The sequence below is a fragment of the Lissotriton vulgaris genome, chromosome 1_1 (assembly GCF_964263255.1).
Source record: "Lissotriton vulgaris chromosome 1_1, aLisVul1.2, whole genome shotgun sequence".
NCBI classification, from domain to species: domain Eukaryota; kingdom Metazoa; phylum Chordata; class Amphibia; order Caudata; family Salamandridae; genus Lissotriton; species Lissotriton vulgaris.
The window spans coordinates 1,834,257,631-1,834,401,809 of NC_141685.1; positions in this window are offsets into that span (position 1 = coordinate 1,834,257,631).

Sequence of the window (144,179 nt, forward strand, 5' to 3'; positions counted from 1 at the left end):
GGGTAGGGCGGGGCAAAGAATGGTGACCGAAGGTGGTTGGACTACGATAGGATGTGAATCGAGAAGGGATACAATGAGGCCAGGAACATTAGGTAGATTGGCAGGTTCCAACCCGGAAAGAAAAGACGCAGTCAACAACTAGGCGAAGAATGTGGGCGGGATTAAGGAGTTAAAAACAAGAGACGAAACTAGAGAAGGACTAGAACTGGAATTGGGAGAGAGGATTCAGAGCGTTATGTTCGTAGCTGATGAGTGAAGAAAGGTACGTCTGTATACCGCTTGCCCATCGGCCGTATGCCGGCAGTATAGACTGTTTTTGAAAAGCCAGAAGTGTAGAGGGCATAATTTATGAAACCACTCCAGTAAGTTATGTAGACAGCATTTTTTGCACATAGAGGGAAAACGCTAGTTATAGTGAGGCATAACAGGGTATGCAATGGGCGATTAAAAACTGTGTGACAAGTTACATTGACATGTGTACATAAGTTCATAACGTAAATGGTAATATATTTGATTTCAACTTTACAGATTTGAACCCCTGACGAAGGGCCTGAACGGCTTGAAATGCATTGGGTTAAATACTATCACATTTCATGGAGCAAGGGATTTTACATGCTGTATTCAAAGGCGATTGGGCATTATACATGCATTTGAAAATTGAAATCACCTTGGTTTGAATATATCTACAAACGAACAATAAACTGTTTTAAATATGGAACAAAAAATGGACTGTGGATTATTTGGTTTATGAGCAAGGTTACCAACCTGTACAACGTGATGCATCCTGGTACTGATAGTACTTTACTTATCAGTACTCCATTTTAATTTCCAACCTTGACATTCCTTAACGTTTGCAAAATGCTCGGTGCATCCACACCTGAAACACTTGTTCTGTAAATTGTTTGAAACAATTCTGGTCTACTCCCCATCTTATTTCTGGAAACCATACTTCGACTTCCTTACTTACTATCAACCACTTGAACATTGTCTTTTTTAACTCCACATGACTGTTCTTGTGAATCACCTCAATACAAACTTGGGAATGTTCAGTCATTTTAGCAATAGTTAATATCTCCTGCAAAGCTTGGTTGTCATGTAACCACAATTTCGCTCTGACCACAAAGAATTACAACCTAACATGGATAGACCACATAACCTCTCTACCCCCTTGACACCAAAGTTGCAAGTGGCCTCTAGGTTCCAAAGTATGGAAACATATTGTTCAATTGATTCTCTATCATGTTGTTTGCTTTGCCAAAATGGTATCATTTAATTACAGTGTATAACCTGGACAAATAGTGTACATATACTTTCTCAATGCACATATCATATTCATTAAGATCCTCAGCTTCTTCTTGTGTCAGGTCAGGTAGATGCTCAAAAATGAGAAGAGATGTCTTTCTTTCAACACTCATAGAAGCAGTACACACTTTGTCGTAATGACACAAATTTTATTTCATTTCTGCCACAAAAGCGTAGGCTTGCCAATGAAAAAAAGGGGAGCTGGAACACTCTTCATATTGCTAGTCAAAAAGTAAATCAATAAAGAAAACAATAATGCTCTCTCAAAGTTCATGTGAAGTAATAGCAAAGTGCCAAAGAATCAGATCACCATGGTGAAGAGACAGAATATTGGTGTGGAAATTATGAGATGCATGAATATTGAGTCAATGTTGATGGTGTAAAATATCAAGGTAAGTTTTTTCTTTGGTAAAAATATCACTTTTTGTTTGATTTAGAAATATCAATGGCAAAAATATTGTAGCAAATAATTTCGACTGTATTTTCTTTGTTTTTGTTTAATGTTTATTTATTTTTATTATTTTGGTAGTACTTTTTTATATGTTTACATTTATTTTTTGAGGTGAAAATGTTTGTTTTTAATGTGTTTTCATTTATTTTTTGGAGAGTGATGTTAGGCTTATGGGGAAAAGGGAGGGGAGTAATTTAAAAATATTTGTTTAAAGTTTTGATGATTTTTAAAATTTTAGGTAAAGTTTTAGGAGTGGGATGTTGTGTTTATAGGGGATGAGGGTGGGGGTAATATAAAAATATTTGTTTACATTTTTAGTTATTTTTTTAAATTTATGTAAAATTTAGGAGCAGGATGTTGGTTTGATAGTGGATAAACATGGGGAATAATTTAAGAATGTTGGTATACAATACATTTTAAGAAAAATTATTGAAAGATCTAAATATTTGTTTTAAATGTACAACTTTTAAAGATTTGAAATGTTTTTGTTTGCAAATATTTCAACGTGAATTGTATCAAAAATATTCTAAATTTTCTTTACATTTACAAAAATATTGAAATAAATATATAATAGGAAAATTACTTTTATATTTATTTACATATTATTTATTTTTGTTTTTGCTTTTTAAATGTTTTAAGTATTAGCACATTTTTTCTTTTATTTTGAAAATTAAGATTTTTTTAAATGTAATGAAAATTTAGAATTTAATGTTTATAATTGTTTTATTTTTGTAAGAAGGGGCATATCAAAATTGTATTATTACATTTTATTTTAGTTTAAATATTGTAATTTAGATATATATGTTTTATTTTTTGGACACATGTTTTGCAAATGTTTGTGTTTATTTGTAATTTGTCAAACAAAATGTATATTTTTATAATTGTTTTTTTTCATATTTTTGAAATGTTGTACTTATTCATATATTTAAAATGTTTACATTATTTAGCATTTTCCCTTAGTGTATTTGTTTTGGACTTGGAATAGTAATTTTTTAAAGTTTATTATTCAGCACTTTCTCTGAGCTCAGTTGGTTTTAAAGTTGGAATAGCAATTCTTTCAAGGGTTACTATCCAGCACATTCCCTGAGTATAGTTGGGTTTGGTGATGTAATAGTAATATTTTTATGGTCTATTATCCAGCACTTTCCCTGAGTTTAGTTGGTTTTGAAGTTATAATAGTAATTTTTCATGATTTAATATCTAGTACTTTCTGTGAGTTGAGTTGGTTTAGAACTTGGAATAGTAATTTTTCAAGGTTTATTATATAGCACTTTCCCTGAAATGAGTTGGTTTGAAATAGTACTTTCCATAAGTTGAGTTAATTATGGAGCTAGAATAGTAATTATGAATGCTTTATTATCCAGCACTTTCCCCGAGTTTAGTTGGTTTTCGAGTTGGAATAGTAATTTGTTATGGTTTATGATCCAACACTTTCCCCGAGTTCAGTAGGTTTTGAAGTTGGAATAGTAATTTCTTATGGTTTATTATCCTGCCCTTTCCCTGAATTTTGTTGATTTTGGAGTTTGGAATAGTAATTTATTCATGGTTTAATATCCAGCACTTTCCCTGAGTTTAGTTGGTTTTGGAGTAGAAATGGTAATTTTTTATGGTTTATTATCAAGCACTTTCCCCGAGTTTAGTTCGTTTTGGAGTTTGAATCGTAATCTTTTCAAGGTTTATCATCCAGCACCTTTCCTGAGTTTAGTTGGTTTTGGTTGTGGAATATGAATTTTTTATGGTTTCTTATCCAGCACTTTCTCTGAGTTCAGTTGGTATTGAAGTTGGAATAGTAATTTTGTATGTTTTTTTTTATCCAGCACTTACTCTGAGTTTAGTTGGTTTTGGAGTTGAAATGGCATTTTTTTATGGTTTATTATCCAGCAGTTTCCCTGAGTTTAGTTGGTTTTGGAGTTGGAATATACATTTTTATGGTTTATTATCCAGCACTTTCCCTGAGTTTAATTGGTTTTGGAGTTGGAACAGTCATTTATTATGATGTAATATCCAACACTTTCAACAAGTTCAGTTTGTTTTGGAGTTAGAATAGTAATATTTTATGGTTTATTATCCAGCATTTTCCTCGAGATTAGTTGGTCTTGGAGTTTGAATTTTTACATTATTTAGCATTTTGCCATAGTTTATTTGTTTTGGATTTGGAATACTATGTTTTTTTAAAGTTTATTATCTAGCACTTTCTCTGAGTTCAGTTGGTTTTAAAGTTGGGATAGTATTTTTTTCAAGGTTTATTATCCCGAACTTTCCCTGAGTTTAGTTGGTTTTGGAATTTGATTTTTTACCTTATTTAGCATTTCCCCTTTGATTATTTGTTTTGTATTTGGAATAGTAATTTTTGTTTGAAGTTTTGTTATCCAGTACTTTCCCTGAGTTTATTTTATTTGTGTTGGAATAGTGTTTTCTTATCCAGCACTTTCCCTGAGTTTAGTTGGTTTTGAACTAGGAATACAACTTTTTTTAAGGCTTATTAACCAGCACTTTCCTGAGTTTAGTTGGTTTTGGAGTTAAAAATCGTAATTCTTTATGGTTTATTATCCAGCACATTCCCTGCGTTTAGTTGGTTTTGGAGTTGGAATAGTAATTTTTTCTGGTTTTTTATCCAGCACTTTCCCTGAGTTTAGTTGGTTTTGGAGTTGGAATGCTAATTATTTACAGTTTATTATGCAGTGCTTTCTCTGAATTCGGTTGATTTTTTTGTTGGAATAGTAATTTTTTAACGTTTATTACCCAGCACTTTCCCTGAGTTTGGTTGGTTTTTAAGTTGAAATAGTAATCTGTTATGGTTTAGTATACAGCCTTTTCCCTAAGTTCACTTGGTTTTAAAGTTAGAATAGTATTTTTTCCAAGTTTATTATCCAGTACTTTCCCTGAGTTTAGCTGGTTTTGGAGATAGAATAGTGGTTTCTTATCCAGCATTACCCAAGTGTAGTTGGTTTTGAACTAGGAATAGAACTTTTTTAAGGCTTATTAACCTGCACTTTCCCTGAGTTTAGTTGGTTTTGGAGTTGGAATAGTAATTATTTCTGGTTTATTATCTAGCACTTTCCCTGAGTTTTGTTGGTTTTGAAGTTGGAATTCAATTTCTTTACAGTTTATTATGCAGTACTTTCTCTGAGTTTGGTTGTTTTTTTAGTGGGAATAGTAATTTTTTAAGGTTCATTATCCAGTACTTTCTCTGAGTTTGGTTGGTTTTAGAGTTAAAATAGTAATCTGTAATGGTTTATTATACAGTCTTTTCCCCGAGTTTAGTTGGTTTTGGAGTTGGAATGGTAATTTTTTACGGTTTATTATTAAGCACATTCCCTGAATTTAGGTGGTATTGAAGTTGGAATAGGAATATTTTTATGGTTTATTATCCAACACTTTCCCAGAGTTCAGTTAGTTTTGAAGTTGAAATAGTAATTTTTTATTATTTATTATCCAGCACTTTCCTCGGGATTAGTTGGTCTTGGAGTTGGAATTTTTACATTATTTAGCATTTTCCCTTAATGTATTTGTTTCGGATTTGGAATAGTATATTTTTTTAAAGTTTATTATCTAGCACTTTCTCTAAGTTCAGTTGGTTTTAACGTTGGAATAGTTTTTTTGTAGCTTTATTATCCAGCACTTAGGTGGTTTTGGTGTTGGAATACTAATTTGTTATGGTTTCTTATCCAGCATTTTCCCTGAGTTTAGTTGATTTTAGAGTTAGAATAGCGGTTTCTTATCCAGCACTTGCCCTGAGATTAGTTGGTTTTGAAGTTGGGATACTATTTTTTTATGGTTTATTATCCAGTACTTTCTCTGAGTATAGTTGGCTTTAAAGTTGTAACAGTAATTTTTTAAGGTTTATTATCCAGCACTTTCCCTGAGTTTAAGTGGTTTTGGAGTTGGAATTGTAATTTATTAAGGTTTATTTTCTAGCACTTTCCCTGAGTTTAGTTGGTTTTGGAGTTGGAAAATGAGTTTTTTATGGTTCATTATCCAGTACTTTCTCTGAGTTCAGTTGGTTCTGAGGTTGGAATAATACTTTTTTTAAGTTTTATTATCCAGCACTTTCCCTGAGTTTAGTTGGTTTTGGAGTTGAATAGTAATTTTTTATGGTTTATTATTCAGCACTTTCCCTGAGTTTAGTTGGTTTTGGAGTTCGAATAGTGGTTACTTATCCAGCACTTTGTCTGAGTTTAGTTGGTTTTGAAGTTGGGATAGTAATTTTGTTATGGTTTATTATCCTGTACTTTCTCTGAGTTCAGTTGGCTTTAAGGTTGTAACTGTATTGTTTTATGGTTTATTATTCAACAATTTACTCGAGTTCAGTTGGTTTTGAAATTAGGATAGTAATTTTTTATGGTTTATTATCCAGTACTTTCTCTGAGCTCTGTTGATTTTGGAGTTTGGAATAGTCATTTTTGTATGGTTTATTATCTAGCACTTTCCCTGAAGTTTGTTGGTTTTGGAGTTGGGAATAGTAACTTTTTATGGTTTATTGTGGAGTATTTTCTTAGAGGTTATATGTAATTTAAAATAGGAAAGGAGATGTATGTCAGTTTGTGTTTTTAATGTTTTTATCTGCAAACACATGTATTTAGTTTTGTTGTTCACAATTAAATTGCTTTTATTTGTTTTTGTTACGCCATTTTTGAAACTATTGAAAAACATGATTCACAAGTTTTTCTGTTATTCAGAATAATATATTTTTAATATATATTTTTAATGTACATTTGCAAAAATATATTTACACATACATATTTTTTTAAACCGTTTTGAAAAATAGTAACTTTTTATGAAGTATAATCATGTAATAGTAAAGAAAACATACTTTTAGTTTTTTTCATTATAAAAATAAATTTACAATTGTATTTTGGTTCAAAAAATATATTATATGTAATTTACAAAGTTAGAGTTTGTATATTTTCTTTTTTATTTAGTATATTAAATATTATTATTGAAAAAATAAATTTAATATATTAAATAATTTACCATTTTTTCTACAAATATATTTTTTTATCATATATTTTTGCAATTAAACATTGTCATAGTGGTTGCACCTCTACAATAGTCTTATTGTAATGTTATGTTTGGAAGGGGAGAAATATACACTTGCAAATATATATAAAATATTATATTTTTATTTTTTTTAATTTAATTAAGATATATTTTACAATATTTTGTACATTTTTAAAAAAAAGTAAGACAAAATTTAAATATGCAGTTCATTTTTGGAATTTTTTATTATTTCTCCATTGTTGTCTATTTGGAGTAAGCCTTTTTTTCATTTTTCACTTTATCTTTTTAGCTTTGAGATCATGTTGGAAGACGGAACCTCGCGGTTGGGAGCTGTGTTTTGTCTGTTAAGGTAAGTTTGATTTAATTTAATTTTAAGATAGTTTTAGGGTAGGGGCGAGGTAGTAGTAGTGTAGTTAGATATGTTAGGGCGTTAAACGTTCATTTTTTGTGTAGTTAGGTGTTGTTTTGGTAGTTTAGTGTTGCAGTGTGTGAATTAGTGTTGAAGAGTAGTAGTGTGTGTTACAGTATTAATTAGTTGCTGTTTAATTCTTTTACGTTGTATTTAACCCATTCTCTTCTCATGATGGAACCACGCTATCATAAGCCACGGGGCATTAATTCCCCACCTGTTCAGGCAAAATATTGAGCATGCGGGGCCGTGACGGACCACGCCGTCATGAGCACAGGCTGAGGCAAAGGGGTTAATGTTTAAATTAATGTTTGTGGGTTTATATATGTTATTGTGGGTGGTATAGAGTTGGTAAAAAGGCTTGGGGCAAAAATTGAATGTACCATCCATCATCCATGTTTTGCAGTTTTTTTACTTTTGAATATTTTTTTGGTGGCAAAGATAATAATTCATTTTGCATGACTGTTATTGTCATGAAGAATTAATTTCTCAACTTTGTGTGTGCCTGTATTCTTGTTTTATTTTGAATTGTGCAAAAGTTTAAGGGGTGCATGGTGTTTTTAGCAGTCAATATTTTAGTTCTTGCTATTAGGTCTTTTAGAGTGGGGATGGATGACAGTTGTCCTGTCACATGTTCAGTAACCCTAGTTACATTATTTTTTAATATTTTGGTACAGGTCAGTTGGGAGCATGTGCTTGCTTCTCCGATAGTTTCTAAAGCATCTCTGACGTTATTTTTTTTTGTGACATTGGGGTGATGGTTGTGCTCACTGACATTAATAACATGTATTTCGACTGTTGTGGCTCTCCCATAGCAAGAATTGGAGTAATGTTTACTACAGAGTTTCCTGTTATGTTCTCTTGAGTGTAAGTATAGCCCATATAGCACAGAAGTAGCTTTCCCTTTTGTGATGTGATGAATTTTGCCCCTTCTTCCATTTTTTTTAAATATCTGTGAATATATATATATATATATATATATATATATATATATATATATATATATATATATATATATATATATATATATATATATGTTAATTACAAAGTATTTAAAAGTGAACAGGTTTTTATAATTATTATATTTGAAAATAAACTTACATTTGCCTGCTTATATTTTCTTGCACGATATTTTTGGATGTTTGTGGTTTATTCACTGGTTTCTTTTTCCCTGTTGATGTAAAAGAAAAATGGTATTTTTAATAAAAAGCTACATTTAGTTTTAATATTTTGATTATTTAGTGTCTATTTTTACTTAGTTCTAAAAAAATGCTCACTATTTTTAGTTTATTTCATTGATATTGTTTTGTTTAGAAGTTCTTGAGAGTAAACCATTTTTTTGTTATAATTTGCTTCTTTTTATTAGTTTACTCATTTTGTTGGTTAAGTCATATACTTACTTTGCTTTGTGATTTTTGTTAATGTTGGTTTTATACTTGTATTGGAAGTAAATTGTTATTTTGACTTTTCTAGGTGGAATTTTAGTAAAGTTTAATTTGTGAAATATAAAGCAAAACATGTTATAGTTTTAGTTAATTTGTTTATTTTTTTAAGTAAATTTTATTTATTTAGTTAAAAAAGTTATTTCTTACATTTAGTGGCTGATTCCAATCTCTGTCGGAAGGGCACCGAAGTGGGTTCGGCATTAGCGGATCCGATTCGGAGGCTGAATTTCCGTCCGAGTCGTACACGGGTTTGAACGTCCAAGTACTATGTGAACAGGCCTGAAATCTCCGTCCGACTCGTTTCTGGGTCCGAACCAGTCCGTACGACTCGGTCACAAGCAAACCGTGGCACACAATGGAGATGTTTCACGACTGAGCTAGTACGATGCTCGATTCGGACAGCCGGATTGAGTCAGAGCGTACGCTCGCAATAGCTCCTGGAGTTGGACTTCAGGGGTCCGTGTTGGACCCTCTGTTATCCGCAGCCTTACGACTCGGACACAGAGGGAGGCCCATGGGTCTCCCCCACACAGGCATGTACGGTGCAGATGGCACCGACGTGTACCCAACAATAGGGGCGCACTTGTCCGCGACGTACCAATTCAGTCAATGGGAGCCCATGTACGCGTCGTACGACCGCCCCCCATCGACTTCTATGGAAGTACGACCGAACCAAGTCCAATAGCATACAGCCACATCGTACTCCTTCGGTCGGACTTCAGGAGTCCGGAACGGTCTCAAAACACCCCGGAGTCGGAGTGCTTTCCGATCCAGATCGGAATCGGCCCCTTAATGAGAGTTTTCCTGAAAAGTTGATTGTGCAGTTCTTTTTTGTTCTGTTTTCTGTCTCGCAAAGTTTAGTGCTTTTTGAGTGTTTGTCCATTTCACTGTAAATTTTGTGTTAATTAATTAATTGCTTTTATAGTGTTTATTTAATTAGTGAGTTTATCGAATTTTTGGGCAGAAATAATTTAGTTAGTTTAATATTCATTATGATTATTTAATGTTTGTTTTTATTTTGTTTATTAATGTAAATACAATGTTTGTGTAAATAAATGGTAAATATTTTATATATATATAAATATATATATACGCACACACACACACACACGCACACACATATATATATATATATTTATATATGAAGAAAACAGTCCCTGTTCCGACAATGCTCGGCGGAACACAGCAGGTTTGGACCTCCAGTAGCCCCAATGAAATGCAGTGGAAATAAGGTCAAAAGAACACAATTTAACCTCGAATGAGTTGCAGAGTGGCGATTTATTCATTAGAGGATGACGCGTTTCACTCCACTAGGGAGCTTGTTCACTTAGCGCGCTCAGAGCCAATACAAACATATAAATAGTGTGAATAAAGGTAGGACAATACAAAAAAGTGTACACACCCACTTTGCAAAGTGAAAATAAAAATAGTGAAAAGACTATATCTGTTGCAAGTGCACAAAAACAGCAGAAAGACAGAATACTATTCACACAAATGAATAAAAATATACATTTGTGAAAGGATAATGAAAGTAAACACTGGAAATATAATTCATCTTATAGTGGGGAAATTAGATGTGTTAAACAATTCATTTCAGGGGAAAATCACACCACAATCCTTCATCAACAAAATACCGGCATAGTGCCTGTTTCAATCATGGAAAACTCAGGTGGCGTTTACCAAAATACACTGGAAAAATATATATACACAAACCCACTATTGCAACACAGTGTTCACTTCATGTGCAAGTATTGATCACATTATAGAATATTAACTAGAATAGACTGTCTCTCAGGTCAAATGATCTGACATATGAAAAGTGGTGAATTATAACGTGTTAAAAAACATAATAAAGAAACAGTATTGTGATAAAATAAACCAAAGAATAAAATAAAAGAGCTATTTTCAGGGAAAGCACATAACTAGAAACTAGGTATATTTAGAAAAATGAGCTTGGAGACAGCTAGTATATAATCAATCATATATTACAGTATACAGTTCCTAAATGCATTATATAACTATTTACAGATAATATATACAGAAGATCGTCACCAGCCGGTGACTGATCCAAGACAGGCACACCCAAAAAGGTCAACAGTGATGAAGTAGCTAGATGGGAATAATAAGCTATAAGAGAAGTGCGAGCACCAATAAGATGAAAAGACAGGGAATGAGTCAGCACAGAAGTATGTTTAAAGGAAGTTACTCAGATCCTCCGTCAAATTAAGGCCATTTGGGGCCTTAGTGTCTAAAGACAGTATAAAATGAGATTCTTTTTGTCTGAGTAACTTTAACCGGTCACCACCTCGAGTAGGCTGAGGCACCGAACATAAAACAGTGTACTCCAGGTCTTTGAGTTTTTTATCATGTACTGCACGGAAATGCCTAGCCACAGGGTAACTACTATCACTGTTGATAATGGCACGAATGTGCTGAAGAATACGTTGATGTACTGGGAGCTTAGTGCTCCCAATATATTCAAGATTGCAAGAGCATCTTAATTTGTACACAACATATTCCGACCTGCAGGTCAGGTATTCACGGATGGCTATAGGTGTTGTACTGAAAGCAGTTACATAGTGTGTACTGTTTCTCGCAAATGTGCAGGCACGACACGAGGTGCACTTAAAAAAGCCTGTTTTGTGGATAAGACTCTTGTTAAGTGGACCCTCTGGCATTGGCCTGTCTAATGCATCACGCATAGAGGGCGCCCTTCTGAATGTTATATTAGGTGTTTTGGAAAGTAATGGCCCAAGAATGACATCAGTCAAAATTATGGGCCATTCAGTGCACAAAATGCACCTGATCTTCCGTTCCTGTATGCTGAAGTTAGTTATCATTCTTACATTACATTCAGTTGCAGGAACATTAGGGGCCTTTGTTGCAAGTAATGCACTACGTCCAATGGAACATGCTTTCTGAAGCGCTTGTTCTAGGATTTTATCAGAGTAACCTCTATTGAGGAAACGTTCTTTGGACTCGCTGAGACAGACATCAAGTGACTCTTTGTCACTACAAATCCTGCAAATGTGAATGAACTCCCTATAGGGGATGCTTCTGATAGTATGGGCTGGATGGGCGCTCTGGGCATGCAGGATCGCATTGCCTGCTGTAGGTTTGCGGTGGAGACATGTTTCAATTTTGTTGTTCTGTATAAACACTCGAACGTCAAGAACTCAGCTGCATTGGATGTGATGGTAGAGATGAACGTGAGATTCAAATCATTTGTATTTATGTCCATCACAAATGCATTGGCTTCTTCCACAGTACCTTTCCATATTATACAAACATCGTCTATAAAACGCCAGTAATTGACGATGTTTGGTAACCACTGATGGTGCGTGGTCCTGAGCTTGTGTTCCTCCCACCAGCCCACATGAAGACATGAGTAACTGGGGGAGAAACACAAGCCCATCGCCACACCACATAGCTGCTGGTATATCTGGCCCTGGAAATGGAAAAAGTTAGTTGTTAGACAAATTTTAATCATTTCGAGTATCATTTTGTTGTGTTCTCGAAAACAAATGTCTCTACCATTCAGATATTGTTCACAGGCATTAATTCCTTGCTGATGATGAATTGAGGTATAGAGTGACTCGATGTCCATAACCAAAAAAAGGTAACGTTCACACCAATCAACATTCTCAAGTTTGTTTAAAAGGTCCGTGGTGTCCTTTAGATATGATGAAAGACTAGACATGTGGGGTTGCAGAAAAAAATCCACGTATTTGGAGAGGTTTTCGTTCATACTGCCGATAGCGGCAATGATGGAGCGACCTGGAGTGAGTGTCAATTGTTTATCGACTTTAGGGAGGAAATAAAGTACTGGTGTGACTGGATGTTCGTTATTAAGAAAATTACATTCATTTTTTGTTAATAGACCCAATCTTTTCCAAGCCTGAATTTTCCTACGAGTTGTTATATGGCTCTGTGACATGGCAAATTGGGTTGACCTGAGATAACATGTAGAATCTGATAAATGTCTTTCTGCCTCGATGATGTAATCTTTGGTTTGCCACAACACTGTGTTTCCCCCTTTGTCCGCATTTTTTATTATGACATCCTTGTTCTTTTGTAGTTTGCTCACAAGCTTATGGTACTGCTTCTCATTGTAATTTTCTTGTCTCCTTTGGTTAGTAGTGAGTCTGTTCAATGCTTTTAATTCTGTGACCACCCTATCGCTGAATACATCAACTGCATCGCGTGGCATAATTGGTAGAAAAGAAATCTAGGGCGGAATGGTGTAACAACAGAACAATGAACATCAGTACTTTGGCTCACTGTGGGGGTTGTCTGCGAGTCGTTTTCATATGCTAAGTCTAACATATTCTGTAAATCTGCAGTGTCATGTACCTGCAGCGATGATCTTGGTACTGCAGGAGTTTCCGCAAGTGAAGTTTTGTTACGTTTAGATTCCAATTTGAAATATTTGATAAGTTTAATTTTGCGGATAAACTTGTAGACATCAATTTCTGTCTGGTTGTATGAGAATCTGTTAGGCGGACAATAGGACAACCCAAGAGAGAGTAGCTGTTGTTCTGATTCAGTCAGAGTGCTGTTAGTTAAGTTGATGACGGTATTATCCATTAAGCTTGTCATTTTCTCCAGTTCTTTTTTGTTCGCCCTCGCGAAGTACTCGCGTTTGAAGAGCCTCCTCCTGATGCGCCTGCGCTGGCTGATTGATTGCCTAGTTTTGCTTGAGGTTGCCGGGAGCGCAGGGAATAACGCCGGTCCTCGCTGACAAAATTTAACTCCTCGATTAATGAGAAATTATCACAACCACAAGTGCTGGGATCAGGTCTAATTGGTGCACTCTCATCATCACTGGTTGAAGTTAGAAAATTGATGGACACAATATCACTGTTGTCCGTTGAAAGAGGAATCTGAGAGGTTGAGGGTTGATTAGATGCTGGATTCATAATGTTTGCTACTGCCTTACGCTTGAGGTTGTCGTACTTGCGTGAAAAGGTAAAAATTCTACCAGTGGCATAGTCGTTTTTGTCTCTAGCAAACTTTGTAATCTTCCTCTCTATAATTGTTTCCTCTAGTTTTTTTATGCGGATGTCAATCTCCGCTTTGCTTTTGGTGATTAGATCTTTTTGAGTGTTTGTCCATTTCACTGTAAATTTTGTGTTAATTAATTATTTGCTTTTATAGTGTTTATTTAATTAGTGAGTTTATGGAATTTTTGGGCAGATATAATTTAGTTAGTTTAATATTCATTATGCGTATTTAATGTTTGTTTTTATATTTATATATATATATATATATATATATATATATATATATATATATATCTATCTTCACGAGACTTTCCACTTATCCAAGTAGAAAAAGGCGAGCACACTGGAATCCGGTTAAGAACTTTTTATTTGCAAACCCCCCTTCACCCCCGACAGACGCGTTTCGCTACTCTAGCTTCGTCAGTGTCAGTTTGTTTGTGAAAAAATGCGCTGTTTTAAACAAATTGACCACTTCCCACATCATTGACATAGATAAAGTCTTTTAAAATCACCAACTTGGCGGCCATCTTATAACATATATTCTCTTTTTAACACATGGTATAAAAAATGTAGCGCAAGTAAATATAAAGTACTCAGTGCTCATTAAATACATATAATACAACAAACATTTCATCATATTATTTACATACCAGTTGAAATGATAATAATGGGGAAAAAAATCAGGCAGTTATGAGGTCAGGGTATATTCTAACAGTTGTGTTGCTTATGATTTTAGCAATTGGGGGATGTATTCCCAATTATTTATATTCTCAAGATCTAATAGACCCTCATATAATTGCCTACAGTTTTTCCTGTTTTTCAGCCCTGTATGGGCATTCATACTCTTATTAGTCGATTTCCAACTGATGGCTTGCAGAAGACATTTCTGGGTTTCAAAGGGAGTGATGAATTTTATTTCTCATTAATTCCAGAGTATCCATATTTACAGTATAAAGTGCATGGTCCCATGTACTTATGCTGGAGGTGGACCCATAGTTCCTCGTCATTATTCAGGCCCCATGGAGTCATGGTTTTTAGGTCGATTATGTACCTAGACTCCAGTATTCTTAGCGCCTTCTCTCTGTCCCCCCTCGTTCTTGTTTATTTACCTGATCTATACAGTAGAAGCTTAACAGATCTCTATTGCTCTGATGGCATTCGGCAAAGTGGCGGGCTACTGGGTAGGATCTATCTTTATTCGTGATAGCCCGCATGTGTTCCAGGATCCTAAGCTTCGTGGGTTTGATGGTACTCCCTATATATATCCAAGTCAAAAAGTGCTCCTGTTGGAAGCCAGAGTCCCGTGAAAGAATCCAATGTGAAATTCCAGAAGCATTCACTCGGGCTCTCAGAGACAAAAGGAAAGGATTCAGGAAAGAAAAAGTTGATTTATTCCATTCATAAATCAATCGTGATGCATTTTGCCTTGCGGCTTGATCACAACAAAGTGCACAATACAAATGGCCTCAGTAAATATTTTACAACCAAGACTGACAATGGATATGGTTATTCGTAAATACATTGAAATTAAAGGCTGCGGTCTGTGACATTTTGTAATGTGTTAAAATGTATAAAACACCTTGTAAGTGGCAATGGTGCCGAACATAACATAATTGCATGGTTGGTACATTGTCTGCAAAGATTGCACATGTGAAAGTGTACAGCTGTTATTGTTCAAATATGAATTTGAATAGGCTCAGGGTTAGGAATCGCTGATGCAAAGCGTAGAAAGTACAATACAAGGAGGACCGGATGTAGCCAATACCTCCTATTATTGGGTCCATGGATCCTCCAAGCGGTAAATTTTGGCAAAGTGCCATGGAGTCGCTCCTGCAGGTTATGGTCAACAAATGTGCAATTTACAATATAAATCCATAGTGGGGGATAACGTTGACAAGCACAAATCACAACATATTACTCCCCTGGTGGAAGAGGAATAATGACTGGTACAAAAACACATGTTCCTGGTATCCTCCTAGTGGGTAAATTGAGTCCATAAAACACATATACCTGGTAAGCCCCTAGTGGGTGAATAGAATCCTGGTACCCCTGTATAGTGTGTAGAAGCAAGGAAAAACCCAATGACAGTGTGTAAGTGAATAAATACAATATAAAGAAAAAGAAAAAGGTATAAAGCAAAGTCTTATCTGCAGCATTCGCCATTCCGTGAGAATGATGCCACGAAAAAAGGGTAGGAACCTGTTCTATCGGTTGTATCCAGCTTGTCCCTTCCTTTCCTCCTGTGAAAAAATAGAAAGAAGAGGGTACAAATTAAGTGGTTGGATATTCATGGAAGCATATTCCCCACAACAACACAACACAGAGAAGAGAAAATGTGCACCCGAAAAGCAGAAAATTAAGCAGATATTCAAATGAAAACGTTCTATGAAACATTTAGCAGAGATATACTGAAAACTCCTTTACAGTACAATGTCAACATCATTACTCCGTGCAAATGTACTGGTATTTCTTCGTTCATATTGTGGCCTTTGGGGTAGCGAGTTCCTAACTCTATTCCTGCTTTCACAGTGTGAGTTCTCGGTTCCCATCCCCGTTTTTGACCTCTATTTGTTTGATGATGAAGTACTGTAATTTGTTGCTGTCTGAAGAATGATATTTCTCAAAGTGTCTAGCAATGGGGTCATTAGAATCTGTCTATGTTATGGCCGTCATGTGCTCCAGAACACGATTTCTAGTCATATGAGTCGTGCTGCCCACTTAGTATGATTGCACGGGCACTCTAAAGCATAGATCACATACGAGGAACAGCAAGTGAAGAACTGTCGTATGAGGGTTTTTCTGTTGCTCTTAGAGTTAAGGTACTCCTTCCGCATGTGGCTGCAGCGGCATGCCTTGCAGTGGCCACAGGGGAAGAAACCTTGCAAATTGATACCCCTGTCAGGTTTCCTGGTAATATCGCTATGTACAAGAATGTCCTTCAAGCTCTGTCCCTTCCTGTAGGTGATCAGTGGTCTGGTTGTGATGTTGGTACCCAGGATGGGATCTTTTCTCAGCATATCCCAATTTTTGGCTAAAATACGTTGCACTTGTTACGACCCACCATTGTAAGTCATGATCACCCTGGTGGTGTTCTCCCCTTCATCTACAATGTCCGTGGTAGAATTGTCAAACGCGGTCTCCCTTCTGATGTTTTTGACCTTCTCAGTGGCTTTGTGTAGTACGCATCTCGGAGAGCCTCTTTCTAAGAATCTAGTGTGCATGATATTCTGTTCTCTACAGAAGACTTCTTCCGAGCTGCAGTTACGTCTTGATCTATGGAGTTCCCCGTAGTGAATACTCCATTTGAGACAGTCAGGGTGGCTGCTAAGGGCATGTAAAAGACTATTGCCGGCCATAGCTTTCCTGTATAGTCTATTACAGCTGATGTCACTCATCAAAACTAAACTGCGGTCATTCATATTCAGTTTTTTGATAAATTTTTTGGCTGAGGTAATCGTGCCTCTCCAGATCAGGAAGAAGTCACCATATACTTCAACCTAAGTACGACTTTGTCAAAATCCTTCTTGTAGTGATCGTCCTGTCTAAGCTCCTCTTCCCATGCACCCAGAAACAAGTTTGCAAAGCTCAGCGAGAAACAAGTTCCCAGGTCAGTACCAGTGGTTTGAATATGAATACTGCCATTGAACAGGAAGAAATTTTTTTCCAGATATTTGATTGGACATTTGGAAAGATAATTTTGGCATGCTGTTATCCCTGCCTCGTGTTCAATGATGATGAATAGCAAACTGACATCCATGGTTATGAGTAAGTACTCTAGCTCCCAAACCACTGCTTGTATTTTATTGAGAAAGTCCTTGGTATCTCTCACATACGAGGGGAGGAGGACCACTTCATCTTTTAAGAAATGGTCCACGTATCTTGATACATTATCTAGGGCGCTTCCTCTGGAGAAAACAATAGGATGCCCGGGGGGATTGATTGGATCTTTGTGGGTTTTAGGGAGGAGGTACAATACAGGCAAGAAGGATATCAGGAAGAGAGAAGGCAGTAGTGAGGTTATTAACCTCATGCTCAGTTGTGTGCACTGTCACTGCTGCCCACGTCGTACAGAACCCTGATCTCTGGGGCTGAAGATGTGAGGGACCCGAGAAGGCGATTTTTGGACTAACAAGCAGGATAATTTGGTTTTAATGCATGCATTATTCCCTGCACCCCCGCACAACCACTTGGTGTTAATCTCACTCGCTCGCACTACCTACCTGGATTCACAACACAGACCACCTACCTGGATCCACAACAAAGGATTCTGGGTTCTGTAGTTCACTACAACAAATGTGAACTAACACAGTTGGGCGGACAAAAAGGAGGCAGGACTTACCAACAGGCTGCTGCAAATCTCCAGGACACTAGGGCGCTGAAGAAGGCTGATGATATGCTGAAATGCATTCGCCAACACAAATAAAGTGCTTCCAAAGGTTTACACCTTGTGTGGCCTCTGCTCCCTCGCAAGAAGGAGTTTGGTGGATACGTTGTCGCGTCAGCCAGAGACGCGAAACAAAGGCCCCAGCTTCGCAAGATGGCCCGGACTTCACTGGCTCTTCTGTGGCAGTTTCTTTTGTAATCCAAGGTGTTGGAAGGTCTGGGCCCGCCATGGAGATCAGGAAGAGAGAAGGCGGTAGTGAGGTTGTTAACCTCATGCTGGGCGGTGTGCACTGTCACTGCTGCCCCCGCTGTAAGGAACCCTGGTCTCTGGGGCTGAAGCGGTGAGGGGACCCGAGGAGGCGCTTTTTTGGACTAACAAGCAGGAAAATTGGGTTTTAATGCACGCATCATTCCCTGCACCCCCGCACAACCACTTGGTGTTAATCTCACCCCCTCGCATCACCTACCTGGATCCACAATGAAGGATTCTGGGTCCTGTAGTTCACTACAACAAACAAATGTGAATTAGCACAGGTGAGTGGACAAGTAGGGGGCAGAGCGGGCATGTAACAACAGCAAAAAGAGGGCAGGACTTACCAACAGCTTGCTGCGAACCTCCTGGACACTTGGCCACTGAAGAAAGCTGATGATATGCCGAAATGCATTCGCCAACATAAATAAAGTGCTTCCAAAGCACTGGGGCCTCCGCTCTCTCGCAAGGAGTTTGATGGAGATATATATATATATATACATATATATATATGTATGTTTATTTTTTATAGTTGTGATATTGTTGTATGTTGCATTGTTTGTTTATTTATTTGTTTTGGGTTTTTCAGTATATTTATTTGTTTTTGAGTTTTATTAATTTGGTATTTTTGTGTTTATTTTTATTGTTTAGTATATGTTATTTTATTATATGATTGAAAATAATATATTTTTATTTGTATATGTTTTTTGGGTACTCTTGTTCTGTATTTTTTCTATGTTTGTGTTGTCGACATTTTTTATACCGATGTTTTTGTTGTGTTTTATTTTATTTTAACGTTATCAATATTTTTGTGTTTTTTTTGTTGTTGATATTTTTGTTGTCTAATTCTTTTTGACGATATTTTTTATCGATGTTTGTGTCATTTCATTTTTGTGTATTGGGTGGCTATATTTTTGTGTACAATAATATTGACTCAATATTTTTGTAGTTTGATGTCATAGGAGTCGAAGTTGTATCAGTGATCCGATCACCATATATCAACCAACGTATTTCAAGTGGTACACAGACAAAATATCGAGTTTTAAATTTCGATATACAATTATATCGAAGTTTAAATATCGATGGGACATAATATAGAAGGTAAGTAATATTGACAGTCTTAATATCGATATTAGTATGATATTAGTAATATCGAAGTTTTAAATATCGATGTCAATAATAAAGAAATAAATAATTTCGAAGTTACTAATATCAATTTTTAAATACATTTTGTGTATATTATATTGTATTTATTATGTTTTATTATTTATTTTTATTGTAATTTAATTAAATATTGTCTTTTAGTACTGTATCGGGTTGTGGGTTTATAGGGGAATAGGGTGGGAAGTAATTTAATTATGTTAAATTAATTATTAATTAGTAGGAATTATTAATTAATTAATTGCAAATTAATTTTTAAATAATTTTAATTAATTGATTAATTGATAAATATGTTCTGTAGCGGGTTATGGGTTTATAGGGGAATAGGGTGGGAAGTAATTAATTATTTGTAATTAATAATTAATTGGTAATTAATTAATATTAATTAGTTAATTAATTAATATAATTTTGTACATATTTTTAATTATTAATTAGTTGGTAATTAATTAATATTAATTAGTTAATTACATTAATTAGAGTAATTTTTTTATATATATAATTTTTTGTTATTCTTAATTAATTAATTGGGAAAAAATAATATTAATTATTAAATTTAATTAATTACAGCTAATGTGCTAATATATTTACTTTATTGTTATTGTTAATTAATAATTAATTGGTAATTATATTAATTAATTTTGGGTAAAGGAGTATTTTTAGGGTTCAGGGTCAGTTTTCGGTTTTTGGGTAAAGGGGTATTTTTAGGGTTCAGGGTCAGTTTTCAGTTTTTGGGTAAAGGGGTATTTTTAGGGTTCAGGGTCAGTTTTCAGTTCTTGGGTAAAGGGGTATTTTTTGGGTTCAGGGTCAGTTTTCAGTTTTTGGGTAAAGGGGTATTTTTAGGGTTCAGGGTCAGTTTTGGGTTTTTGGGTAAAGGGGTATTTTTAGGGTTCAGGGTCAGTTTTGGGATTTTTGGGGTACAGGGATATTTTTAGGCTTCAGGGTCAGTTTTGGGTTTTTGGGGTACAGGGATATTTTTAGGGTTCAAGGTCTGTTTGGGGTTTTTGGGGTACAGGCGTAGAGGGTAAAAATAAAATAAATTTAAATTAAATCAATTAAATGAAATAAAAAAAAAATTACATTAAATTATTAAGTGTTTAATTTATTTTAAATGTATATGTATTAGTTTTAATTTTTTAATTATGTTTTAATATTTTTATTTAATATTTGTAAAATTATATGTATTTTAAAATTATTTTTACATTATTATTAATACGTTTAAAAAAACGATATTTTTAATTTCGATATTTTTGTACTATTATATTAATTTTTCAATATTTTTGTACTTACCTTTATGAAGATATGACTCCGATATTTTTGATTTCGATATTTTTGTATGTAGATATTCTGTCTGTCGATATTATGTCAGACATTCATTTCAAGTACAACAAAATATTTAAAAAACTGGTGTCCGACAAAATACCCAAGAAACCACCTGAAAAGCCAAATTTATTGGAAAGTAGGAAAAGTCCAGACAATCTCAAAGTGATTAATTCCAGAAATATGAATTTCTACAAATGTCTTCTTTTTCTAGTCATGGAGAATGACGTTTCCTGTGAAGCAGTTCCTGTACTTTGCAAAAGGAAAATGGCTACCGCAACTTGACCCCACGCTAATGTGACATGCATCACTCCATGAACAGCATAGAATGCCATGTACACCTTGTCATTGCCGAGCTGCAGAGAATCCAGGCGCGACATGCAGTGAAGAATCCAGAAGTGGTTGTGGTGAGTGCTACACACACCACTCACATTTAAATTATGTTACTTGGAAATAAAAGGAACTTTGCAATGGCGAACGTTAATCATGCGCAGCTCAAATTCCAAATAGGGTAATTTACAGCTGCAGAGACAATGACGTTTCGGCAACCAGACCACAACAAAGTAAATAAATATAAAAATATAAAATTCATAGAAGTCGGTGCAATCCCAGAATAACGTAGAAGGTTCCAACAGTTGCTAATGTTCACAGCTAGCTTGCTGTTTTTAATGCTTGAAGTCGGTAAAAACCCAGAGCAGAGTAGGAGGTTACGTAAACTTTTACCACTAATTGATGGCTTGCCAAAATTAACACGGGGCACTGCAGACCAACAGCAGTCAACAGTTTTCTGACACTGCAGTATAAAAATGGAATCCACCATGTTGCCAGTTTCAAGTCTGAAGTATTGGACACCCAAAGTGGTTTAAGCCAACAGTTAAGCAACGAATGAGAGTTGTTTCAAGAATCCAACTATGAATGTCCCACGCAGCTTCAATAATGATAGATTAGTTTTTCCTTCATAAGAATTGATGTGGGGAATTGTAAGACCAAGTAGGCATAGAAATCCCAGATTGTCGCCAAATGTGTTAGTGATGAAAGATCTAATAACGATGTAGTAAATCCCAAAGGAGGTTTTATTAAGGTAGTCTTCTTACAAAGCCTTATCCACCAGGAGCCACTGCTCAAGTTCAATCTAACAGTCCACCTCAATTAAAAGTACACATTACAATCTCTCACATATTCACAGTTATAAGGTTGGCTTCAGACCTCTGATGTCAACACAACTTTATGTGTTGTGTTGTCTAGGATTCCACAGTCCACTAAGGAGTGACACAAACATTTAAAAGAAAGTTTAAGGCATGTCAAAACGACAAATCAAATTTGCAGTTTAAAACTGCACATCCAGGCTACAGGGGGTAGGCCTGAAGTCTGGTTACATTATCACTGTAGTGAATGGCACAATGGCATCTGCATAGCAATAATGACCTTTATCTTACAGGTCCTGTGGTAGAATTTGCACTATATATCAGGGACTCCTAATTAAGTTAAACATGACAATTAGGAGTATCCCAATTTGACCATGTTTAAAGGGGGAAAACAAGCACGTTATCTCTGTTTGCAGAGGTAGAGTGCTCGGAGTTCTACGGCCACCAAAAACGTAGGGTCCAGCAAGAGGTAACTGTTTTGGGGTGACCATAAAGGAAGGCAGATTTCAACCGCACTGAAAACAAGATATTCTCTAATATTATTAAAGCTGGAAATTGTAGTCCGTGGAGTTTTTTTAATAATGAAATGTCGCGTGCCTTGAGTTAGACATAACAGCAGTTGGAGAGGTTTATAGCCACTAAAGCGTCACATGGCCCAGTGTTTTGTTTGTTGCAGGTTTGCACAGCGCTGTAAGTGCCTCCTGATGACAAGCACCATCAGAGAGCTGCTGTCAATCCACAGACGTGCTTCCTTCAGTGTTCCCACTTAGTAGATTCTGATTGTCAAAATAAGAGCGTCTCTGCACTGCATTATTTTCTGTTTTCTTGGAAATCATTCTCGTTTCTAATGGAACCAGAATAATTTTCCAAGAGGGAAGGAGGAAATTCTGAGATTTCCCACGTCAACCTTTGCACCCAGGGCCTCACAATCACCAACAAATATAAATCTATATTAGCATTACACACAATGTTTACACAAAAAGGACTAGACAGCATTACTTTTTGCATAGGGCACACGGAAGAGCTTTCAGAAGCAACACCTAATCCAGAGCCTTACCAGTCTTTTTCTCTGCTTTTTAGCACCTTCCTTATTCATAGCTGTTACATAAATATTATGCATGGAGGTCACTGTGCGCCAGCCAAGAAAGATGTTGTTGTCTTTTTACATTAAACATTTGTATAAACATTACACGCAGTTACTCTTGTCTACAATAAGACATTAAAAACATCCTACAAGCCAGAGTACATATCCCAAACACAATAAAATACTGTATGTGCTTGAACTATACCACATACAATTTTTCATAACACACAAGCTTGATCCAGGAATTATATTAATTGCACATAATTGGCTTTATTGCATATATTCTGTGGAGCCTTGCTGAGAACTTGCCACTCTCTGCCATCTCCCAGTTGTATACTCACTGGAGTCGCTACACTGACGTCAACAGTGCACGGCATGGCAGTGGCTCATTATTTGTCAAAATGCTTCAGTGCCCTTTAAGTTCCTCACATAAAGAAGCCATATGATTTTTTGGTCAGAAGCAAAAACAATCACCACCAAGGCAAATGTGCTCCAACAAAAGCAAATGGAATTTTAGTTGCAGACCAGCAGTTGATGAATGTGGTTTTGTTCACAAAAACCCATCAACACAAGTCTGCAAAGTCTTGTTTGAGGTTCAGTTTCTCTTGCCACTGAGAAAACCAACACGCCTGCCTAAATGAAACAGGCCTAAATCAGTGTTGGGTACTTGAGTTGCCACCTAGAAGGGACTTTGACTGTCAGTCTGGCCTCACCAGAACCAAATATGATTTGCATATTGCTGGTCTGTCTGGAGTGGCACTGGATTGTGGCCCAGAATAGTTCCCAGTGATTTAGATTAATACAAACATTTAACCCATAACATTTTCGTTTTCTTTTTCCAATGTTCCGAGGCATGCTTTAAATGAGAAGGCCTTTGAAATGCAGCCCCTTAACCATTACGCCATGATCGAAATGTCTGGCAGCCCGTGGAGAAAAACACTCTCTGCCCAGTGCAGTCCTTCAAGCTTTATGTTACTAAAATATCATTTGATGTGCTATCTCATTGAGTGCTTCTTTGAAACATACTGACAGTACTGCTAATGAATCAGTACGGCTCCATACAGAAATGCAAGAACACGTTACGCAAATGAAGACCAATCAAGGATTATAAAAAAAATTCAAACAGTTTTTATTAATAAGAAAATGCATTAGTTCAAATAACGTACAGAGTGACATTTCAGCTTGAAGAAAACAGGACTTTGGCATCAAATTAATACATACTATAAGTAAAATACCATACCCGTATGACACCTCCGGGAGATACTTGATTGTTACCACCACACTTTTGTAGGTAAGAATCATACAAACTATATTAGAAGAGGGAGACGCATCAACTCTAAGGCAGCAGTTTGTTTGGGGAGAGCCGGGGACGCCGCTGGACTACCTGTCCCAGGAGGCTGCGAGTAGCGGACCGGCAGCCCCACCCCCAGGACATCGGGAAGGATATAGACAATTCAATTCAATTCAAAAGACCTTCATTCGAATTTCGTAAAATTCATAAAAGTACACAATAAAAACATACATTTATACAATAAAAACAGGTATGGAGTCATGATTTAAAAACTGAAGCATTTTTCATGAGGCAAGTAAACAATTTAAGAAGGGCTTTCCATGGTTTTGCGTGCACATGTAATAATTCTCAAAAAAGTGCTAGTGCGAAAAATTAATTCAACTGTGTCCAGGGACAATAACATTGAATAAGATTCCCCTGATGAAAGGGGCTCGTGTTTTCTAAAATACGGAGTTAAAAACCAATTAATATATTTTAAATCAAATTTACAGAAGAATAGAAAATGCAAATCATTCTGTTTACTGATACCATCACATGGGCATGGGTTATAATCATTTGCATGTTGGTAGCCCAAGGGAAATCCCAATAATGTTTTTATAGAACCTGCCCTTAATCAGAACAGTAATGATCTTTCCCAGTTCGTCATCGGTAAAGTGAGGTATTGTGCAATATTATTCCTACTTAATTCATTTTTCTGATAAAGCACAACAGTTGATTTAACAATTTCTTTTTCCATTCGTTCTGAACTATAAAGTGCATACAGTGCTTGTTTGACCTCAATTTTGTAATTCGCTTCAATAATATTAGGATCGGAGAAAAGATGTTCCCTGTTCACATTGCTCAATGCTTTTGAAACGGTACACAGTCAAAATATCGAGTTGATAATATCGAAGTACCATATTATCTAGTCCTTAAAGTCGATGGTAAGTAATATCGGCATCCAAAATATCGTTGTAGAAAATATCGATTTATGTGTGTGTTAATATTATCGAAGACATCAATTTCGATATATGTAATATCGAAGCTCAAAATATCGATAGGCAAAAATATCGATATTTAAAAGTGATGTTTTAAAGTATGTTAAGTAATGATATAGTAAAATGTTGTGTATATATAAGGTAATTTATATATATAATTATAATATTTTAGTTATAAGTGTAGGAGCGGGATGTAGAGTTTATAGGGGATAAGGGTGGGTAGTGTTTTAAAAAAGTATAGTGTAATTATAGAATAATAATTTTCGATTTTTAATTAAAATTTCAAAATTTCGAAAATTGAAATAAATATTTGTAAAAGGCGAAATTTTATATAAATTTATGGAGTATTGTTAAATTTTTTGTAGTTTGCTTTTGTGTATGTAGTAAAAAGTATTGTAAATATATATTTATTGTTAAATATTTAAGAAATAATTGTATAATAATTTTAGGAGCGGGATGTAGAGTTTAAAGGGGATAAGGGTGGGTAGTGTTTTAAAAAAGTATAGTACAATTATAGAATATTATATTTCGAATTTTAAGAAAAATTTCAAAATTTCGAAATTTGAAATAAATATTTGTAAAATGTGAAATTTTATATACATTTATGGATTTTTGTTAAATTTTTTGTAGTTTGCTTTTGTGTATGTATTACAAAGTATTGTAAATATATATGTATTATTAAATATTTAAGAAATAATTGTATAATAATTTTAGGAGCGGGATGTAGAGTTTATAGGGGATAAGGGTGGGTAGTGTTTTAAAAATGTATAGTGTAATTATAGAATAATACATTTCGATTTTTTATTAAAAATTGAAAATTGCAAAAATTGAAATAAATATTAGTAAATTGCGAAATTTTATCGAAATTTATGGAGTAAAGTAAAAAAATTTAGTTTGCTTTTGTGTATGTAGTAAAAAGTATTGTAAATATATATTTATTATTAAATATTTAAGAAATATTTGTATACTACTTTTAGGAGCGGGATGTAGAGTTTATAGGGGATAAGGGTGGGTAGTGTATTAAAAAAGTATACTGTAATTGTAGAATAATAAATTTCGTATTTTATTAACAATTTCAACATTTCGAAAATTGTCATAAATATTTGTTAAAGGCGAAATTTTTTAGAAAATTGTTATATTGTTTTATTTTTTTTGGTGCTTTTGTGTATGTAGTTAAAAGTATTATACAAATATATATTTTTAGATTTTTAATAAATAAATGTATCTTAGTTTTCGGACCAGGATGTAGAGTTTATAGTGGATAAGGGTGGGTATTGTTTTAAAAAAGTATACTGTAATAATAATAAATAAAACATCTATTTGAAATCTAACATTCTAATAATCCAATTTTCTACTAATTATTAGTCATTAGCGAAATTGTATATCAATTTATGGTTTATGGTTTAATGTTTTAATTAAATGGTGATTGCAGTTGGAATAGTCATTTATTAAGGTTTACTCTCCAGCACTTACTCTAATAAAATGGTGATTGGAGTTGGAATAGTAAATTCAATAGGTTCTGTGTCCAGCACTTACCCTAATTAAATGGTTATTGGAGTTGCAATATTAAATTACATCGGTTCTGTGTCCAGCAATTACCCAAATTATTTGGTGATTGGAGAAGGAATAGTAATTTATAATCATTTAATGTCCAGCATTTACCCTAATTAAATGGTTATTGGAGGTCGATTATTAAATTACATAGGTTCTGTCTTTAGCAAAGTATACAACCTTTACAACGCAACTTTTACTACGCAAATACTTTTACAACGCATGTATTTACAACGCTTTTTTTTACAACACAGGTACCTTTACAACGCATACCATTACAACGTAAGTATTGGTAAGTATATATTTATATTTTAAATGTAATATGTTTGGGGTAAAGGGGTATTTTTAGGGTTCTGGGTCAGTTTATATTTTTTGGGTAAAGGGGTATTTTTAGGGTTCAGGGTCAGTTTTTAGGTTTTGGGTAAAGGGGTATTTTTAGGGTTCAGGGTCAGTTTTTAGTTTTTGGGTAAAGGGGTATTTTTAGGGTTCAGGGTCAGTTTTTAGTTTTTGGGTAAAGGGGTATTTTTGGGGTTCAGGGTCAGTTTTTAGTTTTTAAGTAAAGGGGTATTTTTAGGGTTCAGGGTCAGTTTTTAGTTTTTGGGTAAAGGGGTATTTTTAGGGTTCAGGGTCAGTTTTTAGTTTTTGGGTAAAGGGGTATTTTTGGGGTTCAGGGTCAGTTTTTTGTTTTTAAGTAAAGGGGTATTTTTAGGGTTCTGGGTCAGTTTTTAGTTTTTGGGTAAAGGGGTATTTTTAGGGTTCAGGGTCAGTTTTTAGTTTTTGGGTAAAGGGGTATTTTTAGGGTTCAGGGTCAGTTTTTAGTTTTGGGGTAAAGGGGTATTTTTAGGGTTCAGGGTCAGTTTTTAGTTTTTGGGTAAAGGGGTATTTTTAGGGTTCAGGGTCAGTTTTTAGTTTTTGGGTAAAGGGGTATTTTTGGGGTTCAGGGTCAGTTTTTAGTTTTTGGGTAAAGGGGTATTTTTAAGGTTCAGGGTCAGTTTTTAGTTTTTGGCTAAAGGGGTATTTTTGAGGTTCTGGGTCAGTTTTTAGTTTTTGGGGTACAGGGGTACAGGGTAAAAATAAATTAACATTAAATTTAAATTAAATTAATTAAATGAAATCAAATTCAATTAAATTACATTAAATTTTTTAGTTTTTTAAATTAATTTACGATTGTAATTTCTTATTAATTAATGTCCTGCACTTACCCTAATTAATTGGTGATTGGAGTTGGAATAGTACATTAAATAGGTTCTGTGTCCAGCACTTACCCTAATTAAATGGTGATTGGAGTTGTAATAGTAAATTATTAAAGTTTTTTGTCAAGCAATTACCTAAAGTAAATGGTGATTGGAGTAGGAATATTAAAATTATTAATTCTGTGTCCTTCAAATATTTATATTATATATATATGGGTGTATGAATAATAACTTTTATAGGTTCCGTGTATAGTATGTACTCTAATTACATGTGGTATATAGAAATAGATAGAATATTACATTTATAATACTTTTGCAAAAAGATTAAAACTGATTTTGTAATAGGTAATAGACAATAATTATACAATTTTTGTGGATTTTTTTTATTTATTCAACATTTGAAAAATACGATCAGATATACATTTTATCAAGCTATGTTTGGTATACATATTAACAAATAGAAGGACAATGTTGTTTGAATAATCACATTTTTGAGTAGTTTTCTTGTAGAGTAAAAATGGTTAGTTAACATTATGCAATGTATGATATTTTACATACATAATAAAAATATTGTTTCTGAATAAAACATTAAACATGTGTAATGAAAAACATAAATCACACATTTAAATAAAATATAGTGTTATACATATGATGATATTAACATATGAACACTTTTAAAAGTATAATATAATATTAAGATCTTGATTAGAACATTTAGATCATCATCAATGATTGTTTTAACAAAACAATATTGTTATGTATAATTATTATTAAACAATAAGTTTTAATAATAATAATTTTCACATATTAGTCATATTGTACAAAAGTTAATCAGAAAAACAAATACAATATTACACATTTAGTTATATTATAATTTTAATAAATATTACATTAAATATTTCAATATTTTATACTTAATGTAATAAATATTAAAAGTATGTAAAATATAATTAATATATAGAAAAAAAAGATTTTCATTTCACAATGTAGTATACAATTTTTTGTACATTATACATAATTTCTAACCATATATATAACAATAATGGACATTTATAATAGTACTTTTCACAGTTAGACATAATTCGGTTCTTTTATTTTGTAACCACTCTTTGTCTTTTTGCGTTATTTTGGGAAAGGGAAAGTCGCGGTTGGAAGCAGGTTCACGTTTCAGTAGGTACGATTCTAGTTTTATCTTTTTAAAGTATTTTAACTAAAAATTAAAGGTAGTCCTTGGTTATTTTGGGGTTGTTAATTAAAGTATGACTATTTACATATAATGGAGTGGACTCAATACGTATTTCCGTTATCGAGTTTTTGTGGCATTTGAAGTAGTTGGAGTTAATGAGTATGTTGTATGATTTAATTAAAAATTAAAAAAATAGGAATGTTATGTTTATATATTATGCTATAATCGTTAGTGTTATGTCGGTGGGATTGTTTTGAATTTTTTTGTCTCGTATTTTGAAACAGCTATTTCCGTTTCCGATTACTCTATTTTTTTTGGGAAAGGAAGTGTGTTTCAGTTGTTAGAACGGAGATGTATGACATTCTCCCTTTATTTTTTGAGTTCTCTGAAATCTTTATCACAGTTTAAGATAATAGTCGTCATTTTCAATGGCATTTCAAAAGTCGTTTTATTTGGATGATGGATACTTTTAGCACAGTTAATTGAAAAATATTTAATGATTTGTTGTATTAGGTCTTTGAGATTTATACACTATATTGTCGGTAAAGGATTAATCTTTATGATGTTGTATTTAAAGGTAAGTTATTCTTTTTTATTATTGTTTTTGGATGGAAACAGTATTTAAATAAAAATATTTTGATATGATGACATCTTTATTTAGTCTCTTTATAATAGTGTTAAAAAATAAATTAGACTAAATAAATATAGAATTGTTATATTATAATATGTGTGCTATCATATTAAGGATATTGTTTGATGTTTATCCATTGATTTACTTATTGCAATTAGTTTAATGTTTTGGCTATCATTTTTAGATATTCCAGTCCTCTTGTTGTAGGATACAGTTGGACTTGCTGTTGAAGATATAGATACATTTGAGCAGTTTGTCTAGAGAGTTTTGGTTTTAGTTGTATGACAGATTGCTCCATACGTAGTTCCTGAAAGCTTTGCTCTTTTTGTATAGCTGTGAGTAGCTTGTGTAATGTGGGTGTTGTACGTCCAGTAGAAGAGAGGAAGGCATTGTGCCAACCTTCAACAGCATTGTTCGTTTTAGCCTCTTGGTTCAGCATTGGTAGATATACATTCCACCAGGGAATTAAAAATTTAGGCTGGCGTCTGTGGCCTGACCTATGTAGTCTACCTACCCAGTTGTCCTCAAAGTAATCTAAAAGTGGGGCAAGTCTTTGCTCATTTTGGGTGTAAAAAGGACTTTCAATTAATAGATTGTAATGTTCTGCCACATCAGTTACTGGTACATATGCCAGAGCAATGAGATGTTTAATTTGGTATGCAAAAGTTATATTTCTTGCATACTCAACACTAAGGGCAGATTTTTGTAAATGTCTCCAGAGACATTGATTGAAATGAAAATAACATCCTTGAATGGATGTGTGTGGGTAAGTTTTCAAAATAGAATTAATCATAGCTTGTTCGAAGTCTATGATTATTTTCATTGGGAAGTAGTCAGAAGTTTGTTCTTTTATTTTTTGCAAAATTTCTGTATAAGTTGTGGTTTGTTTGTTCGGTAATAAACAGTATATGAATGGGATACAGGTATTATGATATTGCCCATGAATTGTGTATAATTGGTAGAAAGGTTTTGGCCATATAGAAAAAGTTCCATCCATCATCCAAGTAGCACTTTCTTGCAATTTTTTAATGTTGTTATTTGTTGCAAACATGATTATTCTTTTGTCTTTGCTATGATTATCATAAAAAATAAATGGTTCGTCATTATGAGTGATTACAAGGTCAGGTGGAATTATGACTTCCTCAAAAGTTTTAGGAATTGGTATATTGGGTCTACTTGCTTTCTTTGTCCTTGCTATTGTTCTTTTAATAGAAGCAATAGATGGTAACTGACTTCTTGCTTCTCTGGGAACTTTAGGTAGTAATTCTTTCAGAATTACACTGCTAGGTAGTTCTGATGTGCTACTTAAATGTTTGATATTCTCCAGAGTGGATCTCACTTCAATTTCTGAAATGTTAGGTGGGTGATTATGTTCAGTAGTATTAATAACACTTGTTTCCCTGGTTGTTGCTCTCCCATAGCATTTATTGGAGTAATATTTCGTACATTTCCAATTCACTTTAAGGTCTTTTTGTTTCTCCTGAGTATAAGTGTAGCCCATATGGCATAATAAAAATTTGCCTTTCTGAGATGTAATAAATCTTGCATCATCAGTCATTCTTGAGTTCTGGTATCTAGAAAAGTTAATATAAAAATATTAAGAAAATGTGAAATTAAAAAAACATTATAAATTAAGCAGGTACTATTTCTAGTATCTTACTTACCAGCAGTAAAGTTGTATGTATCGAAAGTAGGTGTAGTTTCTGTCAGATGTTGTAGTCCTATTGCCACGGTCTGTTAAAAAAAGTGAAGTATGTTATAGGATATGTTTAAATGTTTTTTTTGGTTACAGTTTTGGTAGTTTTTAACGTTACTAAAAACACTTTACTTTATTTGGATTTTAAAAGAGACATTTGCAAATTAATAGTAACAGAAGCATAAAAAGAGACAATTTTTGTTAGAGTATATTCTATAGAGTTTATAAAGACGTGTTATGTTTGATTTTTGTACTTACCAAGAGATTTAGAGTTGTAGCAGAATGTTTGTTGATGATGTGAATTATCTGTTTGCAGTTGCTTTGAGGTCTGTTTAGAGAGAAAGTTTCAGAAATTTACCAAAGAGTTTATATGTTGCATAAAGCATAGACACTTGTTATAAAGCATTGTTACTTATTTGGTGAAAGGAACCTGGGATAACACATGTATTATGAGTTAAAGCAGAAGAAAGATATTTAAAAACATGAATAGATATTTTTTAATAAAGAATTGTAAATTATTTCGTACTAAAAAACCTGGGATCACAATATGTATTATGAGTTATAGCAGAAGAAACACATTAGAGAGCATGATTTTAGGACACTAGTTGTCTAATTACTGTAAGTAAATAAATAAAATATGTAGATACCTTTTTTAAAGTCAAAGTGTCGATTATCTTGAAGTAGAAGTAGAATTAGATTTTGTTGTAGAGTCTGTTTTAAGGAAAAGTACATAGAGAAACAACATTTTAGTTTAAAAATGTTGGTATATAAGTAATAGTTAATAAAACATTAGAAATTATTAACAGAGCTATATCATTACTTACTTGTAGTATTAGGACCAAATTTCTGGCACAGAAGAATATAGATGTTGCTCCCAAAACTGGCAGTATGTGGTCACGAAGAATATTCCCTGCAACTTGCATGGGTGTTTGTGACTGGTTTATATAGGGTATGTGTAATTAGGTTTGCTATCTGATTGGTCACGTATGTTAAGACGAGTTACTATTGGTTAGTTTGAATTTTTTTAAGTTGAAAAATTAAGATATATCTGATTATATTGTTTATATAGAGGAAGAGAAATGATGTATTGATGGTATAAAAAAACCTTGTAATAAATATAGCATATTTATAATGAGTACAATCTATAAACAAATGTATGTTTACAATGAGTGTATATAAAAATATCGTTAGCGTCAGAATAAATAAAAAATTAAAAGTAAATGTTACATAATAATAGTAAAATTAATGAGTGAAGTATTTTCAAATGTGTGTATTACTAAGAGAATAGATGTATTGGTGTTATATATCAAAAAAAGAGTATTTTTAAGCTATCGATATTTTTATGTAGACGAAAATAGTGCTATCGATATTTTAGTATTCGATATTTTTGTAGTGTGCTATATGTAGTATTGAGTGTCGATATTATGGTAGTCGAAAATAATGTGTACGATATTTGTGTAGTCAATATTTTTGTGCATCGATATTGTATGATCGATAATTTTGTAGTTTTCATGTTAAGTATAGGGTGTCGATATTAGTGCTATCGATGTTTGATACTCGATGTTATAGTAGGTCGATTTTTGTGATATCGAAATTCTGTCAGTGATTCTTTTGAAACATCCGCGAGCCAGGGAATCGACATGCCGTGATCACATTTGAGGCAGTCTTTTATTATATTTTGAGTTAAAGTTGCGAAATCATTTCTCCAGATCCTTAACCAAAAAAGAGCTGGTCTGGATCTAATAAAGTCACATACGTAAGAGAGGTTAAGTTCCTCATGGCAAATCTATTCTGTAGAGGAGATTGGGGCACCCAGGATTTTCCTACAGAATCGTGCTTCTTCACGCTGAATCCCGGGACTTTTTCCCGCTCCCCAGACCTCAGCCCCGTAAGTGACTACTGGTAAACACTGTAGCTTAAATTTTTTTAAAATAGCTCTGGTGGCACCTATTTTCTTAGGTCGGGACAAACTCAAAATAGAATTGTTGGCTTTCGAGAACTTGCTCATGGCGTGGGCCTTATGCCCATTCCATGAGCCGTTCGCAGCGAAAACCAAACCGAGATAGGGAAATGAGCTAACAGATTCTAATTTATCTGCCCCTATATGTATCGTATTGAGTTTGCATTTCCCGGTGCCACATGGCATGATAAAAGATTTTTTAAAATTGACGCGCAGGTCTAAGCCCTCCATGCACTGGACAAAGTCTCTGACCAGTAGACGAAGGGCATTGGGAGTTCTTCCCATCAAGACCGCGTCGTCAGCATATAATAAAACTGGTAATGGATGCCCCTGGATAAATGGTACGTCACTAGTCACATCTTTTAGTTGATTGGCCAGGCCATTAATGTAGATGATAAACAGCAGGGGTGCTAAAACGCACCCCTGTCTTACCCCTCTGCCTATTTTAATGGGTCCCGATACTTCTCCACCCGCCCCAATCCTAACTTGCGCTTTGAGGTCTGTGTGGAGATATGCCAAAAAATTAACAAGAGCCTCATCCAGTCCATAATTTAAAAGAATTGCCCATAGTTTAGTTCTGTTCACTAGATCAAAAGCGGATGAGAGATCCATAAAAGCAAGGTAAATAGGGGACGATCGGGCAATCCTATACTTGTCGAGGATGTACCATGTTACAACGCGTACTTTTAGCACGCATACCATTACCACGGATATTTTACAACGCAGGTCATGTTACAACGGATACCATTACAACGCAATACACTACAACGCACATACTATTACAACGCATACCATTACAACGTAAGTATAGGTAAGTATATATATTTTATTTAAAAATATTTTTGTAATATTTAATTTAATAATTCATTTATATATTAAAAATAATTATTTTAAAAAAATTTAATTTAATTATTTATTATTTATTCATTAAATATTTATATTAATGAAATTATTTTTAATTGTAAATTTTTAAAATATATATTAAAAATACCCCTGTACCCCAAAACGTTTTTGCCTGGGAAGTCAAACCGGCAAGCAAATTTCCTGAAAGTCGTCTCACCCACAGGAATATAATCTCCACAGAGACGACGCAAACCCAAAGTTGTGCTGCAATATTTTTCACTTCTATGGGAGTCCGACCAAACCAAGTCCGACAGCCGCATCGTACTCGTTCGGTCGGACTGCAGGAGTCCGGAACGGTCGGAAAACCCCCCGGATCCGGTTCGTTCGGAGTGCTTTCCGATGCAGATCGGAATCGGCCCCTTAATGAAAGTTTTCCTGAAAAGTTGATTGTGCAGTTGTTTTTTTTTCTGTTTTCTGTCTCGCAAAGTTTGTGCTTTTTGAGTGTTTGTCCGTTTCACTGTAAACTTTGTATTAATTATTTAATTGCTTTTATAGTGTTTATTTAATTAGTTAGTTTATCAAATTTTTGGGCAGTTATAAATAAAGTTTGTTTAATATTCATTATGTTTATTTAATGTTTGTTTTTATTTTGTTTATTAATGTAAATACAATGTTTGTGTAAATACATGGTAAATATTTTGTATATATATATATATATATACGCACACACACACACGTGTGTGCACGTATATATATATATATATACATATATATATATATATATATAATATTTACCATTTATTTACACAAACATTTGCTGTTGCTCTTAGAGTTAAGGTACTCCTTCCGCATGTGGCTGCCGCGGCATGCCTTGCAGTGGCCACAGGGGAAGAAACCTTGCAAATTGATACCTCTGTCAGGTTTCCTGGTAATGTCGCAATGTACAAGAATGTCCTTCAAGCTGCGTCCCTTCCTGTAGGTGATCAGTGGTCTGGTTGTGATGTTGGTACCCATGATGGGATCTTTTCTCAGCATATCCCAATTTTTGGCTAAAATACATTGCACTTGTTACGACTCACCATTGTAAGTCATGATCAACCTGGTGGTGTTCTCCCCTTCATCTACAATGTCCGTGGTAGAATTGTCAAACGCGGTCTCCCTTCTGATGTTTTTGACCTTCTCAGTGGCTTTGCGTAGTAAGCATCTCGAATAGCCTCTTTCTAAGAATCTAGTGTGCATGATATTCTGTTCTCTACAGATGGCTTCTTCTGAGCTGCAGTTACGTCTTGCTCTATGGAGTTCCCCGTAGGGAATACTCCATTTGAGACGGTCAGGGTGGCTGCTAAGGGCATGTAAAAGACTATTGCGGCCATAGCTTTCCTGTATAGTCTATTGCGGCTGATGTCACTCTTCAAAATTAAATTGCGGTCATTCATATTCAGTTTTTTGATAAATCCTTTGGCTGAGGTAATCGTGCCTCTCCAGATCAGGAAGAAGTCACCATGTACTTCAACCAAAGTACGACTTTGTCAAAATCCTTCTTTTAGTTATCGTCCTGTCTAAGCTCCTCTTCCCATGCACCCAGAAACAAGTTTGCAAAGCTCAGCGCGAAACAAGTTCCCAGGTCAGTACCAGGGGTTTGAATATAGATACTGCCATTGACCAGGAAGAAATTGTTTTTTAGACAAAATCTGATCAATGCAATGATCATGTCAGTGTGTTCCAGATATTTGATGGGACGTTTGGAAAGATAATTTTGGCATGCTGTTATCCCTGCCTCGTGTTCAATGATGGTGAATAGCAAACTGACATCCATGGTTATGAGTAAGTACTCTACCTCCCAAACCACTGCTTGTATTTTATTGAGAAAGTCCTTGGTATCTCTCACATACGAGGGGAGGAGGACCACTTCATCTTTTAAGAAATGGTCCACGTATCTTGATACATTCTCTAGGGCGCTTTCTCTGGAAAAAACAATAGGTCGCCCACGGGGATTGATTGGATCTTTGTGGGTTTTGGGGAGGAGATACAATACAGGCAGGAAGGATATCAGGAAGAAGAGGTGAGTGAACCCGAGAAGGCGCTTTTTTGGACTAACAAGCAGGAAAATTTGGTTTTAATGCATGCATCATTCCCTGCACCCCCGCACAACCACTTGGTGTTAATCTCACCCCCTCGCATCACCTACCTGGATCCACAACAAAGACCACCTACCTGGATCCACAACAAAGGATTCTGGGTCCTGTAGTTCACTAAAACAAACGTGAACTAGCACAGGTGAGCGGACAAGTAGGGGGCGGAGCGGGCTTGTAACAACAACAAAAAGGAGGCAGGACTTACCAACAGGTTGCTGCAAACCTCTAGGACACTTGGGCGCTGAAGAAGGCTGATGATATGCCGAAATGCATTCGCCAACACAAATAAAGTGCTTCCAAAGGTTTTCCCCTTGTGTGGCCTCTGCTCCCACGCAAGAAGGAGTTTGGTGGATACGTTGTCGCGCCAGCTAAAAACGCGAAACAAAGGCCCCCGCTTCGCAAGATGGCCCGGACTTCACTGGCTCTGCTGTGGCAGTTTCTTTTGTATTCCAAGGTGTTGGAAGGTCTGGGCCCGCCACGAAGATCAGGAAGAGAGAAGACGGTATTGAGGTTGTTAACCTCATGCTGGGCGGTGTGCACTGTCACTGCTGCCCCCGATGTAAGGAACCCTGGTCTCTGGGGCTGAAGCGGTGAGGGGACCCGAGGAGGTGCTTTTTTGGACTAACGAGCAGGAAAATTGGGTTTTAATGCACGCATCATTCCCTTCACCCCCCGCACAACCACTTGGTGTTAATCTCACCCCCTCGCATCACCTACCTGGATTCACATTGAAGGATTCTGGGTCCTGTAGTTCAGTACAACAAACGTAAATTAGCACAGGTGAGCGGACAATTAGGGGGCGGAGCGGGCATGTAACAACAACAAAAAGGAGGCAGGACTTACCAACAGCTTGCTGCAAACCTCCAGGACACTTGGGCGCTGAAGAAGGCTGATGATATGCCAAAATGCATTCGCCAACACAAATAAAGTACTTCCAAAGGTTTTCCCCTTGTGGGGCCTCTGCTCTCTCGCAAGGAGTTTGGTGGATATATATATATATGTTTGTTTATTTTTTATAGTTGTGATATTGTTGTATGTTGCATTGTTTGTTTATCTATTTGTTTGGGGTTTTTCGGTATATTTATTTGTTTTTGAGTTTTATTAATTTGGTATTTTTTTGTTTGTTTTTATTGGTTAGTATATGTTATTTTATTATATGATTGAAAATAATATATTTTTATTTGTATATGTTTTTTGGGTACTCTTATTATGTATTTTTTCTATGTTTGTGTTGTCGACATTATTTATACCAATGTTTTTGTTGTGCTATATTTTATTTTAACGTTATCAATATTTTTGTGGTTTTTTTTGTTGTCGATATTTTTGTTGTCGAGTTCTTTTTGACGATATTTTTTATCGATGTTTGTGTCATTTCATTTTTGTGTTTGGGTGGCTAAATTTTTGTGTACAATAATATTGACTCAATATTTTTGTATTTTGATGTCATAGGAGTTGAAGTGCGATCACCATATATCAACCAATGTATTTCAAGTACAACAAAATATTTAAAAAACTGGTGTCTGACAAAATACCCAAGAAACCACCTGAAAAGTCAAATTTATTGGAAAGTAGCAAAAGTGCAGACAATCTCAAAGTGATTAATTCCAGAAATATTAATTTCTACAAATGTCTTCTTTTTCTTGTCATGGAGAATGACGTTTCCTGTAAAGCAGTTGCTGTACTTTGCAAAAGGAAAATGGCTGCCGCATCTTGACCACACGCTAATGTGACATGCATCACTCCATGAATAGCATAGAATGCCATGTACACCTTGGTCATTGCCGAGCTGCAGAGAATCCAGGCGCGACATGCAGTGAAGAATCCAGCAGCGGCTGTGGTGAGTGCTGCACACACCACTTACATTTCAAACATGTTGCTTTGAAAGAAAAGGAACTTTGCAATGGCAAACGTTAATCATGCGCAGCTCAAATTCCAAATGGGTTAATTTACAGCTGCAGAGACAATGATGTTTCGGCACCCATACCACAACCAAGTAAATACATATAAAAATATAAAATTCATAGAAGTCGGTGCAATCCCAGAATAACGTAGAAGGTTCCAACAGCTGCTAATGTTCACAGCTAGCTTGCTGTTTTTAATTCTTGAAGTCGGTAAAAACCCAGAGCAGAATAGGAGGTTCCATAAACTTATACCACTTATTGATGGCTTACCGAAATTAAATCGGGGCACTGCAGACCAACAGCAGCCAACAGTTTCCTGATACTGCAGTATAAAAATGGAATCCACCATGTTGCCAGTTTCAAGTCTGAAGTATTGGACACCCAAAGCGGTTTAATCCAACAGTTAAGCAACTAATGAGAGTTGTTTCAAGAATCCAACTATGAATGTCCCACGCAGCTCCAATAATGATAGATTCGTTTTTCCTTCATAAGAATGGATGTGGGGAATTGAAAGACCAAGTAGACGTAGAAATCCCAGATTGTCACCAAATGTGTTAGTGATGAAAAATCTAATAACGATGTAGTAAATCCCAAAGGAGGTTTTATTAAGGTAGTCTTCTTACAAAGCCTTATCCAACAGGAGCCACTGCTCAAGTCCAATCTAACAGTCCACCTCAATTAAAAGTACACATTACAATCTCTCACATATTCACAGTTATAAGGCTGGCTTCAGACCTCTGATGTCAACACAACTTTATGTGTTGTGTTGTCTAGGATACCACAGCCCACTAAGGAGTTACACAAACATTTAAAAGAAAGTTTAAGGCATGTCAAAACGACAAATCAAATTTGCAGTTTAAAACTGCACATCCAGGCTACAGGGGGTAGGCCTGAATTCTGGTTACATTATCACTGTAGTGAATGGCACAATGGCATCTGCATAGCAATAATGACCTTTATCTTACAGGTCCTGTGGTAGAATTTGCACTATATACCAGGGACTCCTAATTAAGTTAAACATGACAATTAGGAGTATCTCAAATTGACCATGTTTAAAAGGGGAAAACAAGCACGTGCTCGCAGGGTAGGGTAGGGTCCAGCAAGAGGTAACTGTTTTGGGGTAACAACAAAGGAAGGCAGATTTCAACCGCACTGAAAACAAGATATTCTCTAATATTATTAAAGCTGGAAATTGTAGTCCGTGGAGTTTTTTTAATAATGAAATGTCGCGTGCCTTGAGTTAGACATAACAGCAGTTGGAGAGGTTTATAGCCACTAAAGCGTCACATGGCCCAGTGTTTTGTTTGTTGCAGGTTTGCACAGCGCTGTAAGTGCCTCCTGATGACAAGCACCATCAGAGAGCTGCTGTCAATCCACAGACGTGCTTCCTTCAGTGTTCCCACTTAGTTGATTCTGATTGTCAAAATAAGAGCGTCTCTGCACTGCATTATTTTCTGTTTTCTTGGAAATCATTCTCGTTTCTAATGGCCCCAGAATAATTTTCCAAGAGGGAAGGAGGAAATTCTGAGCTTTCCCACGTCAACCTTTGCACCCAGGGCCTCACAATCACCAACAAATATAAATCTATATTAGCATTACACATAATGTTTACACAAAAAGGACTAGACAGCATTACTTTTTGCATAGGGCACACGGAAGAGCTTTCAGAAGCAACACCTAATCCAGAGCCTTACCAGTCTTTTTCTCTGCTTTTTAGCACCTTCCTTATTCATAGCTGTTACATAAATATTATGCATGGAGGTCACTGTGCGCCAGCCAAGAAAGATGTTGTCTTTTTACATTAAACATTTGTATAAACATTACACGCAGTTACTCTTGTCTACAATAAGACATTAAACACATCCTACAAGCCAGAGTACATATCCCAAACACAATAAAATACTGTATGTGCTTGAACTATACCACATACAATTTTTCATAACACGCAAGCTTGATCCAGGAATTATATTAATTGCACATAATTGGCTTTATTGCATATATTCTGTGGAGCCTTGCTGAGAACTTGCCACTCTCTGCCATCTCCCAGTTGTATACTCACTGGAGTCGCTACACTGACGTCAACAGTGCACGGCATGGCAGTGGCTCATTATTTGTCAATATGCTTCAGTGCCCTTTAAGTTCCTCACATAAAGAAGCCATATGATTTTTTGGTCAGAAGCAAAAACAATCACCACCAAGGCAAATGTGCTCCAACAAAAGCAAATGGAATCTTAGTTGCAGACCAGCAGTTGATGAATGTGGTTTTGTTCACAAAAACCCATCAACACAAGTCTGCAAAGTCTTGTTTGAGGTTCAGTTTCTCTTGCCACTGAGAAAACCAACTCGCCTGCCTAAATGAAACAGGCCTAAATCAGTGTTGGGTACTTGAGTTGCCACCTAGAAGGGACTTTGACTGTCAGTCTGGCCTCACCAGAACCAAATATGATTTGCATATTGCTGGTCTGTCTGGAGTGGCACTGGATTGTGGCCCAGAATAGTTCCCAGTGATTTAGATTAATACAAATATTTAACCCATAACATTTTCGTTTTCTTTTTCCAATGTTCCGAGGCATGCTTTAAATGAGAAGGCCTTTGAAATGCAGCCCCTTAACCATTACGCCATGATCGAAATGTCTGGCAGCCCGTGGAGAAAAACACTCTCTGCCCAGTGCAGTCCTTCAAGCTTTATGTTACTAAAATATCATTTGATGTGCTATCTCATTGAGTGCTTCTTTGAAACATACTGACAGTACTGCTAATGAATCAGTACGGCTCCATACAGAAATGCAAGAACACTTTACGCAAATGAAGACCAATCAAGGATTATAAAAAAAATTCAAACAGTTTTTATTAATAAGAAAATGCATTAGTTCAAATACCGTACAGAGTGACATTTCAGCTTGAATAAAACAGGACTTTGGCATCAAATTGATACATACTATAAGTAAAATACCATACCCGTATGACACCTCCGGGAGATACTTGATTGTTACCACCACACTTTTGTAGGTAAGAATCATACAAACTATATTAGAAGAGGGAGACGCATCAACTCTAAGGCAGCAGTTTGTTTGGGGAGAGCCGGGGACGCCGCAGGACTACCTGTCCCAGGAGGCTGCGAGTAGCGGACCGGCAGCCCCACCCCCAGGACATCGGGAAGGATATAGACAATTCAATTCAATTCAAAAGACCTTCATTCGAATTTCGTAAAATTCATAAAAGTACACAATAAAAACATACATTTATACAATAAAAACAGGTATGGAGTCATGATTTAAAAACTGAAGCATTTTTCATGAGGCAAGTAAACAATTTAAGAAGGGCTTTCCATGGTTTTGCGTGCACAGTGCTAGTGCTAAAAATTAATTCAACTGTGTCCAGGGACAATAACATTGAATAAGATTCCCCTAATGAAAGGGGCTCGTGTTTTCTAAAATACGGAGTTAAAAACCAATTAATATATTTTAAATCAAATTTACAGAAGAATAGAAAATGCAAATCATTCCGTTTACTGATACCATCACATGGGCATGGGTTATAATCATTTGCATGTTGGTAGCCCAAGGGAAATCCCAATAATGTTTTTATAGAACCTGCCCTTAATCAGAACAGTAATGATCTTTCCCAGTTCGTCATCGGTAAAGTGAGGTATTGTGCAATATTATTCCTACTTAATTCATTTTTCTGATAAAGCACAACAGTTGATTTAACAATTTCTTTTTCCATTCGTTCTGAACTATAAAGTGCATACAGTGCTTGTTTGACCTCAATTTTGTCAGTCGCTTCAATAATATTAGGATCGGAGAAAAGATGTTCCCTGTTCACATCGCTCAATGCTTTTGAAATGGTACACAGTCAAAATATCGAGTTGATAATATCGAAGTACCATATTATCGAGTCCTTAAAGTCGATGGTAAGTAATATCGACATCCAAAATATCGTTGTAGAAAATATCGATTTATGTGTGTGTTAATATTATCGAAGACATCAATTTCGATATATGTAATATCGAAGCTCAAAATATCGATAGGCAAAAATATCGATATTTAAAAGTGATGTTTTAAAGTATGTTAAGTAATGATATAGTAAAATGTTGTGTATATATAAGGTAATTTATATATATAATTATATTAATTTTAGTTATAAGTGTAGGAGCGGGATGTAGAGTTTATAGGGGATAAGGGTGGGTAGTGTTTTAAAAAAGTATAGTGTAATTATAGAATAATAATTTTCGATTTTTAATTAAAATTTCAAAATTTCGAAAATTGAAATAAATGTTTGTAAAAGGCGAAATTTTATATAAATTTATGGAGTATTGTTAAATTTTTTGTAGTTTGCTTTTGTGTATGTTGTAAAAAGTATTGTAAATATATATTTATTGTTAAATATTTAAGAAATAATTGTATAATAATTTTAGGAGTGGGATGTAGAGTTTAAAGGGGATAAGGGTGGGTAGTGTTTTAAAAAAGTATAGTGTAATTATAGAATAATAAATTTCGAATTTTTAGAAAAATTTCAAAATTTCGAAATTTGAAATAAATATTTGTAAAATGTAAAATTTTATATACATTTATGGATTTTTGTTAAATTTTTTGTAGTTTGCTTTTGTGTATGTATTACAAAGTATTGTAAATATATATTTATTATTAAATATTTAAGAAATAATTGTATAATAATTTTAGGAGCGGGATGTAGAGTTCATAGGGGATAAGGGTGGGTAGTGTTTTAAAAATGTATAGTGTAATTATAGAATAATACATTTCGATTTTTTATTAAAAATTGAAAATTGCGAAAATTGAAATAAATATTAGTAAATTGCGAAATTTTATCGAAATTTATGGAGTAAAGTAAAAAATGTTTAGTTTGCTTTTGTGTATGTAGTAAAAAGTATTGTAAATATATATTTATTATTAAATATTTAAGAAATATTTGTATACTACTTTTAGGAGCGGGATGTAGAGTTTATAGGGGATAAGGGTGGGTAGTGTATTAAAAAAGTATACTGTAATTATAGAATAATAAATTTCGTATTTTATTAACAATTTCAACATTTCGAAAATTGTCATAAATATTTGTTAAAGGCAAAATATTTTAGAAAATTATGTTATATTGTTTTATTTTTTTTGGTGCTTTTGTGTATGTAGTTAAAAGTATTATACAAATATATATTTTTAGATTTTTAATAAATAAATGTATCTTAGTTTTCGGACCGGGATGTAGAGTTTATAGTGGATAAGGGTGGGTATTGTTTTAAAAAAGTATACTGTAATAATAATAAATAAAACATCTATTTGAAATCTAACATTCTAATAATCGAATTTTCTACTAATTATTAGTCATTAGCGAAATTGTATATCAATTTATGGTTTATGGTTTAATGTTTTAATTAAATGGTGATTGCAGTTGGAATAGTCATTTATTAAGGTTTACTCTCCAGCACTTACTCTAATAAAATGGTGATTGGAGTTGGAATAGTAAATTCAATAGGTTCTGTGTCCAGCACTTACCCTAATTAAATGGTTATTGGAGTTGCAATATTAAATTACATCGGTTCTGTGTCCAGCAATTACCCAAATTATTTGGTGATTGGAGTAGGAATAGTAATTTATAATCATTTAATGTCCAGCATTTACCCTAATTAAATGGTTATTGGAGGTCGATTATTAAATTACATAGGTTCTGTCTTTAGCAAGGTATACAACCTTTACAACGCAACTTTTACTACGCAAATACTTTTACAACGCATGTATTTACAACGCTTTTTTTTATAACACAGGTACCTTTACAACGCATACCATTACAACGTAAGTATTGGTAAGTATATATTTATATTTTAAATGTAATATGTTTGGGGTAAAGGGGTATTTTTGGGGTTCAGGGTCAGTTTTTAGTTTTTAAGTAAAGGGGTATTTTTAGGGTTCAGGGTCAGTTTTTAGTTTTTGGGTAAAGGGGTATTTTTAGGGTTCAGGGTCAGTTTTTAGTTTTTGGGTAAAGGGGTATTTTTGGGGTTCAGGGTCAGTTTTTAGTTTTTAAGTAAAGGGGTATTTTTAGGGTTCTGGGTCAGTTTTTAGTTTTTGGGTAAAGGGGTATTTTTGGGGTTCAGGGTCAGTTTTTAGTTTTTAAGTAAAGGGGTATTTTTAGGGTTCTGGGTCAGTTTTTAGTTTTTGGGTAAAGGGGTATTTTTAGGGTTCAGGGTCAGTTTTTAGTTTTTGGGTAAAGGGGTATTTTTAGGGTCCAGGGTCAGTTTTTAGTTTTTGGGTAAAGGGGTATTTTTGGGGTTCAGGGTCAGTTTTTAGTTTTTGGCTAAAGGGGTATTTTTGAGGTTCTGGGTCAGTTTTTAGTTTTTGGGGTACAGGGGTACAGGGTAAAAATAAATTAACATTAAATTTAAATTAAATTAATTAAATGAAATTAAATTCAATTAAATTACATTATTTTTTTAGTTTTTTTAATTAATGTCATGCACTTACCCTAATTAATTGGTGATTGGAGTTGGAATAGTACATTAAATAGGTTCTGTGTCCAGCACTTACCCTAATTAAATGGTGATTGGAGTTGTAATAGTAAATTATTAAAGTTTTTTGTCAAGCAATTACCTAAAGTAAATGGTGATTGGAGTAGGAATATTAAAATTATTAATTCTGTGTCCTTCAAATATTTATATTATATATATATGGGTGTATGAATAATAACTTTTATAGGTTCAGTGTATAGTATGTACTCTAATTACATGTGGTATATAGAAATAGATAGAATATTACATTTATAATACTTTTGCAAAAAGATATAAAACTGATTTTGTAATAGGTAATAGACAATAATTATACAATTTTTGTGGATTTTTTTTTATTTATTCAACATTTGAAAAATACGATCAGATATACATTTTATCAAGCTATGTTTGGTATACATATTAACAAATAAAAGGACAATGTTGTTTGAATAATCACATTTTTGAGTAGTTTTCTTGTAGAGTAAAAATGGTTAGTTAACATTATGCAATGTATGATATTTTACATACATAATAAAAATATTGTTTCTGAATAAAACATTAAACATGTGTAATGAAAAACATAAATCACAAATTTAAATAAAATATAGTGTTATACATATGATGATATTAACATATTAACACTTTTAAAAGTATAATATAATATTAAGATCTTGATTAGAACACTTAGATCATCATCAATGATTGTTTTAACAAAACAATATTGTTATGTATAATTATTATTATTAAACAATAAGTTTTATTAATAATAATTTTCACATATTAGTCATATTGTACAAAAGTTAATCAGAAAAACAAATACAATATTACACATTTAGTTATATTATAATTTTAATAAATATTACATTACATATTTCATTATTTTTATACTTAATGTAATAAATATTAAAAGTATGTAAAATATAATTAATATATAGAAAAAAAGATTTTCATTTCACAATGTAGTATACAATTTTTTGTACATTATACATAATTTCTAACCATATATATAACAATAATGGACATTTATAATAGTACTTTTCACAGTTAGACATAATTCGGTTCTTTTATTTTGTAACCACTCTTTGTCTTTTAACGTTATTTTGGGAAAGGGAAAGTCGCGGTTGGAAGCAGGTTCACGTTTCAGTAGGTACGATTCTAGTTTTATCTTTTTAAAGTATTTTAACTAAAAATTAAAGGTAGTCCTTGGTTATTTTGGGGTTGGTAATTAAAGTATGACTATTTACATATAATGGAGTGGACTCAATACGTATTTCCGTTATCGAGTTTTTGTGGCATTTGAAGTAGTTGGAGTTAATGAGTATGTTGTATGATTTAATTAAAAATTAAAAAAATAGGAATGTTATGTTTATATATTATGCTATAATCGTTAGTGTTATGTCGGTGGGATTGTTTTGAATTTTTTTGTCTCGTATTTTGAAACAGCTATTTCCGTTTCCGATTACTCTATTTTTTTGGGAAAGGAAGTGTGTTTCAGTTGTTAGAACGGAGATGTATGACATTCTCCCTTTATTTTTTGAGTTCTCAGAAATCTTTATCACAGTTTAAGATAATAGTCGTCATTTTCAATGGCATTTCAAGAGTCGTTTTATTTGGATGATGGATACTTTTAGCACAGTTAATTGAAAAATATTTAATGATTTGTTGTATTAGGTCTTTGAGATTTATACACTATATTGTCGGTAAAGGATTAATCTTTATGATGTTGTATTTAAAGGTAAGTTATTCTTTTTTATTATTGTTTTTGGATGGAAACAGTATTTAAATAAAAATATTTTGATATGATGACATCTTTATTTAGTCTCTTTATAATAGTGTTAAAAATAAATTAGACTAAATAAATATAGAATTGTTATATTATAATATGTGTGCTATCATATTAAGGATATTGTTTGATGTTTATCCATTGATTTACTTATTGCAATTAGTTTAATGTTTTGGCTATCATTTTTAGATATTCCAGTCCTCTTGTTGTAGGATACAGTTGGACTTGCTTTTGAAGATATAGATACATTTGAGCAGTTTGTCTAGAGAGTTTTGGTTTTAGTTGTATGACAGATTGCTCCATACGTAGTTCCTGAAAGCTTTGCTCTTTTTGTATAGCTGTGAGTAGCTTGTGTAATGTGGGTGTTGTACGTCCAGTAGAAGAGAGGAAGGCTTTGTGCCAACCTTCAACAGCATTGTTCGTTTTAGCCTCTTGGTTCAGCATTGGTAGATATACATTCCACCAGGGAATTAAAAATTTAGGCTGGCGTCTGTGGCCTGACCTATGTAGTCTACCTACCCAGTTGTCCTCAAAGTAATCTAAAAGTGGGGCAAGTCTTTGCTCATTTTGGGTGTAGAAAGGACTTTCAATTAATAGATTGTAATGTTCTGCCACATCAGTTACTGGTACATATGCCAGAGCAATGAAATGTTTAATTTGGTATGCAAAAGTTATATTTGTTGCATACTCAACACTAAGGGCAGATTTTTGTAAATGTCTCCAGAGACATTGATTGAAATGAAAATAACATCCTTGAATGGATGTGTGTGGGTAAGTTTTCAAAATAGAATTAATCATAGCTTGTTCGAAGTCTATGATTATTTTCATTGGGAAGTAGTCAGAAGTTTGTTCTTTTATTTTTTGCAAAATTTCTGTATAAGTTGTGGTTTGTTTGTTCAGTAATAAACAGTATATGAATGGGATACAGGTATTATGATATTGCCCATGAATTGTGTATAATTGGTAGAAAGGTTTTGGGCAAATAGAAAAAGTTCCATCCATCATCCAAGTAGCACTTTCTTGCAATTTTTTAATGTTGTTATTTGTTGCAAACATGATTATTCTTTTGTCTTTGCTATGATTATCATAAAAAATAAATGGTTCGTCATTATGAGTGATTACAAGGTCAGGTGGAATTATGACTTCCTCAAAAGTTTTAGGAATTGGTATATTGGGTCTACTTGCTTTCTTTGTCCTTGCTATTGTTCTTTTAATAGAAGCAATAGATGGTAACTGACTGCTTGCTTCTCTGGGAACTTTAGGTAGTAATTCTTTCAGAATTACGCTGCTAGGTAGTTCTGATGTGCTACTTAAATGTTTGATATTCTCCAGAGTGGATCTCACTTCGATTTCTGAAATGTTAGGTGGGTGATTATGTTCAGTAGTATTAATAACACTTGTTTCCCTGGTTGTTGCTCTCCCATAGCATTTATTGGAGTAATATTTCGTACATTTCCAATTCACTTTAAGGTCTTTTTGTTTCTCCTGAGTATAAGTGTAGCCCATATAGCATAATAAAAATTTGCCTTTCTGAGATGTAATAAATCTTGCATCATCAGTCATTCTTGAGTTCTGGTATCTAGAAAAGTTAATATAAAAATATTAAGAAAATGTGAAATTTAAAAAACATTATAAATTAAGCAGGTACTATTTCTAGTATCTTACTTACCAGCAGTAAAGTTGTATGTATCGAAAGTAGGTGTAGTTTCTGTCAGATGTTGTAGTCCTATTGCCACGGTCTGTTAAAAAAAAGTGAAGTATGTTATAGGATATGCTTAAATGTTTTTTTTGGTTACAGTTTTGGTAGTTTTTAACGTTACTAAAAACACTTTACTTTATTTGGATTTTAAAAGAGACATTTGCAAATAATAGTAACAGAAGCATAAAAAGAGACAATTTTTGTTAGAGTATATTCTATAGAGTTTATAAAGACGTGTTATGTTTGATTTTTGTACTTACCAAGAGATTTAGAGTTGTAGCAGAATGTTTGTTGATGATGTGAATTATCTGTTTGCAGTTGCTTTGAGGTCTGTTCAGAGAGAAAGTTTCAGAAATTTACCAAAGAGTTTATATGTTGCATAAAGCATAGACACTCGTTATAAAGCATTGTTACTTATTTGTTGAAAAGAACCTGGGATAACACATGTATTATGAGTTAAAGCAGAAGAAAGATATTTAAAAACATGAATAGATATTTTTTAATAAAGCATTGTAAATTATTTCGTACTAAAAAACCTGGGATCACAATATGTATTATGAGTTATAGCAGAAGAAACACATTAGAGAGCATGATTTTAGGACACTAGTTGTCTAATTACTGTAAGTAAATAATTAAAATATGTAGATACCTTTTTTAAAGTCAAAGTGTCGATTATCTTGAAGTAGAAGTAGAATTAGATTTTGTTGTAGAGTCTGTTTTAAGGAAAAGTACATAGAGAAACAACATTTTAGTTTAAAAATGTTGGTATATAAGTAATAGTTAATAAAACATTAGAAATTATTAACAGAGCTATATCATTACTTACTTGTAGTATTAGGACCAAATTTCTGGCACAGAAGAATATAGATGTTGCTCCCAAAACTGGCAGTATGTGGTCACGAAGAATATTCCCTGCAACTTGTATGGGTGTTTGGGACTGGTTTATATAGGGTATGTGTAATTAGGTTTGCTATCTGATTGGTCACATATGTTAAGACGAGTTACTATTGGTTAGTTTGAATTTTTTTAAGTTTAAAAATTAAGATATATCTGATTATATTGTTTATATAGAGGAAGAGAAATGATGTATTGATGGTATAAAAAAACCTTGTAATAAATATAGTATATTTATAATGAGTACAATCTATAAACAAATGTATGTTTACAATGAGTGTATATAAAAATATCGTTAGCGTCTGAATAAATAAAAAATTAAAAGTAAATGTTACATAATAATAGTAAAATTAATGAGTGAAGTATTTTCAAATGTGTGTATTACTAAGAGAATAGACGTATTGGTGTTATATATCAAAAAAAGAGTATTTTTAAGCTATCGATATTTTTATGTAGACGAAAATAGTGCTATCGATATTTTAGTATTCGATATTTTTGTAGTGTGCTATATGTAGTATTGAGTGTCGATATTATGGTAGTCGAAAATAATGTATACGATATTTGTGTAGTCAATATTTTTGTGCATCGATATATTGTATGATCGATAATTTTGTAGTTTTCATGTTAAGTATAGGGTGTCGATATTAGTGCTATCGATGTTTGATACTCGATGTTATAGTAGGTCGATTTTTGTGATATCGAAATTCTGTCAGTGATTCTTTTGAAACATCCGCGAGCCAGGGAATCGACATGCCGTGATCACATTTGAGGCAGTCTTTTATTATATTTTGAGTTAAAGTTGCGAAATCATTTCTCCAGAACCTTAACCAAAAAAGAGCTGGTCTGGATCTAATAAAGTCACATACGTAAGAGAGGTTAAGTTCCTCATGGCAAATCCATTCTGTAGAGGAGATTGGGGCACCCAGGATTTTCCTACAGAATCGTGCTTCTTCACGCTGAATCCCGGGACTTTTTCCCGCTCCCCAGACCTCAGCCCCGTAAGTGACTACTGGTAAACACTGTAGCTTAAATTTTTTTAAAATAGCTCTGGTGGCACCTATTTTCTTAGGTCGGGACAAACTCAAAATAGAATTGTTGGCTTTCGAGAACTTGCTCATGGCGTGGGCCTTATGCCCATTCCATGAGCCGTTCGCAGCGAAAACCAAACCGAGATAGGGAAATGAGCTAACAGATTCTAATTTATCTGCCCCTATATGTATCGTATTGAGTTTGCATTTCCCGGTGCCACATGGCATGATATAAGATTTTTTAAAATTGACGCGCAGGTCTAAGCCCTCCATGCACTGGACAAAGCCTCTGACCAGTAGACGAAGGGCATTGGGAGTTCTTCCCATCAAGACCGCGTCGTCAGCATATAATAAAACTGGTAATGGATGCCCCTGGATAAATGGTACGTCACTAGTCACATCTTTTAGTGCATTGGCCAGGCCATTAATGTAGATGATAAACAGCAGGGGTGCTAAAACGCACCCCTGTCTTACCCCTCTGCCTATTTTAATGGGTCCCGATACTTCTCCACCCGCCCCAATCCTAACTTGCGCTTTGAGGTCTGTGTGGAGATATGCCAAAAAATTAACAAGAGCCTCATCCAGTCCATAATTTAAAAGAATTGCCCATAGTTTAGTTCTGTTCACTAGGTCAAAAGCGGATGAGAGATCCATAAAAGCAAGGTAAATAGGGGACGATCGGGCAATCCTATACTTGTCGAGGATGTACCATGTTACAACGCGTACTTTTAGCACGCATACCATTACCACGGATTTTTTACAACGCAGGTCATGTTACAACGGATACCATTACAACGCAATACACTACAACGCACATACTATTACAATTCATACCATTACAACGTAAGTATAGGTAAGTATATATATTTTATTTAAAAATATTTTTGTAATATTTAATTTAATAATTCATGTATATATTAAAAATAATTTTTTTAAAAAAATGTAATTTAATTTTTTATTATTTATTCATTAAATATTTATATTAATGAAATTATTTTTAATTGTAAATTTTTAAAATATATATTAAAAATACCCCTGTACCCCAAAACCCATACCCTGCCCTAAAACCTAGAAATACCCCTGTACCCCAAAACCCATACCCAGCCCTAAAACCTAAAAATACCCCTGTACCCCAAAACCCAAACCCAGCCCAAAAACCTAAAAATACCCCTGTACCCCAAAACCCATACCCAGCCCTAAAACCTAAAAATACCCCTGTACCCCAAAACCCAAACCCAACCCTAAAACCTAAAACTACCCCTGTACCCCAAAACCCAAACCCAACCCTAAAACCTAAAAATACCCCTGTACCCCAAAACCCAAACCCAACCCTAAAACCTAAAAATACCCCTGTACCTCAAAACCCATACCCAACCCTAAAACCTTAAAATACCCCTGTACCGCAAAACCCAAACCCAACCCTAAAACCTAAAAATACCCCTGTACCCCAAAACCCATACCCAACCCTAAAACCTAAAAATACCCCTGTACCCCAAAACCCATACCCAACCCTAAAACCTAAAAATACCCCTGTACCCCAAAACCCAAACCCAACCCTAAAACCTAAAAATACCCCTGTACCCCAAAACCCAAACCCAACCCTAAAACCTAAAAAATCCCCTGTACCCCAAAACCCATACCCAACCATAAAACCTAAAAATACCCCTGTACCCCAAAACCCATACCCAACCCTAAAACCTAAAAATACCCCTGTACCCCAAACCCCAATGTTTAGAAAAAAAGAAAAACTTACCTATAATTATACTTACGATGTAATGGTATGCGTTGTAATAGTATGTGCGTTGTAATGTAATGCGATGTAAAGGTATCCGTTGTAAAATGACCTGCGTTGTAATAGTATCCGTTGTAATGGTATGCGTTGTAAAAAATCTGTGGTAACAGTTGCATACCACTTGTCGATGATCAGTTTCAAGTTCAAGCATTGCTCGACAGTCCCCACCGCGCTCCTGAATCCCATCTGGCACGGGTCCAGCATGCCCGTGTCCTCAGTCCACTCTACCACCCTGTTATATATTACTCGCCCCAAAATGTTTAGTGTATTATCCAGGAGAGAGATCGGGCGATAATTCACTGGATCCAATCTCTCCCCTTTCTTAAAGATTGGGACTATAATGCTGGTGGCCCAAGTTTTGGGCATGGGGACTGTGAGGAGGCTATTAAAAACATTGAGGAGGATTGGTGCCCATAGATCTGGACTATACTTAATCACGTCTATGGGCAAGCCATCAGGACCTGGTGCCTTGTTTCCAAGGCTCTCTTTAATGGCTAAAACCACCTCATGGAGTTCTATTTTTAAGCCGTGGAGCTGGCCCTGTGGTGGGCCGGGTGTATCTTCAGATGGGGCAGCGTATATTTTAGAGAAATGGGCCTCCCATGAGTTGCAAGTTATGTTACAGCTAACTGGGGTAAGTTGTTTGCCCATTTCTCGTTTTTTTTTACAGCTGACCAAAAGAGTCCGCTATTTTTCAAATTGGCACTCCGAACCAATGACTCCCATTATTCTGTTAATAATGTGGCCTTCCTTTCGGCTATTTTTGAATTATAAAATTTCCTGGCAGTCTGGACCTCGACTAAGCATCTTGGTTTAGTATTTAATGCCCTGCGCAGCTCCCTATTTGCTAGTGAGCAGGCGGAATCAAACCACCTAGGTTCTTTAAGCACCTTAGGTAGCGGGACTGACAGAGAGGCTTTTATTGCTGAACACAGTTAATCGAAATCATCGATTATCCTGTGACAGTCCCCATCCATATTTAGGCAGGAAGTGAACAGATTAGGGTGTGCTCTAGTTACGCTTTCTAGCACAACCCCACTATCGACTCCCCTCCATTTAAGGCGCAAGCCATCTCCTGTTGGTGTAATGTCTCTTGCCCCATTTATTTTTTCATAGACCTTATTACATCCTAGTTTTAACATCACATTGAGGGGATTATGGTCACCGAATGAGGTTTCTATCACAATAGATTTTATCACACAATCTGATAATCGAGGTGACATAAAAATAAAATCAATTGTAGATGAACAGTCCCGCCCCCTAAACGTGGGGATGTGGAATTCACTAGAGGTATGACATATATCCATAAAATTACATAAGTTATACTCAGTTAGGATGTTAGCTAATTCAATACCCCTGCGTTCCGCCAGATCTAGGTGATTCCTCCCCTTGGCGCCATATTTACTAGCAATTTTTGCGTTAAAATCCCCTCCAATGAGGAACAGTGTTTCCTCCCCAATGGCAAAACTAGTTTCAAGATTTCGTAAAGTCTTAGAGAGTGCTTCAAAGTTCTTATTAGGAACAGAACAAAAGTCATTGTTGTAAAAATTAATTAAATAAATCCGTGTCTTTCGCTTGTACTCTAAAATCTGGATATTCGGGTGCCCTCTTGAAAGGTCTGTAATTGTACCACCAGCCAGTGTCTTAATGCCAATAAACAAGCCTCCCAATGCACGTCCAAGATCTGGTTTCGGTGCTGTCACGCTGAAGCATTGATACCCTTCAATATATAGGTTCTCCACTGCCCAAGTCTCTTGCAACATAATAATGTCTTTGCCATCCAATATCTTAACCCATTCAGGGTTTGTTAGTCTTGCCTCTAGTCCTGCAACATTCCAGCTGAGAATAGATAAGTCACAGTGTTCAATGTATTTAACAGATTTTCTTATAGCATTGTTGGGTATGCTCTGCATGGGGATAGATGAAGTGGAAAGTGCAGCCTCTTCTGTAGTTACAGATGTTATGGCATGACTTTGTGCAGGTATTTCCCGGGTGACAATGTCTGACACCAGGGGGGAAAGTTCCTCAATATCGGCACTTAGGTCTCGCAGTTCATCACTATTTCCCTTTCTCCCCAGTCAATCCTGTTCATCTAGATTTGAGAAAGCATACTCAAATCGATTATAAGTTGGTATGTTGTATATAGGCCTCAACTCATTATACCCGGGGTTGGAATTTACGTTAGGGCTAAAGTGTGGCCTCTCACTATAGTTGTACCGGGGCATGAACGGAGGATGTGGATAAGTCATCGGATATCCCGTGGATTTTGTTTGATAACACTGGGCTTGAATGTTCATAGGATTGAGATCTTGGTTTAATTGATGAGATGAATAAAAATTCCTAATTCCAAGATTTCGATCCTGAGAATGTACAGCTGGTTTAAACATAGACTCAGAAGCTGGGGCTAGATGTCTATAGAAATAACCCAAGGGGAGCAGGGTTGTGTCAAATTCCCAGGGTGAGGGTAGTGGTGCATTAGCAAGGGTTTTTTGGGCCCATTGTGGGGACCTAAAATTGATAACAACACAGTCTCCCTCAAACTTCTTTCTCAATGGACCTACCCACCCAACTCTTTGTGTTTGGATAATCTCCCTTGCTCCTTCCATTGGGAAATTACAATTGGTGGATAGCCAGTGGAGAATCCTTTTATTGAGGGTTGTATGGCTTTCTTCTTGTTCATTCTTTAATTTAGGAACATTTACCAAAATCAGCACATATGCCCCACACTCAGGAGGAAGATTGATGTGAGAAGGCATCTTCTTTCTAGGGTTCAGTAAATTGAGTTCAGATTCGGTTGTGGGGCAGTTTTGGGAATTGCTCTTCGATTGGTGGGTTGGGGCCCTTACACTGTTATCAGTATTAGGAACCGTCCTTAACACACTTGCTGTATTAGTTAAGTTCTGATTTAAATTAAGAGCCTGTTTTTTTGGGTGAGGTTGGTTATTACTAGTTTTAGGTGTGGGCACAGATGGGGTGGGTTTATTGTGGCCCACTGTTTTTGAGTTGGTATTAGTGTTAGTGTTGGGGCCACTAGTTTTGGCCTTAGAGGGACCTGATGTCCCATTTTCAGCTTTATTACTGGGAATCTGCCCTATACCCAGTTTTAATACTCGATCGTCCAACACTTTCAACTTTTTGTCCAAATTTAAAATTTGTTAGTTAATTGGACCTAGAAGTGTGGACAGTAATGTCTCCATCCTCCCCCAAAATGCCTCATTCCCTGGTACTACAGTAGCTTCTATAGGTAAAGTTTTGGCTGCCATAATTTCATCTTTCCCCCTGATCTTTTCCTGTTCTACAAGGACAGGGGCCCTCCGATTACGCTTGCCTCCTCCTTTATTTCTATGTATTTTTAATTGGGACTCAGTATTTAGATGCTTCGTTTTCCTCTTGGCTTTTTGGCCCCTGGTTCGTATGGGAATACTGTCACTTTTGTCTGCCTCAGTGATTGATATATCAAAGTCCGCCTGAGATTCAGTATCATTTACGCAAGGCTGGTCATCAACCAGTAGTGCACAAGAGTCTTGGCTGATATTTGTGTCAGCCCTGAGCAGAGAAGGAGTAGAAGATAATCTGCTACCGGGGGTACGTTGTAACACTGAAACAGTGTCCACGATTATGCAGTTCTCATTTTGCTCTATCCCTGGGAGTCCTGCATAGGAAGCAGCAAGTAATGAGTCCATAGAATTATTGTGATTCAATAAAAGGGGGGCAGGGTAGATGGAAGAGAAAAGCGCCTTTCTGTATTCTGAATGGCATTCGCGACAACATCAATTGTTTTTTGAAGCATTTTGTCGATTGCAGTCAGTGTTGGTCGCGGAGTGGTAGTAACCAATGGGTTGGCCGATTTAAGAGAGTTTTTTAACCTGGTTGCAGGTGCGACTTTTTTCCCCATAGTTCAGGCACAATTATAGCCAAAATTTAAATAGCTTTGTCACTGACCTTGCATATGGTCCACAGAAATGGTGTAGGGCAACCGAAAAGGGGGGTGGCTCAGCCCAGCCCCCTTCGGCCTCGGACGGCCTAAGATGGCCCCGCCCTTGTCCCGGGCTTCTGCCGGGCTACTCCCACGCACGACTCGCGGGTGCGAGGGGCGTTCCGTTCTTTATTGCGCCTCCGGGCGCTCCTGTGGCATCACACCAGCGCCTGCAGCCGCCGGGGCACCTGGGATGTGAAGTCCCAGCCCTCGCGGCGTCCTATGTGTGGCGATGTTGGCCGTTTCCCTCACGGCGCTATGGGAGTGAATGCTGGGGCACTGGGGCGCTGATGCTGGCACAAGGGTCGCTGGCCGTTCACCTCACAGCGTCTGGTAAGTCCCCCAGGGAGCTCAGGGCGCTCCGTTCTTTATTGCGCCTCCAGGCGCTCCTGTGGCGTCACACCCACGCCTGCAGCCACCGGGGCACCTGGGATGTGAAGTCCCAGCCCTCACGGCGTCCTCTGTGTGGCGATGTTGGCCGTTTCCCTCACTGCGTTATGGGAGTGAATGCTGGGGCGCTGATGCTGGCACAATGGTCGCTGGCCGTTCACCTCACGGCATCTGGTAAGTCCTGTGATATAGTCATTACTTCACTTCTGCCCCGCCCTTTGCCCGGGCAGCGCCGGGCTAAGCCCGGGCAAAGGGCGGGCCGTCTGTGGCCGTCAGAGGCAGGGTCTGGCAACCCTTCTAAGCATCAATATAAGGTAAGTGACATCAAGCACCATGGGGAAACGTACAGTTATATCTGGCCCAAAGACCTCAACTGCCACCACCATTGAAAGCTTGCTCATAGAAGTTGTTATTATGGTCTCAACAGAGATCGAGTTAACTGGCATCCCACTTGCATTTGTTTGACGGGGCTGAACAGGGCAAGCCAACTACCCCTCTCCCATTATCCCCAAATGCACTGATCATTACCCCAGTCAGCGGGAAATGTTGCACGAGGGCATTAAGATTGACGATGTTGATGTGGAAGATTCAGAACGCCAATTTAGGCCACAAGTCATTGTCAGTAGTGGGGATTTGGCCTCGGTTACCAAAATAGTGGGGGGGAAAAGTAAGAGAGGAGTAACTAAACCCACTAGCAGTAAGAGGAAACAGCCTGCTCGCCTAAAAACTCAACCCACTCCCCTTAGCATGTGGAGGCGAGGATCTACTGCTGTCACAGCAAGCCAGATTTAGCAAACACAGGATAACAAAGTAGACTTGACCACATCAGATGATGCAATTAACTCCCAACATACAGAAACTGAGCATACAATTGCACATGGTATACATGGAAGATCGGGTGATATTCCAATTGAGATCATAATGAACTCTGTTTATGATTGTTTGAAAATTTTAGTAGATAAACAATTTAATGTTTTGTTTAAACAGTTGGACAGATTGGAAAACCTGGTTAAGAAACCGGATATGAAGAAAATCAATGTTACCTTTGTTGATAAAATTATGGGGGGCAATAAACAAACGGAAGTAACTGACCATGGCATGTTAAGGGCGAGTGGTGATTGCACGCTCTCAATTGTTAACGCTGCATGTGACAAGTGTGGCAATTCTAAGGCTAGTCCCCCTCTTAAATCCACTCCCAACCTGATGCCCCCGTCAAATGCAGCCATTGGCAATGGGACCACTAGCAATAGCCGGTCACGAAATCTAGCTTCAGCTATCCCTGTACCGCTGGTCCCCGTTCCTACAAGTATAGCAACTGCACCAAAAAATCAGGCTAAGAATCCATCAAAAGATGTCCTTAACTTACCTCCCGAAGCCTACCCATATGTTGTAATTTTAGCCGGTGTTCCTCCCCTGAAGAAAGACCAATCGGAATCATGGGAACAACTTAAAATGAAGAGTACTGATTGGCTAACAAAGTATAAGGGCCTAGGGATGGTGAACGCCAATGAAATCCTAATGGTGCGACGTGTAGGATGGGTGGGACCTTTCAGAAAAGAATATCTCAGGTGACTGTATAGTCGAGAATTTTAGATGTCCCCCCTTGGTAAAATGGCTATTGCGAGCACAAGTTAATCATAATACTGCTCCAACCCTCATACATTTACTACCTCTGGGCTTCTTCGATAAACCCCCTTTTGGCCCACAAAATCCCTTCATACCAACATGTAACACACAAAATCGGTTTACTGCTCTGTCCAGCCTTGAGAGCCAGGATTGACTTTTGAATCACCCACCTACTATTACATCAGAGACAGTAGACCCGCTAATATTATGCCCAGCTGTTAGCAAACTCATAATCCCAGATTCGAAATTAAATGTTTTAAAATGGAATATTGCAGGATTAAGATCTAAACTGAATTCCAGGGAGTGGGTTGATCTGATCAGTAATCACGATATTTTGATGTTTCAGGAGACTTGGTGCACAAATGAATTGTTTTTAGATGGATTTGTGTGTTACAATAGTATTGTAATTAGCCCCAAAATAGGCCGACCGTGTGGAGGGTTATCAATATATAAATAAAGATATCTTCCGAGGGTAGCATCAAATCTGTAACGACAAATAATGTGAATTTTCAAGCCATTATTTATTCACGGGGGGCTTCGATATGTTTAATTAACTTTAATAATAGCGATTTTACGTCACTACCAAATAGAAATTTTATTGAGTTGTTTGAATTTATTGATGAACTGAACGAGGAGCAGAGGTATGGCAAAATAGACGGAATACTCCTAGGCAGGGATTTTAATGCACAACTGAATAGTGGTATTGATAACATCACCACAAGGGTGATCCCATGCAAAAGAGCGGAGGAACTTCGTAACTACTTATCCCCCCTTAATTTGATTAATGTAATGGAAAAGGTCGGTGTTAACCCAATTAAGGGTCTATTGCCTACCTACAGAGGTCGCGGATGTTCATCTATCATAGATTATGTTTTTATATCATCCTCATTGGTAAACTTTTTAGTAAAGGCTGAGGTTCTACGCATGAGTCAAGGTGACCATAACCCAATTTTAACAACTATTAGACTTTCCTCTAAATTTATTGCTCAAAAGGAAATAGGGGCTAAATATTTGGTGGCATCTACTGGTAAGCTCAGAGTGATCTGGAAGGGCATAGACAATAAAGCCCTTTTTGCTTGTATGATAAGATCGCATCTCGTACTTGTAGATACGTGCATGTCAAGTAGCACCTCGGGTGGTGAGATTATTGAGGCTTTTAGTGGTCTATGTGCTGGTATTAAACACATAGGGCCAGATGTAGGAGCCCTAATACCGGTCGGTAACGGCCGAATTCGGCCGTTACCAACAGGTATTAGGGTTTCCAGATGTAGGGGGCCTATATTTTACCGATTCTGTAAAGTTACCGAATCGGTAAATTTACAGAATCGGTAGAATACCGAATCGGTATATTTACCGAATCGGAAAAACCATATGTAGGTGGCACTCCTAAGAGTGCACAGGCCCTTAAAAATCGGTATTTTACCACCCAATCCTATTGGGTGGTAAAATACCGAATTCAGGTGTGCATGCACATCTGTGCATGCACACCTGTGCAATGTGACACACAGACATGCCCTTAGGGCATGTCTGTGTGCCACATTGCACACAAGTCCAGAATTGGGGTGCTAGAGGGTGTCAAAGTGACACCCCCTGCACCCTTGCAGGATTCGGTATTTACCGATTCTGTAAATACTGATTCTGTATTTCACATTGATTCCAATGGGCTTCAAGGCCCATAGGAATCAATGGGAAATACAGATTCGGTATTTACAGAATCTGTAAATACCGACTCTTACAGATTCGGTAATTTTTTACCTACATCTGCCTCCTTCCAATTTACCGACTTTTAAATACCGAATCGGTATGACTCGGTATATAAAAGTCGGTAAATCGGATTTACCTACATCTGGCCCCTTATCTCTAAACCTGTTACTAACTTAAGCAAGAATCCCAGATGGTTCGATAGCACTTGTTCGCGGGCTAATAGAGAACTGCGTGAAGCATTAGCGGCTACACCCAGGGATATAACTCTAGTTAGATCATTAAGAGCCTGCTATAAGAAAGCAATTAAATTACGCTCAGAGGAGATATTGAAAGAACACTGGGATAATATTGCCAGGGCTGCTTCACTTAAGGATGTAACTGGATTTTGGAAGGAAGTTAAAGGTATGAGGTCCAAGGACACGAATATTACCCCCATAAGTGTAATATATTCAGTGAAGTATGGGAGGAGCATTTTGCTAGAATTTATACTGCTCCCACAAAGACCTCTAGTAGTAATACCCGCTTCCCAGTCCGAAAGGTTGCTATAACTATATCTGAAGTCGAGAATGCCATACACCAAAGTTTAGGGAACAAAGCACCAGGTTCGGATGGGCTATCAATCGACCTAATAAAGCATGAACCGGACTTCTGGGCTCCCCTTTTATGTAATGTTTTTAATATTCTGACTAATGCAGTTATCCCGAGCACTTGGTCGACCAGTATTATTGTGCTCATTTTTAAAAAAGGCGACAGATCCAACCCCAGCTGTTATCGCCCAATTTCTCTGATAGACAACACTTTGAAGATCTTGGGCAGGGTTGTCTTGAATAAGATTAGGAATTGGGCGGAAGACAGCTATATTTTAAACTGTTGTCTGCTGGGTTTTAGAAGCAATGTTGGAACAGTGGAACAGTGCTTGAATTTGAATCTTATCTTGGGGAAATATATGGTTGCTCAAGAAGTTCCACTCTATCTGGGTTTTATGGATTTAACCTCAGCCTTTGATTTTGTTAATAGATCGCGTTTATGGGAGATTCTTTTAAATTATGGGTTGTACGAGGCTTTGGTTTCTTTTTTGGCGTAATTGCACAAGGATTTGAAGGCACAGGTGAGGATAAGTAATTATGGGGAGGTCTCTGGGGACATCACCATTGGCAGAGGGGTCAGACAAGGTTGTGTTCTAGCCCCTCTGATTGTTATCCTTTATATAAATGAATTACACAACTCTTTATCTAAACTGACCAGTGATGTACCCAAAATTAATGCTAAATTACTCTCTGCGCTTTTATACTCATACGATGCGGTCCTTATGGGCCGCACCCCCAATGCACTTCCCACTTTAGTTACGGGATTTGTGTCTTTTATGGCGGATCTTGACCTTTGTACAAATTTTAAAAAATCTTATATAATGACTTGTGGGCTGAAGAAACACTGTATTAAGTCCATTACATCGGGCAGCAAATCGCTAATATGCTAATATGCACAAGCACTTTTCCTTACTTGGGCCCAGTTTTCTCAGAATCAGGTTCTTGGCAAGCCCACATGGCCCACGGTAGAAGTAAACTCACTAAAGCGGTTAATTCTATCTTTAGCCTTCGGCAACCAAAACAATCTGAGGTAGTGGTACCGTTGATTCAGATATATAAATCACAATGTGTACCATCGGCCACTTATGGTGCCAAAGTCTGGGGGCATGCGAATTGTAGTGGGATTCAAATAGAAGAGAACAGATTTTGTAGGAAAATCTTTGGGGCGCAATCTCCAAATGATATATGCCATAAGGAATTGAATTTACAATATGTGGAGGATTTTATTAGGTCCCGCCCAGCGATATTTTGGTTAAAAATATGGCAAAACCCTGCAGCAATTTTAACAAGAGAAATAATCATAGACTGCCTTAAGTGCGACAAGGGTGGCAGTATACCCTGGCTAGCTGCAGTAAAAAACAGCCTAGCTGACGTGAATTTGGTGAATATTTTTTTAGGCCCATTAGCAGTGGAAGGTATAAATATAAGATCAGTCAGGGGGGCGCTTTATGACCTGTACCACAAAGAAAGACAGGACATTGAGCGCAATAAACCATCGATCATTAGATATATGCCCCTTCTGGAGGCACGAGCATTCGACATCATATGCCACAGCAATACCTTAGGAAAAATATAGGGAGATGGAAAAGGAGTTTACTCTATCTCCTTAGGGACAGCAGTATAAAATACTCACTCTGCTTTCCAATAGGCTTTAACAGAAATCTGTGTTACATTTTTTACTCTTTTGTAAATTCTACGTAAGATACACAAAACAGTATTTCGCTCCCTATTTCAGGGCACGGTCAATCGTGGATTTTAAATTAGCATATTTTTACATTTTAAAATTAGGAAGTGACGATTTGATTTTTCGTGCAAGCACATTCTTACAAGCTGCGGTACGCTCAGGTTCTTCAATGATTGAATTCTAATGCCGTATAAATTCTGTAAGATGGCCAAGTGAAAAGCCCCTAATACCCTGCCCACAACCAAAACTTTTAGGTTGTTGTAAGTAGTGGTAGGATCAACAGGGTTTTTAGCTTATATATTTATATCTTGATGCTTATTATTGGCTGACTCATTGAATAATATCGCACTTTATTTGCAAGATTTTGCTGAATCATTGAATATATTGCACTTTATCTGTAAATTATTGCAGATTTTGTACAATTACCTCAAATCCCATGTTTTGCATTTGTCTGACCGAATGCATTTATTGCACTTTATATGCAACCTGCTGCTGATTTTGCACAACTGTTTCAAAATGTATATTTTGCACTATGCCATTTAAGCTGCTCGTTTTTAGGCCCGTCCAACTCTTTTAAATGTAATTTTATTCCTGTAATTTTGTACCTGTATTGAATGATATTGTATATTTATATGTTTTTAAACTTACTTTATTTCTTACTAGCAGCCCGCCCCAGCGTTGCCTGGGGTAGAAGGGGGCTGGGGGCTGCATTTTTAGCCCGGGGCCAGAAGGTGGCTGGGGCAGCATGTTGTCGAGCGGTGCACCTGCCGACTCCCCCCCCCGCCTCCAGCCTCTCGCCCCCCCGCCTCCAGCCTTCCGCCCCCTGCCTCCAGCCTCCCGCCCCCCCGCCTCCAGCCTCCCGAGTACCGCCCGACTCCCTCCCGCCCCGACTATTTACTTTTCTTACCTGACCCGCCGCTCCTCCTCTTCATGTCGCCACCACTGCACCGCCGCCTCTTCATGTCGTCGCCGCCGCTACTCACTGCACCACTGCACAACCACCCCGCCGCTCCTCCATGATGCCGCCGCTCCTCCTTCGTCATGACGCACGTCGCGTCGCGGCCAGCGCTAGGTCCCGGCCGGCGCCACTTTCACGGGACTACTTTGTTTTGTAAATGAATTTTTTTATTTTGCTTTTTTTTAAACATTTATATAGCCTATGTCCATCTACACACCCTGACATTTTCAAAGATGTATCGGGTGTGTAGATTGGCGCTGTGGTTCCCGAGATTACCTTGCCAAAAGGTGCAAGTTCTCTCTTTATAATAGTAGTATAGATTGGTGGTGATGAACTGTGCTTTTATGGATATTCTTATCCGAATAAAGAATATTTGAATTGAATTGAATTATATTAGAATGCTTTTTGGGGTTGTACCTTGACCCACCTGTCATATGCCGGTGGAGGGGGCCCATCGTCTATCATGAGGCGGACCATTAGTGCTTGCCTCTCACACCTCATTTCCACAGTTTGGGAGATGCATATATCCCCACGGTATTTGTTCCACTTTCCCCATTTTTGATCCCATTTCCTGGGGCATCCCCGCCCCTTGAAAACCGTTTTCTCAGCTTTCATTACACAGTCCATGTCCTTTGCCCAGTCTGTTACCTGTGGACTCGAGTCTTGTCCCCATTTCTGTGCAATATTACGCTTTGCTATCATCCTCCTATTGCGGCCCACGCCTGCTCCATCTGGGATAGGTCGGTAGCTTCCCATATGTTGAGGAGGCAGAGTTTGGGAGAGTGACGCAGGGGTTTGTCACATGCCCTAGATAGTTGGTGTGTCACCCCTTCCCAATAGTGTTGTATGTATGGAAGTTCCCATGATATGTGTGGGAAGGTGCGATTTGGTTGCAGTGTCAAAGACAGAGCAGATCTGGTGGTCTCCTCAGTCTGAACAGTAGCTTAGCATCAAAGTATACCCGTTGGAGTACTTTCAGTTGTATGAGGCGGAGACCCATGGTGATTGCTACCTATCTAGGAGAGGCAAGGGCGTCTTTCTAATCTTCATCTTCTATAGCACCCAGATCAAATTCCCAATTACTACATAAATTATTCATAGGGTCAGTGCGATTAGTCCCTTAGATAAGGCCACGGAGATGGCGATCCAGATTTGCAGATTTCTAAACGTCTTGGAGGGCTCTAGGCGGTATTTGGTCTGGAGATGGGAGAATGTGGCCAGTTTCCCTTTCACCACATGTCCCCCACAGTAGAGATTCCAATGGTGTCCCACTTATCAAAGCCGGGGCATTGAATGAGACAGCCCAGGATATGAGGCTCCCATAGCAGAGTTGCTTTCGTTAGACGGTTATGCCACCCCAGATTTCTTGTAGTTTCATGCCATATTTCAAACGTACGAGACGTGGGGCCCGTCAAGTTCAGTCTGCGGGGGTTGGTATACAATGCCCTGTTATATCCCCCTCGTCCAATGAGCCAGAGATCGGTGTGGAAATTAGGGTCGCCGTGCGGGCCAAACACCCAGTTGTTAATTGCTATCAAATAGGATGCGTCGTAGTAAAGCCGTAAATCCGGCAAATCTATTCCTCCCTCGTTTCACCCCATGGTAAGTTTACTCATAGCTGTGCGAGGCAGACTGTCCTCCGAAAGTAAACTACGCACCACACTGTCTACTTGGGCAAAATAAGAATCTGGAGTTGGATATTGTTAGAAATGGGATCTCTGGTTGGCTAAGGCTTGCGCTCAAGTCAGGCAAAGACCGCCACTCTAGTCAGGGCAAGGGAGTTACACACCAAGATAGCCCGTGCTCACCCCCTTGGTAGCATGGCACGAGCAGTCAGGCTTATCCCGGAGGCAATTTGTAAAGCATTTGCGCAACACATACACACAGCAGCGACACACTAGGCACACCACAAAAAGGAACTCCACACAAGGTTATATATAAAAATAGCCTTTGTATTACCATAAACAAATTAGATCATAATCACACAGATACACTGTGCCAACTATCACTGGGCAGTATTTACAGGGTTTATTTACACAGGACAGGGCCAGTGGGCCACTGTCAGGATCAGCACTTATCAGAAATTGGTACAAATAAAAATAGAGCATAAACATACAACCAGTAACCAATGGTAATCACTGTACTCCACCTCAACAGGTAACATAACTTACATTATGCACAGTCACATCCGGGGCGATTTACATTCTGCGCCAACCTCACCAGCATAAACACATTATGCAATCTCTCATTAGTCTAAACACATTAGACCCTACCTCCTAAGTATAACTCACATTAGGGACGTACATCCCAGTGAAACATACTCTCACTAGCATAACCACATGAAATGTAAAATAACCTCATAACCATAAACACTACGTAGAGGTATCAAACAGGGTGAGTAAATGCATTACATTTCCTAGCACCACATTGTATGAGCACATCAATCACATTAGGGCCTTGCGCCCTATACATCTACCAGTCCCCCTGGCCAACTGGCAATCTCCAAAGGGGCTCAAATGCCCTGTGTCCAGATTGTCAGGGCGCGCTCCCTAGACAGCGCCAGTCAGGGGTGTGCCATCTGTGCAAACCTAAACATTGCAGCTGCCCAATACTAGCTGGGCAGCTGAGAACCATCTCAGGGCCTAAACGCTGCAGCTGGCACTAAGTGCTGTGCAGCTGTGGAAGGCCTGGCACCTCTGTGCCACTTATGTCCCCCTCAAGGACTCTTACTCAAATGGCGCCTAAACGGTGCAGCTGCCCACTACTTGCTGGGCAGCTGTAAATAGTCAGAATGATACATGGGCTCTCACTGGCCCCTGGGAATACATTGCGCCAAACGTTGGAGCCATCTAGGCTCTAGAAAAAGCTTAGGGGTGTTGGAGCCATCTAGCTCTAAAATCAACTGTGCCCCCAGAGCCCACTGGCTCCTTAAACAATCAAAAATGCCCCCAAACTTTGGAGCCACACATAGGCTCTGGGAAAGAACATGCCCACAAGCTGTGGAGCCATCTAGGCTTTTTAAACCAATAAAACATTTGCCCTGTTGGAGCCACGTAGGCTCTGAACAAGTAAAAATGCCCCCATAGCGTGGGCATGGCCCGCTGCCCTCCGGGGCACCTCTGTTAAAGGGCACTGCCGTTGTAGGTAGGGGTACGCAGGCCCCTCGGGCCCTCTAAACAACTAGAGGCATTGTGGAAGAGGCCCCCTCTCAGGCGGGTGCCGCTCAGAAGAGGATGCTGCCATGCCCCCTGCCCAGCCCTTACTCACCGGGCTCCAGCGCAGGGGGACTTCTCTCGCGTGTTCTCTCCTCTCGGCAGTAGCAGCGGGCGGAGCCCTCTCTCTCATGAGCTCCTTGCAGGGGGATCAGACGGCATCTCCCTCAAGGCACATGGCTTCCCTTTGCTCCTGGGAGCCCCGCGCTGACAGTGGCAGCCTCACCCGCCTTCCCTCTTCACCCAGGCCCCCTCCTGGGAGCCCCGGGACTCGTCGCAAGAACTCGAGAAGGCGAAGTAGGTTCCCAACTCCTCTCTCCAGCACAACTACCTGCCGCACTTCCTCTTCCCTGGAGGGGTGGGCACCCACTACGGATATACAAAAAGGCAAATCTGTGGGGTGGGCACCCGCGCCGAGATCGGCAGATTGCGGGGTAGGCTCCAGCTTGGTGTTCCATTAGTGGGATGCAGGGTGGGCACCTGCTTGAGGCCGACAAAGCCCAGTCCAGCAGGGCAGAGACAGCACGCTCAACAGGGCACTAATCCAGCGCTCTGCCCAGGAACAAGCAAAGCTCTCCTTCTCCACACTGCAGAAAAAATGCTCCCAGGCGCTAAAGTCCAAGAAAGAGTCTTTCAGAAGGCAGGGGGGAAAAAGGCGGTTCCTCCTGGCGCCCAGCAGCAGCAGCAGACTTTCATGGGGTCACAGCCCCTTCTTATACAACATTTTCCTTTGTCTAAAGCTGTAGGGCAGGGGAGACCCAGTTACAACTGGTTCTTGAGCACTTTGTTTTGCCCAGCCCCTCTCCCTATTCAAAGGACAGGCTAGGGACATCAGATGGACCACAGGGGGTAGAGCCAGCATTGTGGAGGGAAGGCACAGCCCTATTCAGGTCCCAGATGCAACTCCTCCCTCCCATCAACATGCAGATCACCTCATTCACCACCGGGCAGACCCATGCTGACTTCTGGAGCCAGGCACACCTGCCAGCCCCTGTCACTCACAAACCAGACAGGCATTTTACATTCACTGCACACAGACGTGCCAACTTCTAGAAGGGGCACTTCTACAATAGTCACATTAAATCTGCGCAAACCGTCGCACAGCATTTAATCTCACGAGTTCGCACATACCAAAGTCGCCCCTGCACTCCTCTCACATCAGGAACTACCATGGACACACATATCCCCCATGCATTCCTATCGGTGGGCAGGCCAATCTCACCACACGCACTCAGGCTGCACACGCACTCTACACTGGGACACAGTGTTAAAGTGTGCAGAAGCCGAAAACAACTAACACCAGGTCATATTTAAAAGCAAAAAGTTTAGGGATAAACCTGCCAAAAGGGCCAAGTCCAACAGATATGGAGTATTTTGGAGTGCATAGAGAAAACGCGGGCCGCAAGCATCTTAAACAGGGATGCACGGCCCAAGAGGGTGAGAGGGAGAGAACGCCAATGTTAGGTGTCTGATTTTAGATGCTAGAGAGGCACCAAAAGATTTTGCTCAAAAAAGATTAGAGTGTCTAGGGTTACAAATATACCCAAATATTGAAAGACGTGAGTGGCTACTGGTATCTCCTATCCCCTCGGGCTGGATAGCGGCTCGCCCCAAAGTACGTACATCTGGGTTTTGGACCAGTTAATCGGGTTTCCCGAATGCACCCCAAAATTATGAAATATATGAAGTACTCTCCTCAGCAAATGTGCTGGAGAGGTTAAATAGAGGTGGATGTCATCCCCATATAGGGAGATGCGATTTTTGTGATTATGTGTCCACTTGAAACCCCACACCCCAGGGTCCCCCTGATCCAAACTGCAAGTGGCTCCAACACTACGGCAAAAAGAAGTGGGGAACGCTGGCATCCCTGTTGTGTGCCCCGATGAAGGGGGAAAGTGTCTGAGCGATGATTGTTAACAGTGACTTATGCAGTGGGTTGTGTATATAATAGTTCAATCCAGCTAATCAGCCGGGGGTCAAATCCTACGCGACTCAGTACTGCAAAGAGGAAGTCCCATTCAATGGTATCAAATTCCATGGTGGCATCGAGGGACAACAGTATTGCTTTCTCTTCTATAGTACCCATTCTCCCCAGGGCCCCATATACACCCCATAGGTTTCTGGCTGTATTCCTACCTGGCATGAATCCGGACTGGTCTGGGTGAATTAACTCAGTAATGTAAGGGAGGAGTCTATTGGACAGGAGCTTGCCAAGGATTTTAGCTTCTACTGTGAGTAGGGATATTGGGCGGTACGATTTACATTCTTCCGCTGGTTTGTTGGGTTTGTGTTTGACCACTATAGCCGCAGTGTGAATATCCGCAGGAAGGAGCCCAGACTGGTAGCATTCGTTATATAGGCCCAGAAGATGGGGTGCTAATTTTGCAGACATGGGCTTGAAGAGTTCAATAGGAAGGCCATTAGGGCCCATTGCCTTACCAGGGTGCACCCCTATTATGACTTTTTGAATCTCCGTCACGGTAATGTCCGCCTCCAGGGTATCCCTAACCTTTGGGGAGAGACACGTCATTTTGATTGTGGCACATAGATCCGCCACCAGCAGAGCCTGAGTGTCATTGGGGACCCTAAAACGTCCTCAAAATAAGAGGCAAAGATATTTGCGATATCTGTGGATCAGTAATGAGTACTTTATCTGGGCCAGCTATCTCGTGGACCCATCATGTTGCTTGCTCCTTACGCTCCAACCATGCCAGTCAATCAATCAATCAATCAATCAATCAATCAGAAATTTATAGAGCGCGCTACTTACCCGTTAGGTTCTCAAGACGCTGGAGGGAGCGGGGCGCTGCTACTGCTCGAAGAGCCAGGTCTTGAGGTGCTTCCTGAAGCTGAGGCGGTCCTGGGTCAGTCGTAGGTGGGTGGGGAGGGCGTTCCAGGTCTTTCCCACTAGGAAGGAGAAGGATCTTCCTCTGGTGGTGGCTCTCCGGATCTGTGGGATGATGGCGAGGGCGCGGCTGGTGGAGCGGAGCTGGCAAGTGGGGGTGTAGAACGTGAGTCGGCTGTTGAGGTATCTCGAGCGCATGTTGTGGAGGGCTTTGTGTGCATGGGTGAGCAGTCTGAAAGTGATCCTTTTTGCTGACGGGGAGCCAGTGGAGGTTTGTCAGGTGGGTTGAGATGTGTCTTTGGCGGGGAATGTTGAGGATGAGTCGTACAGAGGTGTTTTGTATGTGCTGGAGACAGTTCTGGAGTTTGCCGGTTGTTCCAGCGTAGAGGGTGTTCCCGTAGTCCAGTCGGCTGGTGACGAGGGCCTGGGTGACTGTTCTTCTGGTTTCGGTAGGGATCCATCGGAAGATCTTCCAGAGCATGAGCAGGGTGTTGAAGCATGAGGATGAGACGGCGTTGACTTGTTTGGTCATCGTGAGCGAGGAGTCCAGGATGAAGCCCAGGTTGAGTGCGTGGTCCGTGGGTGTCAGTGTGGTGCCCAATGACGAGGACCACCAAGAGTTGTCCCAAGCCGAGGGGGATTTTCCGAGGATGAGGACCTCCGTCTTGTCCGAGTTGAGTTTGAGACGGCTGTGCTTCATCCAGTCTGCTACCTCTTTCATTCCTTCCTGGAAGTTTGGTTTGGCGGTGGCTGGGTCCTTGGTGAGGGAGAGTATCAGCTGGGTATCGTCGGCGTAGGAGATGATGTTGATGTTGTGTTTCCGTGCGATGGTGGCGAGGGGGCTCATGTAGATATTGAAGAGTGTTGGGATGAGTGAGGATCCCTGGGGTACGCCGCAGATGAGTTTGGTTGCCAAGGAGCTGAAAGGGGGGAGGCGGACTCTCTGGGTTCTGCCGGTGAGGAATGAGGTGATCCATTCCAGGGCCTTCCCCTGGATGCCCGTGTTGTTGAGGTGGTGTATTAGGGTGCGGTGGCATACGGTGTCAAAGGCTGCTGAGAAGTCCAGGACAATAAGGGCTCGTGTTTCTCCATTGTCCATCATGGTTCTGATGTCGTCTGTGGCTGCGATGAGGGCGGTCTCGGTGCAGTGGTTTGCTCGAAATCCAGACTGGGAAGGGTCAAGAGAGTTGTTGTCCTCGAGGAACGTGGTTAGCTGTTTGTTGACGGTCTTCTCATTGACTTTGGCCGGGAAGGGGAAAAGTGAAATGGGCCGGAAGTTCTTGAGGTCCCTAGGGTCTGCAGTGGGTTTTTTCAGGAGGGCGTTGATCTCAGCGTGCTTCCAGCTCTCAGGGAAGGTAGCTGACGTGAAGGAGCTTTTAATGACGTTCCGTAGGTGGGGTGCGATGATGGTGTCGGCCTTGTTGAAGATGTGATGGGGGCATGGGTCAGAGGGGGAGCCGGGGTGGATGGTGTTCATGACGTGGATGGTGTCTTTACTGCTGATGGGGGTCCAGGAGTTCATGGTAGTGTTGGGGGTCGTTGGGCTGGTGTCCGGAGGTGAGGGTTGGGGTCCGAAGCTGTCGTGTATGTCTGCAATCTTGCGGTGGAAGAACGTGGAGAAGGAGTTGCAGAGGTCTTGCAAAGGGGTGATGTTGTTTTTGCTGGCGTCCAGGTTCGAGAACTCTTTGACAATGCTGAAGAGTTCCTTGCTGTTGTGGGTGTTGTTGTCTAGTCGTTCCTTGAGTGATGTCCTCTTGGTGTTACGAATCTGCTGATGGTATTCGTGGGTGGCGGATTTGAGGGCTGTCATGTTTTCCGTTGTCCGTTATTTGCGCCAGGTCTTTTCGAGACTTTGGCAGGCTTTCTTTGTGTCTTTGAGGTTGTCCGTAAACCATGAGGGTTTTCTGGTGGTGGTCTTGCTGTGGGTGTTCTTGAGTGGAGCGAGGTTGTCGGCGCAGTTGGTGATCCAATGTGGGAGGTTGAGCGCTGCGATGTTGGTGTCGGGACTGTTGGTGTCGACAGGTGGGTTCTGGCTTAGTGATGTGGTAAGCTGGTTCATGGTGATTTTGCTCCAGCACCTGCGGGGGATCAGAAGCGTGTGGTGGTGAGATGTGGTCCTCTTGAATGTAAAGCGTAAGCAGCTGTGGTCGGTCCAGTGTAGTCCTGTGGCGTAGTTGAAGGCGATGTGTTTGCTGGCTGAGAAGATGGTGTTGAGTGTGTGGCCAGCAAGGTGAGTGGGGGAGTCCACTAGTTCCTTGAGTCCGAGGCTGGCTACGTTGTCGAGCAGTGAGGCGGTGGCACTGTTGTTGTTGTTTTCTAGGTGAAAGTTCAGGTCTCCTGGGAGGATGTAGTCTGGTGAAGCAAGGGCGTGCGGTCTGATGAGGTTGGCAAAGGTTTCGCTGAATTGTGCGCTAGGAGCTTGCCCGTATGCTCGCCCTGTTCATAGATTAGATGCCTGGTAGTCAAAGAACGCATTATGGCCTCCTCCAATAGGAGCTCTCGATAATCTTGTCGCTTGACTTTGAGAGTGTGCTGCGTTTCAGGAACAGGGGTCTGCGAGAGGGCTTCCTTCAGGGCTAGTATGTCCGTTTCTAGTTGGACTAATCTTTGGGAGCGCTCAGTTCGATGGCCCACTGTTAGGGAAAGTACTCTGCCCTTAATTACAGCTCCAAACGCCTCCCAGAACGTCACTGCCAAGGTCACAGACCCCACGTTCTCTTCATAATAATAGTCAGTGTCCTGCAGGATGGCCTCCATAATGTGAGGTATTTTGAGCGACCATGACTGTGTCCTGCTAGAACCAGGTCGCCTGGCCGTGACAGGTCAAAAGTTGTTAAAATGGTTGAGTGATAAGATATTCCCCTTGCCAAACAGTGGGCCTCTTTGAAATTGTGCATGTCCTGTGCGTGGGTGAACATATAATCAATTTGGGATTGACTTCCATGTGCTCCTGATTAAAAAATGTAGTGGGTGTGTGGGGTTCAGAAACCTCCATATGTCTACCATACCCAAGGCATTATCAAATTCTTGGAGCTGCGAGCCTCGTACCGGGTCATCTTGGGGTGGGAGATGATCTCTAGAGCTCTTCATTGTTAAGTTGAAGTCACCTCCCAGTATTAATGTTCCCATGAGTAGTTCCAATAATAGTGTACCCACATCTCGTAGTGTCAGTTGTTGTAGCCCTGAGGGGGGCATAGACAGAGACTATATTCAGGGTGCGCCCTTCCCATGTGCCTGTGATGGCCGAAAACCTGCCCAACGTGTCGATCCATGTATTGTGTGTAATAAATGGGGAACCCCTTCGGAGGAGAACCCACACTCCCCTAGAACCCGATGAGGACCCCGAATGCACCACCATAGTGTATCCCTTCCTATCCAAGGCCCTGCATTAATTTCCAACCAAGCACGTTTCTTGCAGCATTACCAAATTGAGTTCTTGCCTTTTAACACATTGTGAGACAATGCCCCTCTTGATCTTGCCCCCAGGCCATTTGCATTCCAAGTGGCCACTCTAAGTCCTGTATCAGGTGCCATCAAGCATTTGCGGTGAGGAAATTATTAATTTCGATAGAGCCACCCAGAAAGAACAGTAGGGGACCCCCGCCAGGCCCGGCATGGGTAAACATTTGCTCAGGGCAGCACCCAATGTGTCCACAGGGATAGTAAGTTGTGGAGATATACATGGTATTAATATACCAAAAGGTATGATGAACCAATGCAAGAGACATAAAAAACATGAGGAACAACCCCCCTCCCCATCCAACCAGGACCACCCCACCCTGGCTCTCTGCATAGCGGGCCTGAAACCGCCTGCCACCCCCCAACTTGCAGAGTGCCTGTCGCCCACCCGTATCAACATTGGGAACTTCGGCAATCCCACTCCCAGAAAACAGTTTGCTCAACATCAAAGAATCCACCCTGCCTCTACACCCTTTGGGCTTAACCTAAGCAATATTTTGTTCTGGGTGCACACTTTGCATTTTATAAGACAAAACTATGTATAAACCAAGTTATCAAAAGCTCACAATCATGTGGAATGCATGGGCTCAAGACAGGCATCTAGTATCTAACGTAATACAATCGAAGCCAGGGTTGCACCCAATTGGGCTGGGAGAGCTGGTGGGACTTTAATCAGTCTATCATCACAAGACAGTATTTATAGTCACCTGATGGGTCCCTTAGAGTCCGAGTCTGAGTGTGGAGGGGATCATCACTGTTGTCACCAGTCGCCAGGTTCGGATGTTGTCGTTGGAGACTTGAGCTGTTTCTTGCCAATGGTGCCCCAACCGTCGAGCCAGTCCCAGGTGTCCTCTGATCTTGTAAAAAACCATAGTTTGCCCTCAGATTCCACACAGAGCTTAGCTGGAAACATCATGGCATATTTGATCTCCTGATCTCTGAGGGTTCGCTTCACCTCTAAGAAGCTTTGTCTTTGTTTCTGGACCCTCAAAGTGAAGTCCAGAAACAATGTAACCTGGCTGGTTTCAATTGTCAAAGGAGGGGCCGCCCTGGCGGTCTGGAGAATCACATCCCGGTCACGGAAGTTGAACACGTGAGCCAGAAGTGGATGGGGGGAGCCCCCGGCTTCAGCTTCCCCCCAGGCACCCAATGGGCGCACTCAATGGAGAAGCACCTGGACAGGCCGCGCGGCTGAAGCTTCTCTACGAAGAGGTCCGCTGCTAGCCCCTCCGCCCGCTTTGGAATTCCAAGAATGCGGACATTGTTACTCCTCATCCTACCTTGGTATTCATCGAGTTGTAGGGCCATGGCTTCATGAGATGTATGTAATTCTGAAACCTGTTTTTATAGGAGGGTAGTGTCAGTCCCCAGTTCAGCCGTTGTAGCCTCAACCTTGCTTACACGCTCTGCCATCCGCCTCATTTCCTCCCTTATCAGAGTTACCTTAGTGGCGACAGTGTCGATCCAAGTCTCCAGGGAGGTATGCACTGCGGTAATTGCTGCAAGGAGGTCTGTATTCGTGGAATCAGCCTTGTCATTAGGGGCCACAGCCACTCCGTGGTCATCACTCTGTTGCTTTTGCCATGCAAACTTCTCTAGTTTTGGCTGAGTCACCGATCGACCACTGCGGCCCATCGTCATGTTGTCTCCCACAAAGGGAAACAGGGGGGATTCAGCCGCACCCACTAATCACCACCGCCTGCTGTGAAATCCTTCTCCTGGCCTGTCAGGTTTGGCGGTTGCAACCTCAATCTTTTGTCCAATATCCCTACCGATGTTGCCCAGGCGAAGCGCAATGAGCTCAAAATGTTCGCCAGACCACTGCTAGGGGCAAAGGGTTATGGTGTTTGTCCAGTTGTGGATTTGGTCACTTCTTAACAGACGCGGTGAAATCTTTTAGTATGAAATCTTTTTATTGAAAAAATTGTACCGAATATAAAACAGAAAGACATGCAAGTGTGGGCATCGTATCATCCAACAGAGCGAAATACGATATTCGATAGAAGAGGCTTAGACCATCAGGACTAGAATGGATTTGCGCGACTGCAGTGAAGCATCGTATGTTCTATCAATGACTAAATCGAACAAAACTCTAAGAACACCCCTAAACCCCTCTCACCCCTACCCTCGTCCCGTGTTCCAAGTCCACCGCCTATCCTCATTAGACCATTTGTGTCCGTCAGCCATGTGCCATCTATTCCGAATCAGAGAGACGCAGCAAGCGGAGGAATCGAAGGCATGTGACTTCCCGAAATTCGGAGGCCAACAAGGACAAAAAGGTTTGCTACAACTCCCTATACATAGCTCCTTCCCCTGCCATAGTCAACGTAAGCTTTTCCTTCCCCAGTACTTGCCACAGACGGTGGAGCCAGCCATTTAATGTTGGAACGTGGGCTGTCCGCCAGTGTTTAAGAATATTTTGCATTGCTGAGCCCAGCACCATTGCTATCAAGCGGCCTCTGCGGGAGCGCAAGGGATAGGATAGAGGGTTTGGGAGACCAAGAAGGACATATGAGGAAAATCTTGGAATTCTCATGTCAAAATGCATGTCAATTTCGTCTAGTATCTGTTTCCAATAGTCCTGGAGGTGAGCGCAGTCCCAGAGTAAGTGTACTACTGTGCCCACCTGCCCACAGCCCCTCCAACACATCACGTCTCTAGTGTGATCCATGGCATGGATACGTTCCGGAATATAGTACCAGTAAGTGGCAATATTAGTAAGGGTGTCTGTGAACCCCATGTGGTAAGTGAATGCTGTGCTCTATAGCATATGCCCTCCCCCTCCTTGTGACTGAGTGACCGGCCCAGTTCCCTCTCTCAACGTGTCCTCCCAGTGCTGTAAGTATGAACAAATCTGACCAGTAGCATCTTGTATAGATCGGATATCACCTTTTTATCTGTCTTGCGCAAAATAAGCCAATATTCATAGGGCAGAAGATGTCTATCAGCCATGGTACTGACTTGGTCATTCAGAGCCCAGCGTCTCACGTGCAAATATCGTAGTCTCTCCGACTCCAGCATCTCATATTCTTGCTTGAATTGGGAGAAAGGGATAATTCCTTCAGCTGTATACATGTGGTATAGATATCAACACCTGGAAGGCCGGCACCTCGCAAACGCCACCGTATCCATACCCGTTGAGAAATCTGGATTGCCTATCAGCGGGGTAAGTGGGGTTGGGAAGTTGGTAAGTTTGTATTTAATATTGGTTTGAACCCATATCTCCATGGAGACCTTTGTGATATCCGACACATATAATTTAGGGGGGTCTGTGCTGTTTGCGAAGGAATGGGACTTCCTGCAAAGGTCTGCCAGCCACCGCCTGATCCTAGAATAACCAATGTTTCTCCGACTCCCATCGGCTCCACTCTACCAAGAGGTGCAGTTGAGAAGCTTTGAAATGAAGCAATAAGTCTGGGAGCCCGAGTCCTCCCCCCTCCAGAGGAAGCGTTGCCAGTCTCTGTTCCAGACACGGCTTCCGGCCGTTCCAAATAAATTGAGCCAATTCTGATTGTGTTTTCTGTGTCCAGCCTGCGGGAGGCCTAAGAGAGATAGTATCTGGGGAAGGATTGTTATCTTGACGGCGGCCACCTTACCTAACCACGACAATGGATAGTGTTTCCACCGCCCCAGTACCCGCCTAATTTTCTGTCGTAGGAGAGAATAGTTAGTGTTCCGCGAGGGATGGTGCTAGTTGGATCCCCAAATACAGGATCGAGTTCACCGCCCACTGGGTAGGGAGCAAACTCTGCAGATGTTCCTGTGTAGATTTCTCTAGAGACAAGTCTAAAGGCACCTACTTGTCCACATTTACTCTGAACCCTGCCGAACGTGCGAAGAAGTCTAGATCCTCTAAACATGCTGGCAATGCAACTCACGGATTAGATAGTGAAATCAAAACTTTGTCAGCATAAAGGCTAGTCGTATGGACAAAGCCACCAAATTCGATCCCTTAAACCAATGGATTGAGTCTCAACTTCTGCGCCAATGGCTCCATATAAAGAGCGAAAAGGAGGGGCGATAAAGGCACCCCTACCTGGTGCCTCCCTCAATATTAAACCGAGGAGAAGTAAATCTGTTGCCTCGGACTGTGGCCATCGGGAACTTATAACAATTCAACACATATGTGCAAAATGTCATGCTTATCCCCATTCTTTCCAGGACTAGTTCCAATTAGGGCCAATGGACACTATCAAACGCCTTCTCCGCGTCAATAGCCAGCATCATGTATTCCCCCTGTGTGCGTGCGGCTTTTTCAATGAGGTGCAGGGCGCGTTTAGTGTATTCCATGGTTGGGCTTTCCAGGATGAAGCCAGCTTGATCCGGGTCAATTAGCCCGGTCATGTGGGGTGCCAGGCGAGGAGCTAAAATCCCAGTATATAATTTAAGATCCACATTATGAAGGGAGATAGGACAGTAAGCCCCACATAGGGATTTGTCCTTCCCTAGTTTGGGGATTACTGCTATGGAGGTCTCCAGGAGATCTCCCGGTATCGTGCCGGGTTCCGAGAAGCAATTAAAAAGGCGAGTGAGGAGAGAAACGAGCTATGCACAGAACGTCTCGTAAAAGACATCGGAAAACCATCCGGTCCTGGTGTTTTTGCCAGCTTAAGACGCAAGATGGGGGAGATAATTTCTTCAGGTCGAATATCTCTGTCGAGGTACTCGGCTTCGTCTTTAGTTAGCGCTGGTAACGGGATGGAGCTTAGAAATGCTTCCCCAGTAGACCTCTCTAGGAGAGAGCTGGTATACAGGTCGGCATAGAAATCACGAAATGCACCAGCAATGTCACCATCCGCCGTGACCCACCTGCCGTCCTGTCTGAGAATCTCTTGCACTTTCTGTTGCTGTCTAGTCTTGCGCAGCCTATTAGTAAGCAGGCGCTTGCACCTATCCCCCCGGTATAGTAAGCGTGTCGTAGCTGCAAGGCTGCAAATTCTGCCCTGCCCTGGTCAATAGCTGCAAGTTGTTGGCGCACCGCCTTGAGCTGCCTCCACACTCGAGGGGCCCCTGTTCTATGGTGCATCTGCCCCAGCTCTTTAGTCTGTTGGGTGAGTTCTTCTCATTCGTGCCTACATTCAACATTATCTGCAGCTGAGATAGCAATTAATTCTCCACTTACAACTGTCTTCAATGCTGCCCACTGTGTAGCGAGAGTAGTGTCAGTGTTGCTGTTGTGAGAGATGTAACCAATGATGACCTGTTGTATTCGTTTGACCACATCTCTACGATGTAAAAGTGTCTCTCTAAGACGCCAAGTCGTGGAGGATGGTGGATTGGTGGCAGGGAAAGAACCACAGTCACTGGAGCATGATCGGAGAGGGAGGCCACTCCTATTCCCACCTCCATCGTCAGTGCAGATGCCAGCAGGTAATCTAATCGCGCATATGTCTTATGGGCATTAGAATAGTAGGAGAACTCACGCTCTTGGGGATGGAAGCCGGAGATCACTAAACCCTAGATCTTGTAGACGGGACAAGCCCTCTGCAGAGAGCGCACCCACCTGATGCATGCGTTGAAGTGATCTGTCCAGTGTATTATCGAACACCAGGTTAAGGTCTCCCCCAAAAAGAATGTGACGGTCTGGCGTAGCAGAGGCCTCCGTTTGAGCCGAATGAAAGAAGTGCTCCTGGCCTTCATTGGGGGCATACAGTGAGCCAATATTAAACCTTGCGCCGCCTATGGCAAATCTATAAGTCAGTAGCCTACCTTTAATCTCAGCTTCTTTGTGTAAAACAGTACCCTTGAACCATTGAGCTACCAGAATAGCCACACCGCTGTTTTAGAATGGTCTGAAGAAAAAAACTGGAGTAGGAACTTCTGGGATCGAGCCTGTGACAATCTTCCGACAAAAGATGCGTCTCCTGTAGAAGACAGATATCTGCTTGGGATTGCTCCAAACACAAGAGGACCGCTTTGCACTTCACTGGGTTATTAATACCCCTCACATTAATGGTAAGTACATTAAGCATTGTAGTAGACATTCACACAGGGAAATATGTTAAAAGCAGCAACGGAGCACTAAAGCTGAGACCATCACAGCATAAAGCGTAGCATTTCTATGGCCCCCAGGACACATCCCTACGCTAGTCCTGTGAGGCAGGTGGACAAGGAACACTGAAACCCTCCCTCCAACAACCCCTCCCAAATATTCCGCCATATGAAAAAAAGGTAACCAAACCGTATTGTCCATCATCCGTAGGTGAACGTATCCCAAAACACGAGAGGATGCAACTGATGGGCCTTTTGGAGAATCCCTTCCTTGGTGCAATAGTCCTGCACACAAACCAAAATGTCCGGTGGTGGAGCGGAGGAAGCACGTGGGGGGCCCACCCTATGCGCTCTGTCCAGCTGAAGTTCTGAATACAGAGGCCTCCCTAAGATGTAGTTGAAGAGCTCCTTTGTGAATTTAAAGAGGTCTGTCATGTCCTCTTGGATTTTCACTCCACAAATCCGTACATTATGACGCCAGGACCGATTTTCTAGGTCCTCAGGATGAGTCTGGAGGTCAACTTGTTGGTCATGGATCCGAATGATTTCCTGCTGCAGTGCTGCTATTTCGGTGTCTTTTCCATCACTTTTGTCCTTTGTCTCCTCCGTGAATTCCTTCTTGAGAGTATGAATGTCCTCCCTCAGTGCTACAAACATTGATTCTAAGAATGCCTTGGTACTCGGCTCAGTTCCGTCCTCCTGATTGGGGATGGGTTGAGCACTGCCAGAAGCCATGCTGGTAGAATGCTGAGTCCCTTCCGCCTTGGCAAACAGGTCTTTCAATGTTTTATGTCTGCGTCCTCTAGACGTGGATGTTTCACTCTCCAAACCCCTCAGGAATTGCAAGGTGAACAACCTCACCCGAATGACAAGGCTCCCGCCTCTGTGACCATCAATGCCACCTCGCCTGTCCTGCTCCTTATATCCTCGTTAGCGTGTGTGCAGGGACTATGACCTGTGGGGCCAGAAGATCCGGAAATTGTGCAATCTGTCAACGTGTGAGCCAACGGAGCCTCCACTCGCCCGTCCCCCGCAGTCACTCGGGCTTCTCACCAACGTGCTGGCCCACTCCTAGCTCCGCCATAGTCTCACCACTCCCCCAAAAGGCTTTATTAGCTCTGGACACTCACTCCAGACTTGATCTTCGGCTCCTCTACCTACAACAATGACTCTGGGGCCGGTCTCCCTATCTCACCAATACGGGCCCCCAAGGACCAGGAGGCAGGTATCCAGCTTTCCACTCCCTGTCCTCCAGGTAAAGCTCCAGTCCGCCACCTGGGTCTTCACAAGGTGTTCCTCAGCCCAGCCTCACAAGGTTGAAATCTTCGCAAGGGGCACTCCGCACATGCCTAGGCCATCGCCTGTGTCATTGTATCCCACTCGCTGCTGTGGACAGTCCGCTGCAGCACTCTCTGCTATTTGTCGCTCAAGTTGCTAGGACGCACTCCCATCCGTAGCTTCACAGCCTCTGGATCAGTTCAGGGATCCTCTGGATCAGTTCAGGGATCGGGGCCAGGCCGGACGCTAACTACACCTCCCCTCACCTCTCAACTCAAGGGGGTGCTCCCCGAGCGTCCCTCCCAACATACAGTACCTGGAGAGTAAAGAGGCCAGCAGTAAGGGATGGCTGGACCACTATGACGGGGCCTGCTATGTCAGCTGCATGAGACCAGTACGCTGTGTCGCCCTCACAAAATAGCGGATCTTTGCTCGACATTGTCCGTGAAAAAACCCAGTCTTACCGCTGGTGCTACGCCACTGTCCTCACGCAGACCTCAATCATCGCAGCTGGCGTCTTCCCTCCCTTTATGGCAACAGTCCTTTTTGCACTGCTTCAATGAGGCCCCCAGTCTGGGCGCTTCTCTGACTCTCTGCACCACTGCAGTTCTTACTTTTAGCTGAATATGCCTGCTCTTGCAGCGCGGTAAAGTAGCCTCCTGCAGCACTCACTGGGATGCCTCTGGACCTGAGGTGGTAGTCCCCCATCAATCGCTATATCCTCCAGGTGGACCGAGTGGGGGGCCCGACCTATGTAACCGGGTACCCTGATGCTCGCTGTGATCATTATGTGCAGCAGACGTAGGTCTCTTTGCCTCCCGAACTTCTTCGTCGGAGTCTAGCTGCTGGTAGAGGACTATTCCCCGCTCCCTGCACCACTTGCAAAAAGGTGCCGCAGACTCTGGGAAGCCCGCTCGCTCCTCGATCCAATCCGGGTGCCGTTGCCTCCTCGACAAAATGGCGGCCATACTTCTCCCTCTGTTGCACCTCTCGAAGTCGCCGCTGCTTCGGTGCCAAGGTGCCTCCGCCATGCAGGTCACCTCCAGAGGGTCCGGGACCTCAGTGCCAGCCGTGTGGGAGCTGAAGGACCGCTTCCTATGCTACTCCCAACCCGCTCCAGCCACCAGGCCTCACGACCCGGCCCCGGCGACGAGTAAAGGTCTGTCTCGCTGTTGGAGGTAATACGCCTGCCTGATCTTCCTCTCTGCTGCCCACAAGGGAATCCCCTGTTTGGTACTGTCCGACAATAGCTGAAAACGGGCAGAAGCCGGTACTTTGACAAGCCATCGGAGGGAGCTCCGAAGCAGTACGTCTGGTCATGCTGCCATCTTAGCCATGCCCCCGGCGATGACTTTTAGGGGGATTGGAGCCGGGACAGATAAGAGTGGGATTGTTGGATGTAGCCACCACACTTCTCCCAATTCTCCCAAGGCCCACCTCTGTATCTACCCTGTCTCATGGGTCATATATGGCAGCCCATTGGTTTACACTCCTGTGTGTAAAAGGGGTCCAGAGTTTCTCAGTATCCCCAGTGTTACTCTAGCCGGGGGGGCTAACCTCAGTCTGGGCCCTCAGTCAGGCCACGCCGTTTTCCGGTGGCCACCATGTACCTCAGCGGGAATCTATTCCCTTGTTTGTCCACTTGACCAAATGAGAATCACTCCATCTGGCCTGCAGGTGCTATGTTGAGCACACCGGATCACTAGTCTGTATGCTCCCCTCGATGGGCCCCTCAGGGATGGCCAGCCACAATTAGGAAGGGCCTCATTGCAATCAGCGCCAATGTCAGAGTCCCGGTCAATTTGATGCAGGGAATCGCCTAGGATCGTATTTGGGCCTCACTCACCCCATGCAGTGCACTCCATAGTTGGGATCTTATGCTTTACAGTGCAAGTGCTCCCTATTGTAAATTGATGCATTAATCAGTGGTTCCATGTTTGGCTATATGGTTTGCTTGTTAGACCCTAGTACAGTGCACTGAGTTTGCCCATGGCATGTAAATCCAAATGCTGTTGGTGGGCCTGCAGCACTGCTTGTGCCACCCACAGAAGCAGCCTTGTAAAATGTGTCTAAAGTCTGCCATTGCAGTGCCTGCTTGCAGTCTGGTACTGTCATGCTGACTGGGCAAGTGCACCCACTTGCCAGTCCCTAAACCTTCCCTTTTCTTCATATCAGTCATCCCTATGGTAGGCCCAAGGGCAAGGTGCATTGTAAGGATAAGGTGGGACAAACCCTGATGTGTGTGGCGTGTCCTAATAGTGAAGTACAGCCATTTTCATTTTTTTACTATTGCAAGGCTGCCTGTCCTCCCTAGGCCAGAATGGGCTGTTAGAGTTATTATATTTTATAATCCTAACTGTCACAGAGAACATGGTAGAAATTCTAGTTTGTATGCCTGAACTCAGAATAATAAAATACATATTTTAGTAAAGTTTATTTTAATATTCTGTGTTTGCAAATACCACTTTTAGAAAGTAGGTGTTTGCTTGTCTAACCATTCAAACATGCCTCTGCTAGGCTATGTATTCCTATGTCTGGTTTTGTAAGTGACAGGGCTGGGGAATTCCAGGAGACAGGCTGAGTCACCCAGTGGTGAATAGAGAGATCTGCATCTAGATGGGAGGGAGGAGTTGCATCTGAACCTTGAATAGGGCTGTGCCTGCCTTCCACAATGCTGGTTCCATCCCCTGGTGAGCGGCTGTTGTCTCTGTCCTGCACACTGAAAGAAGAGAAGTGGTCCTATAAACAAAGTGCTCCAGAACTGTACTTGCCTTCCAAAATGCTGGCTCCACCTCCTGTGGGGCGTCTGATGTGCCTGCGCTGCACAGTGAAAGAAAAGAAGAAGACTGGTAAACAGAATGCTTCAGAACTGGTTTTGACTGGGCAAAGGCCCCTCTCCCCTCAGAGAACTAAGGATTGTGGGGTATAAATATTGGGACCCTGATCCCATGAAATTAGATCACTTTGGACTTCAAGAAGAAACCTTTACTGAGGAAAGGAACCTGAAGAAACTGAGGAGAGACTATTCCCAAGCTGAAGTGCTGGAAATTGTGTTTTCCAACTATTTGTAACTGTGGTTGTTTAACCATCTTGTGCCTGTTCTCTCTTTCCTCCAGGTGTTTTTCTAGAAGGTACAAGGCCATTTCACCTCAGTTTTGTCATTTTTTCACTTCGAAACAGAACTACAGCACAAATCTGCACTATAGGGGACATGAACTCTCTTGAGGACCTCAGGACTAAAGTGGACTTCATCCCCCAAGCAGCAGTGCACCAGGAGGTGTGTTTGTAGAGTGGTGTAAAAAGGGGCATGGCCTCGGACCACCTCTCAGCAATCTCACTGTGTGGGGCTTACTGGAGGTACCTGGTGGGATGGTTAGCTCCCAGGGTCCCTCAGTATTCAAGGGAACTTAATCTCCCAACCCATAACGCGCCAGGAGGAACATTTGCAGACGTGTGCAGGTAGGGGTCGGGGCCTCCGGTGAGTTGCCATGTTTCTTTTTCTTTTTATTATTTTAGGAAGGGGGCTGTGTGGTCCTCCCTTCCATTAACCCTATTGGGCCGTGGGGACTCCATCCCCTGGGGCCTTAAAAAGGCCAGAGTGTGGGGCATACTAGAGGTAACAGGAGGTCTTGTTTGTCCCTAAGGACCAACATCAGACAAGAAGACTCCATTCCACACTCAGCAGCATGCCTTGAGGTGCGTTTATGAAAGTGGTGCAGAAAGGTGGCAGGGCCTTTGTGAGTTTGCTGCTTTGTTTTTTTGTTTGTTTGCTATTTTCTCGGAAGGAGACTGAGTAGCCCACTTCCCTGGACTTTTATTCATTTTTTATAATAATCAAGGGAATGGGGGCTGACTAGTCCCCCTCCAAGGCCATGTTTGGCCCTGAACACCCCAACCCCCGGGGCCTGCCGCTTTTTAAAAATTGAATTTGTTGTACAAAAAGGGAGGGGGCTGCACGCCCATGCTAACAAGGACGATTTCGGCCCTGGGGACCCCATCACTAATGGCAAGAACTTTATACAAAAAGAATTCTAAAAGGGGAGGGGGGCCATGCTGCATCCTACCCAGGTCGGTTTGGCCCCGGTCACTGCCAGCTCCCCACCACCTGCGAGAGCTGCCATTACTTTTGGATAGAAAGAGCTGCTAAAAAATAGCTCCCTCTGTCCAAAAGCAATTGTGCTCAACTGCGTGCAAGCAAGAGCATTTTTTGTTCTCACTTGCACGAAGCAGACCAGAGTTTTCAAGCCATAGCAAACTGCAATGTCCGAGGGTTGAGCACCTGGGACATTGATGGAGCTGGCCAAGTGGGGTGACAATCCCCGAGGCATTTTAGGCCTCCTGGAGGAGGGCTGCTTGGCCCCTATCCTTTGTTCAAATATTGCAGTGCAGAGGTGAGGCCCGGGTCTGCAACAGACCCCTGTAAGTGTCTATGTGTGCCCCGGGGAGGTGGCGGTCCCTGGGTATGTGGGGGAGGCCATAGGGCCTCACCTCATTTTTTAAAGCAGCCCTGGTGATGTGGGAGTCTTCAGGGCTGTTGGGGGTCCGCAAGCCCCCCACAAAATTAGAATTAGCTCTGGGGAGGTAGCAGTTCCTGGGGCTGGGAGGAGCCCTAGGAGGAGGCCCTGTGCCCCCCCTCCTAAATTTACCAATTGCTCCCGGGACCTGGCCAAACAGACTCTCTTGCTTACTTTTTAAATAGATTGTAAATCCGTTAAGTAGTTGCTGAGAAATTCCAAAAATAAAAATATCGATATCTGAGCACCGGGGAGGATCCTCCCGAGCCCGAGCTTCACTCTGATGGGCTGCCAACATTCCAAACCAGGAAGAGTAAGCAGCCATCTTTTTACTAGGTAACCAAATCACAAGAAATCCGAAAAAAAGTTTCACTCTCCAAACCCCTCAGGAATTGCAAGGTGAACACCCTCACCCGAATGACAAGGCTCCCGCCTCTGTGACCATCAATGCCACCTCGCCTGTCCTGCTTCTTATATCCTCGTTAGCGTGTGTGCAGGGACTATGACCTGTGGGGCCGGAAGATCCGGAAATTGTGCAATCTGTCAACGTGTGAGCCAACGGAGCCTCCACTCGCCCGTCCCCCGCAGTCACTCTGGCTTCTCACCAACGTGCAGGCCCACTCCTAGCTCTGCCATAGTCTCACCACTCCCCCAAAAGGCTTTATTAGCTCTGGACACTCACTCCAGACTTGATCTTCCGCTCCTCTACCTACAACAATGACTCTAGGGCCGGTCTCCCTATCTCACCAATACGGGCCCCCAAGGACCAGGAGGCAGGTATCCAGCTTTCCACTCCCTGTCCTCCAGGTAAAGCTCCAGTCCGCCACCTGGGTCTTCGCAAGGTGTTCCTCAGCCCAGCCTCACAAGTTTGAAATCTTCACAAGGGGCACTCCGCACATGCCTAGGCCATTGCCTGTGTCATTGTATCCCACTCGCTGCTGTGGACAGTCCGCTGCAGCCCTCTCTGCTATTTGTCGCTCAAGTTGCAAGGACGCACTCCCATCCGTAGTTTCACAGCCTCTGGATCAGTTCAGGGATCCTCTGGATCAGTTCAGGGATCGGGTCCAGGCCGGACGCTAACTACACCTCCCCTCACCTCTCAACTCAAGGGGGTCCTCTCCGAGCGTCCCTCCCAACATACAGTACCTGGAGAGTAAAGAGGCCGGCAGTAAGGGATGGCTGGACCTCTATGACGGAGAGTACAAGTCATTGTGGGGCCTGCTATGTCAGCTGCATGAGACCAGTACGCTGTGTCGCCCTCACAAAATAGCGGATCTTTGCTCGACATTGTCCGTGAAAAAACCCAGTCTTACCGCTGGTGCTACGCCACTGTCCTCACGCAGACCTCAATCATCGCAGCTGGCGTCTTCCCTCCCTTTATGGCAACAGTCCTTTTTGCACTGCTTCAATGAGGCCCCCAGTCTGGGCGCTTCTCTGACTCTCTGCACCACCACAGTCCGAGCTGCTTACTTTTAGCTGAAATGCCTGCTCTTGCAGCGCTGTAAAGTAGCCTCACGCAGCACTCACTGGGATGCCTCTGGACCTGAGGTGGTAGTCACCCATCAATCGCTATATCCTCCAGGTGGACCGAGTGGGGGGCGCGACCTATGTAACCGGGTACCCTGATGCTCGCTGTGATCATTATGTGCAGCAGACGTCGGTCTTTTTGCCTCCCGAATTTCTTCGTCGGAGTCTAGCTGCCGGTAGAGGACTATTCCCCGCTCACTGCACCACTTGCAAAAAGGTGCCGCAGACTCCGGGAGGCCCGCTCGCTCCTCGATCCAATCCGGGTGCCGTTGCCTCCTCGACAAAATGGCGGCCATACTCCTCCCTCTGTTGCACCTCTCGAAGTCGCCGCTGCTTCGGTGCCAAGGTGCCTCCGCCATGCAGGTCACCTCCAGAGGGTCCGGGACCTCAGTGCCAGCCGTGTGGGAGCTGAAGGACCGCTTCCTATGCTACTCCCAACCCGCTCCAGCCACCAGGCCTCACGACCCGGCCCCGGCGACGAGTAAAGGTCTGTCTCGCTGTTGGAGGTAATACGCCTGCCCGATCTTCCTCTCTGCCGCCCACAAGGGAATCCCCTGTTTGGTACTGTCCGACAATAGCTGAAAACGGGCAGAAGCCGGTGCTTTGACAAGCCATCGGAGGGAACTCCGAAGCAGTACGTCTGGTCACGCTGCCATCTTGGCCATGCCCCCGGCGATGACTTTTAGGGGGATTGGAGCCGGGAGAGATAAGAGTGGGAGCGTTGGATGTAGCCACCACAATGCGCCAATTCTCCCAAGGCCCACCTCTGAATCTACCCTGTCTCATGGGTCATATATGGCAGCCCATTGGTTTACACTCCTGTGTGTAAAAGGGGTCCAGAGTTTCTCAGTATCCCCAGTGTTACTCTAGCCGGGGGGGGCTAACCTCAGTCTGGGCCCTCAGTCAGGCCACGCCGTTTTCCGGTGGCCACCGTCTACCTCAGCGGGAATCTATTCCCTTGTTTGTCCACTTGACCAAATGAGAATCACTCCATCTGGCCTGCAGGTGCTATGTTGAGCACACTGGATCACTAGTCTGTATGCTCCCCTCGATGGGCCCCTCAGGGATGGCCAGCCACAATTAGGAAGGGCCTCGTTGCAATCAGCGCCAATGTCAGAGTCCCGGTCAATTTGATGCAGGGAATCGCCTAGGATCGTATTTGGGCCTCACTCACCCCATGCAGCGCACTCCGTAGTTGGGATCTTATGCGGTACAGTGCAAGTGCTCCCTATTGTAAATTGATGCATTAATCAGTGGTTCCATGTTTGGCTATTTGGTTTACTTGTTAGACCCTAGTACAGTGCACTGAGTTTGCCCATGGCATGTAAATCCAAATGCTGTTTGTGGGCCTGCAGCACTGCTTGTGCCACCAACAGAAGCAGCCTTGTAAAATGTGTCTAAAGTCTGCCATTGCAGTGCCTGCTTGCAGTCTGGTACTGTCATGCTGACTGGGCAAGTGCACCCACTTGCCAGTCCCTAAACCTTGCCTTTTCTTCATATCAGTCATCCCTATGGTAGGCCCAAGGGCAAGGTGCATTGTAAGGATAAGGTGGGACAAGCCCTGATGTGTGTGGCGTGTCCTAATAGTGAAGTACAGCCATTTTCATTTTTCACTATTGCAAGGCTGCCTGTCCTCCCTAGGCCAGAATGGGCTGTTAGAGTTATTATATTTTATAATCCTAACTGTCACAGAGAACTTGGTAAAAATTCTAGTTTGTATGCCTGAACTCAGAATAATAAAATACATATTTTAGTAAAGTTTATTTTAACATTCTGTGTTTGCAAATACCACTTTTAGAAAGTAGTTATTTGCTTGTCTAACCATTCAAACATGCCTCTGCTAGGCTATGTATTCCTATGTCTGGTTTTGTAAGTGACAGGGCTGGGGAATTCCAGGAGACAGGCTGAGTCACCCAGTGGTGAATAGAGAGATCTGCATCTAGATGGGAGGGAGGAGTTGCACCTGAACCTTGAATAGGGCTGTGCCTGCCTTCCACAATGCTGGTTCCATCCCCTGGTGAGCGGCTGATGTCTCTGCCCTGCACGCTGAAAGAAGAGAAGTAGTCCTATAAACAAAGTGCTCCAGAACTGTACTTGCCTTCCAAAATGCTGGCTCCACCTCCTGTGGGGCGTCTGATGTGCCTGCGCTGCACAGTGAAAGAAAAGAAGAAGACTGGTAAACAGAATGCTTCAGAACTGGTTTTGACTGGGCAAAGGCCCCTCTCCCCTCAGAGAACTAAGGATTCTGGGGTATAAATATTGGGACCCTGATCCCATGAAATTAGATCACTTTGGACTACAAGAAGGAACCTTTACTGAGGAAAGGAACCTGAAGAAACTGAGGAGAGACTACTCCCAAGCTGAAGTGCTGGAAATTGTGTTTTCCAACTATTTGTAACTGTGGTTGTTTAACCATCTTGTGCCTGTTCTCTCTTTCCTCCAGGTGTTTTTCTAGAAGGTACAAGGCCATTTTACCTCAGTTTTGTCATTTTTTCACTTCGAAACAGAACTACAGCACAAGTCTGCTCTATAGGGGACATGAACTCTCTTGAGGACCTCAGGACTAAAGTGGACTTCATCCCCCAAGCAGCAGTGCACCAGGAGGTGTGTTTGTAGAGTGGTGTAAAAAGGGGCATGGCCTCGGACCACCTCTCAGCAATCTCACTGTGTGGGTCTTACTGGAGGTACCTGGTGGGATGGTTAGCTCCCAGGGTCCCTCAGTATTCAAGGGAACTTAATCTCCCAACCCATAACGCGCCAGGAGGAACATTTGCAGACGTGTGCAGGTAGGGGTCGGGGCCTCCGGCGAGTTGCCATGTTTCTTTTTCTTTTTATTATTTTCGGAAGGGGGCTGTGTGGTCCTCCCTTCCATTAACCCTATTGGGCCGTGGGGACTCCATCCACTGGGGCCTCAAAAAAGGCCAGAGTGTGAGGCATACTAGAGGTAACAGGAGGTCTTGTTCGTCCCTAAGGACCAACAGCACACAAGAAGACTCCATTCCACACTCAGCAGCATGCCTTGAGGTGCGTTTTTAAAAGCGGTGCAGAAAGGTGGCAGGGCCTTTGTGAGTTTCCTGCTTTGTTTTTTTGTTTGTTTGCTATTTTCTCGGAAGGAGACTGAGTAGCCCACTTCCCTGGACTTGTATTCCTTTGTTATAATAATCAAGGGAATGGGGGCTGACTAGTCCCCCTCCAAAGCCATGTTTGGCCCTGAACCCCCCAACCCCCGGGGCCTGCCGCTTTTTAAAAATTGAATTTGTTTTACAAAAAGGGAGGGGGCTGCATGCCCATGCTAACAAGGACGATTTCGGCCCTGGGGACCCCATCACTAATGGCAAGACCTTTATACAAAACGAATTCTAAAAGGGGAGGGGGGCCATGCTGCATCCTACCCAGGTCGGTTTGGCCCCGGTCACTGCCAGCTCCCCACCACCTGCGAGAGCTGCCATTACTTTTGGATAGAAAGAGCTGCTAAAAAATAGCTCCCTCTGTCCAAAAGCAATTGTGCTCAACTGCGTGCAAGCAAGAGCATTTTTTGTTCTCACTTGCACGAAGCAGACCAGAGTTTTCAAGCCATAGCAAACTGCAATGTCCGAGGGTTGAGCACCTGGGACATTGATGGAGCTGGCCAAGTGGGGTGACAATCCCCAAGGCATTTTAGGCCTCCTGGAGGAGGGCTGCTTGGCCCCTATCCTTTGTTCAAATATTGCAGTGCAGAGGTGAGGCCCGGGTCTGCAACAGACCCCTGTAAGTGTCTATGTGTGCCCCGGGGAGGTGGCGGTCCCTGGGTATGTGGGGGAGGCCATATGGCCTCACCTCATTTTTTAAAGCAGCCCTGGTGATGTGGGAGTCTTCAGGGTTGTTGGGGGACCGCAAGCCCCCCACAAAATTAGAATTAGCTCCGGGGAGGTAGCAGTTCCTGGGGCTGGGAGGAGCCCTAGGAGGAGGCCCTGTGCACCTCTCCTAAATTTACCAATTGCTCCCGGGACCTGGCCAAACAGACTCTCTTGCTTACTTTTTAAATAGATTGTAAATCCGGTAAGTAGTTGCTGAGAAATTCCAAAAATAAAAATATCGATATCTGAGCACCGAGGAGGATCCTCCCGAGCCCGAGCTTCACTCTGATGGGCTGCCAACATTCCAAACCAGGAAGAGTAAGCAGCCATCTTTTGACTAGGTAACCGAATCACAAGAAATCCGAAAAAAAGTTTCACTCTCCAAACCCCTCAGGAATTGCAAGGTGAACACCCTCACCCGAATGACAAGGCTCCCGCCTCTGTGACCATCAATGCCACCTCGCCTGTCCTGCTCCTTATATCCTCGTTAGCGTGTGTGCAGGGACTATGACCTGTGGGGCCAGAAGATCCGGAAATTGTGCAATCTGTCAATGTGTGAGCCAACGGAGCCTCCACTCGCCCCTCCCCCGCAGTCACTCGGGCTTCTCACCAACGTGCTGGCCCACTCCTAGCTCCGCCATAGTCTCACCACTCCCCCAAAAGGCTTTATTAGCTCTGGACGCTCACTCCAGACTTGATCTTCCGCTCCTCTACCTACAACAATGACTCTGGGGCCGGTCTCCCTATCTCACCAATACGGGCCCCCAAGGACCAGGAGGCAGGTATCCAGCTTTCCACTCCCTGTCCTCCAGGTAAAGCTCCAGTCCGCCAACTGGGTCTTCGCAAGGTGTTCCTCAGCCCAGCCTCACAAGGTTGAAATCTTCGCAAGGGGCACTCTGCACATGCCTAGGCCATCGCCTGTGTCATTGTATCCCACTCGCTGCTGTGGACAGTCCGCTGCAGCCCTCTCTGCTATTTGTCGCTCAAGTTGCTAGGACGCACTCCCATCCGTAGCTTCACAGCCTCTGGATCAGTTCAGGGATCCTCTGGATCAGTTCAGGGATCGGGGCCAGGCCGGATGCTAACTACACCTCCCCTCACCTCTCAACTCAAGGGGGTCCTCTCCGAGCGTCCCTCCCAACATACAGTACCTGGAGAGTAAAGAGGACGGCAGTAAGGGATGGCTGGACCTCTATGATGGAGAGTACAAGTCATTGTGGGGCCTGCTATGTCAGCTGCATGAGACCAGTACGCTGTGTCGCCCTCACAAAATAGCGGATCTTTGCTCGACATTGTCCGTGAAAAAACCCAGTCTTACCGCTGGTGCTACGCCACTGTCCTCACACAGACCTCAATCATCGCAGCTGGCATCTTCCCTTCCTTTATGGCAACAGTCCTTTTTGCACTGCTTCAATGAGGCCCCCAGTCTGGGCGCTTCTCTGACTCTCTGCACCACCACAGTCCGAGCTGCTTACTTTTAGCTGAATATGCCTGCTCTTGCAGCGCGGTAAAGTGGCCTCCCGCAGCACTCACTGGGATGCCTCTGGACCTGAGGTGGTAGTCACCCATCAATCGCTATATCCTCCAGGTGGACCGAGTGGGGCCTGCCGCTTTTTAAAAATTGAATTTGTTTTACAAAAAGGGAGGGGGCTGCACGCCCATGCTAACAAGGACGATTTCGGCCCTGGGGACCCCATCACTAATGGCGAGACCTTTATACAAAAATTATTCTAAAAGAGGAGGGGGGCCATGCTGCATCCTACCCAGGTCTGTTTGGCCCCGGTCACTGCCAGCTCCCCACCACCTGCGAGAGCTGCCATTACTTTTGGATAGAAAGAGCTGCTAAAAAATAGCTCCCTCTGTCCAAAAGCAATTGTGCTCAACTGCGTGCAAGCAAGAGCATTTTTTGTTCTCACTTGCACGAAGCAGACCAGAGTTTTCAAGCCATAGCAAACTGCAATGTCCGAGGGTTGAGCACCTGGGACATTGATGGAGCTGGCCAAGTGGGGTGACAATCCCCAAGGCATTTTAGGCCTCCTGGAGGAGGGCTGCTTGGCCCCTATCCTTTGTTCAGATATTGCAGTGCAGAGGTGAGGCCCGGGTCTGCAACAGACCCCTGTAAGTGTCTATGTGTGCCCCGGGGAGGTGGCGGTCCCTGGGTATGTAGGGGAGGCCATAGGGCCTCACCTCATTTTTTAAAGCAGCCCTGGTGATGTGGGAGTCTTCAGGGCTGTTGGGGGTCCGCAAGCCCCCCACAAAATTAGAATTAGCTCTGGGGAGGTAGCAGTTCCTGGGGCTGAGAGGAGCCCTAGGAGGAGGCCCTGTGCACCCCCTCCTAAATTTACCAATTGCTCCCGGAACCTGGCCAAACAGACTCTCTTGCTTACTTTTTAAATAGATTGTAAATCCATTAAGTAGTTGCTGAGAAATTCCAAAAATAAAAATATCGATATCTGAGCACCGAGGAGGATCCTCCCGAGCCCGAGCTTCACTCTGATGGGCTGCCAACATTCCAAACCAGGAAGAGTAAGCAGCCATCTTTTGACTAGGTAACCGAATCACAAGAAATCCGAAAAAAAGTTGATGAAAAATAAGAAAAAAGGGGGGGGGGGCAAAAAAGTATTTTTTAAAAATAATAATTTGGGGGGAATTTGTGCTGGGTGCGCACATTCGGCCAAATATATTTTTAAAAATGAAGCGTGGACTTCCTTGCTTCGCTGTACTTAAGCCCCCGGGTGGGCCAGGTCCTGGGGGCATGCCAAATTATGTTGTGGGGGCCCATGGGGCCCACAGGGACCCCGCAGCACTGGGGACCACAACTTACCCAGGACATAATGAAATAAGGGCGGGCCATGCGGGCCCCCCAATCCACAGGAACTACCATCTCCCCAAGGCCTTCTTGAAATTTGGGTGTGGGGGCCTCACAGGCCCCCCTGAGCCCTGGGGACCACCACCCTCACACTGCCCCGGGGACCATCACCTCCCCGGGGCATTGAATATGGTAATATGGGGTCTGTTACAGGGCACCGGGGACCACCACCTTCCTGGGGCTATGCAAATGACATCAGTGAAGACATCATCCAGTGACTGTTTTCCTCTAGAGTTAACATTTTTATATATATATATATATATATATATATATATATATATATGTAAATGTAAATGTGGGATACTTGTATAGCGCACAGTTACTCTACCCGAGTGTCCCGGCGCTGTAGACTGCTGGGGAACCCGTCCTGGCTTTCCCTGTGAGATGGTCCCTTTTTGGGTATCTCCAGGGTGAAACCAGGCATCCCTGGCGTCTGTGGGGGCCGTTGTAGAGATGAGGCAAGCTAATGCCCAGAGTTGCCGAGTGTGCTCCCCGGTCGGTGTGGGCACCGATGCGAGAATTATCAGTCCGCTGATCCTGGTCCAAGACCCTGCCGCGTCGGGAATCGAACCCTGGTCCCGGGCCGTTCTCTGCACTCGGGTCTGCCGCCTCTAACCAGTGAGCCACACCTCTCTACATATATATATATATATATATTACCTACTGGCGGTCGCCAGTAGGTATATATAGTTAGGATTTTTTCCCTATGGCATTTCTGAAAATTCTATGTCTAATAACTTTAGCGTTTGTGGACGGAATCGGCTGAAATTTTCAGGAAAATGGCACATTTTATTTCTGAGCAGCCCCTGAAAATTTGGGGGGTGGTCGTCAAGGGGGGGCCGAGAAAAAAGGGGGGTCCCAAAACGCGTTTTTCCCATGTTAATTTCCATAGGGCGGTTGGACTCACTTTTAGGCCGAACGGCTGAATGGATTTTCACGAAACTTGGCAAAATTGTAGGGACTGTTAGCCCGATGTGCCTTTGCTAGGTTTCAATATATGTGCTTCAGTGGATTTTGAGAAATTACCGTTTAAATCAAGATATATATCTGTAACAGCGCTCTGGGCAGCGATCCGGTTAGCGAACTTTTCGCGTATCGGAACTTTGCGAAGCGAAGCTGATTGGCCCTTCGGTGTCTGTCAACATTCTAAACAGTCCGGAGCGGCCGCCATCTTGTCTCTCGGTAGGATCGAGAGACAAGAGGAGGCAAAAACAAAGGGGGTAGTTACCATAAGGGGGCATAGTAGATCCTCGTTGACCCCCTAGGTTTTATGTGGAGGTTTTAAAAGGGCCTAGGAGGGTTCAAAAAAAAAATATATATTTTTTTTTTTTTGCGTGGTAAGCGCCAAGTTCGCGAACCGGAAAGCGTTCTGGGCAGCGTACTTTAAGGATAAAAGAATGATAGACTTTTCTAATACTGTATGTTAATTATTTGTTGTTTTTGTTCGTTTTTTTTATTTATTTATTTATTTTGATTTAAAAAAAAATTATTTATTATTTTCATAGTTTATTAAAACTTCCAGCATTATATCATCTGGTATCTCGTCGAACATGGATGTTTCTGTCTCTTGTAAGGTTTGAATAAATTGTTCGTCAAAAGATTGATCCATAAAATCTTCATCCACATTTTCTTCAGTTACAATGTCTTCGGATGTAATCTCGAAGGAAACATTAGTTTCTTCTTGCTCCCCTTCCATTTTTTTGCTGTAAATTGCCTAAAAAAAAAATTATATTAGAAGACTTAGGGCACTGTTGGGTTTAAGTTCAGACATGTTGTTCTGTTTTTTTAACAGTGAAGTTAAAGTAAGTAAATTCATAATTATAGCAGAGAAGTGTAAGCCAATCAATAAATGTAACAGAGGAGGTTATCTGTATCTATAACTATAGCAGGGGGTCAGTAAATAATTATCAATAAACATTTTTACAAATTAATTTAAAGTGCCACTTACAAATTATCAAATAACTTTACAGGGAGGTGAAAAGGCTCTTTAAATGTAGTTCAGGAAGTAGCAGTGAAAATGGCTGTGTTTCCTTCTCTTCCTTTATATATATTCAGGTATATAACCAATCAAATGTCAGGTAATAAAAATTGTAAATGAAAGTAAAGTTTTCATTGGTTGTCAATTCCAATATTTTATATGTGTTTTGTGAAGTAATTTACCTCAGGGTATTTAGATAGGTCTACAGGCTAAATGGCTAAATGAAATTTCAATCAAATTTGTGAGAATGAAAGGGATTGTTATGTAGTATGAGGTAATCTATATTTGGTGAGAGTGTCTCTAGTCGTTTTTCTGCTAATTACTTTCCCACCTTTTTTTAGGACCGCTTTCTGGAAAGCGGCCCGGTTAGCGAACCTTAAGCATCACGGGAGTCCACCATTTTGTGTTTCGGTCGCATTAAGATACAAGATGGAGGGCAAATAATGTTCAGAATGTGTAGAAGGGGGCACGGTAGACTTATCTTGACCCCCTAGGTTTTCTGAGGGTGGCTGACGAGGTTTAAATGTACGGAAAAAAACATTTTTTTAAAAAATTCCGCGAGGTTAGCTTTCGGTTAGCGAACCGGGGAGCGTATTTTGTGGAAAATTAGCGAAAAAAGTTAGAAAAAAATAATAATTGTGAGTGATTAGATGAAGGGTAGCTCTGAGAAGAGCTTTTGGGTTTATGGTACATTTAGGTACTTGTAAGTAGGTACCAATGCACATTCTTAAATTCAGAATGAAAATTCTGTTGCCCTCATCTGAGAAGTGAACTCCATCTCCTCTGTAGATATCTTGCATGTAGTAACGCAAGTTATTGTTGTACAGGGAGCCCATTCCATGGTCTCTCATGAAAGCTGAAACAGATTTGTTTACATGCTTCCTCGACTTCTCAATTTGTGGACAAAATTGGTTGGACCACCTCCATTTCTGTCTTTGGCATATATTGGAATATACCAAGGCAGTTTGAGGAAAAAGTGCCATTAATTGCTCAAAGGTGTCCTTTAATAGCATTTCCAGACCTACTCCTGTCAAAGTGCCCAAATCATTACCTCCACAGTGCACAATTAACAGGTCAGGTTTTGGCAAATGCATAAAGGTTTTCACCAATGGTATCAATTGGTGACATTTTAATCCTCTTTGGCCCAACCACTTAATTTCCACATCTTGTAAATTGAGGTTGTGTAAATTTCTGTTCTCGGCATACCTTTGAGCCCAGTGGATGTAACTATGTCCAACAATCCAGACGTTAAACATGGTGGGAGAAGGTTGTGCTGCAGTCAGATGAAGTATGGTAATGAAAGGGCAGTTGAAACAGTAGGAGTTTGTAAAGAAAACAAACTGGATTTCCAATGCTAATGATTCATTAGCAGTGATTGGTGTATTTCCATTTCTGAAAACAGAAAGTTAGGGTGCATGGATGTGTTCTTTGAAAGATGTAATTTGAATGGTCAAGGAAGAAACTTTTAATGAAAGATTGCACTGGATACGCAGGTGCACTGAGAGTTCAGAGTTCAATTGAAACATTGTTGTGTGAATTTGCAAACGTGAGAGGTCTTCCAGGAGGTCGTTGCTATGGAAAAAAGGTAGAGAGGGCAGAGGGGGGAAGGGTTTTGATTTGAAAAAAGTGAGGGAAGAGTTATGATTGGCTAATATGAGAGATATGTGAAATGAATATCTGTATTTCTGTGCTTTCAATAGCTGCAGCCTCTGGAGTGCATCCTCTTTCTTCTGCTGAAGACAATTTGGTGTATTTCTGAGACTGTTTTCAAAACTCAAAAAGTATTTGCTAAGGTGAGAAAAGATTTATTTATTTTAGATAGAGAATAGTATGAATTAAGGAGAAAATGATGAAGAAAGCAGTGTTTTTAAACTGTGGCTTTGTCTGTAGTGATATAGAAATAGATTTTGTTACTTAGAGAAATTGTAATTGCATATTCGGTGTAGCATTCTGGAATGCAGTTATACAAGTTATTGTTGTATATGAAGCCCAGTCCATGGTCTCTTATGTAAGCTGAAACAGATATGTTGTTTATAAAAATAGTTTTTGAAATCAATTACATTTCTGCATATGTACTGCTAGAGCTTCATAGGTTGTTTTTGGTCATATTTAAAAGGCATTTGAGTGTCTTTGATGTTATTTTTCCTTTTTAAATGGAAAGCGTTCCTCATGGGGCCCTGAGCAGTTCTTAGCCATGTTATTTAATGGGAAGTGGATAACATGGCTCAGAGCATTTGCTGGACAATGCATGAATATCGCTGACTTTTCAACGATATTCATGCATTGCGGCCGTTTTTTTTCGCATTTGCGAGCAGTTCTTCGCCATGTTATCCAATGGGAGGTGGATAACATGGCTAAGAGCATCTGTTGGATAATGCATGAATATCGTTCACTTTTCAGCGATATTTATGCATTGCGGCCGTTTTTTTCGCATTTGCGATAAACCTTGCTAAGGAGAAAATGATGAAGAAAGATGTGTTTTTAAACTGTGGCTTTGTCTGTAGTGGTATAGAAATAGATTTTGTTACTTTGAGAAATTGTAATTGCATATTCGGTGTAGCATTCTGGCATGCAGTAACACAAGTTATTGTTGTATAGGAAGCCCATTCCATGGTCTCTTATGAAAGCTGAAACAGATATGTTGTTTTTAAAAACCATTTTTGACATTAATTACATTTCTGGATATGTACTGCTAGAGCTTTGGGTCATATTTATAAGGCATTTGAGTGTATTTGATGTTATTTTTTTCCTTTTTAAATGGAAAGCATTCCTCATGGGGCAAGTGTCTTGTAAATACGTTGCCACCTGCGCTTGGCAAATTTAGATTTTGATTATGGGAGTTACATAGCCATGTTAATAATGTCCAAAAAATGGTGCTAGGGCATTCCAGAAAACGCTTTCATGTGTCTCAAGGATATTTTCAGTCATTTCTTCTTGAATGCAGGTATACAATTGATTTATATGTTGTGTTTAAAAACGATTCTTTTCTATAATGTTATTTTTTCGTTTTTAAATGGAAAGCGTTCCTCATGGGACCATGAGCAGTTCTTAGCCATGTTATCCAATGGGAGGTGGATAACATGGCTAAAAGCATATGCTGGATAATGCATGAATATCGCTGACTTTTCAGCAATATTGATGCATTGCGGCCGCTTCTTATCGCATTTGCGAGCAGTTCTTAGCCATGTTATCTAATGAGAGGTGGATAACATGGCTAAGAGCATTTGCTGGATAATGCATGAATATTGCTGACTTTTCAGCGATATTCATGCATTGCGGCCGTTTTTTATCGCATTTGCGATAAACCTTGCTAATAGCAAGGTTTATCTGCGATAAAAATCGCCGATGTGCGGCGATAATTTTTGTCTCTAAAGAAGTTATCGCTAGTGGTTGGTAATATACCCCCGCATTTTTGGTTGCAGGAATCGGGAGGCGGGAGAGTAGCACTGAAATCAGTAGTCTGACGCTTGAATCGGGAGGGTTGGTATGTGTGGATTCTCTACAGCTGGGGCCATAAACTACATCCGCAGGGCTAGGTGATAGCCTGGGACCGGCCTGGCATCTAAAATGGCTACCGTGTACGACAAAATTGTGGCATTGTAAAAAAGACAAGATGGCGCAGACAATGTTTATCAATAAGGATTCATTTATAACGAAATATTTTATCGCACTGACAAAATGGTTGTGAACACTTCCCGATTTCCTTCGAATCGAACGTTAACAAACGTGACGCAGCAAAGAAAAAAAAAAGCTCACACAGAGCCGCTGGAACACATGTATCAACATATATGAGCCTTCTCAGCCACCCTCAGAAAATATAAGGGATTAGGATACGTCTCCCGCACCCCCTTATACTTAGTAATTTAATTAAAACGAAGCACAAAATGGTCTCCCGCACCCCCTTATACCTATTCCCGTTTTGCCAGCAGTTTGCGGCCCAGTTCGGTGTTCGGAAAGCGCTTCTACCGTGAAAAATATATTTTTTTTATTTTCCCCACGGGACCCTTTAAAAACCCCAACAACATTCCTAGGGGGTCAAGAGGGGTATACCTTGCCCCCTTTCATTAAATTCCCCCTTCGTTTTTCACCTCTTCTTCTCTCTCGATCCTACCGAGAGATAAGATGGCGGCCGCTCCGGTCTGTTTAGAATGTTGACAGACACCGGAGAGGCAATCAGCTTTCTGCGCGCAAAGTTCCGTTTCGCAGGTGGAAGCGTATTTATAAGAAACTTGCACCATGAACAACGCTTTCCATTTAAAAAGGAAAAATAACATTATAGACACTCATATGCCTTATAAATATGACCCAAAGTAACCTATAAAGCTCTAGCAGTACATATCCAGAAATGTAATTGATTTCAAAAAATCGTTTATAAACACGGCACATAAATCAATTGTATATCTGCATTCAAGAGGAAATGACTGAAAATGTCCTTGTGATGCAGTGCTGGTGCAAAAGATTTTCTATGTTAAATAATAAGTAGGACGTTAAGTTTTTGATGACTGTTATTCATTTACTGTTTGGTAATAGTGCTTAATAACATTTTTCATTATATTTTTCCACAGATTCAACTGCAGATCTTTTTTAAATTTGAAAAATGCCTACGAAAAATAGAATTTGAAAGGCTAGAAAACGTCAAAGACAGCAGGATGATGTTTTATTGCAGCAGTCCTCTTCCCCAAATACTTATCAAAACACCAAGAAAGCTCCGGGTAAGAGCACAAAATCATTCTTAAAAAGTATTTTTAGAAAAAAAAGTATTTTTCGCCAAAATGTTTCAGTTCAGAAAAAGAAGAGTAATTTAAATGGAAAGGAAAGAGCCATCAAAAATGTTATTGGTAGAGGAAGAGATAACTCTGTGCATGATAGTAGAAGGAAACAACAGTTTAGGGACATTCGACATCGAATGTTCCGTAACAGGATAATAGTTAATTTATTAAGAAATATTAAAAAAGGCCAACAGAAAGCGGCATTTTATAAGAAGAAGAAAAATGTAGAGAAAATTATTGATCATGCTTTTGAAATTAAGCGGAAGTTGTTTATTTTGGTAATCAATAGAATTAGGAAACTAAGCAAGGTAATTTCTGATTTCAAAACAAACAGTAGATGGAAGAGAGTAGTAAATCGTAGTAACTTTTGTGAAGTTTTTTCCGGAGAATGGATGCATAGTTCAAGTTCTGAGGCATTTTTTAATGAGGAGAGTTATTTTCAGGATAATGATTTGGTGTTTGCAGTTGACACCAGTGGTCGAGCTTATGAAGTGAAGGATGGTTGTCCTGTTGAAAAAGAAAAACTTGTGACAACAGAGACAGATGAGGTGTTAGGTCATGAGGTTTTAGGAAGACGTCCTAAGGGTCCTGTGTACATTTGGAAGTGTAGTTCTATTTGCAGTGTGCGACAGGTTTCCATCAATTTGCTTTGTGATTTTATACGGACATTTAATAAGAAAAGTTTGAAGCAGAAAATGAAGTTGTTGCAAAATTTAGATCCTTGCAGAGTGAGACAAATGACAGGTTTGCGTGGTCATTCACTGGCTTGTCTTTCCAGGAGAGTATGCCAGAGTGTTTTTCATCATTTTAGGATGGTAGCAGTGCATCATAATAAAGTGAGAAAATTAGTGAGAATGTTGTATTATGCTAAGAGTCCAGCAATTATGCTTAAACAATTATGTGCTGCTCTTTTGCATGGTTCAGAAATAGATGTGAAGAATATTTGTGAAGAAATTGAGTTTTGTTACTTTAGTAGTAAAGATGAGAATGTTCAAATTGACCCTAAAGTAGAGGGTAATGTTGAAGATAATGTACAGGTTTCCAGTACAGATAATTTTCAGAAGGAAATTGCCACTTTTCAGATGAAATCAAGTGAGAGGCCTAATTTCACTTGTGTATGTTGTCGACGCACTTATTATAAGAATCAGACTAAAGTAGTGGATTTATATGGAAAAAGTGAAAGGGAAAATAATAGTGAATGGAAGGATTTTGCCACATACTTGATGGTAGAAAATTATTTTGATTTAGGATCGGATCAACGTGTGTGTACTTATTGTTGTAATAAATTAAACCAACACCAGATGCCTGCTAGGGCAGTACATAATAATCTGGAATTGGTTGAGATTCCTTCTGAATTGAAGGATTTAAATACTTATGAATGTATTTTGATTCAAAGTATCCATCCCTTTCAGGCTATTGTAAGAATGGAGCCAAAGACAGGGAAGTTGCCTCCAGCAGATTTACAGCGAGGATTAAAGGGAAGAGTTGTTTATTTGCCTCTAGATTTGAACAAAAACATTAACACAATTCGAATAGAAAAAGTGGAAGAGGAACCTCTGGTTATCTTAGTTAATGGGGTTCCGACAAAGAATAAGAAAATATGGCAAGATTTAGTGGATGTTAGGAAAGTCAAAAAAGCAACAGTGTATTTGAAGACAAATAATAAGTACTATAAGAATGTATATGTTGCAGAAGAGGAAGTAAGTGATGAAGAGGATAGCGATTTGTGTGTTGGCCAAATTGAGAAAGTAGAGGATTCTAAAAGTGAAGAAATATATGAACATTATAGTGTTCATCCTTTGCATTCCAAGGAAGTCATGGGGAATGCTATTGAGTTGTTTCAAATGAAACAAGCTAAAGGGAGTCCCATTAGTGTTTGGGAGGAAAGTTTGGAAGCTCTGTGTTTCCCACAGCTATTTCCAACAGGTCGAGGAGGAAGATATGATGAGCGACCTCATCAAATTCCTGCGTCTGAATACCAGACTTTACGATTGTATGCAGGCGATCCTAGGTTTCGTCAATGCATTCCATATTTGTTTCATCTCCTGTTTGAAAGCGATCTGTCTGGACTGTCATATGCAGTTAACCACATCTTAAAAAGTGGTATACAGATGCGAAATATCTCGGCAAGGGACTTTATGCATAAAGTCAATGTCCAAGACAGTGTTTTGGATTCTCACTTAATTAATCTCATGGCGTGTCAGCGTGGTACTAATGAGTACTGGTACCGTCGTCATGGTGATTTAAAATGTATGCTGAGGAACTTAGGAACTCCGACATGGTTCCTCACTCTGAGCTGTGCCGAGTATGGCTGGGAAGACTTACTTGAATTTCTACGGGAGGCAAATGGAAATATTGAAAACATTGAATTCAAGACACCTGGAGAACTGTGTTCTTTGGATCCTGTGAATGTATGCAGATACTTCAATCATAGATTTGAAGCTATGATGTCTTTCATCACAAATAAGAAGAATCCACCTCTTGGAGAGGTGTTGGATTTCTTCTGGAGAAAGGAGTACCAAGCAAGAGGTGCTCCTCATATACATATGTTGTTGTGGATCAAGGATGCACCTAAATTTGGAACAGATCCGGATGACTTAGTGATGAATTTCATAGAACAGTATTCTACGTGTGCTGTTCCAAACGCAACGGAGAAGAAAAGCCTAAGAGAACAAGTTTTACGTTTCCAAAGCCATCGTTGTGGAAAGTACTGTCGTCGTAAATTCAGAAACAAGGACAAGTTCTACACCAAATGTCGTTTCAACTTTCCACGACCGGTGATTTCTAAAGGAAAAGTGAACAGTTTGATGTCTTCACTGCGACATAATGTGACGAGGAAATCACCCAAAAATACATACAATTTGAAAAGGAACGAAGAGTCCAAGTACATCAACGACTACAACCCAGTGATTTTGTCCATGTGGAATGCTAACATGGATATACAGTTTGTGGGTGACAACTGTATGGCTGTGGCTCGGTATGTGACATCTTACATCACCAAAAAAGAAAAGACAGAACTGAAGGATATGTGGGAGGACATTTCCCATGAAAAGAGCCTCAGCAAGAAGTTGTACAGTTTCAGTCTGAAGATGTTGTCGCATCGAGAAATCGGAGCTTACGAATGTTCAGATCGATTGTCTTCAGCAAGTCTCTATGCCAAATCCAGGAGTATTGTTTGGGCGAGTCTTGGTCTTGCTGCAACGCGAAATCGGGTTCTAAAACCTGTCCGGGAAATTGAATATTTGGCAGAAAAGGAACCAAACAGTACTGACATTTTGAAGACCAACATGTTGGATACATATTATCCAAATCGAAGCAGTCACCTTGAGAATGTTTGTCTATATGAGGTTCTACAAAATTATATATTCAAGAGGAACATCAAAGAAGATATTGAGAAAGGAGTGTATGCTGTAATTGGAAGTGAGGGATGCCTGGTCAAGCAAAGAAAATGCCAATTAGTAAACCATCGAAAATTGAGTGGCGAATCTTCAGAAACAAAGGAGTTTTTCTATTTAGCACTTTTGCAACTTTTCAAGCCTTGGCGTGCAGAAGAGGAACTGCTTGGAGATTTCCTCTGTTACGAAGACTCTTTCACTGCTGCTAAGGATAGCATAGAATGTCCTGCTTTTCTCAAATATCAAGAAATGCTAACTTTGGAAATTGAGCAGGAAGCAACGATTGCAGCCGAGATTGCCAGAGACAGTTCTCAGGACAGTCAGAGTTCTGTTTCATTGAGTCAAGATCCACTTGGAGGACCTATTATCGAAAATGAAGCTGCCACTGCTATGAATGAAGTGGAAAGAGCCATGGCACATGCTCAGGAGGATTCAGTTAACTTAGAAGACTTGGAAAAACAACTCAATGTTGAGCAGAGGAAAATATATGAAGAAGTTACCAAGCAAATTGAGCATGGATTAAGTCATGAGAAGAAAGAGTGCTCATGTACATCGTTGAAGCCTGTCCGACTGTATGTGAGTGGAGAAGCGGGAACTGGAAAAAGTTTCCTTATTAAAGCAATTTCATGCTATTTGCAGGAAAGGACTGAGTCATCGCTGTCTTGTGTTGTCACCGCTCCTACTGGACTTGCAGCACATAACATTAAAGGTATTACTTTGCATCGTCTACTGATGCTGCCGGTGGAGCATGACAACAAATTACAATATCACAAGTTAACTGGGGATGCTTGCTTTGAAGTTTCAAGAGTCTTGAGGAAAATGAAACTACTTATCATTGACGAAGTAAGCATGGTTTCCAATATCATGCTTGCCTTTGTGCATTTGAGAATGCAAGAAGTACTTAAAACTGAATATGATGTGTTATTTGGTGGCAAACACATCATTGTTTTCGGAGATCTTCTGCAGCTGACACCAGTAAAAGGAGAACCTGTGTTCAAAATACTCACGCATGAAGATACCAGGAAGTGCCTAGGGAGCATTGGCAACGTCAATATATGGTTAAACTTCAATTATGCTGAACTGCATGAAAATATGCGTCAGGCAAAAGATGAAGATTACAAGAATATTCTACAAGATATTAGAATTGGAAAAGTGACCGAGCATGGAAAAGAAGCTTTGAATGCACGATTACTTTCAAATTTATATCCCGAACAAGAGATTGTGGCTGAGAATATTTTTCAGAAAATTACTGAGAAGAAATCCGGAATATGTTTGATGCCAACTCTTGCAGAATGTGCCATCTTCAACAACAAAATGTTGAATTTAGAAAAGCAAGAGATTGTGAAACTTGAAGCTATTGACAAAATAGAGCACATGGGATCAACAATTATTTTGTCAGAAAATTTGAAATCAAAATTGGATTCATTAGAGAAGACTATATCTAAAACAGCGGGTTTTGAAAAGACTTTGAATGTGTGTTTAAATTGCCGAATCATTTTGAGAAGAAATTTACATGTTGAAAGAGGTCTGGTAAATGGATCAATGGTTAATGTTGTTGATTTTCAGAAGTACAGAAGTAGAGATGGAATAGAATTTTTAAAAATTAAATTTGATGGCATTGAGGAAGTACAGCTAATTAGTCGTTGTTCTGCTAGGTTTTTGCTTGTTAAAGACTTATATGTTCGCCGTAAACAGTTTCCTGTTTGCTTGGCATATGCGGTAACAATTCATAAATCGCAAGGTTTAAGTGTAGACAGTGCATTGGTGAATATTGGCAGTTCTGTGTTCAAGGAGGGTATGGCATATGTGGCATTGTCACGAGTAAGAACTTTATCAGGATTGTACTTGATTGACTGTGATGTCACAAACATTTGTGCGGATCTAGATTGTGTTAAGGAATACAATAGGTTAAGAAGAGAGTATGCGCCACATTTGCCTCAATATCCTTTGTTTGAGAAACGTGTGGTAGGCCGGAAACGTAGAAATATCAGTAATAGTAGGGAGGTTGTTGCAAAAAGACTAAAAGTTAATGAACCGAAAATTGTTAGCAGAAAGAAAGTGGATTCTGTTGAAGATGTTGTCGGTTTTCAATTTGAAAACAGTTCTGGTGTCAACTGCTATGCAAATGTAGTGGTTAATGTTCTCTTTTCACTAGAGAGTTTAAAAGAACAGATTCTGTTGAATTCAGAACAAATTTTATGCTGTTTATTGAATTCTGTTTTCGAGAAATGTAGCAGTGATCGAACAAAAGTAGAAAGTGTGTCTGAAGTTCGTTATCTGTTAGATGAATGTTCAGGGCAAACAGACTTCTCTGAAAATAATCAGCAAGATTGTCAGGAGTTTTTAATGTATATGCTTGATGTATTGCAAGATGAGGGTGTAGATGTAGATCACCTGTTTGGGCTTTCTTATCAATGGCAGCATGACTGCGAGAATTGTAGGGTATCAAGTACTACTAGTGTAGACTCAGAAAGATTTATATATTTAACTTTGCCAGACAGTAAATCAGTCTCCTTTAATAAGCTAGTAAATGCAGCGGATCACAACATGGAGTGTAGCCAATGTAAATCTGAAATGATGTCAACATTATTTATACGTAGATATGGACAGTATGTCATTTTAATGATTCAACGATGTAGGCCTGATGGATCAAAATTGTCAACTTTAATAAAAAAATTTGTGGCTTCTCAGCTTTCAATATCAGGAAGGACTTTTGTAACTGTAGCAATTATCTATCACGATGGTCCTTCAACAACATCAGGACATTATACAGCTTATTTAAAGTCTGGAAACGGCTGGTCATTCTGCAATGATTCCGTTGTAACTTTAAAAAAAAAATTGCCGTTTGACCTTAAAAATTCTTACCTGGTGTTTTTAAAACCAAAATTTTAATGAAAGAATCTCGGGATTTTTTGTGAAGAATTGCAAAAGGTTCATGAAGTAGAGGGAATGTAAGTCTGCAATGCTGTCTAGATTATTGGTCCAAAACTTTTAATTATAATGTCAATTTAAAAATCCAACTATATAAACCTGATGCAAGTAAGTCTGCTTCATAGTAAGCAGTATCAGTGTCATAGGAAAAGGAGAACATGAGTGACAAAGAAGGGTAAGATATTAGTAGTCCAGGATTGTGAATATAATCTCAAATGTTTTTTTTTAGAAAGTTACGAAAATAGAAAATGTCGGGATTTGATTGGAAGAATTACAAGAGTAGCGAATCGCGGCAACATGATTTGGCCTAGTGGAAACATGTGATAGAATGAGAGAACTGTTTTCTTTTATGTAACATATTTTTCGTATCGATGGAGGTTTTATTTCAGAAAGTGGCGGGCTGAAAATATTTATAGCACAACAGAGTGAATGCTGTTCATAGGAGATCCTTCGACGTCATTGAAAGTAAGTTAATTTTAAGGAGTTTTGAAATCAGATTTCTTAGGTTGTATGGGTTTTTTAAACACAGTCATTTTGATTGTGTTTTTTTTCCCCGCTGTTACATGATGAATACGTTCAAGTCACTGATTTAAGTGAAATTTGATACATTCTGAGAACAGCAAAAATAAACCATAAAACATGTATAATTAATGTTCTTCTGTTTGTACTTATGATATACATTTAGAAATGTGAGGTAGATATGGAAAAACTGAGTCTTCTGTAAGTGTCAATTTTAATGCTTATAGTGCTGTATTTCCGGGTACTGTTTTTTTTAAAAAAAGGAATAGGCCTCACCTCAAAGAAAGCTCTTCAAAGCACACATCTTATTTGCATCCTGAAACTATCATTTAAAATATTAGAGACAATTTTATGATGGCTTTACATCTTTTTTGCGCTGCTATTGCATCACTATTGTGAGACATCAGCAGTGCAAAAGAAGTACCATGTTGAAAAATAGGTCTCAGTTCATCAGCATGAAGATACTGTTTATTTAAAATATATATCTTTAGGATTGTGTAGGGGACGTAGAGAAGCAGAGGCTTCTGTAAATGTCAAAATTGTTGAAAAAGTGTTTCTTCTTGAACCTTTTCCCTTTTCTTTTGTAATTTTTAAATACATGTAGTAATATTTTTGGAAATGTATGTTTTCCCTTTTACAGATTGAAAGTATGAAAAAATATTTAAAAAAGGTAACAAGAATTATAAGGTAAATGTTTTCTACTCTTTTTACCCGCAATGCACTGCTGATGATGTCACTGACACTATCTCTGATTTACTCTCTATAGCTGTCTTTCTTTTTACATTATTCTCTGTTTACTTCCCTTATACTAACTCTTCTTTTTTTTTAAAAAATATTTTTTTGGTTCGCTTCAAGTTCGCGAACCGGTCAGCGAACTTGAAGCGAACCAAAAGAAATAGAGCTTGCTAGAGTGTTAAACATTCTAGCAATTTTATTTGAAAGGGGAGGTAGTTCTGAAAAGAACTTTTTTTTAATGTTTTTGATGTTTTTTAATTTTTTTTTATTTTCTGAACATTTTTTGTTTTTTTTGTATTTTTAGAACAGTTTTATGTTTTTTTTGTGTTTTTCATGGAGGGGAAACAACAAAAAAAAGGCATCGAAAAGGGCTCAACAGGAGCAAAGAAAAAATGACTGCTTGGGTGGGTTAGGGCAGTTATGGTTATCATACACCAAGTTTATTAAGTTTACGCTCATGTTGCCACATGAGAGCATAGCACCACAATGTATGCACGTAAACTTCATGTGCTTGAAGTTTGGCTGTATGTTTGGCACAGTTTCCTGTGCCTCTCTTACAGTCAAATTTATATTAGAAGTTGATTTGGCCACAGGAGTTGTCGGGGGATTATCTTGCAGATCCCTTAACTCTGCCCGGCTGTAATTTATTGGATGCCACTTGACCATATGGCGATGCATAGTATAGTTGCCCATACTATACTTTTTCTCTGTGCCTCGAGATAATCTTTTTTTGCAAATTAGGCAGGTGGCATATTTTGCATTAACTTTCTTCTCCCCTCGAGGAATTGAGAAAAATTGCCAAATGAAACTTGTTTTCCTTCTGGAAACACGGGGCAACTCCGGAATAAATTCAGGTTCATCAGTGTCCTCTTCTTCTAAGTCGTCTTCTTCTTCCTCTCTGTTTGAGATGAATTGAGATGGTGGTCCTCTCTTGTCATGAGGAGGTTGAGGTGGTGGTGGGGGTCCACCAGCTGAAGCAAAGATAGAAGCCATTGTAATCAAAATGGAAAATGGTCTTTCTCTCACCAAGATGAAAGTCAGAGTGAGGAAAGAAGAAGGGGTTTACGTGATTTTGGAAAAGCAAAAGTTCGGAACCAATGAAAAGTGTTATTTTTAGATCACATGACCTAGTCATACATCATTTGGAAACCAAAAGTGAAATGAACCAATGAAAACTTCGATAAACAATTCACATGACTTGTTCCGCTCACGTTACGCGGTGCGCGCCGCGTCCCGCATCGTTTCCGGTTCGCAGTCCCGAGCACTTTCGGGAGCGCTAAAGCGGCGCGTCATAAGACGCATTCGCGACAATTATACATCGCGCTTCTGCGACGCGTCACAGTTCCGCTAACGTAAGGTTTACCGGTTCGCGTACTAGATCGCGGCATCAAGATGAGCTAACGGAAAGCTTCCCGATTCGCTTACCGGAAGCGAAGAAAAAAAATATTTCCATTAAAATTATCAATAAACATCTGAAATATATTTTGGGTTTTAAAGTAGAATACATTTTACAGCTACAGATGTTAGCTTTTAAAAAACCAATGAAATTCACAGAAAAAACCATAGGTTATAGTCCATATATAGTTAGGAATTTGCATTTACAAAACCTTGAAAATTCAATGAAAAAACCATTGGTTATAGAAGATATATAGTTAGGAATTTGCATTTACAAAACCTTGAAAATTCAATGAAAAAACCATTGGTTATAGAACATATATAGTTAGGAATTTGCATTTACAAAACCTTATTTTACTTGCATAAAACCATTGAAATTCCATATATAGTTAGATGCGCTAACTATATATCGCGCACCCGCAATCCACTGCTGATGATGTCACATATTACATCATTCATGACATGGTCAGTGACATCACTGATGACATCACTGATGACATCTCAAATGACATCACTGACAACATCTCAAATGACATCACTGATGACATCACTGATGACATCTCATTTGACATTACTGATCACATCACTGATGACATCATTCATGTGATAATACGATGAACCTCTTCAGACTCTAATATAACCTTAGATACAATCAGTGTAAACAGACACTCACAGACTGTCACTCATCCATGGAGTTACTCACACACCTAGTCAGTCATGCAAAGAATCAATCACACCTCCATTTCCTCAACTATACAGTTATACAAACTTTACTTATTCAAACATATACTAACACATATTTACTCGCTTATACAATCCCTGATACAAGTTCACAATGATCCATACAGCCACTCACACATTCACTGGCTCTTATGCACAGTTATTTATATATGTCAACTCTCACATGTACTGTGTTTTACATATGTACTTACTTTGACATGTAGCACTGAGATATCCATTCACTCACCAATACACTCATGCACACAGTCAACCGCCCATACAGCTGTTTCCACATGCACTTTTGAACCCATACATCTAGTGAATCCACTGCTCACACATCTATGCACAGAGTCACACACCCCCCAGACACCCACACACACACACTCGCTCTCCCATACAAATACTTGGGCAACCAATCAATAACCCATATAGTTACTCATATAGGTACAGAATAACACATGCGGCATCTTATACAACAACAGACATACTGATGCACACATTCAGACAGTTTAGTCACTAACCAATGCACTCAGTGAGACACATTTAATCACTCTCTCATACAGTCAGTCATGCACCTACTAAATCCTTTATCCAGACACTTATACATCCACTCATTCTTCAATATGTAAGACATATTTTAACTTTACAGAAACATACAGTCACTGGATAATGTCATCAGTGATGTCATCAGTGATGTCACTGACCATGTCATGAATGATGTAATATGTGACATCATCAGCAGTGGATTGCGGGTGCGTGATATATAGTTAGCGCATCTAACTATATATGGAATTTCAATGGTTTTATGCGAGTAAAATAAGGTTTTGTAAATGCAAATTCCTAACTATATATGTTCTATAACCAATGGTTTTTTCATTGAATTTTCAAGGTTTTGTAAATGCAAATTCCTAACTATATATCTTCTATAACCAATGGTTTTTTCATTGAATATATATATATATATCACGAAAGATTCCTTACTTGAAAGAATCGGAGAGACACAGCGGGGAATACCAGAAGAAAATTTAATATCACAAAAGCCATGGCATGACGCGTTTCGGTCTGTGCCTTCATCAGATGCCTGCTCCATCACAGCAAATCCCAACAAGCACCCGCAAAGTAGTCCCGATCGTTCTTCCGTTGGTGGATGCTCAGGTGGACGGAGTAAAGTCACGAACAGTACTGCAGTTGCGTGGGCAGACTGCAAGTACCAGCATGCACCGCTCGCAGGATGCAGGTAAGTTCCTTACTCCCAAACCCTGTGTCCTGTAGTGGGCCCTGAGCGAAGTAAAAGCGTGGGTTGCGGATCTTAGTAGGCAGAAGCTGGTGAGTTAAATTGTCCTCCTGGGTCCCCAACACTTCACCCGCATTTGGTCCAACCTCAATGTCAGCCTGAGAGAGATGATGCAGTGATCCCAATCCCTCCGTGAAGTCACAAACTGCCAAGAGTGCAGCCGCACCTTACTGAGACCGGATGCGGTGGGTTAGAGCCTGTCCAATACCTTGGAATGAGAGATTTTGCCGAAGCTGTCCTTGTGGCTCTTCCCCTGGACGAAGCAGGTCTACTCCAATGCGCCCAGGACTGGCGCGGGATTATGTCACAAAAGATTCCTTACTTGAAAGAATTGGAGAGACACAGCGGGGAATACCAGAAGAAAATTTAATATCACGGAAGCCATGGCATGATGCGTTTCGGTCTGTGCCTTTATCAGATATCTGAGCACCGAGGAGGATCCTCCCGAGCCCGAGCTTCACTCTGATGGGCTGCCAACATTCCAACATTCCAAACCAGGAAGAGTAAGCAGCCATCTTTTGACTAGGTAACCGAATCACAAGAAATCCGAAAAAAAGTTGATGAAAAATAAGAAAAAGGGGGGGGGAGGGGGGGGGGCAAAAAAGTATTTAAAAAAAATAATAATTTGGGGGGAATTTGTGCTGGGTGCGCAAATTCGGCCAAATATATTTTTAAAAATGAAGCGTGGACTCCCTTGCTTCGCTGTACTTAAGCCCCCGGGTGGGCCAGGTCCTGGGGGCATGCCAAATTATGTTGTGGGGGCCCATGGGGCCCACAGGGACCCCACAGCACTGGGGACCACCACTTGCCCAGGACATAATGAAATAAGGGCGGGCCATGCGGGCCCCCCAATCCACAGGAACTACCATCTCCCCAAGGCCTTCTTGAAATTTGGGTGTGGGTTTCTCACAGGCCCCCCTGAGCCCTGGGGACCACCACCCCCACACTGCCCCGGGGACCATCACCTCCCTGGGGCATTGAATATGCCCCGGGGACCACCACCTTCCTGGGGCTATGCAAATGACATCACTGAAGACAACCTCCAGTGACTGTTTTCCTCTAGAGTAACATTTTTAATATATATATATATATATATATATATATATATATATATATATATATATATATATATATAAATATATATATATATATATATATATATATATATACATACATACATACATACATACATACATACATATAGGGGCGCATATTAACTTTTGCTAAAAAATACGATGCCCCGAGAAAAGCTCTTAGTCAAGGCGCGCAGAATCCGCACGGAGCGGCTAATACAAGAGCACCTACATCGGAATCTGAAGCAACTGCCAACGAGTCGAGTGATGATCAAGCAAACCCTCTGAATGATCCAAGAGGTGCAGCTGTCCCTTTTCACACGGAGTTCAAAGTGATAAGGCAAACTTGGCTCAGAGGAGGGAAGAACAAACCCCCAGAGGCAGAAAAAGGAGAACAAGAAGATCGGGGGTGGCGGTAAAAGGACGAGGAAGAGGCAAAAGAGCAACCTCGAACTGGAACAGCCGCAACAGGAAGAGGAACTGATGATCACCAAGGACAGCAGGCCTGCTGCCTTAACTGTTGTAAATCTAACAGACAAACAACTCACCGACACTGAGCGGGAACTTCTGGAATTGGGCTTAACATTTTGCCCTAGTAACAACATGAAGTTCACCCAGACAAAAATTGATCTTTTCTGTTTCACAATAAAAATGAAACTACATAAACACTTCAAAATGAGACCACAAGGAAAAGATGTAACCAAGCAAGGGATTAGATTGACAGCTACAGACGCTTTAAGTGGCAGGTATCTGCCAGGTCTTGAAGCCATGAACTCTCTTAGAATGGAGCAAGAAGGAAATCCTCAAAACATCACTAATGAGGACGTGGTACAACGAGCCTTGTTACAAGGCATTGAACGAGAAAGGGAAGAAACCCAATTCAAGCCTAAGTCTACCTTCGTGCCTCAATCGCCATGGGATGCGATCGATGCTTTTACAGAGGCTATGACCCTGAATTTGATTGATTATAGGAAGAAGATGACTCCCAGCAACCATAACATCACGGAATCACAAAAGAAAGCCCTGCAAGATGTTATGGGGGATAATAAGATCGTGATCAAGCCCTCTGATAAGGGGGGCAACGTGGTACTGCTAACTAGCAAATATTACCAACAGGAGGCCATGAGACAGTTTTAAGACCGCAAATATTACTCTCCAACTACAAACAAGATCTATGAGGAGAGCATTGCCAACTATGATGACTTGATTCGAAAGTGGTACAATTTACAAATGCTGGGGAAGGATGAGCATCTATTCCTACGGAGCAATAGCCCTATGCTTCCAATGTTCTACCATCTTCCCAAGCTCCACAAAAGCGTTAAATCACCGCCTGGACTCCCTATTGTTGCGTCTATTTATGGACTAACTGAAAATATGTCCAAGTTTGTGGATTCTGTTCTTTTCCCCCTTGTTACTGGCCTGGATTCCTATATCCAGGATACGAAAGACTTTCTGAACATTATCGAAGGTATGAGCTGGCAATCCAATTATTTACTTATGGTGATGGATATCACCAGTCTCTACACTAACATTGACCACCAGCAAGGCCTGAATGCTGTCAGACATTTTTTGGAAAAAGCACCAATTGCGCTTTGGACAGCACAATCTTATGATTCTCTAATTTGTACAGTTTTGCTTGAATAACAACATATTTTTATTTGGTGAGCAATTGTACAGGCAAATCTCTGGTACAGCGATGGGCACCTGCTTTGCCCCCAGCTATGCAAACTTGTTCTTTGGCTGGTGGGAGGAGCAGGTGCCCAGGAGCTGGAAGAGGGCACAAGACCATGGCAGGGTGGTACATTGGTACCGGTACATAGACGATCTCTTTATCGTGTGGCAGGGTACTACTGCCGGCGCTGAAATGTACATTGAAGATCTGAATAAAAACTGCTACAATCTGCACCTCTCGGGAACAATTAGTCGAGTGGCAGTTGACTACTTGGACCTGAGGGTGTACATTGATGAGGGCCGGGTACATACTTCCCTGTACAGGAACGAAACGGCAGGAATTCCATTCTATTTGCCAAAAGCAGCCACCCGCCTAAGCTTATTAAAAGCATCCCCTATGGGGAACTCCTCAGACTCCGTAGAAACAGCACACAAGTACATGAGTTTGAGAAGGCGGCCCACGAATGTCTGGAACGTTTCAGACTAAGGGGCTATGATGATTCCCTACTACAGAGTAAACTAAAGAGAGTCAGGAAAATCCCTAGGATAGAACTGCTAAAAAAGAAAAAGAAACAAACAGAAGATGAACAGAGACGCCACGGAACAGAGACTGCACTTTTAAAAGCAGCAGACGAGATCAGGTCCACAATGGATAACGGAGGAGCCGCAATCCTGATACTCCTAGATTTGTCAGCGGCCTTCGACACGTCGTCACTCTGATCGACCGTGTCGAGGCCATAGGAATAAAACACAAAGCAAAGGACCTCCTTGCTTCATTCCTCTCAAACCGCCCACAAACTGTGAAGTTAGGCAACTACACATCCCAGACCTTCTCCCTGCCATGTGGAGTACCGCAGGGATCCTCGCTAAGCCCGACACTATTCAATATATATGTGTCTGACTTGGCGAGGGTCATAAAATCCTATGGAATCTCCCTTACTACGTATGCTGACGACACCCAACTGGTGTTGTCGGTACACAATGGTGGCACTTCAGTGGCAGCTAATTTCCAAAACGGAATGAAGGCAATAAGCTCCTGGATGTCATCCAACTGTCTTAAACTTAATTCTGACAGGACAGAAGTGATGACATTCGGGAGGCTACAACCTACTTGGTCCCCGCAATGGTGGCCCCATCAGATGGGACAACCTCCCGAACCTGTAACTAAGGTACGTAACCTAGGCGTTATCTTCGATAACAAGCTGTCATTCCAGCAGCATGCCAACGCGGTGGTTTCCTCTTCCTTCCACATACTAAAAAGGATAAAAAAACTAATTCCATATCTACCTTCAAACCTTAGTCAGCACATTAGTCTTCTCCAAAACAGACTACTGCAATGCCTTGCTACTCAATGGACAACAAAAAGTCCTCAACAAATTGCAAACAGTGCAAAATGCAGCAGCTAGGACTCTGCTATCCATCCCCAAATTTGCATCTGTTTCCCCCTACATCCGACAGCTACACTGGCTACCGGTGAGGAGCCGTATTAAATTCAAAGCTTTATGCATAGCATATAAAGCTATCCACAACCACGGCCCTCTGTTCCTAAAACAAGCCTTCCGCCCGCTTGAGCACACAAGAACACTACGTTCTTCCTCAGCTCACTTACTTGCAGTCCCCCGTACAAGAAGGGCCAACTGGGGCGACAAACGTTTCTCTGTTGCCACAGCTAAATTGTGGAACACATTGCCCCTCCACATCAAGTGTGCTCCGACCCTACTCAACTTCAGAAAAAAACTGAAAACATGGTTGTTCCCAGCCTAAATCTCCCTTCTACCCGAGAGTTCTGCAACTATAGCGCCGCGACACCCCAGGGTATTTGCGCGCTCTAAAAATCGCCAAATAAATAAATAAATAAATAAATAAATAAAATAAAAAATGATCTGCAGACTAAGGCTACCAACACAGAGGTTAATAAATTTAGGATGATAACACCTTACTCCTCTGGAGCTAATCACCTCAAGGCCATGATGAGAAAGAACTGGCATATCCTGCGTACAGACAGTATACTGAGGGAAGATCTGCCTCTCCATCCTCTAGTTACCTTCAGCAATTGCAGGTCATTGGGGGATATGTTGACACATAGCCATTTCAGCAAACCCACCAACAAACCGAACACACTGAAGGACATGAGTGGGTTCTACCCTTGTGGCCGCTGTAAAGCGTGTACCGCAAGCAAAAGAGTTCTCCAATATGAAAACCAGATGACAGGTAGATCTATGGCTATAAAGAAATTCTTGACATGCAGTACTGTCTATGCAGTCTATTGCCTGGTATGCCCGTGTGGCCTTCGCTACATCGGGAGTACCATCAACCAACTGAAATTGAGGGTGCTCGAGCATTTCAGAGCCATCGACAAAGTTGACACTTCCTACCCAGTAGCGCGTCACTTTTCTGAGTTTCATAATAAGGATCGTACCAAATTAACATACTTTGGGCTGGATCACGTACCTAATAACATCAGGGGTGGAGATAGATTAAGACGACTCAGAAGACTGGAATCGAGATATATTATCGATTTAGCTACTAAACATCTGGGGGGCCTTAACAGCGGGGAGGAGATGGCCATCCATCTAGGCAAATGAATTTCCTATATTGGTTTTGAGCCTTCTGTCGACATCCTGCTTTGTAGTCATTGTTAGATAAGATAAGATAAAAGTCCTTAGGATGGCCTCAGAGTAGAAGCGTTTGAGTTTCATGATTCTAGGAAATGAGTATAGTAAACTGGAGTAAGAAAAGATTTTTGTGGATTTTTCACTTTGAACTTGTACAGCCTATTCATTAACCTGTATATATATGTACATACTTTCTGAAACTTTGAAGGAATATGAAGTTAGGATAACTTTCTTATGCATTTTTTGCATATATATTTTCCTGTAATATTTTTCAGGTGCAATGTATATATGTGTATATATGTATATATGGTTATGAATGTATTTTCTCTTTGATTTTCATGCCGATATAAGCCTTATCCTTATTATAGCAGACCAATAATGTAAGGACTCATGTCGCTCCAAGGCTAGATACTGATACATTGTATAACTTGTATAATTATTAATTTTGGCATTTACCTCTTGTTTTTCTAACCGATACACGGTTTGATGACTCTGGAAGGGTAATTGTTGTGTTAATATGCACATCTTATCCACTACAAGATGGGGCCCGTATTTGATCTAGGGTTTGTCCTTCACCTATGTCTGCCACCACTAGGAGGGTTTAAAATGATATCATGTGCCTAGTGTCATTGACACTGACGAAGGCTGATGCTGAAACGCGTTTGTTTGCTGACTTTTCAAAATAAACTAAGACCGCTGGGAAATCTATCACCTCCGGAGGGCTGTTGTTCCTTTTGAGTAAGGGGACCTTTGAGCGTTTATATATATATATATATATATATATATATATATATATATATATATATATATATATATATATATATATATATATATATATATATATATATATATACGTTACACTGACGAAGCCTGCAAAGGCGAAACGCGTCTGTAATGTAAGGGGTGAAGGGGGGACTTTGGTGTATTAAATCGTTGAAACTGGATACCAGTGTGCCAGCCTTCTTTTTCTGAGACCTTCATGGACAACAGATGCGTGCAGCTATACATATATATATATATATATATATATATATATATATAGGCCACGGTGTATTGATGAATAAGTGGGTATATGAGTGTCACACACTTATATATACACTAGGGTACACTATGGGTTGGGTTACCCCTGTGATTGGCGTGACCTCCCCTGTAATGCCCTAGTACATAATAGGGCAGGGTGATTAAAACTACCTCTAAGTCAGAGGTGCAGAAAGAGGCAAGAGAAGTGCAGAAATAAGCGGCAGAGGTGCCGAAAGAGACAAGAGAGGTACAGAAAGAAGCAAGTGAAGTGCATAAAGAGGCAACAGAGGGACAGAAAAAAGCAAGAGCACTGCAGAATGAACCAACAGATGTGCAAAAAGAGGCAGGAGTGGTGCAGAAAAGGATAGGAGAGGTAAACAAAGAGGCAAGAGAGGTACAGAAAGAGGCAGTAGGGGTGCAGAAAGAAGGAAGAGAAATATAAAAAGAGGCAAGAGAGTGGCTTAAAGGAGCAACAGAGGTGTGGAACGAAGCAAGAGAAGTACAGAAAGAAGCAAGTGAGGTGCAGAAAAAAGCAAGTGAAGTGCAGAATGAACCAACAGATGTGCAAAAAGATGCAAGAGGGGTACAGCAAAAGGGAAGAGAGGTGCACAAAGAGGCAAGAGAAGTACAGAAAGAATCAATAGAGGTGCTGAAAGAGGTATGAAGGATGCAGAAATCAGTCAATTAAATATTTGTAGAGTACGCTAATCACCCGTGAGGGTCTCAAGGCGCTAATGTGGTGGGGTTGCAGCTACTGCTTGAACAGCCAGGTCTTGAGAAGTCTCCTGAAGATCAACAGGTCTTGGGTCTGTCGCAGCTGTGTGGGGAGGGTGTTCCACATCTTTGCTGCGTGGTAGGAGAAAGATCTACCACCGGTGGGGGACCTGTGGATACGTGGGACTATGGCAAGTGCGAGGTCAGCAGAGCGCAGCTGGCGATTCAGTGTGTAGAAGGTGAGACGCTTGTTGAGGTATGCTGGTCCGGCATGAGAACTGCAGAAGAGAAAAGTGAGGTGCATAAGGAGGCTAGAGAACTGCAGAAAGAGGCAAGAGAGTTGTAGAAACAGGCAAAAGGGGTTCAGAAGTGGAAGAGGGGTGCCGAAAGAAGCAAGAGAGGTACAGCAAGAGACAAAATAAGTGTAGGAAGATGGAACAGAGATGCAGAAAGAGGCAAGAGGAGTGCAGAAAGAGGGAAGAGGGGTGCAGAAAGAAGCACAAGTTCAGAACGAAGCAGGAAATATGCAGAAGTAAACAAAAGAAGTCCAGAAAGATGCAATAGAGGTGCAGAAAGAGACAAGAGGAGAGCAGAAAGAAGGAAGAGGAGTGCAGAAAATTGTACAAGGGTTGCAGAAAGAAGGGACAGAGTTGCAGAAAGAGTTAAGAGAAGTGCAGAAAGAGGCAACAGAAATGCAGAAAGGTGAAGGAAAAGAAGCCTGTGGGGGTACTGGGGGGGGGGGGGTTGGTTGCTCATCTCCATCACCAGGACCAGGAGTCCGAAAGCCTCGGTAATGGAGGGGGGGTGGAGGGGGGTCAGGGAGGCACTGGGGTTAAAGGGGGTAAAATTCACGTTGAGTTCTAATGACTTTATAGAGAAGACAAAGAAATCAAGCTCAAACAAGAGAGTAATAATTAAGTGTAGGATGGGATACAGGATGGGATGTACTAAAGTGATTACGGGCTATGCAGGAGATGCAGAGGATAGGACAGAAAGTCATTATAATGGGTAGTAATATCAACTTAGACATTTTGTTCTTGCAGGAGACCCACCTTCCCTGGGAGAAAAGAGGGCTTGCCACCGAGTTAGGAAATGTAGTTTTGGCGGCATCTAAACAAACTAGTTTGATAAGAGGGGTAATGATCTTGATAAGACCTAATCTAGGTACACTTGTACGCAGCTTATCTGACAAATGGGGTAGATGGGTGATAGTAACATTAAATTTAGGAGACATAAATATAACGATATGCTCTATATATGGATATAACTTGGATGAGGGGGAAGTATTCACTTATTTAAATTCTGAGTTGGCTAATTGGGATTCTCCCCTAGTGTTATGCGGTGATTTAAATATAAATTTGGTAGGGGGGGAATTAGAGGCTGGCCTAGAGAAATATAAGGGGCGTAAACCTCGTGTATTTAAGGCACTATTTAATTTAGTTAAAGATCATGCGTTGGTTGATATTTGGAGCAAAAATTTCCCAGCATTACCCGGGTATACTTATTATTCTTCACCACATAGAAAGTATGTCCGTTTGGATTACTTCTTTGCTTCAACCAGTATTCAATCATACATTAAGATCCAACTATATCCCAGAATAACTTCGGACCACTCCCCATTAATGATTAAGATAACTAAAATCGGTGAAAAGCGACAAAATAGAAGCTTCTCGTTTGATAAGAAATTGTGCTTGGATGCAAAATACAGAGAACATATGGGTAACTGGATAATAGAGTTTCTACAGAATAATATGGGTTCCACTAATATTGAAATAATATGGGATACATGGAAAGCTTGTTTTAGAGGGGAGGCAGTGAGTTATGGACTTTATAATCAAAATTTGCAACAGGGGAAGATGCGGTAATTGTATGATCAACTATGTAAAGCAGAAGAAAATTTGATAAAAGAAATAAAGAAGAGAGACAATATGACCAAAATTCAGGAGTATGAGGGGATAATCACAAAATGTTGTGCCAATATTACAGGAGTCTGGAGTGAGGATATAGCTAAGAAATATCTAGTCTACAGAAGATACATCCATGAGTACGGAGAGTCTATAGGAAGGGCATTAGCATTAAAACTGAAAATGAAGGACTCTGCCCGTCAAATTAGGAAAATGCAAGATAAAAATGGGGTAATGAATGAAGATCCAGAGTAAATATTGGAAATACTATATTAATTCTATACTGAATTATATACAAGCCAACCTAATCTTTCCCCTGAAGCTTTTTTGCAAGAGGTAATATTCAATAAATTAACTAATTTTGAGAAAGAATTATTAGATCAACCCTTCTCAATGGAAGAATTGGAAAGAGCAGTAAAAAATATCCCGAATGGAAAAGCAGCTGGTCCCGATTATATCCCAGGGGAAGTGTATAAATGTTTTTTTGAACCTTTAAATTTTTTTATGTTAGAGACATTCAGAAAATCACAACCGGGGAGGGCCCCACAGTCCTGGGATGATGCCTCAATTGTATTATTTCCTAAAAAAGGGAAACCAACGGAACAACCGGCCTCATATCGACCCATATCTTTGTTAAATTGCGATAGCAAAATCTATTCAAAGATGCTTGCAAATCGAATATCTAAAGTAATAACACCATTAGTGTCACTGAGCCAGCATGGGTTTATCACAAACAGAGGGACTATATCACATATTAACAAAGTGATCACTTTGATAGATATTGCAGAAATTGAGAAAAGAGACTTGGCGTTGATATTACTCGACGCTGAGAAAGTGTTTGATAGCGTAGAGTGGGCATATTTGTGGGAAGTAATGCAAAGAATAGGATTTGGCAAACATTTTTTAAAGGGTATTAAAACACTGTATCGATCACCCAATGCGAGAGTTATAGCTATAGGTAGAAAATCGGAGAAGATAATTATTACAAGAGGTACTCGCCAAGGGTGCCCCTGCTCCCCTCTTCTTTTTGCGCTATTTATCAACCCATTTTTACAAAAACTTTCACAATCACCATACATTAAACCATTCATAGCTTCATCTATACCCCATTCAGTATTCGCATATGCGGATGACATCGCCATCACTACCACAGACCCAAGACAGGCTATGATAGAGATTGAACGCCTAGCTATCGACTTTGGAAACAGTTCTGGTTACAAAAAAAAATGATGCGAAAACGCAGGTGCTCTGCTCAGATTCTGTACAGTTTAATGATCACAGGGTCACTCATGAAGTGATATATTTAGGTATTATAATTAAATCTCATACACAAGAGATAGTAGAGGCTAATTGGGATAAAAATATGCTACAAATCGAACAATCTTTAGATAGGTGGGGGAGACTCCAACTGTCTATAATAGGGAGAAGAAACATCATTAAGATGAATATATTAGCTAAAGTTTTATATATATATCGCAGTATCCCCTTAGAGATACCCTTAAATTGTATATACAAACTGCAAAGTATATGTACAAAATTTTTTTGGGCACCCGGTAAAACAAGGCGAGCAATGAAATGGCTGACCCTTCCTATAGAGAGAGGAGGGCGTGGGATTCTGGATTTTCTGTTTTATTATTATGTTTGTTTTTTACAAAGAATGAGAATATTTTTGACGGGAGAACAAATGGAGGATCCGGCAGAATCCCCGTCGATATTTTATTTATTACTAGGGGAACATGCGAAGGGATGCTTTTTAAAAGAACTGGAGGGGAATTATTATAAACAAACCCGATTTAAGGTGCTAGAATCAGTAAATAGAGTTTGGAGAAGGGTAGTAAGGATAATGAAGTTGGAAAGAATTGGTTATCACACTCCCTTTTCTGCGGGAAAAATACTACCATCAATATTTTGGGACAATGTAACAAAGGAATGGGGCAGAAAAGGTATGAGTAAAATCGGAGACCTATATGACACTGAAGGAATATTCAAGTCTTTCTCTAACATTTGTACCAAATTTAATATATCTCAGTCATCTTTCTTTAAATATCTTCAAATTAGAGATTTTTGTTTAAAGAAATTAAACAGACCTAAACCTAATGGGATAATAGAGGCTATCCAATCAAAAATAAAGATAAGCATGTTATATCGATTGCTGATGGATTACAAGCTAGACGATCTGAATAAATATAATCTATATTGGCAGAATCAATTAGAGGAAACTGATTTGAATATTGTGGATTATATAATGATGGCCAAGGATGTATGTTTGTCAGCTAATTTGAAAGTACAGGTTTATAAGACAATATTCAGACTACATTATACTCCTAAACCTATGGCAACATGGCTATGACTATAGCCCGATTATGTATAGCTACAGAATGGCTACAACCAGAAGCACCGACGTTTGAATTCTGGAGAAGGAAAATGTTTAATATATATGAATTAGAATGGAATCTGTATGCCTTGAAGGGTATTAGGAAAAAACGATTAGGTATATCGACTTGGGGAATACTCAAAGAGTACTTAGATGAATAATTGTGTTTTTTTTAGGTTATTTATTTATTTTTTTCTTTCTATTATTTCTCTTATTTTTTCTATTGTATAGGGAACCCATCCTTCCCACCTACCCGTCATAATCAAGTGTTATTGTAAAAGTAGATATTGATTGCTTAATGTCATGTAAAATGGTGAACAAACCACTTGTAATGTCAATTGACCCAACAATGGTAATAAAATAAATAAAAAAATAAAAAAAGAAATGCAGAAAGGTGGAGGATGGGAGGAGGAAGGGTGGAGAAAGAGGCAAGAGAGGTGCAGAAAGAAGGAAGAGAGGTGCCGAAAGAAGCAAGAGGGGTGCATAAAGAAGGAAGAGAGGTACAGAAAGAAGCAAGAGAAGTGCATAAAGAAGCAACAGAGATGCAAAAAGGGGGAAGTGGGGAGGAGAAACAGGAAAGAGGGATACAAAAAGAAGAAGGAGAGTTGCAGAAAGAAACAAAAGAAATGCAGAAAGAATGAACAGAGGTGCAGAAAGAGACAGGAGGAGTGCAGAAAGAGAAGAGGGATGCAGAAAGAGGCACAAGAGGTGCAGAAAGAAGCTGGAGAGGTACAGAAAGATGCAAGATAAGTGCAGAAAGAAGCAACAGAGATGCTTAAGAAGAAATCCCATCAGACATCCTAGACTACCAAGCAGTCTTGTACAAAGGAGGGATTCATTTCCATCTGATACATTTTTATAACAAAGATTTTCAGTCAGTTCCAAATAAGAGCTTTATAAAGCTCTTTGATTTTATATCGGAACTGGATAACCATTCAATTAATTGGAATCCATTGGGCCTCATACTTGGTGGGGATTTTAATGCCAAACTCTCGGAAATAGACTCTGAAACTGAGTTAGCCTATCACAGCCGATCACAATGTAGAGGCAGAGAATTGTCCAGATTCATAGCATCACACAATTTGTCTAATGTTATGGATCTGGGAAGGGGGTCAACTAAGAACAATTGTCCGACCTATAGGGGAAGGGGCTGTAGCACCACCATAGATTTTATTTTTGCATGCCCACTAATAGAATATCAACTGGGAGCTGCTGAGGTGCTACCATCTGATTTCAGTGATCACAACCCAATTACAATAGTGATACACACCGCCCAAAGGCTAACCTTCCAGATTGAATGTGGGGCCACAAATCTAACAGTGTCATCGGACAACTTAAGAATATGTTGGAGGGGGGTTGACAACTTTAAAATCTTTTGTAAACTAGTAAGGAATAACTCGCCATTGATAGAGTCTTGCCTCTCACTCGACTATTTACCAGGGCAGATAGTCGGGGATTTTGGGAAGATCTGTCAGACAATCGAGGTCTTTCTTTCCAAACCCTCTGTAGAAATGGCAACTAACCCTAGATGGTTCAATAAGGAGTGCTCTTTAGCCAATAGGAAACTGTGCAGTGCCCTCTCAGCTACTTCAAGGTGCCCGTCAGAGGTTAAATTGGCCAGGAAAATCTACAAGAAGGTAACTAATGATAGGAAGAAGGAGCTTCTGATAGACAAATGGGACAAACTAATTGAGGCAGCTACCCTGAACAAGGGCAGTAACTTCTGGGCAGCGGTCCGTGACATTCGATCAACTGGTCAATCGGCATCGCCCATCGGCTGTAATATAGCCAGTGAGGCATGGGTGGAACACTTCTCGGGCCTCCGCCCCCACATGATGAAGTTTTTAAACCTGGCAGTCCAGTCCCCATAGATATAAGTATCTCTGAAGTAATGGAAGCTATTAATCAGAGCTTAGGCAATAAGGCCCCGGGCCCGGTTGGGCTCCCAATTGACTTGATTAAGTGGAACCCGGTATTTTGGACCCCCTTACTAATGAGCGTTTTTAAGAATCTAACCCAGACCACCATACCTGCGACCTGGGCAAGAAGCATTATAGTGCCGATTTTTAAGAAGGGAGATAGATCACTCCATTGTAATTACAGGCCGATCTCTCTCATAGATAATAACCTTAACATTTTAGGGAGAATCCTATATAACAAAATCTTGGAATGGACAGAGGTAAATGCTATTTTGGACCCATGTATTCTGGGGTTTAGGGGTAGTGTAGGAACAGTTGAAAAACTGCCTCAATTTAAATTTACTTCTAGGAAAATACAACATCGCTAGGAGGGCCACCATCTATATGGCTTTCATGGATTTGTCCACAACCTTTGACCGAGTTAATAGGTCGAAGCTGTGGGCTATCCTTGTGGCTGGTGGGTTGGACGTAGCATTGGTAAACTTCCTAGTCTATTTTGAAGCAAGGAAAGGTTTTAGTGTCAGTAAAAATTGGGCGCACTGCTAGAAATCAAACGCACATGAGTGTGCAAAAAAGCAACCATGGGTTGGTGATGCAACTGGGTGAATGGAAACCTATGAAACCACTCAATAGTCTAACCAGTAAGCCGGTGAGACACAACTTATAGAACAAATACCCTATGCACATACACTAGAAAGTACATATAATAATCATATCATTGGATAAGTACAAAGTCACAAAAGGTAAGATGGCAGAGAGACGAAGAAGTCTTGTATAGGCTGAAATCTTCAGTTGTTTTTTTTAATAAAAGAGAAACAACAGCCAGCCGACACGTGTTTCACCGCTCACGAATCTTCAGGGCACGGACGCTACTGTATACACAATGGAGGTCACTCTGCCGGTGATACTTCCGACCCGGTGGGGCCCTTGACCAATATAAATAAGACAAAGCTTTGAGGAAGGTCACCTCTGACTAGGTTGCATCGGAGAGGACTGATGAAAAATATTGCGCGGTGAAGGTAGGGATGCCAAGTGTTGCAAAAGAGAACCCACAGTCAAGTGTCGTGAGTCATATCCATCCAATTTCGTATTTAAAATGGTGGAGTCCCCAAATGGTAGTATGAAAGACGAGACGAGTTGAAAGGAGTAGATGCGAAGTGCGCGGCGGCATCCAAATTACCCGGGTCACAGTGTTTCTGGTAACTTCCTAGCCTACCTACACCGTGATCTTCAAGCCCAAGTAAGGATAGGGAAGGGTGGCAGACAAGGGTACGTGTTGGCACCCCTGATTTCATCATATATATAAATGGGCTCAATTCTTCCCTGAAAATGGCTACCAAAGATGTCCAATATGTTGGAAAAGAGCCCATCCCGGTACTTCTCTATGCAGATGACGCGGTTCTGATAGGTCGTACCCCTAATTCCCTGCGTCTTCTTGTCAAAAGTTTTAATCATTACATGAAGGAACTAGATCTCCGGGTAAATTAAAAAAAATCTTTTCTTATGAGCAGTAGGCCTGGGAAGCACGACATGGGATCCTTAACAATAGATGGTCAAAAACTGACCTCTGTAAAATCCTTTGCTGCGAACGGCTCCTGGAGCGAACATATTGCTCACGCCAGGAGCAAATTCTCAAAGGCTTCCAATTCTATTTTAAGCTTACCTCGTCCTAAGACCACGGGTGCCATCACAGCAATTCAGAAAATATATAAATTACAATGTGCCCCAGTGGCAACATACGGCGCAGAGATTTGGGGAATTGATAATTTTTCAGCAATCCAGCTAGAAGAGAACCGGTTCTGCAGGAATTTGCTGTGCACCCCTATCTCTACTCCCCAATACAATGGTCACAAGGAGCTTAACATTGATTTTATAATTGATTTTATTCGAGCACGCCTGGCACTTATGTGGGTCTCCCAGGGCCTGGCCTCTTTAATGGGGACCGTGGGGGAAGCCTGAATGTCCCCAAAGTCCCTGCTGGGCCCCCACCTCCTGCCGGAGCTGGCATTGCTTTTGGACAAGAGGAGCTGCTGACATGCAGCTCCTCTTGTCCAAAAGCAATTCTGCTTTGCTTCTTGGAAGTGAGAGCAGGTTTCCTGCTTCCGCTTCAAAGAAGAAAAGCAGTGAGTAAGTAAAATATTTTATTGTATATGGTAAATTAAAACCTTTAAAAAATTTGCAAAGAGAATATAACATAAAATCATTAAAATGAAAAATGAATGAAAAAATGGCAACATACGGCACAGAGATTTGGGGAATTGCTAATTGTTCAGCAATCCAGCTAGAAGAGAACAAGTTCTGCAGGAATTTGCTGTGCACCCCTATCTCTACTCCCCAATACATATGTCACAAGGAGCTTAACATTGATTTTATAATTGATTTTATTCGAGCACGCCCAGCACTTATGTGGTTCTCAGTGTGAAAGAACGAGGCAGCCCCTTTGACATAACAGATTATAAAGGATTGTCTCCAGTGAGACAAAGGCCTCGAAATTCCATGTCTAAGAAGTGTCACTGCTAGTTTGCGTTGTATAAATAGAGAACGTCTTTTCCTGGATCCCACTCTGGTCGTATCAGTCCCAAAAAAGGAAATTCGGGACGCCCTTTATCAACTTTATAATAACGAGCGGTTAGTGGTGGATTCCAGGAAAACCATGGTGTACAACAACCTTGCCATAGAACAGTATAACCTTCCGCTTCACCTCTATCTGACCCATCCAATGAGTCGCTGCAAAAGGAGTGTCCTGTTGCGATGCAGGGCAGGTACAATTCGATTCGCACTTTGTTTCCCATTTGGCTTTAACAAAAATAGAAATCAAATATTTTGTCTGTATGACGATCGGAGTGAACAAACCACCATGCACTTTATATTTCTTTGTAAATATTACTGTATATACTCTAAACAGCTGCTTTACCCAATCTTTAACAAGCGAAGACCAATTAGCCTGGAGAAAGCATATGGTCACATGATAGACTTAGACAATGTTGATTTGATTTTTTGCACAGGCACTTTTCTTATAAGGGCTATAAGGGCCCATAGGTCAATGCTGGTTCCCTGACCCCCATGAAATTTGCTAACTGCTCCATTTTATTAATTGTACCCATTGTTTGTCGACTGCCCACACACTAGCCACTTTCTGATATACATATATTCGTATTTTATCTTTTTTAGGATATATGTCTATCATATTTAATATTTGTAATGACTGTAATGTTTTATATATTGTGCTTTTATGGTTATGATTGTATCTGAATAAAGATATTCTGACTGACTGACTGAGAAAGAAGAAAGAGGGGTGGAGAATGAAGCAAGAGGCAAGAGGGGTGCAGAAAGAAGCATGAGATGTGCAGAAAGAAACAAAAGAAGTACAGAAAGAAGTAATAGAGGTGTAGAAAGAAGCAGGAGGAGTACAGAAAGAAGGAAGAGGGGTGAGAAAGAGGCAAGAGGGGTGCACAAAGAAGCAAGTGAGGTACAGAAAGATACAACAGTGGTCCAAAAAGAAGCAAAAGAGGTACAGAAAGTAGAAGAGATGTGCAGAAAGAGGCAAGAGAAGTGCAGAAAAAGAAAGAAAGGTGCAGAAAGAGGCAATAGAAATGCAGAAAGAGGCAAGAGAGGTACAGAAAAAAGCAAGAGTGAGTTGCACACCATTGGTACCAATGTACCACCCACATTTAGCAAGAAGTAACAGGTGAATTCTAGGTTTATAAAGGAGCTCCCACCACGCTGTAACACTTGTTGCTGTATTTTTGGTAATGTTTGATCCGTTTAAGCTAGAAATAAGGCTTTTTTTGTTCAAATCTGCAGATTGGGCAGCAGATGAGGAATTATGTGGCTAATGCAAAAATGTATATTTGTGCAAAAGTTGGTGCAGTCAGTCGCATAATTCCAGTGGCCCTGCTCATACCTCTGACTAGGTCCAGAAGTGCTTCTCAGTGATTCTTTCTTTTTTTGTCTCATTGAGTTCATAGTTGAGCTTCTATGAAAATGAGGAGGACTAAATCTGAGGTTTCCACTCCAGAACACATACTACCATACCACATAATTACTCTCCATAACACAGAATCCCACTCTACATGATTCCTATACACTAAATACCATATACTTTCAATCCACATAATTTCACTGAACAGCATACCACATAATTCCACTACACACAACCTACATCCACTCTACTCCACTCAACATTAATAAAACACTTTTAGATTTACTACGCTTATAGCTCTAACTCTTGTACATGCAAGACCTATCCCATTACAAATGCTTCTTTAACTGGTAGCCATGTTTGCAGAGTGGTGGAGAAAGGGGGCTGGGCCTCTAACCAGCACCCAGGAATTCTACTGCATAGGACTTAAAGGAGGTACCAGGAGGGCTTCTTGGCTGCTAAAGTCCCTCAGGAGTAAAGTGCACTTCACACCCCAACCAGTACTGTGCCAGGAGGCTTTATTACAGAGTGGTGGAGAAAGGTGAACATAGCCTCCGAAGACCTCTTAGCAATCCCACAGTGTGGGATTTACTGTGGGATTTACTGGAGAATATAGGAGGGGTAGTTAGCCCCGAAGGTCAACCTTGGGGGCCAACAACCCCTCCTATTACCTTCAGTAAGTTCTCATTGCAGGCCACGCTCCCTTTCCCCACCACTCTGCAAACGTACTTCCTGGTGCGCTCTTGGATGAGGATGAAAGTCCCCTTCACTGCTGGGGTCCTTAAAGTCCAACTACCCTACCTGATACCTCCAGTATACCCCAGACAGTGGGATAGCTGACAGGTGGACACAGGCCATGTCCCCTTTCTTCTGGCACATTCTGGTTTGGGGAATTAAGTCCCCTTGAATCCTTGAGGTCCCTGGGGCCAACTAGCCCACCAGGTATCACCAGTAAGCCCCACACTGCTGGATTGCTGAGAGTGGTTCTAGGCCACGTCCCCATTTTTAAACCACTCTGCAAATCCCCTCCTGGCACTCTGCTGCTTGGGGGATTAAGTCCACTTTAGTCCTGAGGACCTCAGGACACAAGAGGACCTCATCACCCCACCAGCACTGCGCCAAGTGGTGTGTTTGCAGAGGGGTATAAAAAGGGGTCTGGCCTTGTACCACATCTCAGCAATCTCAGTGTGTGGAGCTTACTAGAGGTACTTGGAGGGCTTGGTGGTCCCCAGGGTCCCTCAGGAATTATGGGGAGCTAATCCCCCAATTTAAAATGCCCCAGAAGGTGTAATTGCACAGTGGTGCAGGGAAGAGTGGGGCCTCCCGCAAGACACTGCCTTCTTTTGAATTTGCTTTTTGAAAGGGGGGTGTCGCTCCCCTTCCCATTATTACGTTTTGGCCCTGGGAACCCCATCCCCCAGGACCTGAGCATTTTAAAAAAAAATGGAAAGGGGTCCGCAAGGCCCCCCTCCCATGGCTGACTTCAGCCCCGGGGGCCCCATCCCTCAGGCATGGACACATATTTTTTTTATGATTCATAAGGAGGGGCTGCAGGGCTCCCTCCCATTGCCGATTTTGGACCCGGGGACCCCACTTACCAGGGTCTGGCCTTATATATTTTCTTGGGAAAAAATTACAAAAGGGAGGAGGTCTGTGTGGCCTCCCTTCCCTGGGCCATTTTGTCCCCAGGGACTCCATCACCCAGGGCCTGGCCCCTTTAATGGGGACCGTGGGGGAAGCCTGAATGCCCCCACAGTCCCTGCCGGCTCCCCATCTCCTGCGGGAGCCGGCATTGCTTTTGGACAAGAGGAGCTGCTGAGATGCAGCTCCTCTTGTCCAAAAGCAATTCTGCTTTGCTTCTTGGAAGTGAGAGCAGGTTTCCTGCTTCCGCTTCAAAGAAGCAAAGCAGTGTTTGCTATGGCAGGGGTGGGCACCGTGGGACATTGCAGGAGCTGGCCATTGAGGGCCACGCAGCCCCCCTCCCATCATTTTGCACAGCCCCAGGGAGATGGTGGACCCCTGGGGCTAGGGTCTGCAATGGACCCCCATATGTAAATGAAGTGTGTCCCAGGAAGGTGGCTGTCCCCAGGGCTGCTGGGGAGCCACGTGCACGTTTCATTATTAAAGCCCCAGGGATGTGGCAGCATCCGGGGCTGATTGGGGGAGGCATAAGCCCACCCACGCCTTTTAATTATAATTAGGCCCCGGGGAGGAGCTGGTCACCGAGGCTTTGGGGGTTGGCTGCGTGCGGGCCACCAGGCCACCACACTATATTTTTTTATTGTCCCCGAGACCTGGCCCACCCTCTTAATTTATTTTTATTTTCTGCTGGATTCGCAAACCCAGCACAAATTTGGCCATTCTTTTTTTTTAACGAAATTCTTTTGGGCCCTGGGAGTCCCTGTGGGTTTGGAGTGTTGTCAGCCAATCAGAATGAAGCTCGTTCTCTGCAGGAGTCGCAAATCCTCCTCGGTGCTCAGATATCAATATTTTGTTTTCTTTCATTTCTCAGCAACTACTGAATGGATTTACAACATTTAAAATAAGAGTGCTTTCTGAACCAGGACCTACCTTTTTGCCAAATTTAGTGTAATTCTATTCACCATTTCGAGTTGTAGCTTGCCTAAATTTCCTATGTAAATCAACATGGGGAAAACGTGTTTTCAGACCCCCTTGTTTTCTCGGCCCCCACTTGACAAATCATCCCGAACTGTCAAGACAGGAGCTGACCTGAGCAAACCATTAGTTTTGAAAATTTTGCAAAGATTCGTCAAACAGCGCCAAAGATATTAGCAAAAGAAAAAATGCTTTTTGAATAGAAACAAGGTCCTAACTATAACTATTTATGTATATATATTGCTACAAGAGTCTGAATGCAGGCATGCTGTTTGATCGTCAAGGATTCTGTCTGAAACAGCGCCTCTGCAAACACATAATATTTCATACAGGTTCCATCCTCCAATATCAACATGAAAAGTGGCTCTCAGTGATGCCACTGCCCATGTCATGAGCAATGTAATATGTAAGGTCATAAGCAGTGCATTCCGAACTATATCTGAATTTCTCTGGTTTTGTACAAGTGAAATGTCAGCCTAACTATAATGTCCCTGTAACATTTGTTTTTTTCACTGAATTTCTAAGATTTTTTAATTTCTATTTCTTAACTGTAACATCCCTTTAACAGCAGTTTTTTCAGTGAATGTCTAAGTTTTTTAATTAGCATCTGCGTTTGCACAGTGGTGGAGAAAAGGGCTGGGCAACATGTTTTAAACCTCACGCATCTCTACAAGTTTCATTAGGGACACAGCTCTCAATGCTAGGCCTAAGCTAAAACGAAACACTGACTCCCATTATGCCAATCTTGTGAGTGTGAGCATCTTTCTAGAGACCTCAATGTGTATGTCAGTGCCTTTTTAGGGGCAAGATGGCACATGTACAGACACATGTATGTACTGGAGTACTTCTGTTTCACACTGCATGCTTTTTAAATGTGTTTTGAAGAAACTGCATGGGTCACATTTTCTGCTCATTATACAGGACAGCCACTCATAACTGCTTCCATGAGGTCTGCCTAGCTAAGGTATCTGTGCTTCTGTGACTGAACGCTAAAGACGCTCTGTCATGATTTGTGCAGAAGTATAATAAACTACACAATTTTTAAGTTTTGGTCATCAGCTGCACCACACATGTCAGACTAAATGTAGAAGTTTCAAATATCTGAAGCATGGTAGCAGGCGGACATTCAAACTTGACATAGTATGCTATCAGCAGTGTATCTTTGCAGAGAGTTATATGGGCTAGGATACAGGTTATTACATGTGGCAACATATATTGTAAAGCTCACTTTTCTTTACCAGATCTTGCAATGCCAGTTCTAAGCAAAAATAAAAGGCTGCCTTCTATCATGCCACACTTGTGAGTCTTGCGCAAAACCAACAGTTGATGGACAGAATGCATTCACCCCAGTACAGAGACCCGGGCATAAATCCATTGTTTGTTTTCTCACCATGCCAAGCCAGGACCTCCCTGGTGTGGTAAATAAAATTACCGTATCATTTTTCCATACATTAAAAGTCAAAAGGATAGCTCAATCAAATGAGAGGCAGAGTCCGTGGAATCTGAGTCATACGGGCTTTAATGAAATACCTCGAGGTATGGGACATCGAGTTCCATCACCACTAAGGTTCAGGAAGGGACATTCAACATTCTATTAACATCACACATTATATATAGTAAAACAGTATAATTGAATTGAATACAGTAGGCGTAACAGGTGAAAAGAGAGAGATAAGAACACATGTGCGTAACAGGAGGCGTGTAAGAAGGCGTACACATGGGCGTGCACTTGACATGTCAGAGAAACGTCACATGAAACATCACAAGTGGGTGGATGCTTAGAGAAAGTTTGCAGGATCAGCAGAAACTTTGACCTGGATGCGCGCGCAACTGAGCATGACGTGTAACTGGGGAGAGCTGGGGGCTTTGACTTTTGCACGAGTAGAGGAGACTAATGTCTGGGGTGTCAGAACGACCTGCACCTATAGCATATCTGGTATCTCATGTTTGGAGGATGTAGTGTCTGAAGTAAAAGGTCTCTCGGGCAGAGGCCGTTCATCACTGAATGCTAGTGCGTGCATATGAATCTTCATGTAGAGTGCGGGGGCCAAGGGCCAACTAAGGTAACGGTAGCTGGAAATTACTTGCATGGAGACAGGAAGGCTGGGCCCTTTGCTCTGCAGCCGGGAATATGTTTACCTATTTCACTAGACTGGAATGTGTTTTCGCGGAGGCTGAGCAGATAACTGTAGGCAAAATAACGTTTTGGCAGGCAAGCAGGCCGAGCCGGGCACCGCTCGTCTGTGCAGGATGTAAGGTAGAGGTCAGGGATGCATACCTAAACTGCAGCTTCAGAGGCAGAAAAGAACTGGGAGCCTCGATTAAGGGCTTGGCTCGACTAGGCCAGGAAACATGGAGAAAACGTGTGCTTTATTCAAAAGTGTACCATGTAAAGACGTTGGCACCATAGGCCTAGAAGCCTAATTAACGTGATTTTCTTGGGGAACTGTATAACTGACATGTTAACGTTGGACGCAAATGCATATGCGACTTTCTAGCATGCACGGAAAAGGAATTACATGACATACATGGAACACGTATGTATGAATGGGGTGCGAGTGGGGGACACATTAGCTACCTGAAAATTTCTATTACCTCACTGGACTGGAAACAAGCATCATAGGACCGGTTTCGGTGTTTCACCCCTCTTTAGCCAGGATAGCTTGATTCCAGTGGTATGGAGAGCACGGGACCCACTTTTTGCCCTAAGTGGGATGGGTATGCCCAGATGTGGGTCCCTTTCTCACTGTGCCACTGGATTCAAGCTAGCCAGGCTGATGAAGGGTGGCATACCCTGAAACCGGTCCCAGGATGCTTGTTTCCGATCCAGGGACGACCTGGCCTGGCAGTTCAGTTTGGACTGTTCGCATGGGGCACAGGATCAAGAATGATTTGCATATGGCTGGGTCAAATCTGGGGTGGCATAGTGGGCAAAATAGCAATGGATTTAACCCAGATCTTTTGACTGGGGAAAATATTTGCATTATCAGCATTCCGTTCATCATTTGTTTGCTGTAACACTTTTCGCCCTAAGTGGGATGGGTATGCCCAGATGTGGGTCCCTTGCTCACTTTGCCACTGGATTCAAGATAGCCTGGCTGATGAAGGGTGACATAAACTGAAACTGGTACCAGGATGCTTGTTTCTGGTTCAGGGAGGATCAGGCCTGGCAGTTTGATCTGGACTGTTCCCATGGGGCACAGGGTCAAGCCTGATTTGCATATGGGTGGGTCCAAACTTGGGTGGCATAGTGGGCAAAAGAATGATGGATTTTACATAGATCTTTTGACTGGGGGAAAATGTTTGCATTGTCAGCATTCCGTCCATCATTTGTTTCCTGTAACACTTGTGAGTCTCAGCACTTTTCTAAAGTCCTCAATGAGTGTGTCAGTGCCTTTTAGGGGTGACATAGCAAATATAAAATAGCCTTTGAGTACTAGATTACCTGTGTTTCACACCACATGCTCTCCAAATGTGTGTTGTAGTAACTACATGGATCACCTTCTCCTCATTATACAGGGCAGCCAGGTATGAAGCTGTGTGTTCAAGAGCTTTTGTGTGCCTGTTCAACTAACAGATTACTGCTTTTGAAACTGAATGCTGATGTAGCTATGACAAAATCTATACAGGGGCATGAAAATCTGTATAGTTTTCAAGTTAGTTTCATGTTCTGCACCACACATATCAGACTAAACATAGAAGTGCAGATATACCTAGCCCATGTTGGAAGTCAGACATTCAAATTTGACACAGTACACATTCAGTTTAAAGCACACACCTCACTATGTAACGGCGGTGTAAAGGAGGCACAAGGGTGTTGTCAATCTGCGTGTAACAAAAACTTACAAATTCACCCAAGGCAGTTTCACTAGCAGTACATTCTTTTTGAATTTACTTTTGTTATTATTTTACATTAAAAATATGAAATGTAACTTTAAAAATATAATGAATATAAGTATTTATAATAAAAATGTAGGAAATTACTATAAAAAGAAATACATTTAATAATTAGTACATTTTAAAGTTATCATTTACAAATCCTTAGAAATTCACTGAAAAAAACATAGGTTTCAGGCACGTAAAAAGTTAGGGATTAGCATTTAAAAAACCTTAGAAATTTACTGAAAAAACCATAGGTTTCTGGCGCGTTATAGATAGGAATTAGCATTTAAAAAACCTTTGAAATTCACTGAAAAAAAACATAGGTTTCACACATGTTATAGTTAGCTGGGCATTTCTCTCATACAAAACCTTTCAAATTCCCCTGTTATAGTTAGTTCAGCTAACTATAACTCGCACGCCGCAATGCACTGCTTATGACGTCACATGTTACATCACTCATGACATGGTCAGTGACATCACTCATGACATCACTGATGACATCTCAAATGACATGACTGATGACATCACTGATGACATCATCCTTGTGAGAGAGTGTCAGACCACCTCTCACCCTAATATAACCTTTAACACATTTAACACATTCAAAAATAGAGCCTACTATTTTTAAAAAAATGGAGATACCAATACCAGTTAGAACAACCTATTCAGTAATTCCAAAATCTACATACACATACACTCATTCACCAATAGTTCTATATAGTCACTCATACATGTACTCACTCATCATATGTACTCATGCACCTATACATCCTGTTACATACCTACACTTATACATAGAGTTATTCACACATATACTCACACATGCAAATAAACTATCAAACATCCATTTACTTGCATATACAGCTCTACACACACCACTACACTTATTTCTACAGAAACGTACACATAATTACTCTCTTAAACAATCAGTTATATAAACACATACTTATTTATACAGGACCTCTTCCAATCTGTCACTGTCATATATCCTTACTTGTATACATCAATACTCACATATACTAGTTTAAAACATATGTACTTACTCATAAAGACACTATTGATGCAGTCATTCACTCACTAACACACCCATACACACAATTTATCACCCATACAGTCCTGCACACATGTTGTCTTCAAAACACATACAAACAGTGAGTCAGTCATTCATGCATCTGGGCGCTAAGTAATACCCCCCACCAAACCATACAGACACTTATTCTGATACTCAAAAAAACAACTAATAACCTATATAAACACTCATGCAGCTACTCACTAACCCATGCATCCACTTATACACAAAGTGAGACACTTATACAGATATTTACATATTTAAACATTACTCACTAATACATGTATTCACTAAGATATACTTAATAAGTCAGTTATACAATCAAGTCAAGTCAAATTTTCTTTATTCGAGATAAAAAAACTCATAAAAGCACGATTATTAAAACCTCCATTTCTTAATATGAATTCATTTCAGTTAACAACATTTAACACATGTAAAAATACAATTAAAAACAATTCGACAGCATTACTATTTAAAACAGTCACAAAGTTCATATGTTCCAAATGTTCCTATAGTCTCTATCATATACTTTGGGCATGAATTGAATACATTTTAACATTTCTAATATCTTGTGTATACTATGGAAAATCAAATTACTCACAAAATTTTTTCCTAATGGCCCAGACCCAGCCCAGGTATTTTGCGACTGCAACTGAAATAACAGGTAAAGTGCTAGTTCAAATTACTCTTAGCGCCACCGCACACATTCTGCACACAGCTTTTAGCCAAACTCGTCTGGGGGTATTATAGGCTGTACATACAAAGAGAAGATGGGTAATGGTCTCTTTATCATTTTTACAGACCGGGCACATTTTAGAACTACCTGGAGTCCATCTTCCAGTTAATGATCCTATAGGGAGAGACCCTGCTCTGAGCTGAAAATAGAGCTTCCTATCTCCCGGTTTTGTAATACCATCCCAATATGGCTCTAAAATGGGAAAAGAATGATATTCCAGGAAACAACCCTCCATAGTAGAGGGATCAGCACTGTTCCAGTTCCGGTACGCAAATAATTCCCAATATTTTTCTTTTAAGATAACCTTAGATGGGAATGAAGCTACCTTGGGGATCTCCCACAGCCCCTTCATACCCATTCCCACCAGAGTTTTACAAAGTTCATTTAACCAGGTAATTTTGTGGAAATCATCATTTCTAATTACGTCCACAAATCCCTGGGCATAATGGGCAAGTTCAGGGGTTACCCAAATCCGTCGCCAATATAATATGGGGCGCAGTCTAGCAATATCTACCAAGGCCTTCCTGCCTAGATCATATTGCAGTGGTTTCATCGGTGAGCTCTTGGGTAGACTAACAAGGTTGCGCAAAAATGTATTCTCTGCGAGTGTTAGTGGTGTTAGTTTATCATAGCCCCATATCTCGGCACCATAAAGTGCCGAGCTTAGGGCTTTCGCCTCATACACTTGGAGAGCTGGCTGTATCGGTTTAGTCAGGGATTTCTTATGCTCTGAAATTATTGCACCCGCATTTTGGCGGAGTTTTAAAGCCGCCATTTCTACGTGTTTCCCCCACTTAATACCCTTTGCCACATGGATACCCAAGTAAGCAAAGTCCGACACCATTTCCACCTTTCGCCCATTCATAAAAAAATTCCCTTTAAAACTGCGGTGTGGGTTGAATGCCATAAGTTTTGTTTTTGCTACATTGACTTCCAACCCTTGGTCAGTACAGAAATCCTCTAAAATCTTCAAGGCTCGCTGAAGGCCACTAGGGGTTTTCGATATAATAAGAGTTTAATCTGCGAATAATAAAATAGGGGTTTTCATTCCAGCCAAAGTGGGGGCATCTACACATCCTGACAACATGCATTCAACTACCCCGTTGATATATAATGAAAAGAGCGTGGGGGCCATTGCACAGCCCTGGCGTACCCCACGCTCTACCGGGAATTCAGATGTAACTGGCCCATGCCCCCCCATTGGATTTTTGCGTAATTTGACTCGTGCAGCCTCATCACTAGCGTTAAGATTTCAGGTGGCATACCAAACTTGTTTAACACGTTCCATAGTTTAGATCGTGGCACCAAATCAAAAGCGGCTTGTAAGTCAATAAATGCGGTGTAAATGCTACCTTTGCCTAATAATACAGTCTTCCAGTGTAATAAAGTAAAACGGAAGATCTGATCAGTAGTGCTGCTTAATTTGCGAAAACCAGCCTGAAAAGGGGACAAGATATTTTCTCCTTCTACCCAATCTAATATTTTACCTAAAATCATTTTTCCAATCACCTTTTGTATTGTATCAATCGGATCTATGACAGAATTTCGACAGACAGAATTTCGACCTACACAAATATCGGCGTAATTATATCGATAGCAAAAATATCGACGCCCTATGTACAACATGGTAAGTACCAAAATATCGAAAATTTAATATCGATGTAAAAAATATCGTTGTTAAATATATCGATTTTTTTTAAATTTAAAATAACATAAAAAAAACTGTAAATAATACATAATAATTACTTAAACATATTTAAATATATGTAATAATTGTTAAAAAAAAATAATAATACATATTTAATAAAAAAAAAAATGAATCATATATAATATATAATTACTTAACAATAATTACTATTCCCACTCCAGTGGGTGCAACAGTAGGGAAAACTGACCCTGAACACTAAAAATACCCCTTTACCCAAAAACCTAAAACTGACCCTGAACCCTAAAAATACCCCTTTACCCAAAAACCTAAAACTGACCCTGAACCCTAAAAATACCCCTTTACCCAAAAACTGAAAACTGACCCTGAACCCTAAAAATACCCCTTTACCCAAAAACTGAAAACTGACCCTGAACCCTAAAAATACCCCTTTACCCAAAAACTGAAAACTGACCCTGAACCCTAAAAATACCCCTTTACCCATAAACTGAAAACTGACCCTGAACCCTAAAAATACCCCTTTACCAAAGAACTGAAAACTGACCCTGAACCCTAAAAATACCCCTTTACCAAAGAACTGAAAACTGACCCTGAACCCAAAAAATACCCCTTTACCCAAAAACTGAAAACTGACCCTGAACCCTAAAAATACCCCTTTACCCAAAAACTGAAAACTGACCCTGAACCCTAAAAATACCCCTTTACCCAAAAACTGAAAACTGACCCTGAACCCTAAAAATTCCCCTTTACCCAAAAACTGAAAACTGACCCTGAACCCTAAAAATACCCCTTTACCCAAAAACTGAAAACTGACCCTGAACCCTAAAAATACCCCTTTACCCAAAAACTGAAAACTGACCCTGAACCCTAAAAATACCCCTTTACCCAAAATTAATTAATATTACAAATAAATTACTTCCCACCCTATTCCCCATTAAACCCACAACCCGCTCCAGTAGTAAAACATATAATTTTGTTAAAAATATACATAAATTATCAATTAATTAATCAATTAATCAATTAAAATAAATCATTGCCAATTAATATTTAATTGCAAAATAAATTAATAATTAAAAAATAAATATTTAATTACAAATAAATTACTTCCCACCCTATTCCCCTATAAACCCACAACCCGCTGTGGTAGTAAAACATAATTTAGTTAAAAATATACATAAATTATCAATTAATTAATCAATTAATCAATTTAAATAAATAATTGCCAATTAATATTTAATTGCAAAATAAATTAATCATTGAAAAATTAATTATTTAATTACAAATAAATTACTTCCCACCCTATTCCCCTATAAACCCACAACCCACTGTGGTAGTAAAACATATTATTTACTCTTATATATTTTTAAATTATAAAAACATATTAAACACATATTATAACAATTAATTTAAATACTTAACTTATATTTCTAACACATATTAGTAAATCGAAATTACTTACATCGATATATATGCTATCGATATTAGTAATTTCGATATTACTTACCTTAGGGTCGATATTCTGGCCATCGATATTCTGGACATCGATATTCTGTCCCATCGATATTAGCAACTCGATATTAGTGTAGGTCGAAATTAAAAACTCGATATTTTGACTGTTTACCGTATCAATCAGGCTGATAGGCCTATAGTTCCCAGCCTGTGTTTTGTCGCCTTTCTTATTTATAGGGATTATTATGGCACCTTGCCATGACTTTGGTACTGGAGCCCCTAATGCTACAGCATTGGCCAACTTCATAATATACAGGTCCCAGTGCATATTATCCTGTAGAAAAACATCTACTGGGACCCCATCTGGCCCTGGTGCTGTTCCCCTTGAGACAGCTTTAAGTGCCACTGTTACATCTCTAATGTTAAAAGGTGGTTCTAAACATGGGTATTGTTTGTGAGTTTCTTGAATCTATCCTCTGGGCAGCATGCATATTGGGGACAAAAATGATCTACCCAGCTTCTCTGGGTTACATAATTTACGAGTTCTCTTGCCTAGCCACTACCTTCATATCCAAATTGCCAGATTACAGATAACATAATCAACCCTGCTTTTTGAGCGACAATTATCAAAAGTATTTTCACCTTGTCCGTCACTCATAGTTCTACCGTTCAATGCTCTGAGCCCTCTTTCACAGCATATCGCATTAATTTGGATTATATTATCTGTTCATCTATTTATCGGTTTTAACTCCAGTTTAGGAATCCCCCACTGGGAATCCTCCTCTTCTCCTGAGCGCCAATCACATATTGTAAGTGGTTAAAGGTCATATTTAAGTCGCCGGTGGCATTCATGTTATTCTCGCTCGGCTGTATCCTAATCAGGGAATCCAAGGCAGCCAAAACATGAGATTTCCCCCCCCCTGACCCTCTAACATAAAGTTTATAGATGTACAAGGTACCCAAGGAACCCAATGATAGCCTATTCAGCTGAATATCCCTACTCTTAGTAGGTAGATCTATGACCCTATCAAAGAGTTCTTGACATATCCAAATGGTTAACCCCCCTTTCGGCCGACCTTTGGGACCCTTAGTTTCTGGTACATAAAAATCTAGGAAGCCCTGGAGAAACTGGGGATCACATGCCCAAGTCTCTTGAAAGAGACAAATATCAAAGCTATTTATAAAAGTAAGCCATTCTGGAGATGTAATCTAGAACTCAACCCAGCGATATTCCAGGAAACTATCATCCCCCCATCCCCACTAAATTCTTTCAGTAGGCCTGCATTAACTAAATTAAGTGTGCTTAAACCAACCACAGTTGAGGATACCGTTCCTGTATTTGGAGCTAAATTTGGGGGAGGGGATACCATTTCAACAGTAGTGCAAGGCTCATCACCATTTGCTGACTGGTCCCCAGCCTGACCCTCGTTGTTAATTACCTCATCCACATAAGGTGGATGTTTATCAATATTGATCACCTTAGCTACAAACTTGTACCCTGGGCTAACTGCTGGGAGATGGGTAATATTAGCTAAGATTGTGCTGTCGGCAGAGTGATCAACAGAACAGTTCTCAGTCAGTCAGTCACACAAGGGCTGCATAACGATTGATTACGTCTAGAGGGGTCCCCATGCCTGCCTCAAGTTGGTACCTTTAGCAAGCTCATCAATGGTTTGCCCTTTCCCTGATTTCCCTTATAGTGTGAAACCTGTAATTTTGCCCCCTTTTCCGGCCGTTATGATGATCCTCTATATGCGACCTATAGAAAAAACCAAGGGGCAGGATCTCTATACCTGGGCCGTTATATCCTACCAAATGCTCTGCATCGCTAAGAATCCTCTCTGCTATTGTTGGGCAGTTAAAGTTTATCACAATGCAGTCACTGTTTTTTGTTTTGCAAGAATTTCCCAACCAAGAAACCCGACGCACCATGATAACATTGTGTCCAACTCTTAGTCCTTCCCTAGTATAGTGGTGTAACCAATGAGTTACCTTGTTTTTTAACTGGCTATAGTCTTCTTTCTTCTCTTCAGGGATAGGTGGTACATTTGCCAGAACTATCACCAGAGGTGTTGATTCTGGCGGCAGGTCAATGACATGTGGAGTAGCCATATTTCTAAAATGGGCGCTTGACTTACCCTTGCCCTCAGCCTTTGTTATCAATGGGGGGCAGATCTTACCATCTTGTTGTTATCATCTATGTTCTCTAGTTTACCAGTAGCCCCCTGCTTATTAACACTCCCTTCCTTTAGCCCCTGGGTTCCAATGGAGTTTCCTACTTCTACAATGGTTGGGACCAAACATGATGGTGACAGCATAATTGAGTTCTGGTTATTCTGCCGGTTCTTGATATCCCCCTTCTGAAGGCTAACAGAGAGATTTTCCAATAACAGGGTGTTCTCTGCAGTTTCCCGTTGGATTTTACCCAGGTTCTGGTTTATAACCTTCAATCTTTCTATCAGGGGAAGCATGAGCAATTTTAACAACTGCTCCACTTGTACTATAAGCCCTACAGAATCACTAGAATCTTGTGTGGTGCATGACGGGCCTTTTGGAGCATTATTTAAAACCATTTTAAACTGCTCTCTTGGCTGAACCGAGGGTGCATTGACAGAGGATGTGTCATTTCTGGTGACTGTTTTTGACGGTTTATTAAATATTTTAGCAATTTTGGATTTGCCACCTATTTGTCTGCCCCCACCCCTCTTCCTTGTTCCTAATTGACTCTTACAATTCTCTAGTGCTTTCGGGTTCTCTAAAACAATCCCCTTCTTTGAAGTTATAACAATTGGAAGAATTATGTCGGATGATACTGTACTATCTAGAGAAATAAGAGAGGAGGAAACAGTATTATGACCTCCCTGTCCTAAGCTTGGGCTCCTCGAGCTGATCCCACTAGTTCTTATTGGGATACATTTTTCTGGCGTAATGGCATTTTTAATTTTACCCAACAAGGATCGTTTAGAGCTCAAAAGATCTAGTGATAGCCGTTTCTCAGTCAGTGCTATTTTGAGCTCTAATACCACCGCCGCTCGAGTAATAAAGTTATCAAGTGTACCTGTTACGCTACCGCCTAATGTATTCTGTCTGGATTTCCTCCCGTTGCCACATAACTGGGCCATGTTTTTTATTAATATCATTAATTGCTTGGTTGAAACTCCCCCAGTGCCTATGCTCCACAAACAAAATGTAGCGTGCAATTAAATGGGTCTAAGTTACTTAATACAAGTCTTGCCTGGCACGTTAGGGGGATGGCTCAGCCCAGCCCTCTCTGGCCTGTGACGGCCTAGGATGGTTCCGCCCTTGTCTCGGGCTTCTCCAGGGCTTGTCCAGCGCACGGTCCCGCGACACGGGAGGAGCATTGATGTTTTTAGCGCCTTCCGGGCGTGAAAGCGGGTGGAGGTGGGCGGGGCTGCAGGGCAAAGCAAGAGCTCCTGGGGGCAGTAGTCTACCCGCTCAGTGGCCGCAAGATTGTCTGAATGCGGCGGCGGGGGGGACCAGCAGCCAAGGCGGATTTCAGCAGCAGGCAACGGGAAAGGCGTTGAAAGCGCAGGTTTCTGGCCCCAAGGTCAGTAAACTGTCAGAGCAGTTACTTGTTTTCCTTTGAAATATATAAAAATAAAATAAAATAAAAAACTGTTCAAAAAATCCAGAAAGGAATAGAAAACAACAAAAAAGACAAAAAAAAAGTTCTTCTAAGAACTAACTTCACTGCTCAAAAAAAGAGCTACATTAATATGATAGTATGTTTTTTGAATGTGTAGTGTATAAATGAATGAAAGAATACATTAGTAGTGTATGGTGAATGTAAAGTGCAGAACTATAAGGAAGTGCTACAGCATAACTCTCTAAGGTGTTTACTTACAGTATACTGTAGTACTTCCGAAGCCCATGAATGTAACATATGTACAAAAATATGTTACAAGTCTATGCTTCACTCTGCACTGCTGGTGAAACTGCCTGGGTGATTTCGTAAGTGTTAGTGTTTTAATGCTGTGAATGGATTAGTACATACCACTGAATGGGTCACTACAACAGTGCAATAGCAGTGACAGAGTGCTTGATGAAAGTGTAAGGCTACAGACTGCGGACTTGAAGATTTGAAAGACAAATGAGCAGGTAGATACAAGCAAGCATACTGCATAGGGGTTTGAAGCAGTCCATGTCGTAAGGCCTACTTTGCTGCATGAGTACTTGGGTACTGATTAAATGATGACAGTTTTGTAAGGAGAGTGTCTGACTGAATTTATAAGTGCTTCAGTTTTAGCACAGTGAATAGATAAGCACATACTGCTGAATAGTTCCCTGTAATACTGAAACAGCAGTGACAGAGTGTTTGGTGGAAGTGTAGGGATACAGACTGGGGAATTGAAGGTATAAAAGACAAGTTTGCAGGTGCATAGAAGACTTCATGCATCGTGTATAGGGGTTTGAAGCAGTCCTTGCCCTAAGGCCTACTTTGCTGCATGAGTACATGGGTACTGACTGAATGATTACAGTTCTGTAAGGATTGCCTTACTGAATTTATAAGTGCTTCACTTTTAGTACAGTGAATGGATTAGAACAAACTGCTGAATGGGTCACTACAACAGTGCAACACCAGTGAAAGACTGCTTGGTGGAAGTGTAAGGATATATACTCGGGAATTGTAGGTATAAAATACAAGTTTGTGGGTACATACAGACTACATGCATAGCGCATAGGGGTTTGAAGCAGTTCATGCCCTAAGGCCTACTTCGCTGCATGAGTACTTGGATACTGACTGAATGATTACAGTTCTGCAAGGACAGTGCCTGACTGAATTTATAAGTGCTTGAGTTTTAGTGCAGTGAATGGATTACAACAAACTGCTGAATGGGTCACTAGAACAGTGCAACAGCAGTGACAGAGTGCTTGGTGGAAGTGTAAGGATACAGACTAGGGAATGGAAGGTATAAAAGACAAGTGTGTAGGTAGATACAAAACTACGTGCATAGTACATAAGGGTTTAAAGCAGTTCATGCCCTAAGGCCTACTTCGCTGCATGAGTACTAGGGTACTGAATGAATGATTAGAGTATAGTAAGGAGAGTGTCTAAGTGAATATATAAGTGCTTGAGTTTTAGTGCAGTAAATTGATTAGTACATACTGATGAATGGGTCACTACAACAGTGCAACAGCAGTGACAGAGTGCTAGGTGGAAGTGTAAGGATACAGACTAGGGAATTGAACGTATAAAAGACAAGTGTGCAGGTAGATAAAATACTACAAGCATAGTACATAGCACTTTGAAGCAGTTCATGCCCTAAGGCCTACTTCGCTGCATGAGTACTTGGATACTGACTGAATGATTACAGTTCTGCAAGGACAGTGC